This window comes from Mytilus trossulus, chromosome 7 (assembly GCF_036588685.1).
Source record: "Mytilus trossulus isolate FHL-02 chromosome 7, PNRI_Mtr1.1.1.hap1, whole genome shotgun sequence".
In the NCBI taxonomy this organism is placed as follows: domain Eukaryota; kingdom Metazoa; phylum Mollusca; class Bivalvia; order Mytilida; family Mytilidae; genus Mytilus; species Mytilus trossulus.
In genome coordinates, this window is record NC_086379.1 from 78,619,881 (window position 1) to 78,749,900 (window position 130,020).

General features: G+C 32.1%; 3 protein-coding genes across 9 annotated transcripts; 2 read left to right on the forward strand and 1 right to left on the reverse strand.

The window, feature by feature from the left end:
- The first annotated feature begins 3,763 nt into the window (after positions 1 to 3,763).
- LOC134725903 (protein transport protein Sec24A-like) lies at positions 3,764 to 31,900 on the forward strand. Of its 2 annotated transcripts, XM_063590176.1 has the most exons (23): positions 3,764 to 4,016; positions 7,725 to 8,522; positions 12,538 to 12,627; positions 15,050 to 15,136; positions 15,968 to 16,062; positions 16,481 to 16,969; positions 17,340 to 17,455; positions 17,813 to 17,915; positions 18,230 to 18,356; positions 18,810 to 18,919; positions 19,728 to 19,794; positions 20,023 to 20,187; positions 21,598 to 21,755; positions 22,277 to 22,378; positions 23,325 to 23,448; positions 24,434 to 24,592; positions 25,047 to 25,220; positions 25,666 to 25,776; positions 25,930 to 26,108; positions 26,571 to 26,708; positions 27,302 to 27,499; positions 27,927 to 28,030; positions 28,734 to 31,900. In XM_063590176.1, exons 1-23 carry the CDS (start codon positions 3,992 to 3,994, stop codon positions 28,846 to 28,848), a joined length of 3,834 nt encoding a protein of 1,277 aa, XP_063446246.1. In that variant the 5' UTR covers positions 3,764 to 3,991; the 3' UTR covers positions 28,849 to 31,900. The 2 variants fall into 2 exon arrangements, with proteins under 2 accessions (XP_063446246.1, XP_063446247.1); XM_063590177.1 differs by lacking the exon at positions 12,538 to 12,627.
- A 5,239-nt stretch (positions 31,901 to 37,139) lies between these two features.
- LOC134726695 (meiosis inhibitor protein 1-like) lies at positions 37,140 to 81,203 on the reverse strand. Its single transcript, XM_063591111.1, has 26 exons — positions 81,102 to 81,203; positions 80,619 to 80,724; positions 77,531 to 77,731; positions 71,953 to 72,165; positions 71,044 to 71,089; positions 69,472 to 69,542; positions 68,285 to 68,384; positions 67,662 to 67,796; positions 66,806 to 66,982; positions 66,312 to 66,459; positions 64,713 to 64,873; positions 55,417 to 55,544; positions 54,096 to 54,201; positions 53,522 to 53,633; positions 51,493 to 51,538; positions 45,739 to 45,863; positions 45,289 to 45,405; positions 43,551 to 43,622; positions 42,951 to 43,053; positions 42,330 to 42,425; positions 41,759 to 41,851; positions 40,750 to 40,889; positions 40,204 to 40,431; positions 39,264 to 39,345; positions 38,041 to 38,150; positions 37,140 to 37,307 (listed from the first exon to the last, which is right to left on the reverse strand). Exons 1-26 carry the CDS (start codon positions 81,201 to 81,203, stop codon positions 37,164 to 37,166), a joined length of 3,162 nt encoding a protein of 1,053 aa, XP_063447181.1. The 3' UTR covers positions 37,140 to 37,163.
- Positions 81,204 to 90,819: 9,616 nt separating this feature from the next.
- On the forward strand, positions 90,820 to 120,201 carry LOC134725905 (myosin heavy chain, striated muscle-like). 6 transcript variants are annotated; one of them, XM_063590184.1, is made up of 37 exons: positions 90,820 to 91,143; positions 91,740 to 91,883; positions 93,544 to 93,700; positions 94,120 to 94,147; positions 95,053 to 95,179; positions 96,345 to 96,437; positions 97,992 to 98,055; positions 98,251 to 98,349; positions 98,934 to 99,037; positions 99,715 to 99,853; positions 100,288 to 100,406; positions 100,816 to 100,965; positions 101,129 to 101,299; positions 101,718 to 101,897; positions 102,306 to 102,432; positions 102,671 to 102,735; positions 103,031 to 103,236; positions 103,573 to 103,830; positions 104,091 to 104,556; positions 104,824 to 105,033; positions 105,668 to 105,813; positions 106,344 to 106,434; positions 110,338 to 110,394; positions 110,732 to 110,818; positions 111,238 to 111,404; positions 112,012 to 112,090; positions 112,313 to 112,558; positions 112,809 to 113,005; positions 113,582 to 113,714; positions 114,249 to 114,465; positions 114,872 to 115,112; positions 115,322 to 115,514; positions 115,963 to 116,463; positions 116,723 to 116,923; positions 117,428 to 117,589; positions 117,865 to 117,887; positions 119,796 to 120,201. In XM_063590184.1, exons 1-36 carry the CDS (start codon positions 90,946 to 90,948, stop codon positions 117,871 to 117,873), a joined length of 5,832 nt encoding a protein of 1,943 aa, XP_063446254.1. In that variant the 5' UTR covers positions 90,820 to 90,945; the 3' UTR covers positions 117,874 to 117,887; positions 119,796 to 120,201. The 6 variants fall into 6 exon arrangements, with proteins under 6 accessions (XP_063446254.1, XP_063446255.1, XP_063446253.1 ...); XM_063590185.1 differs by having other exon boundaries at positions 119,800 to 120,201; XM_063590183.1 differs by lacking the exons at positions 95,053 to 95,179; positions 96,345 to 96,437; positions 117,865 to 117,887 and adding exons at positions 94,699 to 94,813; positions 96,989 to 97,081.
- Positions 120,202 to 130,020: the final 9,819 nt, after the last annotated feature.

The following is a 130,020-nucleotide window of genomic DNA, read 5'->3' on the forward strand; positions in this document are numbered from 1 at the left end:
ACCTCTAAAGACAGCTACAAATGGTCATTCTTTCCGCAAACAATCATTCAATAAAACATGTTGCCACAAGTTGTGGTAGCAAGCCAAACCATTGAAATTTACAGAGATCAGTTGACACCAACTGTTCTCCACAACATAATTTAATTCTTTAAATAACAATGTACATATTTTTTAATCACTTGCTGTTTTCTTTCACGTAAATATCACCAAGTATTCTACTAAGTTAAAGATAAATTTTTGTTCATATTTTTTAATCATATACTCCGTGCATGCAACAGTTCGTAATCTTCAATAATAATGAAGCTGTAACTGTATATCAGAAGAAGAAGAAGAAGAAGAAGAAGAAGAAGAAGCAAGCTCTGTAATATCGTATCAACTGGATAAGCCGGGATACGGATTTATATAAAGTTTTTCTTGTTTCCGAATCCCTGTATTTATATTGCATAATTATATTTCATGCACTTTTTGAATAAAATATTGTTTAAACTAACTGGAAAATCATAAAGCATTGACAACATTTAGACAAGATAGGAAACTTATCGTTTATCGTATCTGTGAAATTATTACAAATAGAATTGGAATATGTGCGATCAACAAAGCCAAAAATTCCACAAAAACGATCAAATATTTTTTCAAAGTTATACACATCAGCATATGGCAATCATGATAAATTTGAAATTAATAAAGATTGGATTTGCACGACTTATTCTACATCACTTTTGTTTGCAAATATGACTATGTAAGTGGGTGCTATTGGTTCTGATTATTTGATAATACCACACCAATTAGTTGCCGTATTACGATAAAACTCCGTCTTCACGTCTACTCGTCTTGCATAAGTCTCTGAATCTTATTTTTAATGAAAAGTTAAGATGGTCACATTTGATTTCCGTTAATTAGATGCAAATTCATATTATCTATAAAACGTAGATCCTTGTTGATCTTTATAGACATTGGAAAGAACATTTTTTTAATATAAAGGAAACATATTCCTAACTTGGCACATACATTTTCCTATATATCACTAGTAGGTTAGTATATGTTCTTGCTAGCTGAAACGAGCACTTGTATAACAGTTGGTCAGTAATGTTCTGTAATCTTGCCAAATTAGGTGGGCAACCCAAACAGACGTTATTGGTTAAACGTGTCCATAACTGGGATGTAGTAGTTTGAACCTAAGTAAACTTATACATAGCAGACATACGACACAACTGAATTAAGCATTCATAAATACTGACAAGTAAATCAAACAAAAACGCCAACAAAAAAGTTAGAGTATAGTTGATAATACAGTCAGTATATAGGTTAAGCATAATGACATATATACATAATACACTTTCTTCATAGAATACAGAATAAGTTAAATGATGATACAAGGATATACCAAATGAAAACAATACTATTAAAACATCACGTGACCGAAAAAACATCTCTGGATCCATCCGCATAAAAGAGGAGCGAAAGATACAAGAGGGACATTCAAACTTAGAAATCCGAAATAAACCGGTATAAACGTCATGACTAGAAAAGAAAAACAAACAAACATAAAAGAATAGTACACATGACACAACACAGAATACTAAAGAATAAGCAACACGAACACATCCAAAAAATGGGAGTGATATCAGGTGCTTCGGAAGGAACGACAAAAGCCAATGATAAACCTGAAAGCTGGTTGCAGATATACCGAACCATATCAAGAGTCATATACGTCCAATTGGAACATAATAGTGCAAAGACAAATGAAGGTAAAACTATTAGGCAGATAAAATTCTACATGTAGACTCAGAATCTATAACTCAAGACGAATCTGTAATATATATTTGTTATTACAGCTGATTTCAATGAGTGTATAGACAAAAGTAATATCTTTGGCTAGCTTGCTTGCTAGCTGAACCGTGAAGTCATTGTTAGGTTAGGTAAACTATCCTATTTTAAGAATAGACTAGTTCGACAGATAACCAATCTATCTGTCTGTAGGACTAGGCTTCTTCGAAAGGAGGATAGTATACCTTACATAACAATAACTTCACGGTTCAGCTAGCAAGCAAGCTTACAAAAGATATTACCTTTGGCTACACACTCACTGATATCGGCTGTAAATAGGCCATGAAAATTTGTGTTTAAGGTCTGACAATTAACTCTCGGGGGAAAAGGACAGAACGTTCTTTCACCAAATCCTGGCTGATTTTTTTTGAGAGACTGAATAGTGATGACGTTTTACAAATTCTGAGTAGCAGCTTCTAGCTTCTAGCTTCTAGCTTCTGATTACCGTATATGAGATATGAGATATGAAATATAAACTTTGTACGCGGATGAAGTGTGTAAATTACTGCCTAATGTAAGAAAACAAATATAATTTCAGAAGTGAACTCAAACCATTTCTTGCAGACTATGATATTGGTATGACGTCTGTAGTTAACTTAGGGATATATGTCTTAAAATGAGGCCGATGGAGATGTTTATGTGGTATCTTTAATTTTTAGTTCATGACTATTCAATGGGATTCAAAGAGAAAAGTTTGAATGGTTTTTCACTAGTAATTTTGGGGCCCTTTATAGCTTGTTGTTCGATGTGAGCCAAGGCTCCGTGTTGAAGGCCGTACTTTAACCTATAATGTTTTACTTTTTAAATTGTTATTTGGATGGAGAGTTGTCTCATTGGCACTCACACCACATCTTCCTATATCTATTGTCAATAGAAAGAACATCTTCAAAATATATTCCTTTATGTAAAGTTAAATCATGGATATAGCTTCTTTGATCTAAGTTAATATGGTGGCCGGTTAAAGCCATTTCATTTTTTTGCGTGTTCGCCCTTCGTATTTTCTATGGCGAAAACGCAAAAACTCGAAAACGCGAAATCGACAACGCGATGGCTATTTTTTCTTTCCGATTTCGCATTTTCAACTTCTCGTTTTCGAGTTAGGGATGTTGTCATCAAATATATGACTAGAATTTGTTTTAATCAATCGAAAGCGATCCAAAATCATACCATATATTATGCGTTAGGCTTCATACATCAATTTGAGAATATATATAGATGCAAAATAAATTGAAATGGTGCATGTAAACAAATCCAGATTAGTTGGTGTTTCCTGAGACATATATGTGTATTTATATATCTATAGAAAGATCTGAGTGTCTTAAATTTGTTCTAATTGCTCACTTCGGGTAAAGTTGAAGATGAGCTTCATTTTTTTTTATTAGAATGCCCTCTTTATGATATTCAATTTTTTTTTTATTTCTAACAATTTTTATGATTTTACAAATTTAAATAAATCTTCTAAATTTTGATGGCTCTTGACCCAAGAAAATGTTACTCTTATGGAAAAACTTGGCTGTTATATTTGTGACTGTTTTATGAACACTGACACTAATCAAGTCAAGTAAATAACTTTGAGAATAAATGCATATTATGTAATTTTATTATTCTTTTATTCGCAATATATATGTGGGTTTTTTTTTTGCTTTATTCTGACCAATGCTTAGATTCCAAATATATATGTATATGCCGCTATTATTGTTGTTGTTACCAATTATGTAAATCAGATTTTATGCCCTTTATGGGCCCTGTAACTTGGGAAATAAAAATATTCTATTCTATTCTATATCTGATGTATCACGGCTATGTGAGAAGAATAAGAAATTATGGTATAATGTTCAATAGCACACATCATAAGTATGTCGAATTGGATGAATTTATGGAACATAAAACATATGTGCCCAAACTCTTTCCTTTAGTCACCCTTTGCCACGTTTTGGTGATGCGCATGACCATAATTTGTAAGCTTCCGGTCTAGTTCAGAATGTGGACTCACCTGAATAAATGTTGAATTATATATTCTTTTCAACCAATATGCGGTCTAAATTACTTCCAGTCCAACTTATTGATTTACAAGTTAGCGAACCAGTACCATTAACAAGATTATTTTAATTAAGGAGCGAATATATACCACCCTAAAGACACCAACTTCTATAGTACATCAGAAATGTCAAACCCGTCTCGCAGTTCTGGTAAATTTCGGCTTCTAGATTATTTCATGTACTATTCGATCTACTTTTAATGGTTATGTATTTTGAATTGATACTCTTACTATACACCATGTTCATACAAGCTCATTATTTTTGTGTAACACGTTCAAAAATATTACGACAGATGTGACGTGGTTTTTAGTGGAAGAAGACGTCAAGTCTTCTGAAGACTTAAGGGGCCGACCCTTGGCATTGAGTCTGCGTATGCCGCATTCATTTCGTATATTACAATTTCAAAACAACTTAGATTCCTGACACCGATTTTTACACATGATTAGGCATCTGAATCATTTAATTTGTAAATTATGATTGTAAAACAATCACTATCGTAAATATGACCCTTTTATTTATGTAAATTGTTAGATTTCATCTCATCCACATGAACGTTATTTGTTTACTTGTAACAGGATGTTTAAACTGTAGATATTTGTATTACGCATGCGTGAATTTGGTATCGGGACAACTCGCCCTGTTTACAAGTTCGCCCTTGAAGTGACGAATTTGCAATCCTGCAGACAAGAAGATTTTGTTTTTATATAAATAAAAAGGATATATAAAGTGTTGTCTTTATTCATGGTTTTCCTTTGCCATGTGAATTAGATGCCCTTCGTAACATACATGTGAACCTCCCGGCGGGAGAACAAAACTCCCGTTTTCAGGGGTCTCCTCCCGTCCTCCCGTTTAGGAGAAAAAACTCCCGTGTATGAAATATTTCATGAATGAAAATTTTCAGACGCCATATTTAATCATTTCTTACTACTGTACGGGTGTAATTGACACCTGTGTTAAATTTTACCTGAACATCAAAGAAAATGTATAATTATATGGCTTCACTTGACAGCTTGGCTGTCAAACATACTGGTAATCAACGATGTTTACCTCCGGCTAACTGCCGTTGTGTTATCAAAACGATGTGTATTGGGAATATTGAAATACTTTTTTGTTACTTCCCTTTGTTTTAGCCTGTTTTCAGTTATTTTGCTTTTAAAAATGTAAATTGTAAAAAGACTATAAATGATTAATATTTTAATCAAATAATTATAAAATGATGTTAATTAAATGAATTTTAATGATTTTGGACCAATAAAAAAATTAAAATTTATAAATTATTTTAGCAATCTAGACCTCCTTTCAAGGATGACATTGAAGTTTATATGATAAATTTGTTTCTAAATTATTAGGCTTATACTTAAACAATGATAATTTTAAAACATTTACTTGAAATGTTTTTTTATATAAGGTAATCTGGCGCAATACCCGCAAGGGTAGTCGCCATTAAACTCTATTAAGTAGTAGTAGTAGAATGATTAGAAGTCAACAAGATAAAATATACAAATATAATTATTCATTTGCAAGCAGTGAACAATCATTTGTCAAAAAACAAAACAAGAAACAAATTCTTCTTATTATTTTATTTTAATCAAATAGAGAGGCAATAAGGGAACTATAAACATTACAATTTGATGGAAATTTGAAGAAAAAACACAATTTCTACATCATTTGGTTACATTTACAACAAAATTTATTTCGATAAAAAAACATGATGTTTTGACCATTCAGTACTTAATAGATGCATAGTTCTTGGGGAAAAGTTTCATCAAATAATATGAATATAAATGACTTTTTTTGTGCTCATTTTTTACAGTGGGTTGTGATGATCTTCCAGTTAGGTTACCCTCATTTGGAGTGTTGTTCCCAACCTGTTAAAGGCCCATCTTTGTGCATTATTCAAAATTGGAAATTTCAACAAGCATCTAATATTTTTAATCTGGAAAATAAACCCTGGTCTGCTAGCTTCATGTATATTTTTTCTACCGATTTAATATATAACTAGAATCATGCAAACAGACTTAAGGAAAAGGCATGTAAGTTCATCATACAAATATGACACTTTTTTCTAGACAATCCAGATCTTGCAAAATACGTCGCTAAAAATTGTAACCTTTAAAATTGTTGTTGTGCAGTAAAAACCCATATGGGAACTTTCAAAAGTTGGCGGGTATGTAACAAGTCTTACTATTTTTATGCTCCATTTATGGGCAATATGTTTTCTAGTCTGTCCGTCCTGCTTCTGGTTATAAAGTTTATGGTTGAGGTAGTTTTTGATGAAGTTGAAATCCAATCAACTTGAAACTTAGTACACATGTGTTCCTCTTGATATGATCTTCTTAATTTTACTGCCAAATTAAAGATTTTTACCTAATTTTCATAGTCAACTGAACATAGAAAGAGATTGTACGGATGGGAAATCCATGTACTTATGACCTTTTTTTGTTTGAAGAAAAAAATACATTTTAACAATAATGGAACAAAGCAGCCTGAGTAAGTGGGTCTGCTTTGATGGTAATTCAAGTTACTTTTTATTCACCTTCTTCCACTTCAGAGCTATCAGCTCTTTGATTAACAACCTGTCAAAATTTCGTGGCAAGAAATGATAAAATATTGGAACTACTACATTTATTAAGTGTAACTGTATCATGTTAAATTTATCTGGATTATGAGCCACTATAGTAAGTCAACTTGAACAAATAGTCTGATTCCATGTATACATCATGTTGAAGTATAAAAAGTAAATGTTATCAATTTCAATATTTATAGTAATTACCGGTACAAGTATTCTTTAAAAAAATCCACCCAAAATATTTATGAGAGTATGTCAATTTTATTAAGAGGTGACACACATATACCATAATAACTTCAAATTAAATTTAGAAAACTGTAAAAATATAGTATATACCAATACACATAATTAACAGCGCCTGGTGATGTTTGATAGCCTGACCGGTTTCGGTCCATAAAGGACCTTCATCAGAGGCAGAATGGTGGATTAATGTTTGCACCCTATATTGCCTATTGATTTTTCAGAGACTACTTATGTCAGTACACCTTTCCTATATTGCCTAAATTTAGAAAACTGTTCCAGACAAGAGTAAAAGCCTTGATGACTAAACTGATTTAAATTCTTTTAATTTGGTTAGGGGTTTGTTCTGTATGTGCACCAAACCTATGGCAGTATAATCAGATTGTTGATTGTAGTCATTATCCTGTAAAAGCAGAAAACTAACTACACATTAAAATATATATAGCAAACATAAAATAAGTATTATAGATGACCACTTTCATACATGTATATATGTAACAATGGTTTTGTTATTACAAAATGTATGTCTTAGCTACATGTATATAATATATATACATTAGATTGGTGATGGAACTAACACTCAGGCCAATTAAAAATATATGTATGGTTCCCGTTACCTAACCAACACATAGTTTGAAAGAACCCCATGACCCTGATGACCCTTAATCTTTTTATTATGCATTTCTAATAAAATCATAATAAACGGGGTCAGTTAATAAACAGATGAGTGACCCATACAATTTTCACAACTTACAAGTGTTAAAACACTTCAATTAGATGATGGTCATTAACTTGTCAAAAACATCAAGACAGGTAGCTATACAAATGTAGATTTATAGTGTTTTCATGTGAAAATATTTTACACTTTTCAAAGGAGTTGAGCCAGTTACCCCAATAAAGTATCCTGTATACATAGTATAGCACAGATACAGATTGTATCATTGTTTTGTAACAATTTGACAAGAGTATAGATACAACATATTTTTGTAAATGAACACTCTGCGACTGTCTCATATATATTAGTGTTAAGCTGTGTGTTTGTTTTGTAGGATTTCAGAATAGCAAATTTGAACCCATGAACAAATCTATACCTCCAAGTGTGCCAGGTCCTTTCCATGGAAAACCACAATCTCCAAGCCAAACACCATTTCCACAGTCAGCATTGAATGGTTCATCATATCCAACATCAAATGCTACAATGCAATCAGGAATTGGAGGACCACCAAATCAAGTAAGACCTAATGTACAGGGTCTGATGGGCAATGGACCACCAAATCAAGTAAGACCTAATGTTCAGGGTCCGATGGGCAATGGACCACCAAATCAAGTAAGACCTAATGTACAGGGTCCGATGGGGAATGGACCATTTCCATCACAGCATCAAGCTGCAAGACCTGGTTTTCCTCCTACATCTGTTCCTCAATATAATACACAACAAATAAGACCTGTTCAAGGACAATCTGGTGGACCACCACCTAACACTGGAATAAACAGGCCTCAGATGGGAGCACCAATGTATGGTCCACCATCTAGTCAGACAGGACAAATGCCACCTACGTCAAATATTCAACAAATCAGACCTGGTATGCGACCTCCAATGACAAACATACAGCAACAACCTGGTTTCCCAGGTGGAATGCCAAATCGACCACCATTAGTAAATGGCCCACAGCAACCAGGAGTTGGTCCACCTATGAGGATGGGTCAACCATCAGTGAGTACTGCCCCTTCATATTCAGGAAGTCAGCCACCTCCTGGACCTCCACGAATGGGTACCCTACCAGTTGGCACAGGACCACCTCCTACTATTTCTCAAAATAACCAGCCAGGAACACCACAGCAATCAGGTAGGACATGTACACATTTTTTAATATTTGCATACATCTACTGTTTAACATTTAAATACACAAATGCTTCTCAGACATTTAGATGGTTATATAGATATTGAAATATTGCATAGGTACAGGGCTCATGCTACCAGGCGACTTGGGAGAAGAAGTCGCTTTCCCGACCGTCACTTCGCTTTCCCTGAACCCCAAAAGCGAAGACAAGTCGCCCCGTTGTTTACGATACTCGCTTTCAGTCGCTTCCGTCATCGGACATTTTCAATTTTTACCAAGTTGATGAAACATCAACTTTTTATACGACCGCAAATTTTGAAAAAATTTTCGTCGTATATTGCTATCACGTTGGCGTCGTTGTCGTCGTCGTCGTCGTCGTCGTCGTCGTCGTCGTTGTCGTCCGAATACTTTTAGTTTTCGCACTCTAACTTTAGTAAAAGTGAATAGAAATCTATGAAATTTTAACACAAGGTTTATGACCATAAAAGGAAGGCTGGTATTGATTTTGGGAGTTTTGGTCCCAATATTTTAGGAATTAGGGGCCAAAAAGGGCCCAAATAAGCATTTTCTTGGTTTTCGCACTATAACTTTAGTTTAAGTTAATAGAAATCTATGAAATTTTGACACAAGGTTTATGACCACAAAAGAAAGGTTGGGATTGATTTTGGGAGTTTTGGTTTCAACAATTTAGGAATTAGGGGCCAAAAAAGGGCCCAAATAAGCATTATTCTTGGTTTTCGCAAAATAACTTTAGTTAAAGTAAATAGAAATCAATGAAATTTAAACACAATGTTTATGACCACAAAAGGAAGGTTGGTATTGATTTTGGGAGTTTCGGTCCCAACAGTTTAGGAATTAGGGGTCAAAAAGGGACCCAAATAAGCATTTTTCTTGGTTTTCGCACCATAGCGTTAGTATAAGTAAATAGAAATCTATGAAATTTAAACACAAGGTTTATGACTATAAAAGGAAGGTTGGTATTGTTTTTGGGAGTTTTGGTCCCAACAGTTAAGGAAAAAGGGGCCCAAAGGGTCCAAAATTAAACTTTGTTTGATTTCATCAAAATTGAATAATTGGGGTTCTTTAATATGCTGAATCTAACTGTGTATGTAGATTCTTAATTTTTGGTCCTGTTTTCAAATTGGTCTACATTAAGGTCCAAAGGGTCCAAAATTAAACTTAGTTTGATTTTAACAAAAATTGAAACCTTGGGGTTCTTTGATATGCTGAATCTAAAAATGTACTTAGATTTTTGATTATTGGCCCAGTTTTCAAGTTGGCCCAAATCGAGGTCCAAAATTAAACATTGTTTGATTTCATCAAAAATTGAATAATTGGGATTCTTTGATATGCCAAATCTAACTGTGTATGTAGATTCTTAATTTTTGGTCCAGTTTTAAAATTGGTCTAAATTAAAGTGCAAAGGGTCCAAAATTAAACTAAGTTTGATTTTAACAAAAATCAAATTCTTGGGCCTCTTTGATATGCTGAATCTAAACATGTACTTAGATTTTTGATTATGGGCCCAGTTTTCAAGTGGGTCCAAATCAGGATCTTAAATTATTATATTAAGTATTGTGCAATAGCAAGTCTTTTCAATTGCACAGTATTGTGCAATGGCAAGAAATATCTAATTTCACAATATTGTGAAATAGCAAATTTTTTTTTAAATAAGAGTTATCTTTCTTTGTCCAGTAAAGTAAGCAAGAAATATCTGCAAGAATTTTTTTATTTGGAGTTATCTTTCTTTGTCCAGAATCAACTTAAATCTTTGTTATATACAATATACAATGTATATTCACTTTTTACTACCAACTGATAAATTTTAACAATCTTTACCATTCAGTGATAACAAGCAGTTTTTTTACATCTTAATATTTTATGATGTATTTAAATGAGTAGTAATTGTTGCAAACTCCATTAGAATATTTTAATTGAAATTAGTTTTGGAATAAGGGAAAGGGGGATGTGATTAAAAAATTGGGTTCAATTTTTCTCATTTGAAATTTCATAAATAAAAAGAAAATTTCTTCAAACATTTTTTTGAGAGGATTAATATTCAACAGCATAGTGAATTGCTCTAAGAGAAAACAAAAATTTTAAGTTCATTTGAATACATTCATTCTGTGTCAGAAACCTATGCTGTGTCAACTATTTAATCACAATCCAAATTTAGAGCGGAATCCAGCTTGAATGTTGTGTCCATACTTGCCCCAACTGTTCAGGGTTCAACCTCTGCGGTCGTATAAAGCTACGCCCTGCGGAGCATCTGGTTATAGGTAATTAAAGAAATTCAGACATAAACGATTCATTATCTTAAGAAAAGACGTTGAAGCATTGTTTTTGCAAAGTGTAGCAAGTTATTTAATAAAAATACAACTTTTTATCACTTCGTGCACTTCCGTAAGTTCTGGTGCTTGTTACTCGAAAACGTACATCAACATAACTTTCGGCTGCAAAATAAGTTTGTTACTTCATTTAAACATGATAAAAGTTGCCTTCAGTAAATGTTTAATCCATTTATTGCATCAAAAAATGTCATGATCCTTTCAAAATAACTTGTCAAACATCGTTTATTTTTGTAAATTTTCTTGCATTGTCCGCCATTAACCGATTTCTAAACTACGGATGGGAAACGGACCAGCTATGACCAAAATCCGTATTTTTACAAAAATTACTACGGACGCACGGATAGAACAGCTGACAGAAGAATATTGATCCCAAAGGAAAAATTACGAATTCCACACCCATTAAAAGACTTTTGGTTACATCCAAATAAACTAATCATTGATTGGTGTATATAATTCCCTATAATTTATATGGATTGTTGTAAACTATTGTAAAGTTGCTTAGCTCTTTATTACACTAATATCAATATATTATGGCCCAGCTTACCTTTATATATCTTTTGATGAGAAACACTGAATTTCATACACAAGATAGTTTTTAATAAAATTGTAATTGATATATTATATATAATTTCTTTACCTTTTTAAAAAAAAAAAAATTTTTTAGTGCTAGATATTTAGTTGGTAGTTTCTCACAAGGACCTTAGTAAAATTTAAACAACTTTCAATTTGAAATGTTACTTTAATTGTATGTATACTCAGATATGAATTGTACAATATAAAAAGAACATTATTTACAAATGACCGTTTATACTAAAGTAAAATCCAAACATTGTAGCGCACCGCGCGAATGAGCACTTCTCTTTGAAATCTCACCACTTCTCCCTATCAGTTTCAAAAAGAGAAGTCACTTCTCCCTATCAGTTTCAAAAAGAGAAGTCACTTCTCCCTACAATTCTGAAGTAGTGTGAGCCCTGCTACGTATTCCTTTTAGTTTTATACACAATATTCATTTAATTGTTATGGATATCTATGAAAATGTTATAAAAGGTTTATCATCAATGTCTAGGAAGTTTAGAAATTAGTGCTTATCAACTATTTTAAAAAGAGTTATGCCACTTGGATAAAAGTGCTGAATCAGTAATGTATTTAGTCTAAATATATATCAATGCATCTGTTGTTTGATTTTTTTTAATCTGAAATAAAAACTATGAGGCATTTGAATAAATGTTGAAAACTAAGATAACCATTTTATACCTCCCCTTCATGTTTACAAGGAGGAGGAGGGGTATTATGCTTTTGAGGCATATATCAGTTGAATATCAGCTTAAAGTTTAAGGTACATGAAGCTAGCTTACCTTTAAGTTGTGGTCACATAAACATGAAACTTACACATGTTACATGTAGGACATTCATGACATAAGAACACATGTTCAATAGGGTGTGAACTTTTTAAAAATTATGCGAATTTATTGATTTAACCAAGATTTTGCAGTTCATATCTCCCACCATAGTACAAGAATTAGAGAGGCATGGTATCCAATTGACATTAATTTTTTGTATCATTGTCAATTGCTTCATGTAGATCATCGTATAAACTTTCATTTGTTATATTGTGAAGTTGTTAACCTCTGCATGGCATGTTATTTTTATTGTGTGTACATGTGTTGTAGATGGTCTGCCTGTGCCATACCATGGACAGGGACAGTATTCCCACCAAGTGGGCATGCAGCTTACACCAGGACTAACACCTAACAATTCAGGTATATTTTACTCAAATCAAAAAGATAAAAAAAAAAAAAAGCTTTTAGATTTTTTATCTCTGATATGTTTTTCATTTGAGAAAATTTCATATTTATTTGAATTAAAATCTGAAGGATTATAAAAAAAAAGACAGATATTTTCTTTAATTGAAATGAATTAACCAGTAAATTAAACCTTGATTTTAAGTGTTTGTCACAGCTTTCTGATTATACTGCTTTACACTGGTTATTGTGTTTTACTTGATGTATATTTTTATGTTTTCTATGGAATCTGGAATTTCTTGACTATGTAGCAAAACTAATTTGTAATTATACTCTCATTCCGTGGGTCTATATTGCAATCGCCATCATGACCATGTATGCCTGTCTGTCCAACTAACATTTTCATCTCATTTTTAACAGAAACTAAAAACTAGAATGACTTCCTATTTGTTAGACAGCTTGACAGTGATACAATGTATGTTGTAACCTGTGAGCAGTGATACAATGTATATTGTAACCAGTGACAGTGATACAATGTATATTGTAACCTGTGAGCACTTTTTGGATATTCTGTCAGATACCGACTTCCTGTTTCCATAAATTTTAATTTTCTTTTTTGTTCAGCAGCTCACCCTACATGTGTGTTTTCAATCTGTCAGACACTTACTTTCTCCTTTTCTATACTATGATTTATGTGTAAGGGTTTGCCTAGCATGACATTGAGTTTATTTTTGTTTACAAATGAATATGAAATCATAACCTGCATTTTGTTGTATTATTTCATCCATCTTCAAATCACATGTTAAAAGCTAAATAGGATAAACATGTTTGATGTCTTAGGAAAACAAAACTTTAACCTGACAATACAATATTACATCTTAATTTGTTTGTAAAGATAATGTTGGAATTCTGACTGAATTCTGATAAGTTACTTTAATGTATTACCTTTGAAGACAGAATGGTTTTTTATGTGACACATTAATGACAAATAATTAGAATGATTGAATGGCTTTTTTTGCATTACATAAACCATATTTAGTTACATCTTACATATGATATTACATAAATAAAATATACAGTCAAACCTGCTTAAAGGACCATCTGTATTTTACAGACCTGTGTTATAAGACCATCTACATTTTTCAAATCTTTTTCAAAATTCAAAAGAAAAGGGGGAGGGTCAATTTGCAACAGCATATTGTACTGCACAAAAGCAAACAAATGATACATTTAATAAACCAGTGCTATACGACCATCTTTATTTAACAAACCTGTTTTATAAGTTCATCTGTATTACAAACCTGCATTATAAGACCATCTGTATTTAAAAAAAAACTGTAATCAGACCATTAAGTTTAAGTGTCTATTAAGTGCATTTCATATAGATTGAACCTTACCTGTATTAAAAGACTGCTGGTCTTTTGAGACCACTTTTTTGCTTTCCTAACCTTTGAATGGTTACAGTTACATCTTATAAAATGAAAAATTATGAGATTACAATTTTGGAAACTGTATTATTTGTATTATTGGCTGGAGATATTTAATATAAGTTCAATATTTTAGTTTTGAACTAACATGAATTTACATGATTCACGTAATTTGGAGATCTATAAATAAATACTGAAGGCTGATGAAATGTTCTGTAATGTCCTAAGCTAGCACATACTGTTGCATATAATTTTTTATTATCACAATTAGTTGCCTTGATATTGATGTAACTCTTAATTTTACCTCCATTGACACATCTACTCAAAATCCTAATCTGTTATTGAATGTCTCTGAATTTAAAAATTCATTTCAATTAGTCGTGCAGCCTTTATTTTTAGATAATACACAAAACAAAAACTTCCGTAGTTGTTCATAACTTTGGTCTTGGTCTTTGGTCTCTGATGGATAAATGGCAATCTTACTCCATTTATTATAAGATCAGATTCCTTTGCCCATAATAAAAGTGATAAAAAATGTACAATGAAATGTAACAAGAAAAGCTGAAGATACTGTGGATTCATTATTCGTTTGAAACCAATTTTCGTGGGTTTCGTTGATACATGTAAACCACGAATTCAAATGTTCAATGAATATCATATTTTCAATAGGCTTTGTATACAAAGATTAGAAAAACCACGAAATCAAATATCCACGAATATACAAATTTTCAGCAATCCCCGAAAATTGATACACACAAAAATAAATGAATCCATAGTATACTTAAAACTTTCCAAAAATAATAGGAATTGCTGAATTACAGCTAACACAGACATATTTGTACTATTTAGTAAATCTACTATTAACTATGAATGAATGTCACCTTGTATTTTTGATTATTTTGGAGATAACTTATAGTAAACAACATGTAATACTGGTTGATGACAGAGTGTCTGATGAAACTTGGTGATAATTGAGTTTTATTTACAAAATAACATCTTTTAAATTTTTTCAGAACCCACATCTCGGAGATCTTCCAGGACTCCATCACCAATGAACAATAGTCAAACAATGGATGCATTAGAAGGGCAATTCACACCTGGTATGTAATTTAAAAAAGGGTGGAGATACCAATGAGACCATTAAAACTTGAACCAGACAATGTAGCCAATGGAAAATGGCTTAAAGACAATATCTGTCCACAGAACATTGCACTTAAATTTAAAGATTGAGTAGTATGAACCTTACAAAATCTTTTAGTAAACTACTATAGAGTACTATAGAAAAATAAACTGTAAAATCAACTTATCCATAAAGGTCAGCTGTTTCTATAATGAAACCTACAATATTTATCTTGTTATAATTACATTATGATTAAACAATCAAATCCTGTGAAAGCACCTTAAGACGGCATCATCATTTCATAATCCATCTGTATAAATAAATTCTGTAACCTTTAAACTTGATAGTTTACAATAGTGTAAATTTAATAGGTGAAACATTAAGCAGTAATGTAACATTTCTATAAAATCATGTCTTACAAAATGAAGGAATGTTATTTTTGTAGTTTTTTTCATAATTAATATCCAGCTTAGTTCAAAGTAATATCTTGCAATGACATTACTATTTCTTTAATCTTTCAGCTTATATCAAACATTATAGCTATGATATTGATTTACCAAAAATTATTAAATTAAAATGTATTTATATGAATAAATGCAATGTTAGACATCTGTTGTAGTAAAGAAGTCATACACTTACATTCATTGTACATTTTGTGTTGTCTCAATAACTTGGGTTTCAAATTGATTAAAATAGTTCCACAATTTTCATACAGAACCTAACTGGTCTTTCGACACACCAATGAAATACATTATGTAATTGAATATGCCTAATTTGTCTATTGTTTATTGTCTTAATTATTACTTTTTAGCACCACTAGGTGATCAAGCCAAGCCAATGACACCACCTCTATCACAGGAAATTCAAGGTCGTGGAACACCACCTAAACAAACTCCTTATTCACAGGTATGATATGACAAATACATGAGGAAAATACTTTTGAGAAACAAATTTGGGAATGAACCATCCTCTCATATCAGTATCTTTTATAAAGGCAAATATATATCAATTCTAAACAAGTTTTTTTTCACAGAAAATTATTAGAAAATGTTTTATATTAAAAAGTGTTTTTTTTTTAACTTAATGTATAAAAAGATTTTTTTTTATTATTTAACAGTTGCTTATCATTTATCATTGTGAATCTTATAATTCTATCATTTTAAAAATTCAATTAAATTGGCTATATATGTATTCATGAATAGAAAAACTAAATCAGTTTCTGCTAGATACACAATAAAATGTAAAACAATAGTAATTTTACCTGACAGAAATCATATTATAATCAAAATATTATTTTTATTAAACAGAATTTTATTATTTTCAGCCTGGTCCACCACCAAATGTGAATAGTCCAGTTTATGGGCCTCCACCAACAGGCATGCCTCAAAGGCCTGGTCCACCAAGTGGATCATCTCAGAATTATAGTATGGGAACAGGGCCCCCATCAGGACCAACAAACTTTAAACCTGGTCCACCAACTGGACCTCCAAATTACAATGTTCAATCACAAGGCTCTCAACCAGGGCCAACACAAAATATGTATCAGCCTTCTGGTCCACCAAGTGGACCTCAGAATTTTGGAATGCCACCAACAAGTGGACAATATGGTCAAACACCTCCACCACCAACTGGATACCAGCCAACACCTAGTGGTCCAAACACAATGCCATCAAGACCAGGATACCCTCCATCTAGTCAAGGAGTGCCACCCCAACAACAAATGTATGGCCAACCAGGGCCACAACAGCAAGGTGATGGCTATGGTACAGGACAATACAATAATATGCCTAATGTAGGAGGAATGTCTTTGACAGTAAGTTGACATGGTATTTTAAACCTTGTTTCTAGTCCATTGATTAAAAGCTGTATGTAAATACTGAAGCAGAAGGGTGAAGGTCACTGTATGGTCTTTAGTTATGAAATTATAGAGCAAATGTTTTACTATTGAAGAAGTTGTTTGAACATATATTTGTATGTATTTTTTATTTAATGATAACTAATCCATGTTTAATCGTAATGACTAGTGAGTTTCTCTTGTTTGTGATAAGTTGTAAAGACCCCTTATGGCAAAATTTACAAGTCCTTTTAAAATAAATATTTAAAGTACATGTTTATGGGAGCCCTTCATTATGATAAGACAGAAAGTATAATGACAAATACAAATGCATCATTTATTTTTATAGGATGATTCACGAGTTGTTAATTTATTACAAGAAAAACAGTTGATACCAGCTGATGGCATTGAGAACCCAAAGATAAAACTGCATAATGACTTCAAAAAGGTCAACTGTAGTCCTGAGTGAGTCAGATATAAATATAATACTAATCAGAAAGAATTACAAAAATTGTTTCACAATGATTGCTAAAAAAAAAGGATATCTTTAAAGTATAGTAGAAGTCTTAAAAAATGAGAGTATGATAATTAAATTTAAAGTGAGATGAAATGGAGCATCAAAATCATGCAGGTACCAATGCAAAGATCACTGTTCTTCTTAGCATAAAAATGTCTTTTGCAGAAATTTCCTCATGGGGTTGTTTAATCAATCTGACTGTATTTTATCATGAATGTATAGTTGTAATACTACCTACTTATTATTGGAATTTGACTAACACTTTACATGTTAAAATTAACATCAAGTTTAAATTTCTTTTTCAGCATCCTCAGGTGTACATTGACTTCAATTCCTCAAACATCATCACTTTTAAACAAATCTAGGTTACCTTTGGGCATTCTTATACATCCTTTTAAAGACTTATCAGTGAGTATTCTGTTTTTATCTATTACCATTATAACATAACTAAAAATAAGGAGATGTATTTGATTTTTCCATCATTCATCTATCCAGGAAAAAAAACCCGCGGATACAAATCTTAAGAAAAGGGCATACTTAACATACAAAATTTATTTTTCCTTCTCATTTATTTTGCAATCATAGTTTAAAATATACATGCATATTAAAATGTGTAATACATTTATGAAATAAAAATTATTGACAAATTATCAAATATTAGAAGATTTGTTTTGAACAACCGCTACATATTCCTTTCATTTTTACTTTTCTCTCATTTTCAGCAACTTCCTGTTATACAATCTAATGTGATAGTGCGCTGTCGATCGTGTAGGACATATATCAATCCGTTTGTTTACTTTGTGGATCAGCGACGATGGAAGTGTAATCTATGTTACAGAGTTAATGAATGTAAGTTATTAATTTTCCATGAATTATTGCAAGGCTTTTAAAATAGGTGGAAAACTTACATTCAAGTGAATTCTAATTGCTCCTTCAGTGTAATCACAACATCAATAATTACCTAGCAAATGAGACAATACAACTATGTGTATACAAGAAACTCGATCTTAAAATGTGCTTTCTTGCTTCAGAAAAGAAAAAAATATTTGAATAATACTCAAGACAAAGATAATGGTGTGTCTCTGTGTAAAGACAAAACTGAATTTAGTATTCAATGTGTATGTCAAAAAAACATGTTAAAGTGTAAGATGTCTGCCTTTTGTCAGCTTTTCATACATATATATCTATTATTAATTCTTTGACTACAGATTGTTCAGGACATATAATTGTTCATAGAAATCATAGCTTTTAGATGATCTTTTTGTATTTTTTTACTCACAACCAAGTAATATGTATTTTTAGTGCCTGAAGAGTTTAATTTTGACCCTGTGACTAAGACATATGGAGAACCACAACGAAGACCTGAGATAAAGTCTGCCACTATTGAATTCATTGCTCCTTCAGAGTATATGGTAAGTTGTTTACATCAGTCAGTTCTAAGATAAGTTAACCTTTTACTGTTATGATAGTATTCAATGATAATCAGATTGTTGTTAAATACTGTCATTTGTACATGTATTACTATTGACTGTTTGTGAACTCACTATAAAATTCTGGCTGATTTAGTACAAAGTATGACATGAACATGTTATTATTATCACCCACATAAAAAAAAAGAAGATGTAGTATGATTGCTATTGAAACAACTCTCTACAAGAGACCTAATGACACAGAAATTAACAACTATAGGTCACTGTATGGCTTTAAACAATGAGCAAAGCCCATATTACATAGCTATTAAAGGCCCTTAATCACAAATGGAAAAACAATTTGAAGGAAAAAACTAACATCCCAATTAAGGGGACAAAATAAGACTGAAAAGCAAATATGTTGTACATCAACAAACAACAACCACTAATTTGAAGGCGCAAAACATCCCCTAATCTGGGACAGTGGTGAAATAATACAGCATAAGAATTGATTATAAAAATCAGTTTGAAAAGGCTTTACTCATTAAAAATCAGTTTGAAAAGGCTTTACTCATCAGATGGATATTATTGAATTCTTAGGAACTAGAAAATGAGTTACATTCTTTGTGTAATTTATATAAGGGTGTTCTTTGTCAGATTTTCAACAAAAGAAAGGGGTGTGTAACATATAAAAAAAATGTAATGTTTATGCTGCTTCTGTATATTGACCTATAAATGTCCTATTTTTTAAAGTAAATTTTTATTTTAAATGACATAATTTTCTAAAATCTCAAATTCTTGTGTTTTGTAGTTGCGTCCACCACAACCAGCAGTGTACCTGTATTTACTAGATGTGTCTTTCAATGCAATAGAAACTGGTGAGTACTCTACCATAATATATTTATGTAAAAAGATTAATACAAGACAAGAAAAAATAGTTCTGTTTTCACTTTTAAAGTCATTTGAAGGAATCATATCAAATCAGAATCTATGATATGGTTTAAATTATTCAATATAAGATTTACCTTTAATAGGTGAATCTATAGAGATAAAATAGACACAAGTACTAGTAAAACTTTCTATTGTATTATATGTTTTTATTGCAGGTTATTTGAATACTTTTTGTCAGACATTATTAGATGAATTAGATAAGATTCCCAGTGATTCTAGGACTCAGATTGGTTTTCTGTGTTATGATTGTGCATTATATTTCTTTAACTTGGAAGAGAACTTATCACAACCTCAGATGTTGATTGTTTCTGATGTAGATGGTATGTATAATTCTAGTATTGTAAGAATAAGACAGCTTTATGTAGATATGAACATTACAGCTGTACAGTATCTTTTGACAGTCAATCTTTGAACTGTGTTCATCCAGTGTGAGTGTGCCACTTTTTTTTTAAGAATAGTCATTGTTCCATAACTCCCCAAAAATTATCAGATAGAAATGATAGTCAATAAATGCATTGTCCAGTAGAAAACAAACAAAACCACAAGTAAAAAATCATTCTACCAAACAGTTTTAGAGAGTTGTGCTTCCAAAACTATCATTGTTCCAATATAAAGAAAATTTGTCATAGTTCAATCACTCTAATTAAATTAACTGCATGATATAAACATATCTTACAAGTTTCAAAGCTTTCTGTCAATCAATCAACTGTTGTGTAATACTAGAAAAAAAATATTAAACTTCCCTTAAATGCTGTTAAAATTTGTTAGATTTAAATGACAGAATAGAAGTCAAGAGAATATGATGGCAAATAATGAAAGGTTTCCAGCAAATGACCTCTGAGTTTTAGTATATACTAGAACACAACCGTGATATCGCGGGTCCGTGACTGAATTAAGGTATATAACTATGCGCAAGCCTTATTTTAGTATTAGTATTGTCATCTGCTAAAGTCATGCCGATTATAAGATACACAGTTTTTCTCTGCTTTCAAATCTTTCTGTTTGAACCCGTCGAACTGGAACTTATCAATTATTGGTAATATTAATTATTTGGAAAACAAAAGGTCCTGGAATGGAGTATTTTTTAATCAACAACATTGTCCTATATTAGTTATAAATAAAGATGAATTCTGTGATTCACTGTCAAGTTTACGTCATGTATGCCCACTAACAAATTGAAAACTGTTCCTCATTTTTAGTCTTGTTATCTTAGAAAGTCTTACTGATTAAAATACTACAATAGGTAGCTATTTGACAATTTAGTAGTGTCAACCCTGTGATTATGACCCGTGTATATAGCATATTAACCCTGAATACACCGTTTGGTGGTGCGCCTGTCAGATGCAGAACGTACAGATTAGGTAATGGGTAACAGGTGAATATACTATTGGTATCGGTATCGGACTCGACCCGGAACTTCTTAATTATTGGCAATATTAATTACGTGGAAAACAAAAGGGCCTGGAGTGGTGTAATTTTCAATCTACACCTTTGTACTATATTAGTGATATACAAAGTTGAATTCTATTATTCGTCGTTTTTACGTGATGACGGCTGAAAAATCGGACTTCGTAATTTTAGTATTATAGATAGACTAGATGGTCATACAATGTGGACAATAATACTTAAGAAAAGCCCACAAATTCAACCATGTAGATTTTTGTTATCATTTTATATTGATTTTAAATGAATGTCTTTAAACTGTATCCCTGTTTTACTCCTTCTTTCAGATGTTTTTCTTCCTTGTCCTGATAACTTACTAGTCAATTTACAAGAGAGTAAAGAAATGGTTTCAGATTTATTAAATCAACTGCCAACTCTGTTTGAAAGCAACAGAGAAACAGGGAGTGCATTAGGTGCTGCACTTCAGGCTGCATATAAATTAATTGTAAGTGTACTAGTATATACATTGTATTCTAATATGACTTTCTTTTGTTTTGAAACAAAGCCATGTTCTTATTTCAATTAAACATGGGCTGCACCTGATTGATGTCACAATTGAAATGACAATGTTAGCTGTGTGTTGAACAATGTTGTTGCTCCTTGGAAATTAATTACAATCATTCTAAAAGTAAGTTTACATGTGTCTTGTTCATTTCTTTATTGTCAAACGGTTGATTTTCTAAAAGTTTTGGCTTCATCAAATCAAAATTGATGCCCTTGGAACTCACATTATAGGTTCATTTACTATTGTGATTTCGAAATGACAGACCAAAATGTGAGAAAAATTGTTGTGATATTAAACACGAAAAGCTTCATACAAATGTATGTGTACATTACAGAATGCAAGTTCTTGTTATTGCCATACTCACCATTGGCATTGATGAAAACCTTGCAATAAATTCTGAATTTACAATAATGCTTTAAACTTTATTTTTCATGATATATTTAATATGTTTTACATTATAGCATCCAACAGGTGGTAGAATAACAGTTGTACAGACAGTATTACCTACCATAGGACCTGGTGGACTGGAGAATAGAGAAGATCCTAACCAGAGAACAACTAAGGTACCAAACATTGATCAAATAGAACTGTTATACATACGGAAAAATAAAAAAAATGTTTGTAGGTTTGTTCAAAATAAACACCTTTAAATCTTTGTTAATAAGAAATTGAAAAATCTTCCACTCAAGTATCCATAGGAGCTGCACTTCAGACTGCTTGGATTGAAATTATGTTTAATATTTAGCTCCACATCTCAAGCATTGAAAACTGTTAACTTACAAAATATTATTATGCCTTTCAGTTCAATATGTGTTATTTGAATTTTATGAATATTGGCATGCACTATATAGTTAAAATATTATTTTGTAAAATGTAGATGGATATAATGAGTTTATTCATGGTAAGTTGTGGGGTTGATAAAAAGAGGTTAAATAATTTTTCCTATCTGCTATTGGTTTATACCATCTAGATGAAGTTTACATATTCTTACAATTCTGGCATTTGCTTTTATATACGTTTTATTTTAATAGAATATTTTCAGGTATTATTTACATTCATTCATCAGATCAACTATACAGAGGGAAAAAAGTCCTCTGCATGACATACAATTATATGATACTAATATTGTTTTGCATGACACTTTTTCTCTGAGATAAATATTCTTAGAATTCACATACCAAACCAGAAAAATAACATAACTAGAACAACCAAAACAGTCTTCGACAACTTTGCTGGATTCAATTGCAACCCTTAACCCCAGTATAATCATAAACCATAAGACTATTGATGATTTTCTTGTGTAAAATTACAGAAGATATTTAATCCTGATCCTATGTGTTATAGGGGAGATAATCAAATTAACTTACTTGGATACAGCAATATGTGGTTTAGTCTCTTTCAAGCACTGGGGTGTTACAGAATGTTGTATCGGTTTTGTTTTTCATTATTACTTGTTATATTCTTAACTAAAAGAAAAGTTATATTCATGACTGTTTTATTGTTTTCCAGAATGTAACAAATTTAGGACCCTCTACAGACTTTTATAAGAAATTGGCATTAGATTGTTCAGCACAGCAAGTAGCCGTTGATCTGTTTATGTTGAATGGTCAATATGCAGATATCAGTTCAATATGTAAGTCAACATTGTGGGGAACTTCCTTGATAATTGTTTAACAGTATAAATATTTGTGTATAAAAAAGAAACAGGAAACTTGAGTGTTGTGTCTCTCATACATAGACAATTTTTATGTTATATGAATAACAGTCCAGGAATTAATATACATTTTCAAACTGAAAACTATATTAAAAAAGAAATTGTAAGATTTCCGCGGAACTCAGTGTCTCCCCTTCTTTTGCTGTAAATTGCAGGCTCAAAAAAAAAATTAGGAAAAAAAAAAATCAATAAAAATATTCCCCCCTCTTGATACTATCTTTTTGATTGTATGAAGCTTCTGTCCAAATCCAGTTAAGTTTATGAATCTAATAAATGTTTTCAAAACTTTAACAGCAGACTGTATGTATGTTAACTGGAAGACATATTAGTCCATTTAAAAGTAAAATACAGAAAATGGATTGATCTTTTTACAAAATTTACTTCTAGATACTATCTTATGATCATAAACAAGCTTCAGTTCAAGTTTGGTTGAAATCTAGTATAGTTTAAGAAAGTTATAAAAATTTCAAAAATTTTTAACCACAGAGTGAATATTTGTGGATGCCGACGACGACACCAACAACGATGGAATGTTAGATCTTTATCGACTAAAGTCGAAGGCTCGACAAAAATGATATACAAAAAAACATGTCAATATTTAATGAATCACTTACTTAATGAACAACATAACATAGAAAGAAATTGACATTGAGATTAAATATTTAAGTAACAAAAATTTACCTGAATTGAATGGGATTTCTGATTATTTCCTAGTATTTTACATGTACAATTCATTGCTTCAAATAAAACCACCTTATATTTCCATTATGGGGATAAACAAACTTTGATAAATTTCTAAAAGTCTGGCATTCAAACTTCATAATGTCAAACAAATGTCCAATCTCCATGAAATAAAATATTCTGAAAAAAGTAGGTTTTATTAGATGTATGTCTTTACTTTCAGCCTGTATATCAAAGTATTCTGGTGGTTGTATACACTATTTCCCCTCATTCCATTGTGTGAAGAATCCCTCATTAACAGAGAAGTTTGAGACAGATTTAAGACGATATCTCACAAGGAAGATTGGTTTTGAGGCCGTTATGAGAATAAGATGCACTAAAGGTAAATTCGTTTATCTGAACTTATTTAAGTTTAAAACTTTAACCTGAGGTGTACAAAAACTATGAAGTGCTTATTTGCTAGGTTGAACTTCGTTCACTTCTTACTGAAAATGTAACAGTTTTCTCATATATTAGCCAACAAAATCAATGGACAGGTAACATAAAGATGATAGATTTAAAAGATTTTTTTTTAAGAGGTGTAAGTCATTATAGATTGAAATGTAAGTTCTCATTCAATATAAGGAGAAAAAACAGGATATATTCTAAATTATTGTAATTTTTTACTTAAAAAATGCATATAACTCTACAGCTAGAAATTTAGTATGAACATGCAAGGAATACAGGCGGGATTGCATGAGAATTAAGAAATCGAAATGCATAACATACTTATTTCTCATCGTAATGTCCTAGTGAAATATTTTCTATACTAAAGGAATAACTAATTTATATTACAGGTTTAAGTATCCATACTTTCCATGGGAACTTTTTTGTACGATCGACAGATTTACTGTCATTACCTAACATCAATCCTGATGCAGGGTTTGGTATGCAGATGTCTATAGAAGATGCATTGACAGAAAATAGTGTTGTATGCTTCCAGGCAGCTTTATTGTATACATCTAGTAAAGGTAGGATACCATTAGGAATTTTAGAGTGAAGCAAGAAATATGAATTGCCCACACATTTTCGGGTGTATTAATTTTATTCCCTCCCTACGCAGCATGTTGTGTGGGACTGAAATACTGTGCAAGAGTCTGTTCAGTCTTTTTAGTGCTCAAGGGTACAATTCTTGCTAGATTTTTATAAAGCTTATACTATTAGCAGTATCTCGGATAATTTCTTCAATTGCAGACGATCAAATGTTTTCTCTTTGACACTACAATTTTTATTTAAACCATACCTGATTTGAAACAATAGTAGGACATTATTGTCCAAAATTATCTGAAGAAGGTAATGTACAGAACTAGATCTGATGACCAACCATTCCTTTCATCATATGTCATAGTGGATGACAGTTGTGTAGTTAAAGATCCTTGGAGTCTATAAATTTAAATTTCCAACATTATATTTTAGGAGAAAGACGAATACGTGTACATACCATGTGCCTTCCAGTTACAAATCAATTAAGTGAGATTTATGCTGGGGCTGATCAACAAGCAATTATTGGATTACTGGCAAAAATGGGTGAGTGTGGCAAGACAAAGTATTAAAAGTTGAAATGATAATTTTTACCATTAATTGGTTTTGCTCTGAAATATGTGTACAGAAATGTAAATAAGTTAAAAACAAGGAATTAAAAACTAAAATTTGTAAAAAGTGACTTTTTTCTTTTTACAGGTGCAGACAGAAGTGTAACAGCTACATTACCTGATGCCAGAGAAGCCATGTTAAATGCTTCTGTAGATTCATTATCAGCCTTTGGTAGTACATTACCTTCTTCACAGAGAATAGGCAGTTTACCCATATGTTACTCACTAAGATTATTACCAATGCTGATCTCAGCTATGTGTAAATTTGTAAGTAAATGTAAAGGTGTATTGGGTTACATTAGTATTGATCAATTCCATTGTTTTCACAACCTTATATAAAGTATCTTGTGGTAAGGAATTGGATATTTTTCATTTGTTAGCTATAGTTAATATTGTGTATTTGACAAATTTAAAGCTCATAGTGTTGATAAGTGCATAGAAAGTATAAACCACTGATATACAGGCAATATTTCTTCTTCTTCTTCTTCTTCCTTGCTTAGGACTGGATTCTTAAAAGAATGTTACTTATTCCGTTAGTATTACGTGTGTAGTTCATAGTCCAATTTATAATAATATGATTACTTAGATCAATTCAAAATCTTTTGGAAAGCTTTACATCTCATGTAGTTCTTGATAATGAAAATAAGTCTTGTCTAACATTGTTTACTGATTTGCATTAAACTATCCATTCATAGTTCTGTTATCAGTTTTGCTTTCTTACTATTTCAGACTGCCTTCAGATTTGGTACGACTACCAAACTAGATGACAGGGTATTTGCCATGCAGCAGTGTAAAAGTTTACCTATACAGTATCTTATACAGAGTATATACCCTCACTTATATCCTATACACAAATTAGGTGAAACAGTAAGTATCAAGTTAACATGTACATGAATTCATATCTTATACGAAAACCAAATGTCTGCCAGTATTGCACGCAATATTCTGCTATTGCAAATATGATGACGTCCGATTAAACCAAATGTTCGTAACTATGGTTAAAAAGTGATTTTGAGATTTAATAGAAAAACAAAGGATATGGGGTATCCATCCATGCCTCAAAATCAGTATGTGCACAGCAAAAAACATGCAGGGAGCCGTGCATTAATTACTTTTATAAGTCACAGTGAGGCTTTCAACATAGAGCAATGAAACGCTCACATCACTGCAAGTTTTAAGACAGCTCTAACCGCAGGGATGAGCGATCAGTCTATATCATTTAAAAAGCTTATACTGCTTGCTGTTAGTTAAAATAAAATAATTCAACAATGAATTCATCATGTCTAAGAAAAAGATGGTTTATATATAGGGATTAAATGATTAAACACACCACAAAGGTATCAAACTTAGACAATTATTAATTGCTTTCTTCAGTTTTATTTGCATAATGTGAAATAGTAATGACTATGAATTTTGAAGCAAAAAATAAATATTTAACATAATTTTCGAACATTTTTCAGACAGTAATGACAAAGAATAATACAGAGGTTCCACATACCACAAGGCTTCATCTGTCCTCAGCCAATATTGACCGTCAAGGAGTGTATGTGTTAGATGCATATGATCGCATGTACTTTTATGTAGGAAGTGCTGTTGGTGACCAGTTCTGTCAAGACGTATTAGATGTTCCTAATTTTATGTCAATACCTGAAGGAATGGTAGGAATGCACATTGTTTATCATAAGTTTATCCAAACTTCAATAATATATGAGTATTTATATACATGCATTTATTGCAACAATTTACAAAGTTCTGATTCCTGGCAAGAATATTTATTGCATAGCTGCAAAATCTATCTTTACAAAAACATACTACACAGCAAACAAAAGTAATAAATAGTAATAATTACTGATTTGGTTATACATACACACAAGATTTTCATCAAGGCAAAGATATTTTGTTCTCTCAAAAAAATTGATTAATTTTTGGTTGTATAATGTCCATTGGCTATTAATTCATGAATATTCAGGACAATGCCTGCACTCTTTTACAGGATAATATGCAACACCATGAAAATAAATATCAATGAAATCCATTTCGTAAGAATATGATTACTTTAAGACTATGAATTATAATTTATTACAGATTGATTTACCAGAATTAGAAAACCCGACATCAGAAAATGTTAGAGCATTTGTAAATTATTTATTGGATAATCGACCTAATGGATCAACGTTTTATGTTGTCAGGTATGTAGACATTTTGAAATTATGTACACGAAACATTTATGGTCTTGTGATATTCTGAAATATGTGTCTTTAAATCTGACATTGTAAATCTACAACATGCAAACATAATCCATCCTGAGCAACTTCTAAGGTTACAGTAAGAAATAGACAAAATAGTTGATAACCCAATAACTGAAAAATTAAAAATTTGTATGTGTCACCTTTCTAGTAGAAAAAAGGACTAAAAGGATCTGAAAACAGGGTTTCATTAGTTTTATATTCCTTTCACTTTACAGGGGCTACATTTTGGGGAAATGTTGGCATTAAGACCCGTTATTATATACCAAAAAAACAGCCACTAATCATAAAAGTCTATAAATCTTAAATATGAAAAAGAAAATGTGGTATGATTGCCAATGAGACAACTCTTCAAAAGAAACCAAATGACACAGAAATTAACAGCTATAGGTCACTGTACAGCCTTTAACAATGAGTAAAGCACCATACAGCATATTCAGCCTTTAACAATGAGTAAAGCCCCATACAGCATATTCAGCCTTTAACAATGAGTAAAGCCCCATACAGCATAATCAGCCTTTAACAATGAGTAGAGCCCCATACAGCATAATCAGCCTTTAACAATGAGTAAAGCCCCATACAGCATATTCAGTTATAAATGAGTGTCAACATCAATGAAACAAGTTTTTTTTTATATATATTTCAGAGAGGACAGTAAAATACGCATGGAATTTTTTCAATATATGGTGGAAGACCGGACTGAATCATCAATGTCTTATTATGAATTTTTACAGCATTTGCAAAAACAAGTCAAAAGCTGATTTTGTGATATATAGTGCTTTTAATTTATTGAACAAGATATTTCTATAAAAAGAAATATTCATTTTAAAGACGAAAGTACAGTCTCAAAAGGTTTTCAGATGGGTAAATGGAAAAGTGATTAATATTTTCATGTATTATTACCCAAGTGCTTGCCACAGAATTAGAAGTTGTGTGAAATTGGAAAACTAAAAAATTTAGTGATTATAATTAAACTTGAAATAAATTTGAAATGTTAAATCTATTGTATCGAACACTGAGGAATGGAAGTTGAGCCAAAAAACATTATTTTATTCAGGATAAACATTCATGTGAATTATAATAATGCTGTTGTCCAACAACTGTGTTAACACTTGTTGCAGATATCATTTATTTTGTTCAACAGATGAGTTAAAATTAACTTTGAAAACTGTTACGTTTTTAAAGTCTGTGTAATTTTTGAAAGATTTCACTATATTGTTTTAATCAGTCAACAAATTCTCATGAATATAACTTTAATTGGCAACTGAAAACTATGATATAATGATTGATATATTTTTAAGATGAAGCCTAGAACGTGATAAAAGTTGCAACCAGACGTTGGCATGATGGTGTATAAATATCTTGGTGCCAACATAAAAGGATGCAATTATTCAGTTGTTGATTGTTGTAGTTTAATGTTTTGTCTCATGTTGTTGTTTTATTTTTATGCTTATTTAATGGTATCTACTGACAATATAATTCCTTTTTGAAATTTTTATAAAAAATTCTTAGGAATATTGTCAATAGTTCATTAATTAAACCTTTTAGCACTGTCAATAAGGCCAGTTCTATTATTATGTTTTGTGATATATAACTGACCCCACTGATGAACCAAGACAAATTGTTTTAAATGCTCCTTGTAAATGAAAATGTTATTTCCTGTGAGTTGATCAGTTGTGTCTGGGCAAAACAAATATATATTTTTTACCATCTATTTTTTAGAGGCTCTTGGATTTATGTAGCAAAAGAATAAAATTTCATCAAAGATTGATGACAGCAAATTAATAAACATCAAAATATTCTTGATTTGCTGTGTATTCCAGGCGGTGGTGGTGCATGTAGATTACATCTTTCAGTTTCACATTTTGTGGAAATTGTGTATATTCTCCCATTGTACAATTGTACCATCCTGTGATCTTCAAATTAGATCAGGCCTATTCAAATTTCATCTTTTCTTCAAGTCAAACTTTAGGAATACCATCTAAGGGAAACAACTCAACATCATTGGGCTAAGCTTTAAAAGACATGGAGACCCACAACAATGTTAAATCACTCAATGGAGATATAAAAAAATAAATGGATTTTTATTTAAGGTTAACAGAAAGTAAAACATTATTTGGACTTTTAATTTATGAAAATTTGATTGTGAAATGTACTCTTATTTGCAGTTTTTCATTTCCCTTTAACATTTATACATTCAAATTGTTTTCAAATTGTGTGTTTTATTTTTTTATTTCATGCATGATCAAAACACTCACACCATATTACTCATTATATTTGATTTGTCAGGTGTTTACATCCAACACACTGCACACTTTTATGAAATACTTGTAATTCTAAACTTCTATCATGGAATACATTGTAATGTTATAACTATTTCCTCTGTGATCTCAGCTTGACTGACATTTTGTGTTCTTTATATCTTGCTCATACTGTAATAACAGTCATAGTTAATATATTATTACATAGGGTTGTAACTTACTTACAAAATTTATCTTGTATTTGCTAGCTTATGTATATTTTACCAGCTCCTCCGCTTTATTTCCCATATAATTGCAAATTTGTCACAAAGAATTATCATGGGTTGGATGAGGCACAACTGAAGTTTAATTTAAAGGTCCCAAAAAAACAGTATATAATCTACTCCTTATACTGGAAATGTAATAAAAAGAAATATATTTTACAAGAGTTTTATTTATTAAAAATACAAAATGATTCTTATATGATGGTTACCATTATATACATATACAATGTACAATAATATTTATTTTTTAAAGGATTGAAATATTGGAAAACACAATATTATCATGATTATCAGCTGTTATTGAATTTTAAAGTTATATATTTATTTGTATATTAAAATTTAGAGATTAAAATATTGTAAAGAAATTAAAATAAGTTATTCTCCCCTAGAAAACAAATATTTGATATAGTAATCCTCTTCCTTGGCTTCTCCTTTCAGTGGAATAGTAATACCCAGTCTATAAATGAATTTAAACTGATTAAATATTCTTTTTCTTTAAAATATTAACCTTTCTGATTTCTGTTTCAGCATAAAATAAATATATATACTGTTAAGACATATTTCCATCCAATATCATATACCTTATTGATGCTTCTTATGTAACTCTGTTTTACTCATTGAAACTCAGAAACTTGGTTCATCTAGATTTAAACAACTTCCTTGAGAGTATTGAAGCTTGATTTCGTTAAAAAAATAACATAAAGAGACATCTAACAAAACATGAGCATATGAAGTTTAATTTAGGCTGTTAAAAAGTAAAATTGGTTGTTTCAGGTTTTTGGAAACCAGAAGGTTAATTGTTTCAAATTTCTGTAGGAGTTGGTTAATCCACTAGATGAAATTGAGTTAAGTTTCATTGATTCTGCTTATTTAATTTATTTTACATCAATGCATCCTTTCTTTTCCCAATATATCATCCTACACTATTATTAAGAAAATTATCATTTGTAATAAAATCATATAGAAATGTTCTTCACCCCTTTGTTGTTGACTTGATAACCAGGCACACATTTGTTACATGTAAATACATGTTAAAAATATCTATGTGTATAATGTACACCTAAATATGTGAATAATTGTAATATATTTAAGAGTATTTGGTAAAGATGTTTCTGTTGTATAGTTTATAAACTAGACAGATACTTTGACGAATGGTTGATAGAAAGAGATATTTTAGGTGAATGTGGTGCTTTATTGTGTACTACGGTATGTTTTATCAACAATTATTGTAGATTTCATGCAAAGTTGTAAAATACCTGTTCATAAAATAAATTATCCTATTATATGCATATTTTGTTTGTCTTTTCATATGATTTTCTTACATGATTAGTTTTAGCTCACTTTGTCCTTATGGCCATGAAGGCTTTTCTCATCACTTGGCCATCATGTTCTCACAATGGTCATTATTTGGTTACGTTAAGAAAAGCTATTCTCTTCTGAAACAGGGGCGTAGCTAGGTATTTAGTCAACTGTAGGCACCAATTGGCAGGGGGGGTCTGGGGGCTGCATAAGGCCCCCAGCAGGTCCAAGGCGAAGTCCCCAGACGGAAAACCGTTTTCAGCGTTTTAGCTGCAAAATTTTATGTACAAAAATATTAAATTTACATAAACACTGATACTACTCATATATAATAGAACTATCCTTTTATCTAGACATCAACCATCAATCTTTTAGAACACAAACAGACATAGTCGATGCCTAAAAAAAATCAAGAAATTTGTATTTCTTTATAGCCTCTACTGTGAAAGACTAGTGTACACATGACATTCCATAATTTAAGAGTTTTGACAACTTCACTGGCTTTTATCTACAGATAACATTGTATATTTTTTTTAATAAAAAAAAATATCTGAAAAAAATTTGTGTAGGCACGAGCTACACCCCTGTGAAACTAATGGGCCAAAAGCCAAATAAGACCACAATCTTGTGTTTTCTAATTCAATAAGAATGTATCCATGATACACAGATGCCCCATTCGCACTCACAGTGCTTGCACTATCATTTTCCATGTTCAGTGGACGTGAAATAGTGGTCAAAACTTTAATTTGGCATTAAATTTAGAAAGATCATATCATAGGGAACATGTGTACTAAGTTTCAAGTTGATTGGACTTCAACTTCATCAAAAACAACCTTGACCAAAAACTTTAACCTGAAGTGGGACGAACAGATGAATGAACAGACGAACGGATCTACAGACCAGAAAACATAATGCCCCTCTACTATCGTAGGTATGGCATAAAAAAAGCAATACTGGATGATGTAGCTGCATTGCTGCATGTAATTGATTAGAGTATACTGGAAGATTAACTGATCATTCCTTTTCACTGAAACCAAGAAAAGTTTGACAAGAACTTTCCTTGAGCAAAAAGTGTTGTAAAATATCAAACTATCAGCAAACAGGAAGTGAATAAATTTCTGATATGAAAATTAATAATGTGTTGTCTGATCCTGCCTGCTAACAATCATTGTTGCCTAGCCTTATCCCAGAAAAATTAATAATGTGTTGTCTGATCCTGCCTGCTAACAATCATTGTTGCCTAGCCTTATCCCAGAAAAATTAATAATGTGTTGTCTAATCCTGCCTGCCGACAATCATTGTTGCCTAGCCTTATCCCAGAAAAATAAATAATGTGTTGTCTGATCCTGCCTGCTGACAATCATTGTTGCCTAGCCTTATCCCAGAAAAGTTAATAATGTGTTGTCTGATCCTGCCTGCTGACAATCATTGTTGCCTAGCCTTATCCCAGAAAAATTAATAATGTGTTTTCTGATCCTGCCTGCTAACAATCATTGTTGCCTAGCCTTATCCCAGTAAAATTAATAATGTGTTGTCTAATCCTGCCTGCTAACAATCATTGTTGCCTAGCCTTATCCCAGTAAAATTAATGTGTTGTCTGATCCTGCCTGCTAACAATCATTGTTGCCTAGCCTTATCCCAGTAAAATTAATGTGTTGTCTGATCCTGCCTGCTAACAATCATTGTTGCCTAGACTTATCCCAGTAAAATTAATGTGTTGTCTGATCCTGCCTGCTGACAATCATTGTTGCCTAGCCTTATCCCAGTAAAATTAATAATGTGTTGTCTAATCCTGCCTGCTAACAATCATTGTTGCCTAGCCTTATCCCAGTAAAATTAATGTGTTGTCTGATCCTGCCTGCTAACAATCATTGTTGCCTAGCCTTATCCCAGTAAAATTAATAATGTGTTGTCTGATCCTGCCTGCTAACAATCATTGTTGCCTAGCCTTATCCCAGAAAAATTAATGTGTTGTCTGATCCTGCCTGCTAACAATCATTGTTGCCTAGCCTTATCCCAGAAAAATTAATAATGTGTTGTCTGATCCTGCCTGCTAACAATCATTGTTGCCTAGCCTTATCCCAGAAGAATTAATAATGTGTTGTCTGATCCTGCCTGCTAACAATCATTGTTGCCTAGCCTTATCCCAGAAGAATTAATAATGTGTTGTCTGATCCTGCCTGCTGACAATCATTGTTGCCTAGCCTTATCCCAATAAAATCGAACTCTGGACATAGGTTGGCTTGGGTACAAGATTAGTACTTTTAATTACGTGATATTACTTTCTTTTTTTATTATGCTGTAGTGGAGGGGGCATTATGTTTTACTCTTGTCTGTTCGTCCTAAAATTGGTTTCCTTTGCAGACTTAAGTTTGCCTCAACCAAATGTTATGAAACTTTTATACCATGCTTTTACCACAACACATAGATCAATTTTGAATTAAGTTGGCCTCACTTTAACTGTCTAGCGTTATGCCCTTTAAAGATGGAATAGTTGCTGATTGTTTCCGTTCTATAACTTCAGTTTGCCTTAACCAAATGTTATGAAACTTATACAAAATGCTTTAACCACAAAACATTTATACACAATGCTTTTACCACAAAAAAGTTTGAATTTTGACCGCATCATTTTTACTGTTCTAGAGTTAATGTTTTATATATGACCGCAAAAATCGAAAAATTTTTGGTCGTATATTGGTATGACATGGCATCGTCTGAAGACATTTGGTTTTCACACTATATCCTTAGTATAAGTAAATAATAATCTATGAAATTTAAACACAAGGTTTATGACCACAAAAGGAAGGTTATGATAGATTTTGGGAGTTTTGGTCCCAACAGTTTAGGAATTAGGGGCCAAAAGGGTCAAATATTAAACCTATGTTGTGTCAACTATTTAATCACAATCCAAATTCAGAGCTGTATCAAGCTTAAATGTTGTCTCCATACTTGCTCAGGGTTTGCCCTGTGGAGCATCTGGTTTTGTCTTGTTTGCCTCAACCATATGTTATAAAAAATGTACCACAAAACTTAGATCAAGTAGCATCACTTAACTTATAGTTCTTGTACGATGAAGAGAGCTTTTATAGGCTGTGCCTGTTGCTCAATCCTTTTCATATCTTAAAGAATAAAATATGTTTTTAACTTATAGTTCTCGAGTTTTGTCCTTTTATAACTTTCCATGTAAGCAGGGGCATCATCTGTGTCCCATGGACACATTCCCATTTATTTTGTTAGAACTTGGCAAGAATTAAGAATATTTAAAAATTTATGCTTAATCAGGACATAATATGTAGTCCTTGGAAAACCTTTTAAAGTAAAAAGCATAAAAAATAGTTACAGCCCAAATTGGAACCCAAGACCCACAACTACGCTTTAACATTTTCTTAATCAACACTACAGTAGAATTGCATTTAGCCATTACATAACCTGATAAAAGGCAATGTTCAAATGCACATTTCTAATACCCACCAAAAGTTTTAAGTAACAAGTCACTGTTGAAATTTACAGGTGATCTTACAAAATTATAGAGACAATTTTACACCAACTGAAATATTTGAGCCAGTAGAATAACAAAACATTAACCTTTTGAGAAATGCTAGCTTGGGAGAAAAAAAAACATAACTGACCTTTTTAGATGTTTGCAAAATAAATAAATTGTATAGATATTGGAAAGGGGGAATGAATCCGAGACTACAACCTGACCAAAACAGCTAAATGTCACCAAATGGTCTTTTACATGACTAGAAAATCCCACACCTGGCAGTGGCGGATCCAGAAAAAAATTTGGGGGTGGTGACCAATGAATATTGAATGGTATGAAAAAGGTTAAAAAATACCTTCGACATTATGGAAGATCAGGAATTTGGACAACACCATGCGATGCACATATTCCTAGATAAAGGAATTTAAAGACATGTAAAACTGATTTTTATTTAAGACTCTATACAATATCTTGCAATCTAAAATAGCACAACATAACAATTGTCATCCGAATAAGGCAAGCTGTAAAAAAGGTTTAGCTAAAATGTTCCGAATCAGTAAAAATAGTTTTACGTAAAATTGTTCAAAATTTACTAATTCAACAAACTTAAGAGTCGTTTATCAGGTCATTCAACATCATGCTTCGCGGGGTGTCCTTGCAAAGTTCTCTATAATTTGTTTTATATTTAGTTTCAAACTGTAGTGCACATGCATCAACGCAAGTCAGTTTAAACGCGATTGTTCCATAGTTGTTCTCATGTAGGTTTTTAGAAGTAATAACTCACTGTTGGATGGCTCACATTCGCAACTCGTCACCCCCATGGTAGCTATGATTTTTAAGATAACAGAAATAATTGGAAAGTCGGTTTTGCAACATTCTTTCAGAGAACCGGCTACAGTTTCTGGTTTTGAAAGCATTGACTCGCAAGTCTTTTGCCACAAGACTACAAAAGGCATTGTAGATGGACTCGGCAAATCAGTATGGTAAAAGTCTACAAAATGTTTAATTTCATCAAATGTTGTGCTTTGTACAATTGCCGGTACCAACTTCGGTGCTTGAAATGCTGTTGATGTTGGGGGAAAAGGGGGGGAAGGGGGGGGGGGACTCAAAGAGATAGATAAACAAATTTAATTTAATTCATTCATAATGATTGGTTTTTTTTCAAAATGTACATAAATGAAATTTAAAACCGAGACTCCGTTAGTTGGAGAATGCAATTACAAATGGAAATTTCACTTAAAAATACAAAAATAATTTGTATTTACCTTTCAAAATAAGAAGTCAACTTCTTCATATTGACAATTTAATTACATGTATACAGGTGAAACGTATTGATCCGTATTCTATCATTGTGACACCTCCAGCTATCCAGGTAATCCATAACCAATTAGTGCGATAAAAGGATTAATCTTATCTTAAGTGTTTATTTGTTAAATAGCTAGTTATTGAAAAAATAGACATTTAAAAAAAAATTGAGGTTCGTCATGGGGGTGGTCCGGTGCGCCGTGGGACCACCCCCTGGATCCGCCACTGCCTGGCATCACCTGGTCCTGAACAATAATGTATACTATCTCAGCAAAGTGGAGGACACCACATTAAACTCAGAAACATACAAATGAAGCAAACAAAACCAAAAATAACCAAAAATAACACACAAGACTAACAAAGGCTCCTGAATATGGAGAGGCACAAGAAATAATGGTTTAATTTAAATACTCTCAATGTGCCATATAAAGAAAAATAACTTGGTGAACATGTAACTTGTTTATTTACAATATTTTGTTTCTGATTCTGCTGAGTGTGGCATTATTTGTTATATCTTCTATGTCAATACATTTGATGAAATCTACTAAATGTTGATGGAGATTTGAGTTCTTCTTAAAAATTGTTTCATTTTGATCCAACTCCAACACCTGAAAAGTAAAAAAGTTTTTAAAGACTGCTCTTACAATATATACACAAATAATGACAGCATTGACCTCTTCCAATTTATGCTTACTGCATTTGCTTTTTTGAAGTATTAGGATTAAGTTTTTAAATTCTTGTTTGTCATCTTTCTGAATTTACAACTTGTTTGTCTAAAGTTCTTTCTATCAACAAATCAAGGCAAATAAAAAAAAAGGTCCACATTGTACAAGTTATGGTCAATATGGTACCCATAGGACATTGATTTGCATACAAGCTATTATCTATAGATTTAGTTACACTAGAAGGATGAAAGAATAAATCAATATTGACACATTTGAATATTTCTGCTCTGTCTTTGACTACTGTGGATTCATTATTATTTGTTGGATACCAATTTTCGTGTGTTTCGTGGGTCAAGGTAAACCACAGATTCAAATGTTCAACGAATATCATACTTTTAATAGGCTTTGTATACAGAGTTTAAAAAAAAAACACGAAATCAAATATCCACGAATAAACAAGTTTTCAGTAATCCACGAAAATAAATCAATCCACAGTATAATAAATGTCAAATGCTAGTTAACTTCAACAGTTCTTTATTGATTCTAGCAAAACTGTACTCTTGAAATTTTATTTAAATCTTTTTTTCACAATTTTTGGAGGGAAGATTATACACAACTGTGCACTGTAAACAGGTAAATACAGTAATGTTGAAAGTTATTTCTGTTACTTACGTACCACATCAATCAGCTGTAATGTGGTTTGTAGAGAGCTAAGGTCACTGGCTGTAATAGTGATCAGAACCTCCAATAGTAGGCTGTTCCACGAACATTTTAACAGATCTGTAACTAAGAAAACACCATTAAACTTTAATCTTATATATAAGACTATTAAGACTATCATGCATGCATTTACAATTGCTATTGAGCAATAAATTACTAAAATGCAATATCAAATTATTGTGATTTCTGGAACATGCTTCATACTAATAATGATATCAAAATCTTTCAAGTGGCATTTTAATTTGACTATTTTTTAAAGAGTGCCACAGAGATCCATGTGAATACATCTCCTAGTACCAGATTGTTTGACAGAAACTTTCATTGTTGGTTAGATTGTAAGTCATCATGTGCAGTTGACCAACTATAAATCTTCATTTTGATTTGAATTTTTTCCTGGTTAGGCAAAATGAGGTCTTTTGAACCATTGCCAGTTTTAATACTCAGAAGGATTGTTTTCATAATGTTTGATGGAATCAGGGGCATCTATTTATACATGACCATTATTACTTTTTCTGTGAAATCCACTGGCCAAACATCAATTCATTGAATGGTAATTTTGATTCAATAACTAAGTTTAAGAAAAAGAGTTATTGCTTAAAACTTATTCACATATAAATATAATTACACTGAAGATCTGCCCTAAACAAGATGCAGCTGAACACTATCAAAAAGACATCAAATTAATCCAACAGATCTAAATAAAACCAAACAAGAATGTGTCCAAAATACACGGATGCCCCTCTCGCACTATCATTTTGCATGTTCAATGGACCGTGAAATTTGGTAAAAAATCTTAATTCGACATTTAAATTAAAAAGATCATACCATAGGGGACATGTGTACTGAGTTTCAATTTGTTTAGTTTTCAACTTCATCAAAAACAACCTTGACCAAAAACTTTAACCTAAAACTCCCACATTCAATTTCTATGTTCAGTAGACCGTGAAATTGGGGTCAAAAGCCTAATTTGGCTTTAAAATTAGAAAGATCATATCATAAGCAACACGTGTACTAAGTTTCAAGTTGATTGGACTTCAGCTTCATCAAAAACTACCTTAACCAAAAACTTTAACCTGAAGCGGGACGAACGAACGGACGAACGAACAGACGAACGGAGGCACAGACCAGAAAACATAATGCCCCTCTACTATCGTAGGTGGGGCATAAAATAATATTTACCTAATTTAGATGAATGCTTTTTAAGGTATCTAAACATATCCTCTATACACTGTACAGCAGTAGATTTCACATCATTTACATCCTGTGGTAAATTGAAAAACAACATTATTTAATCAGGAAATATAATAAAACAGCATATGGAGGAGTCATGCCATGTTTGTCGTCCTATAAACACCAAGAATTATTTTGAATTATCTGATATAGATCTCTTTCAATAACAACCTTGTTAATTTTTTTTTAAAACATCTGTCATTGTTTCATTTGCCTTTATAGATTATCTCCCTTGTCACATAAAATCTTTATAGATTATCTCCCTTGTCACATAACATCTTTATAATGATCTCCCTTGTCACATAACATCTTTATAGATTATCTCCATTGTCACATAACATCTTTATAATGATCTCCCTTGTCACATAACATCTTTATAGATTATCTCCCTTGTCACATAACATCTTTATAATGATCTCCCTTGCAAGAATAGTGAAGCATAAGTACTTTTGTTATTATTACTTCCTTGAAATCACTGCTATAAACATTTCTAGTTTTGGACCTTGGCCTAAGCTCGGGTCGTCAGAAGAAATAGTTTGGGAAGGACTTATAATGCTGATTCTGACTGATCATTGCCGGAATATTATCTCCCTTGTCACAATAATTTCTCTTCTTCATAATACATGATCCCTATAACCATGATTACTCAACTCATAAATTGATACAAAAGTATTTGAGATAAAAGAGGAAAGGCCCTTCTGGTTAAGTAAAATTGCCTAGTATTTGGTATCATCTCCCTTCACAAACTAAGAATCAGAAATAAAATAAACAAAATAAATATAAAGTTTGTTACTTGTTAAAAAGTGTCTCTTTCCTTCAATCAACTTTTTTTTAAATTGGTAAATTCAATTTCCTATTTCTAATGTTCCAATGTTTAACACATATTTACCTGAAGGACAAGCTGTTGTAGGTAAATGAAGAGTACTTTAAAGTCCTTGGTGGTGAAAGGACATGCCATATGTGGTGGATATCTGCCTGTATTTTTCAGGGACACTATTGGACAGGTGAAATCTACCTGAAACAGTGCTGACAACACCTGTAAATAAGGTGTGACAGTATTTATGTTCTGGACGTATTCTCCTACAGGATTAATGGTCAGTTCTACAGTCATTACAACCTGAAATAAAGGACAAAGTCATAAACTCAATAATGGAATCTGTAACGTCAATAATATTTGTTAAGAATTAGAAGGGACAGTGATAAAATTATGAGTCAACCAAATTTCAACTCAAAGGGAGAAAAATAAGAAATCCCACAAGGGGAGACAATTTTACTTTGCACACCTATTTATAATTCTTCAGCTATATTTATCTGATTTTGAGAAAAGAGTCGACTGCTTATTTAGTTAGACCAAATGTGGTTAGTGTCTTCTTAACTAAAATATACTAAAGTCTGCTTTTTTTCTAAAGTAAATATTACACTTGTGAAAACTTACCTTTTCATTTAGTCCTTTTGTATTCAATATAATAAGTGATAAAATGTTCCAGCTTGCATTCTGAAGTTGAACAACAGCACAAGTTAGTAAGCTGTTAACCAATGTAATAAACTTATAACTGTTTACCATCAAGTTGACAACTGAAAAAAAGTGTCTATGTTTATAACTTCTATTTGACTGTAACACATTCTTTTCCATTCAAAGCAGTAATAGAATATATAAAGAAAGTAGATTTACTTCTTGCAAAAAAAATACTTTCATCAATGCCTCTACATTGTATATGTGTCATGTTAGACTTGTTCCCCTTCACCAGCAAAATGGATTAGCTGCAGAACATTTCTAACATTTTCAATAAAATTTATCTTCTGACTTTTACAGTGATTAGGCTTCCTCTCTTTTCTTATTCTAAACATGGCTTAAATACAGAAAAACTGCTATTTGTTCTCATATAAATTTTTAGGTCTAGATAAATTAGAAAACATTTTGGTGTATACTTTTATGAAATTTGCAAGAATGGACAAAGAATCTGTAAATTTCAAGAGGCTTAGCACACTAGATCTGACTAGTATGTAACAAGAGTGTGTCATCACCAGTAAAAGTACTTTTCCTGACTTCTCTCCAAGTCCCTTTGTTTCAAAAAGTGATAAACTAATACTAGGTGTAAACTTAAAAGCTATTTTATACTATAATGAATGAATAAATAATTTATTAAAGTGCAACCTGAATTGCCATTATATAATACATATGATATGAACATCGTTATTTTCAGCCAGCCTTATAGGCTTACTAAGCACTGTCATTTTAAAACATTATTATACATGTAGAGCTACATTTAATTTGATATAAAATATTAAGTTTTACTGTTTTTACGTCGTGTAGTTTTGTTAAAGTAAAAATATTTATATAGCATCTTGTCTTATCCTGAAACAGTCTATGATACAGTAAAGTTTGCCACCATTTTTGGGTTTACATCTTATCTTATCTGCCTTGATATTGATTTGTATCTCACCTCTAACAGGATGATAAGACATAGCACCACTCAACAACTGTAGACAAGATAAAATGGTAGGTTCTTCTTTGTCATCATCCAGCCAGGATGTTACTGTTAGTAAAAAAAAATATTACAGTGTTTGGTTTTTAATAAAAAAAAATACAAAAATTTGAACCTTGTATACACAAAAATGGATTGTCAAGCTCTTCTTCTTTAATAACTTCAAAAGTTTATGCAAATAGTAAATGCCACCACCAAATATTATGGGTAAGACAAACATGTCATGACGCCACCATATATGTCAACCAAGCAGCATAAAGTAATAACTCATTAAAGACAATCTTCAAAGGGTCATTCTTAAAAATTTTGAAAAGATTTGTGTTGATTGAACCCTAAATTGATAAATAAGGTGATGATCTGCATTCAACTTGCCCAACACCTTTAAGGTTTATAACAGACAATAGACGATATTTATTGCACAAACACATGTACATTAAAAGGTTATGGTATACAGTATTGAGACAATAAACTGATAATATTTAAATCAAATTAATGGCATTGGTCATTTCTGGGTATGACATATACTTACTATGATACAATATCTTGAGAAAACTACTAGAAATATCCTCTGTGTTCCTACTGTTACACATCATCAGAATCTGTATGTAAACTTCTATATTCATATCTATATAAAACACAAAATTTGTAAACGGTGAATGTGATACTATGGACTTTGTACGACGTGTTGGCTACAAATATTCTGCCAGAACTGACTTATGAACTCATATCAAGATATTTTTGAACATACATTTTCATACATTTTAATGATGTATTTTACTTACATGTTGTGATGACCTTTAACTTAATACATATTTATATTTTATTATAGCTTGGCTTTCGCTCAATAGATATTCCTAAATTATTTGCGGAAAAGTAATAATTTATTTTTTCCGGAATAGTTACTTTTTTTCCGGAAAAGTAAGATATTTATTTGCGGAAATGTAAACTTTTTTTTCAGGAAACGTCATCTTTTTTTCGCGGAAAAGTAATGCCAATTTGCGGAAACGTAAAACGCCGGTTTTAAAATGTCTGAGTTTTGAGCTTTCCTGAAGAAGGTCAATCCAGAAAGCCCTTTAGACTTCATAATTTATACGGTGTTGTTTTAATTCATTTTTTTTTGTGGTCCAAATTTTCATTCCTTTTGTCTTACCTTCTGGTTTCTGCTCTGGATTTAAGAAAATCTCTACAATTTTGTCCTCAGTTATTGCAGATAGAGTTAATAGGAAAACTCCCTTCTCATCAGAGTCTGTCATCTACAAAGAAAGATCAGTTACTTTTATTAAAAACAAATGTGTCTCATCAGTCTTTCATCTGTAAATGGAAGACGATTAAATTTATCAGAATTTCCCTCTTTTCAGAATCTGATGTCTACAAATACAAGATAGTTACTGTCGATTCATTATAATTCCATCAATATTCATTTTTATGGATTATGTTGGTAAAGATGGACCAGGAATCATGGTATTAAACATAAATATTTAGAAATAAACAAGTTGATCTTTGAGCTATTACTCATAAATGATATGCTCTAATTATTTGGTAAACAACATACCTATAGCAAAGGGGGTTTGGGCAACCAATAAGCACTGTTAAGGTCAACATTTTGTTTCAATTGTGACTGTTAAAGTTGAGTTTGTGAGCCCAGAATTTGATTTTTGGTGGTGAGAAGTTGTTAAGTGGTGTATCTAAAAACACAGAAAGACATTTTTGCATTATAATGCAATTCTATTCTGTGAATATATATATTTACCTGTAAAACATAATTTTCAAACAATTCTATCACTAACTTAGCAGTTCTTCCATTCATTCTTGATATACAAGCCTGCAAAATATGTTCAAAGAAATTTCAATATTCAATTTGATATCGACTCAAATGCTACATTCATATTATACATCAATATCAATATCTTCAGAGAAATGAGATGGTGTTTAATACTTTAACTTTAACTTTCATGAATAAAAGGAGGTGTGAATTAAGCACTGGTGAGGCAGCAACCAGACAACACAAGCACAATGTGAATTTTAGGGGCTAATATGGCCATGACATCATCATTAATCAGATCATTTTGTTAACTTTGAATAATTGCATCAATAAATGTTCTTCAGTGACTTTATCCTACCATCCTACCTTTTGGGTTAGTAAAACATTTTTAAGAGACTATAAAAAGCCAAAATATTTCTTCACATAATAGGGACACTTATAACCTTCAAATATAGTATTTAGTTACAACTTTTTCATTCTGCCAGTTTTTTCCTTTACCGGTAAATAAAGGTTTGATCATATTATTTCTGCTTTAACATTGTATTGGAAACAACTTTGTACAAAAAAATAGCTTCCATTTAGTCTAAAACAAGAATGTGTCCCCAGTAGTGCCCCAGTACACCGATTCCCCATTCCGCACTATAATTTTTTATGTTCAGTGCACCGTGAAAATGGGGAAAAATCTCTAATTTGGCATTAAGGTTAGAAAATTCATATAATAGGGAACATGTGTACTAAGTTTCAAGTTGATTGAATTTCAACTTCATCAAAAACAACCTCGACCAAAAACTTTAACCTGAAGCAGGACAGACCGATGGACAAATGGACGGCTGAGCGGACAACAAACAAATGAACGAACAAAAACAGACCAACGCATAGACCAGAAAACACAATGCCCATAAAAGGTGAATAATATAAACTCACCTTGGTCTATGTGAATATTAAACAAAGGACTCTGATGGATTCATGACAAAATTGTGTTTTGGAGATGGTGATGTGTTTGTACATCTTACTTTACTGAACGTTCTTGCTGCTTACAATAATCTCTAACTATAATTAACTTGGCCCAGTAGTTTCAGAGAAGAAGATTTTTGTAAAAGATTACTAAGATTTACGAAAAAATTTTTAACAATTGACTATGAAGGGCAATTACTCCTAAAGGGGTCAACTGACCATTTCGGTCATGTTGACTTATTTGAAGATCTTACTTTGTCGACATTTATTGCTTTTTACAGTTTATCTCCATTTATAATAATATTCAAGATAATAACAAAAAAACAGCAAAATTTCCTTAAAATTACCAATTCAGGGGCAGCAACACAACAACGGGTTGTCCAATTCATCTGAAAATTTCAGGGCAGATAGATCTTGACCTGATGAACAATATTACCCCATGTCAGATTTGCTCTAAATGCTTTGGTTTTTGAGTTATAAAACTGCATTTTACCCCTATGTTCTATTTTTAGCCATGGCGGCCATCTTGGTTGGTTTACCTGGTCATCAGACACAGTTTTTAAACTAGATACCCCAATGATGATTGTGGCCGAGTTTGGTTAAATTTGGCCCAGTAGTTTCAGAGAAGAAGATTTTTGTAAAAGTTAACGACGCCGGACGCCAGACGCAAAGTGATGGGAAAAACTCACTTGGCCCTTCGGGCCAGGTGAGCTAAAAATATTTATTTTACTTAATTGCAATTAAACAAATTGTCTGTATATGTGGAACCTACCAGAAGGATAGATATGAAGACCTCATCTGTAAACATGTGATACAGTATAGTTATATCAGTATCTACATCGTGCTGGTTACCTTCTTTTAAGGAAATAACATCTAACCAGTGTGATAGCTGAAATGAGAAATTTATGTCTACATCTAATCCATACAAGTGTTGAGGTTCATGTAGACCCTTTGGCTAATATGGTTGAGTTTTCACCTCAAAATTTACACATTTTACTGTGTACTTTTTTCGTCCCTGCAGAAGATGTAATGGTAACTAATTTTCTGTAATTAAAAAACTATTACAAGGTTTTTATCATTGCGAATATTGTGACTGAGTGAGTAAATCTTCAGATAAACTTGTTTTTGGGAGAAATAACTTAATGGTAAATTTTTTATGCACAATCCTCCATTATGAAAAGCATGTCTCCTTTATATTGAATTTGTGATATAAATAACTTACCACATTCTGACCACAGATCTTTGTTATCCTAGAATCTTTAAATGACCAGTTCAATACAGCAGGGTGATGTGTATACCAAACTGATGATGGACAGCTGTCTATCAACTTAACAACAGTCTGTAATCCTGAAATATATCAAACAAATTCAACTCTCAGCTAAAAATATCCCCACTTGAAGTATTCAGTCAACATCATGTTTATTTTGAGTCTATACCTTCACGTTTACATTTAAAAACATAAAAATAATTAAAATTGGGATGTAGACAACCAAGTGTATATAGTATACCGATTATAAACCCTTGTTTTATATTTTTCATATCGTTAACAACCTGATTTTGATTAAATCATGACAACCAAGTATTATATTGTTTACAGAATGTTTTGAAGAGTACATACACCAAAAACCCACAGCCCCGTAGAATATCCTTATAAAACTAGATGAGACTCTAGTTATTCCAAACAATGTGGTGCAGTAATACCAGCACAGGAGAACGGACTTTCCAGTTCTATGTTGTAGCGAATGCTGGCTTCCAGCTTTCTCTGTTATTACTGCACCACCTTACACTAGTGAGTGAAGTTATGTATACCAGTTAATTTTGACTAAGAAATATTTTCAAGTTGGTTATTCCAAGTCTTTAATAATACCACTCTTTCAAAAAATAGATAAAATCATTTTATTAAAACTATCCTTTTAACTTTTTCTATTTACATTTAGATGAATTCAGTAAATTTATAATCCACAATGGTAAATATTATTTAGATTCAATAAATTTTAAAAATAAAATAGCATTAAAGGGAAGCAACTCTAGTAGAACAAAATTGCTTTCTATCATTATAATTCTGAAGTTTAAAAGGTCATGTATTCAAATAAAGACCCTAACACCTCAGTTATTGTGTGGTAAATCATCAGTATAATGTACATTTCCAAGAAAAAGAATTATGCACTCAAGATGTTTAGTAATAAAATGTCAAACAATTGACTGAAAAGAGTGCAATATTAATGATTTAATACAGAAATGATCCAAAAGGGATTCAAAAGGAATCAAAAGACCCAAAAGACTGTTTCCTCTTTAAAAGTAAACAGATAATTCAAACCATTATAATTTAAATTGGTGACCAAAAATAGTATGACTTGACTTATTAGATCATCATTTGTGTTTGCTTCATTCTTACTCATCCATGCTCATCACAAAAAGGCTATATTTTGGCAATCTGGTTTCTTTTTTTTTGTACACAAATGTATTTTGATTAATATTTAAAGTTTCATTTATGTTTTTTCTCAAGGATTTCAATTTTACGCTTAAAATATGTCAGTGGCAGATCCAGAACTTTTCCTAAGGCATGTAAGGTGGGGCCCGCTCCGGTCATGCTTCAATGATTCCCTATATAATCAACCAAATTTTTCCCATAAAAAGGGTGGCTGGCCCCCCTGGATCTGCCTATATGTGTTCATATGCTAATAATCAGAGGCAGATTTAGGGGGCAGGGGCCCGTGCCCCCCTTTTTGAGAAAAAAATTTGGTTGCTTATATAGGGAATTAGTGAAGTGTGACGAGATCGGGCCCCTTCTAAGGCAGCCAGTGGGCCCCACTTTGAAAATTTCTGGATCCGCCACTGATAATTCAATATACAAATCAGCAGCCTCTTTTCGCCCTGAATGTTAAGTGTTAATTGATGGTCAGCACTTACAGCACTGTTATTTCCTAAACAGTGAATTAGGGATAATCCGTTGAATTGCTCCAGTAGGGAACCTCATTACACTAAGGTCACAAGGTCAAGTTTTTTAAAAAGACTGTCTCAGGTTACTCACTTGTAAGCAAATAAAACATTTGAATAAAACGATTTTTAACATTTTTAAAGGTTACACGTCCTTACAAAGGTTATATTAAATCACAAGGATCGCATGCAAACCCCACTCCCCATGCCAAGTATCATACAAAGATATTGAGATTATCCATACTTTTTTTAACAAGCAGAAATTACTCTGGCCACTTTAATCATACATATATATTTTCATTCTCATTTCATAACCACAATAGTTAAAGTCATATGAAACTTCAAATTAAAAAATAAATATGCTTATGTTTTTATAACTAAATGGCTAGCTTCTCTGACTATATGCGGTATGGGTTTTGCTCATTGTTGAAGGCAGTATGGTGACCTATAATTGTTAATGTTTGTGTCATTTTGGTCTTTTGTGGATAGTTGTCTCATTGGCAATCATACCACATCTTCTTTTTTATAGTTTTTATAAAACTTACTACTATGTACATATACTTCTCTCTAAAGAAAATTCTATAATTTGTCCAAAATTAGAAGAAGTTTACTCATTTTTAATTATTTGCTTCCAGTAAACATTTGCTGATATGTTCACCTTATACAGTGAACTCAGCGTGCCCTTTCTCGTAAAAATCTGGTAATTGCAATATGTATGTATCTGTCATTGAAATAAACTATTATCATGTTATACACATGCTCAATATTTATAGATTATCGTTGATTATCTCAGCGAGATTGATTTTCTCGCTTGAGCTGGAACAGCGAAAGTGAGAAAAGCAATCGAGTTGAGATGACCAATGATAATCTGTTTATCGCTATTTTACCTATGACGGCGTTGACAATTTCAATGTCAATTTCGTTAGCAACGCCACGTGGCCTACTTAGTTTCTAGCGATAATTTTTCCATCTCAAGCGAGAAGCATGAGATGAAAATTATCACAAAAGAAGATCAAAGGGAAAATGCACAAAATAGCGATAATCATGCTTCTTTGTTGAATGTTTACTAAGGTGACAAATCTGTAAGCTACAGCTTCAAAACATGACAATTGATTAGCTGCCATATTTTCACATCATAACAGGCCGAGATTTTTTTTGACAATTACACCATATGGTTGCGTAAATAATAATGAAATCGTCACAGAAGACAAATTTTGATATTTTGATCTACACAAGCATCGGTTCAAGAATTGGATAAACATAACATTAACTTTGAAACTAGAGGACTCTAGTATTTCCAAACAATGTGGAGCAATAATACTAGCCATGAGTTGGATGTCAACCAGTTTGTCCGGTAAATCTGTGCACCAATATTATTTCCCCACCTCTCACATGTGAGAATTACTAATTATGGCGATTCTTTTGACTATATTACTTTTACAAGATGATTATACTAATTATTGAATACAATTAAAACATTCAAAATAAAGACCAAACTCTGTTATTAAAATCATATTTCAAATTTTATTGGTTTATTCTTAGATAATCTCAGCCACTTTATAGTTAATAATGGTAAAAGTTATTTTATATCTAATTTACTATCAGAAACAAAATTGGCATACATCTAAGGGGAAGCAATTCAAGTAAAACTAAATTACTATTTTGTGTGTTAAAAAGAGCATGTCTTCATACTCTTTCTAGGCCATTTCACAGCGTTTCAGTGCGACTTTAGATTTGCCTGATGACAGTTCAACAAAGAAAGATAAAAATTGTAATGCTTTATATTCATGATAAGTTTTTTCTCAATCCCTCTTGAAAATTAGTTGGTTTACAGTACATTGGGGGGTATTGATCCTGCTTATTGTTTTGTCAGATTCCCTTATCCCGCTTACTCTTTGTACGTAAGCTTTTCTCATATTTTTGTCATTTCCCGGACCCTGCTAGACCTCATTTTGCCTTTTTCACGACACAATAATTTGACTTTCAGGTGTCACGCTTAAAAAAATCGGCAATCCCGCGTCACGCCTAGAACCCAATGAGACCCACTACATTAGGATAAAAAAAAAATTTGGCACAAATGTATTTTATCAAAAAATTATCATTTGTGTTTCTAATCAAGAAATTCAATCTTATTATACTACCTATCACACCATAATAAAAACAAGAAAAATGTTAACAGAATCAGCAATCATTATCTTTTAATAGAAACTGGTTGATATACAAGGCCCAAGGCCCCCCCCCCCCCTTTTGTGGGAAAAAATTGGTTGATTATATAGGGAATCACTGAAGCATGACTGGAGATAATAATAAATAATCTTTCAACTAATTAACTATTTGAAGATGATTATACTAAGTATTGAATAAAACTATAACTTTCAAAATAAAGAACAAACTATGTTATTTAAATCATTTTTTCAATTTTCATGGATTTATTCTTAGATAATCTCAGCCACTTTATAGTCAATAATGGTAAAACATATTTTATATCTAATTTACTATCAAAAATAAAATTAGCATACATCTTAGGGGAAGCAATTCAAGAAAAATTCAATCATTATTATGTGTGTTAAAAAGATCATGTCTTCATAAATTTTTACAGCCATTTTCATTGAGTGTGAAGCTAAAGGTAATATCTTTGGTTATCTTGCTTGCTAGGTGAACTGTGAAGTCATTATAAGGTAAGGTATTCTACCCTCCTTTTGAAGTAGCCTAGTCCTACAGACAGTTAGATTGATTATCTGTCTGACTAGTCTACTCTTAAAGGAGGGTAGTTTACCTAACCTAATAATAACTTCATTGTTCAGCTAGCAAGCAAGCTAACTGAAGATAATACCTTTAGCTACACACTCAATGAAATCAGCTGTAATACTGTTAACCAACTTAATTTTGCAGATATTTTGTTTCATGTTTACCCCTTTCTAGCCCATTCCGAGGCTATTTAATTTTCTTGATTTTCAAATTTGCCTGATGTAGTTCAATGAGGAAAGATCTAAATTTTACATATTATTCTGACTATTTATAATCACAATATTTTTCTACTCAATGAAGGCGCAAAAATAAATTGCCTGCTTAAATTAGTTGGTTTACAGTATATATAATAGTTTACATAAATTTCATAAAGTGCATCATTTGGAATCATTTTTGTAATAATCAAAATAATTAAATAACAAGAAGATGCAAAAGTCAATCATGCCATGCTAAGTATACCCCTAAAAAAACATGTGAACAAAATAAAAATTTCAAGGTTGATAACCAGGAGGTGACTTACACAGAACAATTCTATATTATAAAGCCACCATCATCAAATATGAAATCATGCTTTATTTTCATGTAAATTAGTAAGACAGACGAACAAAAGGATGGACAGACAGACAAATGGATGGACAAGGTCATTTTCAGGTACACTATTGCCTCCTTATGAGGGGAATACAGTTACAATAAATATCCAAAATTATTATCTTAAGACATACTGAGTAAAACAGAACAGAGCAGAAACAAGAATGTGTCCAAAGTACATAGATGCCCCACTTGCATTATCATTTTCCATGTTCAATGGACTTTGAAATTGTGTAAAAAGATCAACCAAAAGAGAACATGTGTACTAAGTTTCAAGTTGATTAGACTGCAGCTTCATCAAAAACTACCTTGACCAAAAACTTTAACCTGAAACTCACACTTTTAATTTCTATGTTCAGTGGACCATGAAAATAGGGTCAAAAGTTTAATTTTGTTTAAAAATAAAAAAGATCATATCATAAGGAACATGTGTACTAAGTTTCAACTGCCAGCTTAGTTGATTGAACTTCAGCTTCATCAAAATCTACCTTGACCAAAAACTTTAACCTGAAGTGGGAAGAACAGAAGGACAGATGAACAGACGGATGAACAGACAGACGGAAGGACGCACAGACCAGAAAACATAATGCCCCTCTACTATTGTAGGTTGGGCATAAAAATGCATTTATTCACCAGTTATATTCCACACAAATGTGACACATCAATCAAATTGTACAAAACAAAGTACAGACAGATATATTACCTTTAGTAGGAAGACCAACAACATTTTCTGTCATACAGGTTAACATCTGAAATAATAATAAAAAAGTTGGTCCATTAAGATACCACATAAAACTCATCAATTTTAATTTGTTACCTCACTCACGTGTATGGCTTCATCAATAGGGTTTTAATAGAAAAAAGTGAAAAACAAACACATCAGGAACTATTGTTCAGTGGTTGCATGTAGTTTGTTGATGTGTTTCAAAAGAGTTACCGTTTCTCTTTTTTTATATAGATTAATGACCATTGGTTTTCCTGTTTGAATTGTTTTATAGTATTTACACTTGTCATTTTGGGCCTTTGAAGCTTTCAGTTCAGTGTGATCCAAGTTCTGTGTTGAAGGCCTACTTTGAGTTTGACCTGTAACGGTTTCCTTTTACTCATTGTGACAGATGGAGAGTTGTCTCTTTGGCACTCATACCACATCTTATTATATATTTAATCTCATGATTCTACTGAATTTTCTATAGACCTCATTCCATCCTAAAGAAAACTATGATGAGGTTTTTAGAGGAGCTTTTATACAAAATAAGTATTTATTCTTAGCAACTTAGATTAAAATACAAAATTCTAGTTTGGTATACAATAAGTACCTCTACACCTACTTTGTTTTTCATTAAAATGTATTGTAAAGAGTCTTCTTATGCTAACTCTCTTAATGGTCAGAAAAAAAGCAGCTTTAGATGAGAAGATATTTCAAAAGCAGCCACTCAGAAATCTTTTGGTGACCATATTTTTTATTCCGTCTTGATTAAATGAGGAATATTTGTAGACAAGAGTGCACACGCTGAATTGTCTCGCCTTCCTTTACTAATCATTGATATTATTTTGATAGTCCTAAATATAAAGCTTTATTACAACTACAACAAAACTAAAGTAATTATTGACCAATGAACTATGAAAATGAGCTCAAGGTCAGATTAACCATGCCAGGCAGGCATGTACAGCTAAAAATTCTTCCATACAACAAATATAGTTTACCTATTGCTTATATAGTTTAAGAAAAACAGACCAAAACACATAAATTTAGCACTGAGTAATGAACCATGAAAATGAGATCACGGTCAAATCAAACCTGTGCGTCGACAAATAGATCATAAAATATTTCCATAAACCAAATATAGTTGACCTTTTGCATATAGTATTAGAAAAAAGACCAAAACTCAAGAACTTAACTTTGACCACTGAACCATGAAAATGAGGTCAAGGTCAGATGACATCTGCCAGCTAGACATGTTCACCTTACAATCATTCTATACATCAAATATAGTAGACCTATTGCATACAGTATAAGAAAAACAGACAAAAACACAAAAACTTAACTATAACCACTGTGAACCATGTAAATGAGGTCAAGGTCAGATGACACCTGCCAGTTGGACATGTTCACTTTATAGTCCTTCCATACACCGAATATAAAAGACCTATTGCCTATAGTATCTTAGATATGGACTTGACCGCCAAAACTTAACCTGATCCATGAAATGAGGTTGAGGTCAAGTGAAAACTGTCTGACGGGCATGAGGACCTTGCAAGGTACGCACATACCAAATATAGTTATCCTATTACTTATGATAAGAGAGAATTAAAAATTAAAAAAAACTTAACTTTTTTTTCAAGAAGTCACTGAACCATGAAAATGAGGTCAAGGACATTGGACATGTGAATGGAAACTTCGTAACATGAGGCATCCATATGCATAGTATGAAGCATCCAGGTCTTCCACCAGTAAAATATAAAGCAATTAAGAAGTTAACTAGCTAACGTTGCCGCCACCTCTGCTGCTGCAGCCACTATCCCTATGTCAAGCTTTCTGCAACTAAAGTGGCAGGCTCAACAAAATTTATCATACACCACTCAAAGCTGAGCCAATATTGGAAAAGTAGTTTTGAAGAAGAAGATGAATGATTCATAATGTGAAAAGTAAACAAATGATAAGGATTGCAGCCCATAATTTTCTATGTCTGATATCTTACATCTTTTAAAACAGAATGACAATTCATACTTACAGCCCACAGAAATACAAACTGTTTCTTTACGAAGGGAGATAACTCTGCTGCATTGTCATAGTCCTTAGAAAATGTGTCAAGGACAAACATCAATTCATCACAGGGTAGGACTCTTAAAAGGGAAATATTAGAACCGAAAATAAGTTAGTGTTAAACATATAAAACAGTATTTTAATCATCTAAGAAAGAACTATTTGTTACTAGATTGATTAAAAAATTAAATTTCATTACAAATGACACATTCTTTTAGCAGTGTTTACTGAATAAAATGAGTATCTTTCTAGTTAATGTTCACACTGTTTTTCTATGTAATTTCTTTTTTTTTTTCATGTTCAAGGCTTACTGAAAACTGTATTAAAGCAACTTGTTTAACCTTTAATCATCCATTTTTTGTGGTTAAAAGTTCTTTAAGATAGAATTTAGCTTCAATATTAATTCAATACTCAACAACTACTGATAACTGATTATTTTACAGGAAATTGTTGCAGTAAAACTCAAAAATAAAACTTTTGAGCTAAATAATTGAGAAAAATATTACACATAGATTATTGAGTACAATGAGGTAAATACTCACAAGTCATCATTTTTGTAGCAGTGATAGAGTAGAAAACTGTAGAGGAATACAGTATCTTTACTCATACAGGAATGAGTTAGGTAGTTGGCCACTTCATCAAGTCTCACTGTAATTAAATAACAGCATGTTACTCTAAGAATTAAAAGTCTTATCTGGATTTATTTTGTCCAAACAGCAAAAAATAGGCTTTAATATTAGAACCACAATTTTTTTAATATGGAACATATTTTTAAAATTTGTTTTTCATTGGATCAGTAGATCGTGGACCCCTTTTTGGCTTCATATTGGACTCTTTATCAGGACTAAGTTTACAATCTTGTTAAGTACAGGGAATATCAAACTATAGTTCATCATCTGTTCTTCTGTCAACCTCTCAGGGGATGTTCTCTTATCTTCATAAAAGGCTTAGACTGTAAACATGGAACCCTTTAGTTAAATAAAAAGGCTGTTTGCCTTAAAGGGTTGTCACACTTAATTTCAAAAAGAATCACCTTAAATTAGCTGATGAATAGATTTTAAAATTATCCACATAGTTTGAAAAGGTTACAAGAAACTTAGTCAAGGGGAGACAATTTATGTGATTTTTTTTAGTTTAACCCTTTTCTCCATAATGACTCCTTTTGACGCCACCCCCTTTACTCCATAACATACCCGTAGCCAGGGGGGGTTCGGGGGGTTCGTCCGAACCCCCCCTTGAAAACAAATAAGCACTGTTAAAGTCGATGTTATGTTCGAATTGTGACTGTTAAAGTCGAGTTTGTGAGTCAAACGAACCCCCCTTTGGAAATTCCTGGCTACGGGCCTGCATAATGACGCCTTTTGACGCCTGTGTAGTACTTCAGTTGAAACGCTGTGACCTCAAAATGTCTGCATCAGACTTAGCAAAATTTGTATCCAATATGAAAAGGATATTCATGAGAATATCTTGACTGGAATTTCATTGATGAAATATTTGTTTTTCCCATGCATTGATACTTTAAACCTGATGATTTTTTTTTTTTATGAAAAAATCCTATGCGAATCAAGTGTGTAAAAAAAAAAAATGTCCATGGAGGAAAGGGTTAACTGGTGAAAATTAAAATCAATTGAATATCATCAAAGATAATAAGAAATTATTATTTTGTTTCTATTTACTGTTTTTTTTATATATATCTAAGCTATAAGCATCAAACATTGTCTACTAAAAAGTCATTGCATATCACCATAAAAGAATTTGTGAATGACATCTGTTATTGGTCCCTCTTTGAATTGTTAACTGACATTTCACTATTTAATCATTATACTAAATTGATTACTGTAAACAAATTTATAAATTGATTACCAAATATGTTATCTATGCTAATTTCTAATTCTCCAGGACAGGGATCATCTTTATTTTCCTCTTGGTACAACAGCAGACACCATGTTACTAGACAGGGGTCTACATGCTGTAGGTTTGTATGTGAATCCCTGAAATATAGACAACAGACACCATGTTACTAGACAGGGATCTACATGCTGTAGGTTTGTATGTGAATCCCTGAAATATAGACAACAGACACCATGTTACTAGACAGGGATCTACATGCTGTAGATTTGTATGTGAATCTCTGAAATACAGACAACAGACACCATGTTACAAGACAGGGATCTACATGCTGTAGATTTGTATGTGAATCTCTGAAATACAGACAACAGACACCATGTTACTAGACAGGGGTCTACATGCTGTAGGTTTGTATGTGAATCTCTGAAATACAGACAACAGACACCATGTTACTAGACAGGGATCTACATGCTGTAGATTTGTATGTGAATCTCTGAAATACAGACAACAGACACCATGTTACTAGACAGGGATCTACATGCTGTAGGTTTGTATGTGAATCCCTGAAATACAGACAACAGACACCATGTTAATAGACAGGGATCTACATGCTGTAGGTTTGTATGTGAATCCCTGAAATACAGACAACAGACACCATGTTACTAGACAGGGGTCTACATGCTGTAGGTTTGTATGTGAATCTCTGAAATACAGACAACAGACACCATGTTACTAGACAGGGGTCTACATGTTGTAGGTTTGTATGTGAATCCCTGAAATACAGACAACAGACACCATGTTACTAGACAGGGGTCTACATGCTGTAGGTTTGTATGTGAATCCCTGAAATACAGACAACAGACACCATGTTACAAGACAGGGGTCTACATGCTGTAGGTTTGTATGAGAATCTCTGAAATACAGACAACAGACACCATGTTACTAGACAGGGATCTACATGCTGTAGGTTTGTATGTGAATCTCTGAAATACAGACAACAGACACCATGTTACTAGACAGGGGTCTACATGCTGTAGGTTTGTATGTGAATCCCTGAAATACAGACAACAGACACCATGTTACTAGACAGGGGTCTACATGCTGTAGGTTTGTATGTGAATCTCTGAAATACAGACAACAGACACCATGTTACTAGACAGGGGTCTACATGCTGTAGGTTTGTATGTGAATCCCTGAAATACAGACAACAGACACCATGTTACTAGACAGGGGTCTACATGCTGTAGGTTTGTATGTGAATCTCTGAAATACAGACAACAGACACCAAGTTATTAGACAGGGGTCTACATGCTGTAGGTTTGTATGTGAATCCCTGAAATATAGACAACAGACACCATGTTTATAGACAGGGATCTACATGCTGTAGATTTGTATGTGAATCCCTGAATTACAGACAACAGACACCATGTTAATAGACAGGGATCTACATGCTGTAGATTTGTATGTGAATCTCTGAAATACAGACAACAGACACCATGTTACTAGACAGGGGTCTACATGCTGTAGGTTTGTATGAGAATCCCTGAAATACAGACAACAGACACCATGTTACTAGACAGGGGTCTTCATGATGTAGGTTTGTATGTGAATCTCTGAAATACAGACAACAGACACCATGTTACTAGACAGGGGTCTACATGCTGTAGATTTGTATGTGAATCTCTGAAATACAGACAACAGACACCATGTTACTAGACAGGGATCTACATGCTGTATATTTGTATGAGAATCTCTGAAATACAGACAACAGACACCATGTTACTAGACAGGGTTCTACATTCTGTAGGTTTGTATGTGAATCTCTGAAATACAGACAACAGACACCATGTTACTAGACAGGGATCTACATGCTGTAGGTTTGTATGTGAATCTCTGAAATACAGACAACAGACACCATGTTACTAGACAGGGATCTACATGCTGTAGATTTGTATGTGAATCTCTGAAATATAGACAACAGATACCATGTTACTAGACAGGGGTCTACATGCTGTAGGTTTGTATGTGAATCCCTGAAATACAGACAACAGACACCATGTTACTAGACAGGGATCTACATGCTGTAGATTTGTATGTGAATCCCTGAAATACAGACAACAGACACCATGTTACTAGACAGGGATCTACATGCTGTAGGTTTGTATGTGAATCCCTGAAATACAGACAACAGACACCATGTAATTAGACAGGGGTCTACATGCTGTAGGTTTGTATGTGAATCCCTGAAATACAGACAACAGACACCATGTTACTAGACAGGGGTCTACATGCTGTAGATTTGTATGTGAATCTCTGAAATACAGACAACAGACACCATGTTAATAGACAGGGGTCTACATGCTGTAGATTTGTATGTGAATCTCTGAAATACAGACAACAGACACCATGTTAATAGACAGGGGTCTACATGCTGTAGGTTTGTATGAGAATCCTTGAAATACAGACAACAGACACCATGTTACTAGACAGGGATCTACATGCTGTAGGTTTGTATGAGAATCCCTGAAATACAGACAACAGACACCATGTTACTAGACAGGGATCTACATGCTGTAGGTTTGTATGTGAATCCCTGAAATATAGACAACAGACACCATGTTTATAGACAGGGATCTACATGCTGTAGATTTGTATGTGAATCCCTGAATTACAGACAACAGACACCATGTTAATAGACAGGGATCTACATGCTGTAGATTTGTATGTGAATCTCTGAAATACAGACAACAGACACCATGTTACTAGACAGGGGTCTACATGCTGTAGGTTTGTATGAGAATCCCTGAAATACAGACAACAGACACCATGTTACTAGACAGGGGTCTACATGCTGTAGGTTTGTATGTGAATCTCTGAAATACAGACAACAGACACCATGTTACTAGACAGGGGTCTACATGCTGTAGATTTGTATGTGAATCTCTGAAATACAGACAACAGACACCATGTTACTAGACAGGGATCTACATGCTGTAGATTTGTATGAGAATCTCTGAAATACAGACAACAGACACCATGTTACTAGACAGGGTTCTACATTCTGTAGGTTTGTATGTGAATCTCTGAAATACAGACAACAGACACCATGTTACTAGACAGGGATCTACATGCTGTAGGTTTGTATGTGAATCTCTGAAATACAGACAACAGACACAATGTTACTAGACAGGGATCTACATGCTGTAGATTTGTATGTGAATCTCTGAAATATAGACAACAGATACCATGTTACTAGACAGGGGTCTACATGCTGTAGGTTTGTATGTGAATCCCTGAAATACAGACAACAGACACCATGTTACTAGACAGGGATCTACATGCTGTAGATTTGTATGTGAATCCCTGAAATACAGACAACAGACACCATGTTACTAGACAGGGATCTACATGCTGTAGGTTTGTATGTGAATCCCTGAAATACAGACAACAGACACCATGTTATTAGACAGGGGTCTACATGCTGTAGGTTTGTATGTGAATCCCTGAAATACAGACAACAGACACCATGTTACTAGACAGGGATCTACATGCTGTAGATTTGTATGTGAATCCCTGAAATACAGACAACAGACACCATGTTACTAGACAGGGATCTACATGCTGTAGGTTTGTATGTGAATCCCTGAAATACAGACAACAGACACCATGTTATTAGACAGGGGTCTACATGCTGTAGGTTTGTATGTGAATCCCTGAAATACAGACAACAGACACCATGTTACTAGACAGGGGTCTACATGCTGTAGATTTGTATGTGAATCTCTGAAATACAGACAACAGACACCATGTTACTAGACAGGGATCTACATGCTGTAGGTTTGTATGTGAATCCCTGAAATACAGACAACAGACACCATGTTATTAGACAGGGGTCTACATGCTGTAGGTTTGTATGTGAATCCCTGAAATACAGACAACAGACACCATGTTACTAGACAGGGGTCTACATGCTGTAGATTTGTATGTGAATCTCTGAAATACAGACAACAGACACCATGTTACTAGACAGGGGTGTACATGCTGTAGATTTGTATGTGAATCCCTGAAATACAGACAACAGACACCAAGTTATTAGACAGGGGTCTACATGCTGTAGATTTGTATGTGAATCTCTGAAATACAGACAACAGACACCATGTTACTAGACAGGGATCTACATGCTGTAGATTTGTATGAGAATCTCTGAAATACAGACAACAGACACCATGTTACTAGACAGGGTTCTACATTCTGTAGGTTTGTATGTGAATCTCTGAAATACAGACAACAGACACCATGTTACTAGACAGGGATCTACATGCTGTAGGTTTGTATGTGAATCTCTGAAATACAGACAACAGACACCATGTTACTAGACAGGGATCTACATGCTGTAGATTTGTATGTGAATCTCTGAAATATAGACAACAGATACCATGTTACTAGACAGGGGTCTACATGCTGTAGGTTTGTATGTGAATCCCTGAAATACAGACAACAGACACCATGTTACTAGACAGGGATCTACATGCTGTAGATTTGTATGTGAATCCCTGAAATACAGACAACAGACACCATGTTACTAGACAGGGGTCTACATGCTGTAGGTTTGTATGTGAATCCCTGAAATACAGACAACAGACACCATGTAATTAGACAGGGGTCTACATGCTGTAGGTTTGTATGTGAATCCCTGAAATACAGACAACAGACACCATGTTACTAGACAGGGGTCTACATGCTGTAGATTTGTATGTGAATCTCTGAAATACAGACAACAGACACCATGTTAATAGACAGGGGTCTACATGCTGTAGATTTGTATGTGAATCTCTGAAATACAGACAACAGACACCATGTTAATAGACAGGGGTCTACATGCTGTAGGTTTGTATGAGAATCCTTGAAATACAGACAACAGACACCATGTTACTAGACAGGGATCTACATGCTGTAGGTTTGTATGAGAATCCCTGAAATACAGACAACAGACACCATGTTACTAGACAGGGATCTACATGCTGTAGGTTTGTATGTGAATCCCTGAAATATAGACAACAGACACCATGTTTATAGACAGGGATCTACATGCTGTAGATTTGTATGTGAATCCCTGAATTACAGACAACAGACACCATGTTAATAGACAGGGATCTACATGCTGTAGATTTGTATGTGAATCTCTGAAATACAGACAACAGACACCATGTTACTAGACAGGGGTCTACATGCTGTAGGTTTGTATGAGAATCCCTGAAATACAGACAACAGACACCATGTTACTAGACAGGGGTCTACATGCTGTAGGTTTGTATGTGAATCTCTGAAATACAGACAACAGACACCATGTTACTAGACAGGGGTCTACATGCTGTAGATTTGTATGTGAATCTCTGAAATACAGACAACAGACACCATGTTACTAGACAGGGATCTACATGCTGTAGATTTGTATGAGAATCTCTGAAATACAGACAACAGACACCATGTTACTAGACAGGATTCTACATTCTGTAGGTTTGTATGTGAATCTCTGAAATACAGACAACAGACACCATGTTAATAGACAGGGATCTACATGCTGTAGATTTGTATGTGAATCCCTGAAATACAGACAACAGACACCATGTTATTAGACAGGGGTCTACATGCTGTAGGTTTGTATGTGAATCTCTGAAATATAGACAACAGATACCATGTTACTAGACAGGGGTCTACATGCTGTAGGTTTGTATGTGAATCCCTAAAATACAGACAACAGACACCATGTTACTAGACAGGGGTCTACATGCTGTAGGTTTGTATGTGAATCTCTGAAATATAGACAACAGATACCATGTTACTAGACAGGGGTCTACATGCTGTAGGTTTGTATGTGAATCCCTAAAATACAGACAACAGACACCATGTTACTAGACAGGGATCTACATGCTGTAGGTTTGTATGTGAATCCCTAAAATACAGACAACAGACACCATGTTATTAGACAGGGATCTACATGCTGTAGGTTTGTATGTGAATCTCTGAAATATAGACAACAGATACCATGTTACTAGACAGGGGTCTACATGCTGTAGGTTTGTATGTGAATCCCTAAAATACAGACAACAGACACCATGTTACTAGACAGGGATCTACATGCTGTAGATTTGTATGTGAATCCCTGAAATACAGACAACAGACACCATGTTACTAGACAGGGATCTACATGCTGTAGGTTTGTATGTGAATCCCTGAAATACAGACAACAGACACCATGTTATTAGACAGGGGTCTACATGCTGTAGGTTTGTATGTGAATCCCTGAAATACAGACAACAGACACCATGTTACTAGACAGGGGTCTACATGCTGTAGATTTGTATGTGAATCTCTGAAATACAGACAACAGACACCATGTTAATAGACAGGGGTCTACATGCTGTAGATTTGTATGTGAATCTCTGAAATACAGACAACAGACACCATGTTAATAGACAGGGGTCTACATGCTGTAGGTTTGTATGAGAATCCCTGAAATACAGACAACAGACACCATGTTACTAGACAGGGATCTACATGCTGTAGGTTTGTATGTGAATCCCTGAAATACAGACAACAGACACCATGTTAATAGACAGGGATCTACATGCTGTAGGTTTGTATGTGAATCCATGAAATACAGACAACAGACACCATGTTAATAGACAGGGATCTACATGCTGTAGGTTTGTATGTGAATCTCTGAAATACAGACAACAGACACCATGTTACTAGACAGGGGTCTACATGCTGTAGGTTTGTATGTGAATCCCTGAAATACAGACAACAGACACCATGTTACTAGACAGGGGTCTACATGCTGTAGATTTGTATGTGAATCTCTGAAATACAGACAACAGACACCATGTTACTAGACAGGGATCTACATGCTGTAGATTTGTATGAGAATCTCTGAAATACAGACAACAGACACCATGTTACTAGACAGGGTTCTACATTCTGTAGGTTTGTATGTGAATCTCTGAAATACAGACAACAGACAACCATGTTACTAGACAGGGATCTACATGCTGTAGGTTTGTATGTGAATCTCTGAAATACAGACAACAGACACCATGTTACTAGACAGGGATCTACATGCTGTAGATTTGTATGTGAATCTCTGAAATATAGACAACAGATACCATGTTACTAGACAGGGGTCTACATGCTGTAGGTTTGTATGTGAATCCCTGAAATACAGACAACAGACACCATGTTACTAGACAGGGATCTACATGCTGTAGATTTGTATGTGAATCCCTGAAATACAGACAACAGACACCATGTTACTAGACAGGGGTCTACATGCTGTAGGTTTGTATGTGAATCCCTGAAATACAGACAACAGACACCATGTTATTAGACAGGGGTCTACATGCTGTAGGTTTGTATGTGAATCCCTGAAATCCAGACAACAGACACCATGTTACTAGACAGGGGTCTACATGCTGTAGATTTGTATGTGAATCTCTGAAATACAGACAACAGACACCATGTTAATAGACAGGGGTCTACATGCTGTAGATTTGTATGTGAATCTCTGAAATACAGACAACAGACACCATGTTAATAGACAGGGGTCTACATGCTGTAGGTTTTGTATGAGAATCCCTGAAATACAGACAACAGACACCATGTTACTAGACAGGGATCTAAATGCTGTAGGTTTGTATGTGAATCCCTGAAATACAGACAACAGACACCATGTTAATAGACAGGGATCTACATGCTGTAGGTTTGTATGTGAATCCCTGAAATACAGACAACAGACACCATGTTACTAGACAGGGATCTACATGCTGTAGGTTTGTATGTGAATCCCTGAAATACAGACAACAGACACCATGTTACTAGACAGGGATCTACATGCTGTAGATTTGTATGTGAATCTCTGAAATACAGACAACAGACACCATGTTACTAGACAGGGGTCTACATGCTGTAGGTTTGTATGTGAATCCCTGAAATACAGACAACAGACACCATGTTACTAGACAGGGATCTACATGCTGTAGGTTTGTATGTGAATCCCTGAAATACAGACAACAGACACCATGTTACTAGACAGGGATCTACATGCTGTAGATTTGTATGTGAATCTCTGAAATACAGACAACAGACACCATGTTACTAGACAGGGGTCTACATGCTGTAGGTTTGTATGTGAATCCCTGAAATACAGACAACAGACACCAAATTAATAGACAGGGGTCTACATGCTGTAGGTTTGAATGTGAATCTCTGAAATACAGACAACAGACACCAAGTTAATAGACAGGGATCTACATGCTGTAGGTTTGTATGTGAATCCCTGAAATACAGACAACAGACACCAAGTTAATAGACAGGGGTCTACATGCTGTTGATTTGTATGTGAATCCCTGAAATACAGACAACAGACACCATGTTAATAGACAGGGGTCTACATGCTGTAGATTTGTATGTGAATCCCTGAATTACAGACAACAGACACCATGTTACTAGACAGAGGTCTACATGCTGTTGATTTGTATGTGAATCCCTGAAATACAGACAACAGACACCAAGTTACTAGACAGGGGTCTACATGCTGTTGATTTGTATGTGAATCCCTAAAATATAGATACATAATAAATTTCAACCTTTTTATGCATCAAATCACACAAGACATGTATAGAGACATATTTATATTGTAAATTGATAATCCATTACAACAATCTCAGTTGTTTAAGAACTCTAGAAACATGTACAATATAATGATAAAATATTTCAGCACATGTTATACAGTACAGAAATGAAATAGCTATTGAAGAGCAAACAAGATTTTTTAAATTACAAAGTCACTGTAAAAGTAAAATAACAAAATTTAAAGAAAAATAACTCTTAGAAATGGATTTACTTTACTCTACATAAATTTAAATAGACCTGGTTAAATGACAAATGATTAAGCCCAATTGAAAAAAAGGTAGATACTTATAAACCTCATTACACATTATGTACCTGGGTCTAAATATATACCCACATATATAATATTTGGAACAAGAGGAGGCACAAAGTTAAAAGAAAATATACCATAAAACATGTGGAAAGTAACCTAACTTTAACTAATTACAGTGGTCAAACAATCTGCTGTGGAGTCATTTATTCTTGTGGATGCATTTTTTGGGGCAATTGATGAAAACTTGTATTTTCATGGATATTTAATTTCATCGTTTGGCTAAAGTCTGCATACTACCTTTTTCGAAAATTTGTAAACCCACTAATTCCACAAAAATAAGTATTCAATGAGGATTAATCCACAGTTATACCTGAGAGAACATCTTATATTAACAGCTTTAGACAGCAATCCTCCACAAGTTAACTGTGATACAATGTTTTTGTGCTCTATTTGATCTAATTGTTGTAAACTGCTTAGTAACTGGAAAAGTAAACAACAATGGTCTGGGCTGTCTTTATTGTCAAGGAGACTCTGAAAAATAGTTCAGCAATCAATTTTTATTTCAAAAAAACCTTCTTGTGATGGATCTGACTTTTTGTGGTGTGGGAAGGAGATGTGTTTAGGACAGAGATAACTTTTAACAATAAGACAAAAACATTCTTTTGGAGCAATAAATAATATCTACTATAAACTTGTTATCTATATCAAATACATTTAGAATACCTGTAGCAGTAAAGAAAACTCTATCCTTTGACTGAATTTCTCTCACTGTTACATCATGAAGAGGACAAAATATATAAAGGTTAACAAATATTGATAATGTAACTTATTTTTGGGGTATTTTGTTTATACATGTCTAGATTTTCGATGGAGACTTGCCACATAGTCTATTCAGAGATAGATGTACTAAGAAGTCTTTCATAGTCAATGTTGTTAAAAGCTTACCTAACATTCATAAATAATTTAATTTTGGATGTAACACGTCTTCTGATTGGCTGACATTATTTTGTTATCAGCCCATAGACATAATTTAGTCATGCGATCGTGAGGTCATCAACGTTTTTTCATGGTTTTCTGCGGTTTAAAATGGAATTTAGAATTAAATTATAAGAAAATGATTGTAACATTTTTTTCTGTCTATTCGAATGTGGTGCACACTGTTAAATAACCTGCTGCACGCGTTATTCAGTGTGTGCACCAGTTTTTTTTATGTTATTTCTTCATAGACAGACAAGAATGTGTCCAAAGTACACAGATGCCCCACTCACATTATCCTTTTCCATGTTCCATGGACAGTGAAATTGGGTAATAATCTAATTTGGCATTAAAATAAGAAAGATTATACTATAGGGAACATATGTACTAAGTTTCAAGTCGATTGGACTTCAATTTTATCAAAAACTTCCTTGACTAAAAACTTTAACCTGAAATTCCCACTTTCATTTTCTATGTCCAGTGGACCGTCAAATTGGGGTCCAAAGTCTACTTTGGCTTTAAAATAAGAAAGATCATATCATAAGCAACAAGTGTATTAAGTTTCAAGTTGATTGGACTTCAGCTTCATCAAAAACTACCTTGACCAAAAACTTTAACCTGAAACTCGGACTTTCATTTTCTATGTTCAGTGGACCGTGAAATTGGGGTAAGAAGTCTAATTTGGCTTTAAAGTTAGAAAGATCATAGCAAAAGCAACAAGTGTTCTAAGTTTCAAGTTGATTGGACTTCAGCTTCATCAAAAATTACCTTGACCAAAAACTTTAACCTGAACTGATGGACGGACGCACAGACGGACGAAAGAACGGAGCGGAGCCACAGACCAGAAAACATAATGCCCCTCTACTATCGTAGGTGGGGCATAAAAAAATATTACAGTCATTCCTTAATTGTTCATTTTCAAATCTTTAACTTTAAAAATATATATTATAACAACCAAAGCATAGAAGCTAAATTATTCTAAAAATCACTTTACCACAGCTAAAGAGATAGTATTTTGTGACAGTATTGTGACTACTAGTTCTCCTAGACTTTCTATGGTAGATCCATTATTGTCTACAGCATCAGGAGCCAGGAAGGCAGACATACATGTTGATGGATCTCTCTTACAATCCATAACTAATCTAAGGAGAAAATTTATTCAAGTCTAATTAGAAATAAATTATGAAATTTTTGTTCAATCACAGAACAAATTTTAGATAGAAAATATAACAAACTTTTTTTGTAAATATTTTTAATTTTTGCTAAAATGCAAATAGCAGCTTATTACATAGTACAAAGTCATTATTTTCATAGATCTGTCGATTTTTTAATAAATGTAATGTCATCCTTAAAAACAATCTGTAAAGAGTAAAGTTTTATTCATTTTGAATTTTATATAAGTGGACAAATGAAATTTACCCTAATATTAGGATAAGGGACAATATCCAACATTTTTTTTTTAAATACAGTAGCAATAAAATTACAAACCTGCTTGCTGCTAACATTGCTTCACAATACAAACTGCTCACATCACTGACTCTGGTTTTAGATTTCTGTTTCTCAAATAGTTCTGTTTCACATACAAAAATCTGAACCTTTCCTGTCATCTTCTGAAGAATTGTCTTCAAATCTGAGACTGGAACAGGTCTCAACATATGTTCTTTTCTGAAATGTATTAAATTTGTCTTAAAATGTTGTATATTTTCTGTAAAGTAGTGGTTGAGGAAAAAAATGTGTCCCTCTTACAATACTTGATAAACTCCAAAAGGGTACAAATATAGTTTTGAGACTTTTGGAAACTTGTTATTAATACATGTGACTTGGGAAAAGTATCTGTTCATAACTAGCAATTTAATAAAGAGAAATGAAATCTTTATTTCAAAAAGTTGCTTTTAACTTGATTTCAAAGTTGGAATCGCTATATTTTTCAGGTGTTTTTTTTTAATAAATGCTCTCTGCACAAGACAATAACAACACTTGAATTGATACTATAGAATCAGATTATACTAAATATTTCAGAGCCTTTTAAAGCTTACTAAGCAGTATGTGTTTTGCACAATGTTGAAGGTTGAGCAGTAATCTATAGTTGCTTCAGTCTCATATAGTTGCTAACTCCTATGTCATTTGGTAACAAGTGGATAGCTGTTTCCTGAGCAATGATACTAAATTTTCTCATTTTTACTTACTGGTCATAAATTTGAAGATCAAATTTGCAACATCTACAATGACGCATAAAACATAGTTATTTGGAATGACAAAGTATCAACAAAGTTATTTGAGTGATTTAAAGTGATCTGTAAATGGCTAAAATAAGCAAACATATTTACATGATTTTTTTTCTCACCTCAAGAAGGCTTTTGTCATTTTCAAGGCTGCAGCAAAAACACCAGGGTGACTATGTTCAACTATACTTATAATGATATCTAGACATAACTTCAGAGTGGTACTATTTACAAACAATGGTGACTTAGATGGCTGTCTGAAAGAGAAATACATTTCTTATAATAACAATAAAAGACACTAAGTCATTTCACAGTGGTAAGATTTACCCAAGGATTACTTAAATAACTGTCTAAAAAGATTTTTTATATAATTTCTAAATATAACTAAACACAGTTTTTATACATGAACATGAACTAATTTTACATAAATAAAAGGAGCTATTGGGTATTTGTCAATAAGACAACCCAACAACAATACAAATCATCTAGAGAACATCTAGAAGTCAACATATAATCTTCTATACTAAATGGAAAGACCATAAAAAGATAAAATAAGGAGAACCTGTCGGGTAAATATATACATCTTTCCACAATTATGTCAAAATTTATTTAGACTATAAGCAAAAGTAGCATAAAAGATCATCTATTCACAAAAATAAAGCAGCAATGTCAAACAGTATATCACACCATTTTCCTTTAAAAAAAATCAAACTATTAAAGAACAGCAAATAGCAAAATAATTTACCTGTCAAATATGGTGCCAATGATTTCTATAATCTTCTTTGTGAGAACATAATGGTTCATGGTATTCAAGGTATGTAGTGTCTTCAACAGAACTTCTATACCTATAAAAAGTTCTTAGCATTCAAATATAAACCAAGCATTTAATAAATTTAGTCCTGGTATCTATGATGAGTTTATTTACAACCACTGGGTCGATGCCACTGCTGGTGAAGATTTATTTCCCCGAGGGTATCACAAGCCGAGTAGTCAGCACTTTTTGTGCTGACATAAATTGTCATTGATTTGGTTATATTTATATTACTGTTTACAAATTTTTGATTTTTTTTAAATACTAAGGCTTTTCTACCTCAGGCATAGATTGCCTAAGCTGTATTTGGCAAAACTTTTAGAAATTTTGGTCCTCAATGCTCTTCAACTTCGTACTTTATTTGGCCTTTTTAACTTTTTTGTTTTCAAGCGTCACTGATGAGTCTTTTGTAGACGAAACGAGCGTCTGGCGTATATACTAAATTTAGTCCTAGTATCTATGATGAGTTTATTTACATTTATTGAAAGGTCTTCAATGCTTCCACCATGTTGTCAAATATACTCATTAGGCAAGCAATAATTGATCAATCACATAAAATTATAAAACCATTTGACAGTTATAGAGAATTATATATTGCATCAATTTCTCCATCAAAGATCTTTGTTGGTTCAGTTTTTATCTAAAAATTGTGTTGAACAGTTTGTATATATCACCAAATGTGATGAAAAAAATACGAGAGTTACTTCTCTTTACACTCTACATCTCTACAGCTTCATATCAGCATTTTGAAATATGCCTAAAAAAACGAATTAATCTCAAGTAAACTATATTTACTACTTTTTCAAATATCTGAGTTGAAATCTTAAAAATAACTTAAATAAGATCAGATTTCAAACTAAAACCATGGAAAGGTATTAAGGAAATATGTCAAGTTTCTATAGCTAAAATAAACTCCTATTTACATGTTTACTATTTTACACAGAATTAATATTTTACACAGAATTAATATTTTGCTGTGATACTGTACAAATATCAATATCTGTTAGATCAATATGACCCTGATATCACACCAATTACAACAGGAAGTTTAGCTACTAGCAGTAAAAGACCCCAAAAATCATCCTAAAAAAATAACTCAATATAAACCTTAATTAACTTACCATATACTGAATGATTTCTAGAATAGAATTGTTCCATGTGACTAAGTGGCAGTAAACATTTTAGAATATGTCTGAAATACCAAAATAGTAATTATGATAAAGATTTTTAAGAAAAATAGAGAAATAAATTCCACTAAATGGATGCATATATAATAACAAGAACATTTAATTATTTTCAAATTACCATAATGAGTATACTGTACAGAAATATTCATATAAAATTATTCATATAAAATTATTACGACTAGAATTTTTTAATTCTTACATAAAAAACAATAACGTTAAAATGAATTAAATAATTTCTTTTTCTATTCTGTAACATGTTTTGATTTTCACAAAGAGTTCAATTGGTTTGAATTAAATAATAATGTACTGAAATTTATTTTAATCATATAATAAGTAACTTTTACAATAAAATAACAATCAATAAAATATAAACAACAATTAAAATAAAGTAAAGACCCAGCTGAATTTCAAAATACATGAATATAAAAGGAAATGATACATCAAAATTGTGCTGGTCCTAGCTTGAAATCAGACATTATTAAATGTGTAATTACAAATGGACACAAACATACTTCTTCCATTATTTTTATAGAACCCTAGTCAAAGACTAGTGATAAAGCTAAAACATTCTTTGTCTAAATTAATTTAAAGGATGAAAGATCACAAAAAATTGTAAATTTGGTGAATATGCAGCGATATTAAGCTTAATTATCTCCCCTTGAATTTGACTCAATTTTAGAAAGTTATCTCCACTTATTGAATAACTATCTCTTTTTTTTTTGGCATAATTAGAATAAAAGGTAATGTGAGGTATGTGTCCAAATGTCCAAATGCAGTAGTCACTACTAGGTACTTGGGGACATATGGGCATTCTTAAGTCAATTATAAACAAACATCTTTTCAATTAGATATAAGCCACTAAAAAATAAATGTCATACATTTTAATTTTATACATTTTAGTGATGGCAATTGGCACAATTATCATATATTTAAAAAAAAACAAGAATGTGTTCCCAGGACACGGATGCCCCACCTGCAATATCCTTTTTTATGAACAGTGGACCGCGAAATTGTGGTAAAAACTCTAATTTGACATTACAATTAGAAAGATCATATCATAGGGAACATGTGTACTGAGTTTCAAGTTGATTGGACTTCAACTTCATCAAAAACTTTAACCTGAAGCGGGACAGACGAACAAAAGGAGAAGAATGGACGCACAGACCAGAAAACATAATGCCACTCTACTATTGTAGGTGGGGATAAAAAAACACCATACAACTGCTTCCATCTCATTCTGGTTTACAATATAACATTAAGGATGTAAAGTGTACTTTTGTTTTTTCCATTGTCTTAACATAGCTTTGTTAAATTTTAAATCATATGACCCTGTTTTATACTAGACAAAATCCATATTTCATTAAATTTTGAAAATGCCCTGAATGTAGGCTATGATTAAGCTGTGTAAAGTTTAATCTACAGTGGAGTCATCGAAATAATATCGTAGTTATTTCCCTTTATATATGTAATGCTGGAAAAAAGAACAAAAACAAAACAATTTCTTACTCAATGTTCTGGGTATTTCTGGTATTTAGCCTCTCAAATAGAAATTCTGCACAAAAACATAATTGTGTTAATTGTTCCTTTATTATAAACACAGAGAACTATTTAAGTACCTATTGTATATAGTGCACTTTAGAAAGTAATGACTAAAGTGCAGGTTAATGTACTTGTGATGCTGTTTCTCACGAACTGAAACAATAAATATCTAATCATAGGTTCTTTTCTGACCTCTAATTCTAAGTCCTTAAAGAAATCTTTCATTTTATACTTAAGAGGATCACATGAACCTGTATTGGTCACCCAAATATTAATTTCAATAGCGTTTAACATGGATCCACTTCATTGTTGTGTTGTGGTGCTTATAATTTTACCTTAAAACCCCTTAATGGTCAAAATTGAATGCCTATTGTCAAATGTCTTGTTTTTTTATTGGGTCCAACATAAAGCTACATCCCAAATTTACATATAATAGGCAATACAAAAGATACAACATAACTTTCCATAAAAAAAAAATTCCAGGACTGGTTTTATTTAAGGGAGAGGGCTGAAGAAAAATATCTCTCTATATATCTTATATAGAGTCCAATAAAAAAAAGTTCACCACCTGCACAAATCACATAAGCCTACTTCTATTGATCAAATTTCCCGCAAAAAATACCAACCATATTTTTCCCCATATCAGTCTTATATTCAACAGTTAAACCTCCCTCTTCAAATTTTAATGAATGTTAATAACTTATACTGGGACTTTCAAATAAAACATTAAACTAGTTTTCTAAAAAACAATACATGTGTCAAATGAGGATATAAAATGAATAGCACATCTTGCTTGAAAACTTTATCTATTTTTCTTCCCTATTCCCTCATAATTCAACATATTAAGCTGAATTGGTCCACATGATCATTTAGTACCTAGGAGATCTGTCTGAAGAATATGGCAGGAGTAAGCTTGTTGGTTATCTCTTTGTATTATGCATGACAATATTTGTATAGCCAGTTGTTGTACAACTTCAATAGTACAAGCTACCATCTTCTTCAGTACTGCTAGAAGTGTTGTCCCATCAACAGTCAAGGTCATTATAAAATTTGTCCATCTCTCACTCAGCAGCAATTTTGCAAGCAAACCTAGTAAATGAAAACAATAAAAAAAAAATAATGTTAGGTAATTTTCTTAAATATTATTCTAGGTATGCTAAACCTTACAATGTTAAAAAGGTTGTTTGTTTTGCTACTTTAGAAATTACTGCTTTGTTTCCTTAAGATTTTTAAAAATGTAAAAATGAAACATTTGAAAACCTAAAAAAAACACACACTGTTTCCAGATTATATGATTTTTTTTATTACAATTTAAAAGCTTAAGGTGAAACTGCAAGTCAAAACTTCAAATTGAAAAACTGAAAACAAAAACTGATAAACTTCAATTTTAATATAAGTGTATGATTAGGCTTAGGACATTATGTGCATGCATATACCTATAAGCTGTATTGCTTTTGGTTTGAAATAAACTAAACCAAAACTAAACCTTCATCTGGTATACTTGAGAAGTAAAAAAACCATTCAATTGTATGGAACGCCATAGCTGTCTTATGTGTCTTTTTTATTGCTTTTCTATTATAAGATGGTGCTTTTCTATTATAAGATGGTGCTTTTCTATTATAAGATGGTGCTTTTCTATTATAAGATGGTGGTTTTCTATTATAAGATGGTGGTTTTCTATTATAAGATGATGGTTTCCTTTTATAAGATGGTGCTTTTCTATTATAAGATGGTGGTTTTCTATTATAAGATGGTGGTTTTCTATTATAAGATGGTGGTTTTCTATTATACGAAGGTGGTTTTCTATTATAAGATGGTGCTTTTCTATTATAAGATGGTGCTTTTCTATTATAAGATGGTGGTTTTCTATTATAAGGTGCTTTTTTATTATAAGGTGCTTTTCTATTATAAGGTGCTTTTCTATTATAAGGTGCTTTTTTATTACAAGGTGGTTCTCTATTATAAGGTGCTTTTCTATTATAAGGTGCTTTTCTATTATAAGGTGCTTTTTTATTATAAGGTGCTTTTCTATTATAAGGAGCTTTTCTATTATAAGGTGCTTTTCTATTATAAGGTGCTTTTTTATTATGTGATGGTGGTTCCCGTGATTAACCGGGAGTGTGGGGAAGCACTAATGACAGGACGATTGCCTGGATAGTGACAGGACGGTTGACCGGACGAGATATAAATAGTCATAACTTTTTTGTTATTCGGTAGATTGGTTTAATATTTGTAGACCTTAAAGGTATTAAAATATATTTTATGAAAATCAAAGAAAATAAGTGAAAAAAAATATTTTTGAGCAAATAAAGTTGACCGGACGGTATTCACACTCGTCGTTATACGCTGTACATATATTCAACTTGTTCAATTCAATTTAAAATATTTTATTGTTCAAATATCAAATGTACATTTAAACAAAGGGATTGGACAAAAGGCAGTGCCTATACAAATCCTTTCCCATACAAGATGGATTGAATAACATGCATGATAGTATATAATTTTCTGGTAAGTTAATAGATCATACGTTGTTGCAGTGAGTCAGGGAGGCAGTTCCTCCACTTCTTGGAGTATTTTTTGTGTATGCATTATATATAAATAACTATGTTAACAAAGTTAAAGCAAGATCACTGAAGGTGATGTCGAATTTTATACCAAAATAATAAGTGTTGGTTAGGAATCAAGTAGATCATAAAGTGATTTTTACTCAAATTCACAAGCTCACTGCAACAAAGTTGTTCTATTTATATGAATAAAAAGAATTCATTGGCCCTTTTTTGCAATACATAAATAATTTAGTGTACCATCTTATTACATGACTATTAATTTCTTGATTTTTGAAAATATAATTACTAATACAAAAAATAAAAAATAAAATATATATAAATTTATTTGCAAAAAGATGCTAAACACAATTGGTTGTTTTTTGTGTTAAAAGTTAGGTTTGTCTTTAATTAAGACTAAAGAGTGGTACACTGTGGTTATAGGCTGGTTTCTAAACAGTATATATCACATGAATTATTATAAAATCTTCCAGTTTCATGAATATATTGTTGTACATATGTAAATATCTCTGTGTTTTCGTCAATATTAAAGTCTGAGCAACCCTGTAGTAGGACATCAAGATTGACATTTTCAAAGTTACTTATTTTTTGAAAGAGCTCATATCTCTGATAAATGTAAAAATGGACAAACATAAAAGAAATGAATATTATCTTCTACTGGATCTCCACATGCACACATAGAGCTGTCCGACAAATGATCACAGAAGAGATGATCTTTTAGATCACTAGCCTCATTTCTTAATTGGCAGTGGATTATATTAACTTTACGTGAACCAGTGGAAAAGAAAACAGGACAAGGACTTATGTCCTCATTCAGTTTTCTTTTAAATGCTGTGAAGCTTAAAATATTTTTAACTTCTCCATCAAGGGAATTCCACTTTTCAAGAGTATGTGGAATAAAACTGTTTTTATAGGCTGTGGTTCGACACTGAGGAGTTTTAAATTCTCTTTTTTTTCTCAGACCATACTGGTCATTAGTGTTTGTATATGACAAGATATCAGCAGCAATATAATTAGGAATATCTCCAGAAATAGTTTTATGAAGAAACAATAATTTGTTTTTCTGACGTCAACAAGTGTTAATATCTTTGACAATATTTGTCCAAGTAATTCAGGAATCTGTGAGATTTAAAAACAAATTATACGAAAATATAAATTTATAGTAAAAAAAAATATTTTTCTGCTAAAAAAGTTGACCGGACTAAATTCACATTCGCCGATGTGTTTAACAGAGACATATATGATACATGAAGAGATTCGCACATCTATAATTGTATTTTAGGTCTTTGGCTTTAAATATATTAACAGAATTTTCTTTCTTCACAGAAGGTTGACTGTCAGTAGGAAGTATCTGATGATCTTGACTGCCATTATCAGCATACCTCAATCTTAGTAGATTTCGGTGTTTATACAACCTTTCTGTTTTGACTGAGGTATTTTTAACTTGGCTGGTGTTTTCAACTTGGCTGATGTTTTGTTGTTTTTGGAGACTGAGGTTCCAAGGGAAAGGACATTCAAATAATGTGCCTCCTAAGAGTCCGAGAAGCTCTCGGGATGCACGATTTTGCGTATTTTTTCAAGGCTTCTGGGGGTCTTGAGCGACCGCCAGACCCCTCACCGAATGATGAATATATTTTGCCTCACTTTTAAATTTAAATATAGTGACAGACTAGTTAGTGACAGTGCAGTATTATACAAGAGTAACTTTGTGCTCGATGCCCGTCCTTTATTTTCTATTGTAAAGTGTCTGAACACGACTGAATGCAAGTTTACTCCTTCGATGTTAAAGGTCATATTGGAATACATTGTTGTTGTTTTTTCAAAGGATTTGATACCGGCAGATTGGTGGTCTCACTTTAATTTAATCCATGTCAGCTATCTAGTTTTATCTTTAAAAAAAAGAGAGAGCCAGTTTTGTATGTTAATAAAAAGTTCAATTCACTGTAATCTTTGTTTGGATTCTGATTGCCATCTGATTATATAAGTTAATTCAATTAAATGTATTTGATGTCTCAGGTGTGAAAACTTAAATGACATGATTATTTGCTTGATTGGTGATTACGACAGGTGTCAAAATTAGATAGTAATCTAATTAAATACATGTAATAAATATTTTATATATCAGGTCTTCTAGTGTGCTGGTGAACTTACTCAAGTCAATATTTTGAGCTCAAAGTTTTTATTAATTTATTTTATTTTATTTATTTATTAATGAAATGCACATTTATACCCCTGGGGGTTAATAAAAAAAGCACCTTATAATAGAAAAGCACCTTATAATAGAAAAGCACCTTATAATAAAAAAGCACCTTATAATAGAAAAGCACCTTATAAAAGAAAACCACCTTATAATAAAAAAGCACCTTATAATAGAAAAGCACCTTATAATAGAAAACCACCTTATAATAGAAAAGCACCATCTTATAATAGAAAAGCACCATCTTATAATAGAAAAGCACCATCTTATAATAGAAAACCATCATCTTATAATAGAAAACCACCATCTTATAATAGAAAAACACCTTCTTATAATAGAAAAGCACCATCTTATAATAGAAAAGCACCATCTTATAATAGAAAAGCACCATCTTATAATAGAAAAGCACCATCTTATAATAGAAAACCACCATCTTATAATAGAAAAGCATCATCTTATAATAGAAAAGCAATAAAAAAGACACATAAGACAGCTATGGCGTTCCATACAATTGGATCAAATCCAATAAGATCTAAATAAAACAGCAATACTTTTAAGAATATCTACTTTGTATGAGTGGAGTTGTAACATCAATAGAATATAAATCATTTTGGGTATAAAATCTAAATTGGTCTTCTACTTCATTCCAAACATTAAAAAAAAATAAAGGTAATGAAAATAGCATTGAATATCATAATAATAAAGTTCAAAACATAATTCATAATATATTTCCAATATAAAGATAATGAAAATAGCATTGTATATCATTACAATAAAGTTCAAAACATAATTTGTAATAAATTTCTATCTATACTTCTGATCACTTCCAGTTTAAAGAATGTTAATCTAAACACCCAACAGAGAAGTGTTATCAACTCCATCAGTGAAGAATGTTGTTTTGGTTACTTAATAAAACAGTCTATTACTTGAAGAAGATGTTTAAGTGCATTAAATCTGTAGATATTTACATAAAGGCTTTCTAGAGATGATTCTGAATCTATATCTTCTCTGATTACGTAATCAAAAGTAAATATTAATGGAATCTTATAATTAGCTTCAGATGGAGCATTAACTTATAAAACACAATTGTTCTTTTGTCTCATTGTAACATCTTCAGCTTATAAAATGTCTGATGTCTGTAATAAAATTATGAATATAATAACTATCTAACTTAAAATAGTTTGTCTAACATAATTTATAATAATTTGAGTTGGTTAATATAGTAATAGATCTTCTATCATCTTTTAATCCTATAATCACTATCCCATTTGAATCATTTAAATGGTTTTAAAAAATGTATAAGCTGATATCTGTACATAGCCCTTTTTGTATTGCTCTAATGTATAGTTTTATATTGGTTTTTTTTATATTGTTGCTTGCGGATTGGTTGCTTTTAATGTAACATTTTTTGTTTGTTAGGGTGTTTTTATGGGGAGAAGTGATGACGTAACCATTTCACTGTGTTATTTTAACATTATCAAGAAAATACCACTCTTGAACAAGTGTCAATTAAAGATAGGTACAAGAAACTTATATATCAGCTGTTTATCTATTTATAATTTAGAAGAAAATTGGTCAAACAAAATGCAGACATGTTTATTTTGGGTTTGGTATGTCCCATCTGGTATCGCCTCAGAGATTGCAGCACCTGTAAAGCTATGCAGATATGGTGTGTTAAGACTTTGATATTTACCCAAAGAATTCATCATTAATATCTGTGTTTTGGCAGAGTTAAGCATGCACACAAGATCTTCACACAGTTGTGTTAGTTGCCTAGGTGATAAAAAGTCTTCCCAACGACCTTCAAAGATGTAAACCATTATGAACAGAATAGCAGACTGAACATCTTCTTCTGGACAACATAGTCCTGTACACAACTTTGTAATTAACTGTTCTACAAGTAAATTTAAAATACTGTAATTGAATATGTCATTTTGTTAATAAATAAGCTTAATTGATTAGTAAATATCGATACTTTGCTTACTCAAAATATAATTAACCTTTGCTAATTGAATAGTTGTTTAGATTACAGGTATAGTTTGGTGCTATGAATTTCAAACCATTAAAACTAAAATAGGCTGACCCTCCCCCTTTATTAATGAACAATTATCAATTGTTTGTTATATGCAATAATAATCATAATTATATTGTATTGTCTGCATTGCTTAATAAATTAATACGCTAATAATGATAATATGCATGTAATGATAATATGGCTATAATAATATGTTTATTATTGATTAATAATTGTTTGTTGTATCTGTATTAATTATTATAATGATATTGTTTTGTCTTAATTTGTCTGTACCTGTTACTAAATTGATATGCATGTAAATGTAATGTTTGTTATTGAATAATTATTGTTTGTTATATGTATCAATAATCGGTGTTATATTGTATTGTGTGTTCCTCTTTCTTAATTGGTATGCCTGTAATGATAATATATGTTTGTTATTGAATAATTATTGTTGTTATATGCATTAATTATCATATCTATATTGTATTGGCTGTATCTATTAATTGATTGATATGCATGTAATAAGCCCTTAGTATATAATGATTTGGAAAATAAGTATATAAGTACATGTAGTATATGAGAAGTAATACATATGTAGTACAAATATTTTCATATGATCATAATATTTTGTGTCCATGTTGTTATAATTTACACAGAGAAAACATTTGTGTCATCATGATAACATGTAATTTTGTAAGTTTGATGTGTTTGGACTTTTGATTTTGCCTTTTGATTTTTGATTTTCCTTTTTGAATTTTCCTCGGAGTTCGGTATTTTTGTGTTTTTACTTTTTGCAGGTGTTAAGAGTTGGCGGAAAAAATGGGGGTGTCTTTTTCTTAATTTTTGTGTGTTACATGCAAGTTACTTGTAAATCTTAAGCTGCACTACTATTTTATAACTGGTTAAACAAGAACTGAAGTTATTTTAAATTTGCATGCATATTATTAATTTTTATTACATATATTAAGTATTTTATGGATAATATCATTGCATAGTTCAATTGTTGTTTGAAGCTCAGGGCAAATTAGCTTTTCTGTGGTTAATAAAAGGCTGATCCATTTGAATATTCACAGAACCAAGCCATACACTGAGCCCTTATTTATATGCATCCTTTTACTTTATAAGATGGTAAGAGGTAATTTGTCACTGGAGTTGTGATAGAAATGACAATTAGACTACTAACCATCAGAGTTAAATTTAAATGATAGGAAGCAGTTATCCGCCACCTTAAAGCCTTCAACAAAGAAACAAAAAATAATGTATAGTTGGATAAAAAAAAAAGGCCCATACATGAAAAATATGAAAGAATTAAAACAGGAAAACAAATAGCCTTTAGTAACTTCCAAAAACAAACAATTGAAATAAAAAAAAGGCATTACTCAAAAACAACTACTGTACTTCTTCAGGCTCCTGACTTAGGGCAAGCAAAAAACAACGAGGCAGGGTTAAACATCTGTGTGAGTGCCCAACTCTCCCCTTAACCTGGGACAGCACAACCTTAGAACAAACTGTGAAAATATATTGCAAGTAGGTGAACTAAAAGGATTGGTATACGGTGCAAAAAAAACCTAACATAGAAACAGTGGACACAAAGAACTGAAATAAGAGTACTTTGAGTCACTGAAAGGTAATTAGAAACAATATAACTCAGAAATAAATCATGTTCTCCCAAAAATATTGATAAACCATATGGGAGTATTCATTTTGAAAGTTTTTATTATGGACAATCAATGCATTTGAATGAGGACATGTGGTTGGAAGACCTTACCCCTTTTTTTTTTATATCTTGGGTTTGTAACCCTCATTTTGAAAATATCTGGATCCGCCCCTGCATGGGTTTGATAAAATGTTAAGGTATTAGTTAACTATTAATATATCATATTGATCTACTTTTTGTAATATAAATTGACTATTGGGTCTATTTTTATGGTAACCTTTATCAGCACATTTCTCATGTGAGAGTGTGTGCATCTAAATCTTTTCCCTAATAAAAAATACTTTCATCAGGTGTAAACATGAGTTTTCAATTGATACCCCTCCCATCCCCTCCTGTGAAGGAAAGAGGATCATCTTCTGTCTATATTGATAATATTACTTATCAATTATTAACCTTACTTCCTTCAATCTTATCTTCATTCATAAAACTAATGAGCTTAATCAAAAACTACAAGTGTGTCAATATGTATTCCTTTTGATGTTCATTGCACTGAAGTAATTTGATTAATGGGAGAAGCAGAAAGGCAGCTTAAGCTCTTCTCTCTGTCTATATCAATCAAGTTTTGGTTATTGCATGTGTCTGGTGTAGATCACACACATGTAGATGTACTAATTCAAATCAGCAGATATGAAGAGAATTAATCATCAGTTTCATGCTCAGGTTGATGAGCTTCTCACTGTTCTATGGCAATTTGACACAACTTTCGATATACATATTAAAAATAATTCATCAAATATATTTAGCATAGATCACTTAAAACACTACTTAAATACATTTTAATTGCAAGTTTTTGAAACATGTTCATTTATGTTTTTTGGCACTTGACCTTTTTAAGTTGTAGAGGTGGCCTGGGTCATAAACAAATATTATTTTTGAAAGTCAAAATAATTATAAGGGATCTTGCTATTATAGATGTAAACTCTGTGAATAAAATCTAATGAAATCAATTTAGGCACTATTCACTTTTCTTCAAATAAAAGTGCAAACAAGTTAGTTACTATAGTCCAGTACTGACTAGCATGGGGTTCAAATTATAATTGAATTTACCATAATGTTGTAAGAACTTGTCTGACAGCTCAGAGAACTTTTGAACCAGTCTTCCCAACAGAAGATATAAAGGCAACAATTCCTTGTGGCTGTTTATGACTTCCATCTGGAAAATATGAAAAAAAATATTGGTCCTGTTAGTGTTGGAACTATGAACTTATTGGTAAAAATTGACAAAATTCACTGTCAGTAATACTAATCAATATTAATTATAATAATAATGATATATTTTATCATAGTGTCACATATTTGATCAGACATATATATATATAGAATTACATAAACACAACACAGCAAATATTGAGTCTTATGTAGACTTTTGAGACACTACATGTACAAACATTTCTAAAATCTAAATGTTAATGAATGATTGAGTTAGCGGAAACTATAAAAAGGTATTTATTCTTGTTTTAAATTGAATATGTATTATATTTCACAACTAATATGAAATGATAATTATAGTATAAGAGGAGTGGCACTAACCTTGCTCTCAATATCTTGGAGTATAAAGTCAATGATGTCTGCAGAATCACATCTTTGAACAAGTTTTAAGCAAGCTGTTAAGCAAATGTAAAAGAATTTCATTGGAACTTATTTCACCTAGATGCAGACATAAATTCCAGGATGCTTCCAAATACTTATTTACATATAAAACCTACTAGTGAGATTTTAAAGTCAGGCATAAAACTTAATGAAATTCCTTGTGAGGCAAAAAATGAAGGATATCAGGTATAGAAACCAATATAAGCGTGAACACAAAACACAGCCAAAGGAAACTGAGGAAAAAATATAGGTCACAGGAACTTTATTTTGTCTAAATCCTGTAAAACTAGGAGGTTATGCATATTTGACAATTAAGTATTTTTGAGTTTTTGTATCTTTCCTCTTTGCACCCATGATTCATTGACCAATAAAAATACTGTTCATAATCATTGCAAGTGACATTAAAAATAACAACAACATTGACTTCCATCAGTACTTACCATCCGAAGATGCACCAATAAAGGTTGCATCATCTGTCTGAAGCAAAGCATCTGTAAAAATATAAATGCCTGATAAAATTGGTGGTTTGTATGTCCAAGGCACTATTCTAGAATTATCATTATCAGGTAGTCTCAAAAACAAAACACAATTTTATCATCCTAATTTGCTCTCAAGAGTTTTTTAAAACCAAAGTAACCACCTTTCTTTTATTTTTTTACAATGGACTGCAAAGATTACTTTCCTAAATTTTACACAAAATATTGCACTAAAAAAACTGTGAATAATTCAACTCCCCTACCTGAAAGAACTACAAAAATTTCCTTCCAATACACACTTATAATACATCAGGTAGGAAATACAAAAAAAATAAAATTACAAATTTGTGAAGGACAAATTATCTCCCCTGTCCTTTTCATAAGTCATACTATTTATTTGTACAGATCTGAGATGAGTGTCATAATCTACTACAACTTCACATTTTACATATATCTAAAATTTTTAATTCTTGTGAATCAGAAGCCCAAAGACTTTGTCTAACAAAATCTTTTTAATAATTTACATGCCAGTTATTTTGCTTTTTTACCTAAAATAACATGAATGATATGATAGGTTACATCTTGATCAGACTTTAAATCTTGAAGTACAGTTGGTATCTGGACCAGCTTTGTCAATAAAGCTATGGATGGTGTCTTTCTCAAATGGGATATCTGTGGATCTTCTATTGTCTGTACAATACATGCAACACATGCCACCATGTGATCTGTTGAGTAAATCCACTTCTTGTCATGGCTTATATGGTCTTTATGGAAGTCTTCACACATTCTGAAAAATTGATGGAAGTTTCATGAGCATGAACTGACTTAAGATACAGTGATCTATGTAATGTTACCCTCTGATTTTATTGTAAGGGATACAAGGGTCCTGGAAATACATCTCTGGGAAGACAAAAACAGCTGGTAGGATAACATCATGGTTATATATTTTACTAGTAAGAACTGTATGTCAAATAAAAAAAAGTCAAAATATATTTATCTAGATAAAGATGTTATATATATTATGTTCTCACTTTTACCAGAAACAAATATTTTTTTTAATTTTTTAAGCTAACCAAAAATGTTTCATTTGTTATGCTTGAACATTTTGGGGGATTTAAAATTATATAGGGATGAAGAAAATAAGGAACTGGGTGATACTGTTAATAGTAAAATAATTAATTAATTATAGAAATGGGGAATGTGTCTTTCAAAGTTGTTTTAGTTTTACAGTCACCACACACACAATTTGAACGTCAAATAACGAGCAGTGTTTTCCTGTCACACTTCTTATACCCAAGAATTTGTTCTACATAAACTCATGAACGTATGTTTACGTGTTAAAATATGTTAAAGCAGACACGTTCTGGTCCAAGTAGCAAATTTGAAAATATCGTGCGCTTCAACTTTCATATCTTTCTAAGTTTTGCATTGTACACTAATTCGATCTCCAAATAAAAAGAGCGCTTTTCAACTGCTTCACTCTTCAGATCGGTCTCTCTGCGGTTATAAAGATGTTCTAGGATAGTAAATGTTTAGATGAAGATGAAGACGGCATTGCAGAAGAAAAAAAATTTCTTTCACATTTCAAATTCTCAAAATAACAACAGAAAATATACCCTATGGAAATAATTCAATAAGTGATGATAAACTTTTCATCAAAGTTTCAGATTTTTTAAGAAATGCCACTCGTATGATTCTTACTGTATGGCAAGACGGTTTCTAGATATAATATTAATTTCAAGGTATCTTATAAGTTAACCAGATATCTTATAAAATATATTTTAAACTTAATTAATATCTTATATAATTATTGAGACATCTTATATTTTTCCTCAATCCTCAATCTTATGGCCTTATGGCACAACTCTTCTCATTGGTGCATATTACGCCCTATGTATATCTTCCTCCATGTATTTTCTTCCATGTACTTTAATTTTGTTATTGCTGTTGCTGTTTTAAGTCGTCCTGAACTTACATGCATGAAATGTTTGCCACTGGACCGTTAACTTCAATCAACAATAAATCATATATCTGCCATGGCGGTCGAGTATCACAAAACTTTCTGGTCAGGCCGGGTATATTGAAATAAGAGATAATTCAGAAACAAATATCCAATAATCTGTAGTCTTGTTGTCAAAGAAATATACAAGTAAATTCACTAATCTATTTATTAAAATTCCATTCCGGACACTATTTACATAACATACAGTTTACAAAATGCATAGTTCATATATTCATTGGCACATTACTTTCACACATCAAAAATGGATTTCATTTCAATTCCGCATCAAAATCAGCAACAGTGTCCAATACTGTGCACACCACAGAAAAACGCCACAGGCATAGTGTTCTAAACCACGCAACAGTCTGAGCGGACAAAATATCAAGAGTACATACAGTTGAATAGTAACGACACAACTTTCTATGAATCTATAAGTTCTCCAAAATAAATCGACTAAAAACTGCCCAGAATAATAAAATCCTTTTAACGTTTCATAATGTATAGTTCCTTTCTCACCTTCAATTCTTTTTTAAATAACTTTTCACATTGTATTGTTCTTAAACTTCTTGCCTTCAATCTCCCCAAACACTAAAACAGAAAGCTCTTATATACCTATGATCTCCAAATATTCTCCAAATATTCTCCAACTGACCTAAATATTCTCCAAATATTCTCCAACTGACCTAAATTGCCACCAAATATGCACCAAAATTGCACCAACCTATTTATACATAATACAATACTACTTAAACTAACACATGCTAAAAGGCTATGACCTCTATGGAATCAGATACATTACAAACTACTGATAACTATACTAGCTATGATACAAAAATAAAATGTAAAAGAATGAAATAAATGACTTTAGCAGATGATAACCAAAACATTAATATGACGGAAATAATTACAGTGGACATAAAATTACACTTGTACATATCTATTCTAAAGGTAACTTTTAAACAGATATTTTATGTGATATCTGGTATAGTTACAATGTAACAGGCTATCTTTTAAAGTATATATTATATCTTAATATAAGATATCTCAAGTTTTAAAATAAACTGAAGATGATATCTTTTCAACAAAATGAAATGTGTCTTATAACCTATAGATATCTTTAGAAACTGTTAAACGTAAAAGATATCTTAAAAATGAAATAAATATAAAAAAAAAACGGCTTGCCATATGTCTATAGGTAATCTTTAGTTGTAATGAATTGCAGTCAGAATTTTACAGAGTTTTCATGAATTTTTAACATAAAATTATTTTCAAAAAGAATAATTAGGTGTAGCATGCGATTGACTAATACGATTTTTTTTATTAGATTTCATTGACTTTGAACTAGTTTTGTATTCGCTTTCTATCATACATAAACGGTGTTCTTTTTGTGGTTAGGGATGAGGGATGGATAAATATACCCTGTCAACGGTCCAGTCTGTGTTAATGTTTGATGTGTCTCTGGTTTGTATCGATATAATGCTTTTTTTAACGGATTTTTACAGTTTGCTCCTATGTTGTGATGTTACACCACTGTTCCAGGTTAGGGGAAGGGGGGGGGGGGGTAAACAAGTTTAACCACATCGACTGTCGTTGATTATAGTCTGGCAAATTCGTTTTTCGTCAATTGTTTTGTTCTGTGTTAGTTCGTTAGTCTTCTCAATTTCACTGTTTCACATTTTGCATGTCGGGCCTTATTTTTGAAGATCTCACGGGTGCCTATACTTGCCAACATCCACCTTATTTCAACATTGTTTGATAGGTGCCTCATTTGAAATTATACTTATTCTCCCTATTCTTATACAGATTTTTACCGTTTATTCATTGTTAAATTAATATTCAAAATGACCTGCACCTAACCCGCCTAGAAACATTAAGTTAGGCCAATCTGCATAACCTGTATCCAGAAAAAAATCAATAGAACATATTGAATTCGTCAAGTCTCGGTTATTGTATAGAAAGGTATATACTATGAAAATTAGAGCACGGGGCTTTGCCCCAAGCTCTTATTTTCATAGTATATACCTCTCTATACAATATCCAATTTAGCGCATATTTACAACTTGAGTAATTTTGTAATTAGTCTATTGATATGTTTTGGCTGACTGGATGTAGCTCAATTACGTAGTGTTGTAAATCTACTCACTATAATATCATTGTAAAAATGGGATTTCAAAAGGCCCTTGAATTTAGAATGTAAAGAAGGTATCTGCTGGTGTAAGTATGCTTATTGATAGAAAGCGTTGTTTTACTATACATGTACTTATTTACATGGTAAGATGACAAAATGAATTGACCAAGAGTAGACAATTCTTAAATTGCAGTGAAAGCTTTACATTCTTGAAAACATTTTTCTAATTTCACATAAAACCTAAAACTATTTTTACAATGCTTTAGAATGAGTACAAAAAGTTGGATCCCCTCCCACATCTTTGATTGAAACACCTTTTAAAAATGGCTGGATCTGCCCCTGGTATGTACCCATAGGTAGCCTAGTGGATAGTTTATATGCATGAAATATTTGTCACTGGACATTAGGCAACCAATTATCGACCAATATATGACTAAATATATCAAATTGCTTTATTAAGGAATCAACCATTTGATTTTCGGGGGGGGGGGGGGGGGGGCTATGGATTTATTTATTTTTTAAACTGGAAACAAACTTTTTTTCCAAAAAATATCCATAGCCATAGTTAAATTTGGAACACAGAATTTATTTCAAAATAGCCAGTAGCAATTTTTGTTCTATTATCTTGATTACAATACAATGAAATCTTAGCTACCTTTGTGGTCATTCATGCGTAGTTACTTAGTACACATGTAAGTATGTGCTAATACCAAGAAACACCTATAGATAATTATTACAATTTTCTAGGTCAATAAAGAATCAATTAGAGTGTTAAAAAAAACAATTTACTTGGTCCACTCCAGCATGGTTTGGCGATCAAAAGCCATGTAAAAGAACTACTTAAATTCACTCCTAATACCACGCATTTTAGATTGTTTCATGAATTATAAACAGCACACAAACTGACCACAGTAGCCGTTATGGATTTTTCAGAAAGCTTCTTTCAATATTTATATTTTACAGTTAGTGAATTTTAAACTAAAAAAGGCATCGATACTTATGTCTTAGAATGCATATTTGGTATATACCACAACCGTCAAATAGAAACTACGTTAGTTGACACGGACCATACTTTATTTATTGAACATTGGCATACTAAATGTATATTTTTGATTTCCCTATTGCCTTTAAATTTTAAGTATTTGTGCTGTTTGTTTTTAGCTGCTTTGTCTTGCATTGCCACTTTGGAACTTTCCGTTTATGATGTCCTTTCTGTCATCGTCTTTTTACTCGAGGTTGAAAACATAACTTCTTAGTTGATTTTAAAGCACCAATTATTTGATATGGATTCCATGGATCAAAATATCGCCCCCCCCCCCCCCTCCCCCATTAAAAGCTACGTTTTGGTGTTCCCTATACAACTTGCGAATATATGCAAAAGCTACATCAATTCCTGTAGATTTATATTCTGATATCAGCAAATACTTTGGTATATAAACAGTGTATACATATCTGTACCTACATATTTTGTGATCACTGCTGACGCGCACAGCTTCTAACTTACTGGTAAGTGCCATTTTATCTTCGATGCCAAAAATACATCGAACTGTATTCACTGCAATTTAGTTTATATCTTGATACATTTAAGTGATTCAACAGATTTTATTGCTCGCTTGCCAAAATATATGACTACAAGTAATTGTTATTAATTTTAATATCATCAAATTATAATTGGCGCGAATAGCATGTGGAACTGCTACAAGTTGCCAAGCTTAGTTTATACAATATCGAAGAAAAAATAATACTTCATGATAATGGATTTTAGTTTAGACTATAGATCTTACATGTTTGGTGGTATAAATTTGTGTGTACAGGACATTTTCAAATAGTAGTTCTATTTTTTTTAATTCAATGGCACCACTGTAATTTGTTTTATAATCGACGGTATAGCAACATATTTACAACATACATGAATGAGTAAATGACCCAATCTTTGTTAAATGTTTTTTTATTTTTAAACGACTGGCATATTTGAAACTTTTCCTGAGTATGTCGCAGACACTGAGTTCTTTTCTCAAATCTGAATCATGCAACTATTGCATAATAACCATGGTGCCAACATCCCCATGGTACCAAAAACTATAGACCACAAAAAATACATCTCAAATATATGATTATGATAATTTTATGAGATTAACTTCGTACACAGAATGAAATGGATCTCGCCGAGCTTTGCTCCTGTTTAGTAGCGAATGCAAATAAATTCAATAAATTCTGGCATTGTACAGATTATTTTATTATCCTGTATTTAGGTTGTTAATTGATATTCGTTTCCTATGTCTTTTAAAGAATTCGACATTGCTAAGACACGGACAACGAAATTCTCTTTTCACAATTGATGTTATTTGTGCAAAAATTGCAGGAATAAAATTCATTTAAAATGAATAAGTGTCTATATTCTGTACCATGTAACTAGAGATTGGAAACAGTATTAACGTGTTACCGTCTACTGAAACAACATTTATTAATTTGATAGCAATCTAGTTTAGCTTTCGTGTAATTATGAAAACAAAGAATCACAACAACTTTTTTTAACAGTTTCCAAAAATTTCACATGTACAACTTCTGCACGAAAGACGTTATTCAGTGTTACACATTGCTGTTGACAATTTTAAAACATTATTGCATATTTTTGGTTTGGTAAAGAATGTATTTCTCATTTTGTTTTCATTGCACACATTTGTTAATATTCAAAAACAATGCATTTTAATGGTATATTTTAGTGTTTAAAATTTGATAAAATGATCAGAAAAGTGAACACTAGCTTGTATTTTGTTGTGAGTTTTGTTAAGGTTATGAATAAAAATGAGAATGGAAATGGGGAATGTTTCAAAGAGACAACAACTCGACCAAATAAAAAAACAACAGCAGAAGGTCACCAACAGGTCTTCAATGTAGCGAGAAATTCCCGCACCCGGAGGCGTCCTTCAGCTGGCCCCTAAACAAATATATACTAGTTCAGTGATAATGAAAGCCATACTAATTTCCAAATTGTACACAAGAAACTAAAATTAAAATAATACAAGACTAACAAAGGCCAGAGTCTCCCGACTTGGGACAGGCGCAAAAATGCGGCGGGGTTAAACATGTTTGTGAGATCTCAACCCTCCCCCTATACCTCTAACCAATGTAGAAAAGTAAAATGCATTTAGAAATAGTCCTGATGTCAAAATAATCCAAGGAAAATTGTGCTGGCACAGCTATTTTCATCTATACATTAAATTCAAGATGCAACAGTTCAAAATTCTTGAAAAAAGCAATTAAGCATAGCCGAATATAAACTCGCATGTCATTATCTGAGTTCAAGTAACTATTTTAGGTACACTGTCATAGAGACAGATACTGGACGCGAAAATGAACAATAAAAATCATAAGTGAAGTTTTAAAAAAGTACACTACATCCATGCTGGGAACGGTATATCTAACCATGGAAGTAATATTTAAATATTACTTCCATGATCTAACTGTCAATATATATGTTCCTGGTCCATGAATGTGTTCTCCTCGATACCAACAATGAGAGCCATGCTTAAAATATAGCGCGCGAAAAAAATAAACATTTCTATAATAATATTTTTATTTCCCAATGCCAAATCAAAGGGCTCATTGTAGATTATTTGAAGCATATCAACTCATTTATTGGTACAGACAATATAATAAGATAATAATACAATAAGAAACATGTTTATGTACAGCGCGCGAAAGCATGTAACATTTCTATACTAATATTGTTATTTTCCTAATGGCAAATCAAAGGGCTCATTACAAGCATATCAATTAACAGATACAGACAATACAACATAGTTTTGACCAATTATACATTACTGTCGGTGGCGTTTTGTACTAGCGGAAAATGAAAATCATGATCTGAAACAAAATGAAACGAAATATATATTTGCTCGTGTGCTTGCCTCACGGTATTGACAGCAGTCACATTTAAACCGATTAACAATATCGGAATTTACAGTGCGCTGTTAGAACCACTTAACTTGCTGTTATATATGAATTGTTTTCAGCTGTTGACATCTGTAAACATGTTAATCTTATCAAAACAATCTAGGAAGCAAATATTCCACTAATCTGTGTTTGCTGTCTCTTTACGATTTATTGATGGATTAATTAATTTGTTTAAAGTTCGAATAAATGTGATAGTTCTATGATTGTATGTGATTGTGTTTTGTATGTACTTACCTCTTGTTTCACATGTCAATGTAATGGAGTGTTTTTTCGAGGTTTTTTTTAAAAAGCATAAACAAAAATAATATAAAAATAAAATTTCACGTTATTAATATACATAGCATGCTTCGAAGAAGACATGTGTTAGGTGTTTTTGATTTTGTTTTTCATGATTCCAATTAATCTTTTATATATTACGCAACATTCCAAAATTTGTAAAAAAAAATGCAAATCGTAGGCAATATTAAAAGGCGCATGTGTGTTATTCAGATAACCGTAATATGAGTACAAAATAGTATTTATGAAATATATACATTAATGTACACTCCTATTAAATAATTTCATGTTTTGTATGTTGTAACAACAAATTATAACCACAGTTAAATTCCTAAACAAAAATATCTGTACAAGGACAAAAACTGATTTACATCTCTCCTCATCAATCACATATTTATCTATCTTGTATACATAGTTGGATTGAAGAGGAAGTGAGAGGTATATTTGTATCTTCCGGCAACAGACGCCCCTGGCAACAAGACACTTCCTTAAGTAGCATCCCAGCATCTTTCTTTGCTTTCATAACACATTGAACGATTGGTTAAAAACACACCCCCTTTAATATTTCCACTTATCAAACGAGTTTTAACAAAATTATAGAAAATCTTATCGTCTTTTACACTGCCGTATATAAATAGAGAATCAAGATAATAAAGCTTTACAGAACAGCTTTTGAAAGTAAGTATATTAGTGTGTTTTGATTGCCTGGACTTTTAAAGTATATTAATTAAGATATGATTAGTTCAATACCATATTTATATGCAAAGTTGCTGTTGGAATTTGCATAGTATACTTTTTGATTTGTGTCGCTTTTTTCAGCCAAAGAGCTGATTCTAGTGGGTTAACTTGTGTAGTAGTTGTCCAGAGTTTAGACGATCTCCGAGTTTCGCCAGTTTCGGCACCAACTATATATTTTGGAGTTTTGTACCATACACATAAGCCAAGATGCCCGGAATTCTACCCGATGATCCAGATTATAAGTATCTGTGCGTAGATAAAAAGGATTTAATGCAATTGCAGACAGTGCCTTTTGATGGAAAAAAGAATTGCTGGGTTCCAGATGAGAAGCTTGGATTTGTTGCGGCCGAAATTCAATCATCAAAAGGAGATGATATTACAGTTAAAACTGTGGAGAAAATGGATGTAAGTTTGTTTGTTTTTGTTTATCATTATTGTACCCTTAAGACGGCACAATGGTCTGAGTTGTGACATAGAAAACTAAGTTGCATCTCAAAACCGATATACTTTATCACTATTGTACTCTTAAGTAGGACCAATGATCTAACTTGCGACATTAATAACCTAATTGCATCTCAAATCTGATATAATTAATAATTTCAAGCAAAACTCTTTTTGACCTGCTTTCAAAGAATCTGAAATTTAATGTGCATACCGACTCTTGTATTATATTATCTGTTTTACAGCTGTATATTAGTCCTAAATATACGTGAAATATTTGCCACTGGACGTTAAGCAAACAACAACAATCAATCAATCAATTAATCACAGATGCATACATTTGAACCCAAAATCAGAATCAATGTATCTAGCTCCCAATATACAGCCATTTTAAAAAGTCTCAATTTATAACATGACATGTATGTTTTAAGTACTAAATCCTATCGATATTATCAATTGATTGTCAAATTCTATAAGAAGGAAGAAAACAACAACAACATTAGAACAATAATTGTAATCAGCTTTATTATGTTTTTAATTATTCGTCTCTTGAATTTCAGACTAAAACTGTTAAAAAAGACGATATCCAACAGATGAATCCACCAAAATTTGAAAAGATCGAAGACATGGCAAACTTGACCTATTTGAACGAAGCCTCTGTCTTACACAATTTAAGAGCAAGATACGCTAGTGGTTTAATCTATGTGAGTATCAATTAACTTTGAAATTATTCTCCCTTGGTACACTCCCCTTGTAACATGATACCGACAAATACGAAGAGCTATTGTTGCCGTATTTATCTTGGAGGCAGTACCATGAAGCTATGACGTCAGAGTTATCAGATGATGGCAAACATCTTCTTAATCAAAATGTTTATGTATGATCTCCTCCTATACTACTGATTGATGTTTATCTGAATCTGAGCTTTTTAAATTTTATTTGATCATTCATGGATATTAACTATACACAATAATGATTGTCAAAGATTGTGCAAGACATTCAAATACACACATTACGGCACATATGATAATACGATTAAATAAACTTTTCCCCAATAATATGAATAAGTCCAGCACTGAACCATGGACAAGCAGAAACAAAATAATAGAATTGCATATTGGGTCCATCCTGTCACAATAGTTATCAAGGATCGATGCTTTTAAATTAAAAAAAAAGTATTTGAAATTAAATCTCAAATACCAATGACAATAATGATTATAAAACTATTTAAGGACAAACCAAATATTTTTTTTGCAGAATAATGAACAAGATTTTTTCAACTGTTTTATTAATTAGCTATTACTTCTCTTTTAATTACCATAAACCACTCATTTATTTTATTAAGTTGGATTTGGTATTATTCATCTACTGTTATATCGGTAAAATGACCTATACATATTTTAACGAGTTTTCCCGAGCCTAAACTTATGATAAACAGTTTTGATGCCAAGACACATAACCATTATGTTTCAAGAATCAAGTCTTTGATATGTTTTTCATAAAATAACACTGTTTACTAAGTTGAGGATTATCAATCAGTAGAACTATTTATTGAGTTAAGGATTATCACTCCGTTTTATATTACTTCTGGTTAAATTGCAATTTGCAACTTAGAATAGTTTCCTTATTGATATAAGGTTTATACCCTTTCACATGTCAATAAAGATGGTCTTGCACTTTTTTGTCGTTTTCAACAATTTTCTAGGTGTTCGTGTGACATAAGTTGTTTAAAAAAGTGTCAATGCATTGCAGCATTTTCAAATGGTTACTAGCACTTCAGTAAATAGTGTTATCATAACTTTCACAAATAGAGGCAATGTAAATAAAGTTGATCTCACCGAAGCCTAGACCAATACATCCTACATCTTTATCGTTTTTACATTTGCTTCGATAAACCTAGCAATTAAAAAGATTTTTTCTTTTCTTTATTGGTTTATTCGACTGTTTTTTGCTATTTGGTCCGGTTGTTGTCTCTTTGATACGTTCCCCATTTCCATTCTCAATTTTATATGTGTTATCTAACATATCTCTGATTATATATTGATATTGGAAGATGTGGTATGAGTGCCAATGGGACATCTCTCCATCCTAGTAACAATTTATAAAAGTATACCATTGTAGGTCAAGGTAAGGCCTTCAACACAGATCCTTTGCTCACACCGAACAGCCACCTATAAAGGGCCCCAACAACTACTATATGTGTAAAACCATTCAAACAGGAAAACCAACGGTCTTATCAAAGTAACAATGTTCACTATTAATAATTAATGTAAGGCAATATTTATATTCACTATGGAAAAGTGAACAAATTTGTAGCATCATAACCAAAACGACTTTTAACCTCTCAATTTATGCTTATTTCAGACCTACTCTGGACTCTTTTGTGTTGTCATCAATCCATACCGATGGCTATCAATCTACACAGACAGCATCATACAAAAATTCAAAGGAAAGAGGAGGACCGAAATGCCACCTCATCTTTTCTCTGTAGCTGATAACGCTTACCAGTTCATGTTGCAAGGTAGGTCTCATTTTTGGAAAAGGGGGCGCAGTTTTTTTAAGTTCAATATTTTAAATGAAAATTCATAAGCTCTTTTGTTCTTGTGGAAAGTACCGTGTTCACATCCTATACCACAAAGGATAGAATTTTTGTACACAACTAAACATATGATAAATATTTTCACTTAAAATTTAAACTATTACCAAACTAAATGTCTAACAATTAAGAGATTTAGATGTGAAAGATAATATAAAACAAAATTCCATATTGTAGTCTTAGATAAAAGTTCAAAGACAAAGACAAAAATTCCGAAATTGCAACAAGAAAAACTTGTAATGTTGATTTCATTTTGAATTATTGGATCCTATTTCTGCATCTTACAATATTTTTCGATGCACTGTATCACTTTCTATTCTAAAATTGTTTGTTATTTTTTTCAGATCGAGAAAATCAATCAATGTTGATTACGTAAGTATAACATTGACACTGTTTTAATATAAGTTATAATAGAGGGTCTTACAGAATAGGGTAACAAAAGTGAAGAATAAAGGACAACACATATAGTATACACAATGGAGAAACACAGAAAAAAGTATAGAGCCTCAAGGGGTACTCGATTATAAGGAATAGAGAATGATGGGTAAAAAAAAAAATAGAAAAATTTATGTTAAGGTGGTACCCAACACTTTCACTAAAATTAATTTGGCTCGTTTCATTTTCATAAAATTTTGACATAGTATTTACTTTGAGCCTTTGACAAAAATATAAAAAATTCAAAAAATTTGAACCAAGCCTTTTATCAGAAAATTGACTTCTAATCATATTTCATGCTATTATGAAATGAATTTAAGTGTTTGATATTTCTTTACTTGGAAATAGCATAAGTCTCTTCTAGGAGCGTAAAACTAAATCTAGGCATGAGGTCTTAGTGAAATTCAAATTCAAAGTAATATATTTCTCAGTGAATTTCCCTATATAATTGAATGATGTTATCTTGAGTTTTGTCTTGTTACCTCAAGTGGCGAATCTGGTGCCGGGAAAACAGAGAATACAAAGAAAGTCATTATGTATTTCGCACGAGTTGCTGCAAACTTATATAAAGGAGACAAACATAGTGTGGAACAGAAAAAATTCGTAAGTCAGTGTGCGTCTCAAAAGCTATGGTTTTGATTGACCACTTCCAAATGTTCAACAGTGAAATGTAGTTTTGGCTTTTAAAAAAAAAAACTAGCAGGGGGTAAAATTTAAAAGCAGTCTTGTCAGTTTTATATATATAGTGGTATTTCAAAATCAGGCAAAAGAGACTAACACACAAAGCCCAACGTAAGATATTAGTTGTTTTATTATTATTCTTTATAAATTGTGTTATTCAGTGGCGAATCTGGAGCTGGTAAGACAGAAAACACGAAAAAAGTAATCATGTACTTTGCCAAAGTTGCTGCTTCACTTGGCAAAAAGGACAAGGAAGAAGAGCCTGTACTAGCAGAAGGAAAAAAGAAGGTTGTACAGGATTTCTAACCCCGTGTGTGGAAGCATGATAGTTTTACTTATCTGTAGCTATAATGAAACTGTTCTCGTGTTCAGATCTGTGATTGTTATCAAAGACAAAGCTTTTATGTTTTTCTTTCCATAACAACAGATGCAGGGTTGAAGATGACACTGTTTTGTTATTCAAGCTGCAGCCCCCTCACATTACTTTTTTTTTTAAAGATTTAAGTTTCGTTTACACTACCCACCTGCATGTATTTCCACATTCCCCCCAATTTCAACGTCCTATATTCAATCATACACTCCGAGTCATTTGATCTTATTGATTTCAATCCTAGCATGTTATTCCTACTTTGGGATTACACCTCTAGATCTGGTGTCGACAAATGTCTTGCTGTCACACTGAACCTTATAAGTGTGTGAAGTGGGATTACACCTCTAGATCCGGTGTCGACATACGCCATGCTGTCACACTGTACCTTTTGAGTGTGTGAAGAGTAACATTTTAGCACAAACAAAAGTCTAAATAATTCACAGTATAGGTTTTATTTCTAATATTGTAGCAGTAGGAATAATTTTTATTAATATACTATAGTCTTTAGTTTTTAAATAAACACCACAGAAGCATAATTCATTATCAACGAAATTTACATAGTTTACTTTTCAAGAATATATGAAATTCTGCAAATAACAGTTCTCAACTGTAACTACGTTTCACTGCTTAAAGGAACTTGCTGCATTCTCTGATATTGAATTTAACAATTGCATGTGGTGATTTTTCAGCAAAACTGCACTTTTTTAGAGTCACGATTAATCGAAATCTCTTTATGGAATTTTGCTTACACGAAATGTATACTGAACTGCATGATAAGATTTATTTTATTTTATTAAAGTTAAATCAGTTTCTCAAACTTTAGTAAATTGATTAGAAATTTGCAATAATTTGTTTTGTACTTATTGAGTCAACTTAAATATTCCAGATCATTTAAGAAACATTTATCATGTAAAATTAAAGCTTGTCATATATAAACAAATCTAATGTTTGAATAAATGTACATAAACAGCTGAAGAACAAGAAGAATATTTTACAATCGTATGTTATAGCAATAATTGTATTAATAACATGCGTTTTTCTTTTCTTTTTTCTCTTTCCCTTTCCCTTAAACAAAACATACAGAGTTCCCTAGAAGATCAGATTATTCAGGCCAATCCTGTACTTGAAGCTTATGGTAACGCTAAGACCATGCGTAACAATAACTCGTCAAGATTCGTAAGTACGGAGCTCCAGAGCTCAACCGTGTGATTCTGACCTTCTTGAAACACTACCCTCTGCACTTACCCTACTTTCACCTGTGTGATACTTTGTAGTGATTTTTTTGTAGTATATGTATACACTTTAAAATAAAATATCTCATTGACAACCTTTCTGATAACATGCAGACTAACACAAGTTCTTACGAGTAGAAATATGCTGCATTTTCCAAAATGATTTGATTTATAGTTTTGGCGGAAATATAGCATTTTACAACAAAAGCAGCTTCTGCATATTTTCATAACAGGGTATATAAATGATAATACCAAGATTTTAAAATTTTATTTAAAACTCTGAAAAATAATACTTTTTTTGGCAAATAATCTTATACATGTATATCAGATTGTCAGAGATTTTTTTTAAAGTGTTCATATATAAATAATACAGGAAATTTTTTCAACAGTCCGAAGGATGTTGAATTATTTTCCAATTCTTTGAGAATGTTTTAGTCTAACCTGATTTTGTACGTTTTAACCTTTCCCTTTTGTTGTTACCTTTGTCATGTTTAGGGAAACCTAGAGGATCAAATCATTCAAGCTAACCCTGTACTGGAAGCATTTGGCAATGCCAAGACGGTGAGAAATAACAACTCGTCTAGATTTGTAAGTATTTCATTTCGACAGACAGCAAGCATTTCGAATCTATCAAAGCATTTCACATATTTGTGAAATATTTTCAACTTTGTATAATTATTTAAATTATCTCAAATTCATTTACACGACGAGTGACACGTGGTGTACAAACAGCTGGATAAGGGAATGCGAGGCAAATGCTTAGAAAACTGACAAATGAGAAAACAGCATTGACTATATTCAGAACCAGCTTGGTTGCGAATCAATTGATGGTTTTAGTGTTACTGGACATGTTGGATTCACCGAACGGTCATATTTAAAAGATTATCTGGCATGACGTAGCAACAAACATAAGAAACCAGGGTTTTTGGTTTGTAGTGTGTTCTCCCGTGTGATGTTTGAAACCCTAGATTTTAACCACATGATCAAATTTACATAGTATCTCTTTTCAAAAACACAAATGTATGTACAGGTTTGACACAACATTCTTCATGAATAATTGACACGAATTATTTACATTTATCAATTTCATGCTTACTTCCATATAAACCATTGACAAGTAAAAAATAATAATAATATGATTAATTTCTCTCATTTTACCTTTCAAATTGCAAATACGAAATAACTTATTTACCATGCAAGGTTGTGTTGAACCTGATATATATAGTAGCATAGAACATTTTATCACTTTGCATGCACTATTCCACCTTCTCTACCAATAGAATAGTCTTGTCCATAATGAACATTTCTTGTATATATGATGTTTAATATTATTGTTTGCGTTTAATACTTAATTTGAGTAATTTGTTTGAATCATCCACATTGCAACGTACTGGATCACTGAGAATTATAATATAAGTAAAACAGAGAATTGACAACTCCTGTCTTTTTTCAACCATATCATTTTCATTTGCTACACTGTATTCGTTTAATTTTTCAGGGAAAATTTATCCGTATTCACTTTGGACCTACAGGCAAAATCGCCGGTGCTGACATTGAAACATGTAAGTTTTTTTTGTTTTTTTTTACATTTTCATGTTAAATTTGCAACACATTATTATGACAATAAAGACAGGTTAAATGCATTAAAACACGTTTTAATAGTGACCAAAATAATACAATTGGATTTTTTTGTTGTTGTTATTTTTGTACTTTTACCGTTAACAATAAATGATTTTTACTTGATTTCTGTTTTTCAGATTTGTTAGAGAAGTCTCGTGTAACTTTCCAACAATCTGCCGAGCGAGATTACCATATCTTCTACATGTTGCTGTCTAATGCCTATCCCAAGTATCATGGTAAGTGATTCCAAAACGTTACTGAATTATTTTGTTAACTTTGATTTCTCGACTTTTAGAAGAAAAACAAGTTTTGTGTGTTTCGTTTTTTCGGCATCAATGTTTAAAGGTCGAGAAATCGGAGTTTAAAGTTTGAACCAGTTTTTACCTTTTTTTCCATTATGGAGTTTACCTTACCTTGAAAACCTTTATTATTTACATTGCAAACCAGAGTGAATTCCTTAGTAATCCATAAACACCTATATGGACAAATAGTGTTTTGTATTTTTTACCTGTTTGATACCCAAAATAACCGATGCCAGGTAAGTATAGTACCATGAGAGTGAACCTTGAGAATAGTTGCATGTGATTTACCCCGACAATCAAATTTACAATATTTACCATATACCATTAACCAGTTTGTATTATACCTTCCTCAAATGTGTTTTCATGAAAGTGTCAATAGTGACTTACTAGGACCACCACATGGATTACCCTTACCTACCACTACCATTACTGAGGGTCTATACTCTACACTAATGGTAGTGGCCCTTTACCTTAGTGTGATCTATAACCATGTCCCTTTTATTAACCAATTCTTTCAGAAATGATGCTGCTCACACCTGACCCCGCATTGTTCTCCTTCATTAACCAAGGAGCTCTTACCGTGGATGGTATTGATGACGTTGAGGAAATGAAAATCGCCGACGTGAGTAAACTGTTCCAATGAGCCAGGAACGACAGAAGTTTTTATTTGATTGAAAAAAAATACACTCCTCAGATAATTGCTTTAATTTTAAAGTAAAAAAAATTAACTCAGTTCTAAAATTATGGCGGTTTTTTTAGTGGGGTGAGCAAAACATTGTTTTTGTGGTCGGAATATAATCATATTTTTGAGTGATTCACATAAATCTAAATAAGATAAGTTTCTGCTGCAAAATTATTCAGATCTACTTTGAAAAGTTTCTGAAATTTCAAACATTGAAATGAGGAGCAAAATAGTGTTGTTATATATTTGTCTTTTAGTTTATTGTACAATTTTAATGCAGTTATATATTAATTTGCTCATGTTCATTTTTCATTTTTATTGAATGTTATATAATTATAAACTGTTCTATTTATAATTGTCTATTCATTTATAATTGTTTATTCTTTCGAACAATTCAAGTATACATTTTTTCTTAATTTTTGTATCGCATCATTTAAGTATAATATCAAATATTTGAACATTATTCTATTGCATCATTAAGTATAATAATATAACGTATTTGTATACTGTTCTATCGTATTGTTTTAAAAAAGAATAAACCGTGGATAAAGACATAACTGAATTATAACGGTATTCTATACCTTTGAGTAATACCATGTATTTCATATAACTTTCAGTCTTCCTTTGACATCTTGGGCTTCTCTTACGAGGAGAAGACCAGCTTATATAAGTGTACTGCATCAGTCATGCACATGGGAGAGATGAAATTCAAACAAAGACCCCGTGAGGAACAAGCTGAAGCCGATGGAACTGCCGGTAAATAGGATATGAATATGTACAAGTTTTTGTTTGTTTGGCACAATGTGCTATCTTGAATAAATGTCTTTTTTTTCATTTGATATATTTTTGTTTTATAGTGAAGAAATTGACGTGTGAAAATCGGTCTATTTTTAAATACTTTACGTTGACTTCTGGATGTCATTTGGTTGTGCCATTCATGAACATGCATGACATATTGTTCACTGGACGTTAAGCCACCAGCAACCAATAAATCTTTTGATTATGGGTGTCATTAGGTTGCTATCTCATTGACGTATTCTGCACGTAACCCTTATAATATCTAAATCTCTATTTATATATTTCCAATCTTTGAATACAAAATATAGACACCTCTTTAGTACAGTGTTCTTTAGTATATTATTATGTGTCAAATTAGTACTCTTTCAATATTGAAATCTTATATTTTGCAGATGCTGAAAAGGCTGCATTCTTGCTTGGTGTCAATTCTAATGATTTGATAAAATCTCTGCTTAAACCTAAGATCAAAGTTGGCAATGAGGTTGTCACACAAGGCCGTACAAGAGAACAGGTAGGGATTGCGTTTAGTATTTGTACTTCAAGCTGGCTAATTAGGTTTTAGTTGGTACAGTAGTTCTCAATAAAAAAAACCAATATGTTTGATGATTCTTATCATTTTTAAGAAGTACGTTATCATAGATATTCTATGTATACACAACTTAAGAAAAGGATTTAACTCTCTTGTTGAGTGTAGTCCGTTTTTCCGCTTTTGTTGAATGCTTGAATTGTCAGCTTAGGAAATACATATTCTACTACGGAATCGAGCGTAATGCGTTAAATCCTCTCCTCTCTTGAGATATTCAAATTCAAAAATTTTAAATCAAAAATTGTCTCCGACCTTTTTTATAAACATTTTGTTCTGTATACTTGTTATTTCCTATTCTTAAATATTGTATAATAATTACAAAACATTTTTCCAGGTTCTGTACTCAGTTAGTGCCATGGCTAAATCTTTGTATGACCGTATGTTCAAATGGTTGGTAACCAGAGTAAACCAAACCCTTGACACCAAGAATAAGAGAAACTATTTCATTGGTGTACTGGATATTGCTGGTTTTGAAATTTTCAATGTAAGTAAAGCATTTTCTTATATTTCCAAACTATATTAACACATTGAGTAATAATGTGAGAAAATGTTATGGTAATTCACGTGAACATATTTACGTTAATTGTAATAATTGTTATTGCTTTTTTGAAACGGAGTCCAAAGATATTTCTTATTTTGTATTTTAGTACAATACCTTTGAACAACTGTGTATTAACTATACTAACGAGAGGTTACAGCAGTTCTTCAACCACCACATGTTCATTCTGGAACAAGAAGAATACAAGAAGGAGGGTATCGTGTGGGAGTTCATCGATTTTGGTATGGACTTGCAAGCCTGTATCGATTTGATCGAAAAGGTAATTGATATTCACTTGTTTTGATTTTTTTTGCTTCATGGAAGACTATTAAATTGGTTCTATTGCAAATACTTTTATCCTGAAACAATATTTATGAACATGTGTTATCATATGTTTTGTTTTCTGTTGCTGGAAATTTTTCATGTGTCAGTTTGTTTTCTGTTAGTTCAAGTTTTTATATTTTTTGTTTTCTACTAGTTAACGTTTTTATTTGTTTTGTTTTCTACTGGTTAACGTTTGTATATGTTTTGTTTTCTGTTGCCTCAAACTTTGACGTTTCAATATTCTATAATGTACTTAATGAAATTGAGAATGTAAATGGGGAATGTGTCAATGAGACAACAACCCGACCATAGAGCAGACACCATATGGAATGATAAAATCGTTTTGTATAACATCATTGTTCTCTTCATTTCAGCCCATGGGTATCCTTTCCATCCTTGAAGAGGAATGCATGTTCCCTAAAGCCGACGACAAGTCGTTTAAAGATAAACTGTTTGCCAACCACTTGGGAAAATCACCTAACTTTGGCAGACCAGGAAATGCCTCCAAAGGAAAGGGACAATCTGATTTTGAGCTCCATCACTATGCTGGAATTGTAAGATTTTTTAACATGTTGATCGTATGTTTTTATGATTGGTAATTATTAACGAAAAAGTCTCAGTTGAGTCAGCTTTGTCACTTTTGAAATAATTTTAATCTAAGTGCTTAATGGAAAAGCTATTTCATACTTTTAAACGTTTTACGCAAACAATATGAGCTTGAAATCACGACAATTATTTAATTTTGTTTATAAAATTGATTTTTTTATGTAAACTTTGGAAAAGTTTCGGTTTTTCAAAACTGTGTCAGAAATATGACAGTTGTTATCTATTCGTTTGATATGCATGAGCTTTTGATTTTGCCATATGATTAGGGATTTTCTGTTTTAAAATTTGAACTTTCCTCGGAGTTCAGTATTTTTGTGATTTTTGTGATTTTACCTTTATTTTATATTTTTGAACAGGTGCCATACAGTACTGTTGGTTGGCTAGAAAAGAACAAAGATCCAATCAACGAAACTGTCGTGGAACTTCTGTCTCATTCAAAGGAACATTTGGTCCAAACTCTCTTTGCTGCAAACAAAGACGCAGGTAACGACTAAATTGTTAAAAACTGTAAGGACATATGCATTCGGGAATAATCAACCAATATCTACACTTAAAATGTTTGAAGGCTCAAGAGCTCAACTTTTCTGTTACAAACATGGTCAAACTTATAGTTTAAAAAAAGGTTGGACTGATTATTGAAATATATTTAATTTTCCAAAGCTTAAACTAGCTGAATACAATCTGAGAAAAACATTATTCATTCTTATTTCCTAAACTTCAGAGACCACAGGAACACACAAAAAGAGGAAGTCCAGTGCGTTCCAGACTATTTCAGCTCTTCACAAAGTACGTATATTTTTAAAGCACCTTTACTATATATATATATTCGTTTACTGTTATCATATAAATTGGTTTTGCATATATTTTCCATTTCGAACTTGAAGATTCAACAAGCTAAGTAAAAAAATTATCGTTGCCAAGTATTTAGGAAGTTTTATATTACCAGTAATCAAGTAAATATAACTCTTTAAAAACATTAGATTAAAATAAAAACAAAGGCGACATTGAGAATGGAAATAAGGAATGGACCAAAGAGACAACAACCGGAACTACAGTCTAAACTTTTTTTAATGATTTTCAGGAGTCTTTGAATAAATTGATGAAGAACTTGTACAGCACCCATCCACATTTCGTTAGATGTATCATTCCTAACGAAATGAAACAACCAGGTTTGATTGATGCCCACCTTGTCCTGAACCAACTCCAATGTAACGGTGTACTGGAAGGAATTCGTATCTGTCGTAAAGGATTCCCTAACAGAATTATCTATTCAGAATTCAAACAGAGGTAAACATTTGGCTTCTTTTTGAGAGTTGTCTCATTGGCAATCATACCACAATTACATCTTCTTCTTTATAAATATTATGGACATTTTTTTTTACTGTCTATGAGAAATGAATCACATGCGTAAAATTGATCTGAATGTTTAGATTACGATTTCACAAACGTCAACCCTCATTTGAATGTTTAAAAATTGTAATGTGAAATAGAGATATTTCTACTTTAGTATCTGTTTGAGTTTACATTCTTTTCTTTTCATTTATAAATGAGTTTCAATATTTGGTTCTACGTAAACACATATTTCTGACGCCAGTGTGATTTTATTTCTATTCTTGATTACAGATACTCCATTTTGTCTCCAAATGCAATCCCACAAGGTTTCACTGATGGCAAACAGGTTACTGAGAAAGTTTTACTGGCTCTCCAACTTGATCCAGCAGAATACAGATTAGGAACCACCAAAGTATTCTTTAAGGCTGGTGTGCTTGGTATGTTGGAGGATATGAGAGATGAATGTCTTTCAAAGATTATCTCCAACTTCCAGGCTCACATCAGAGCTTACCTTATCAGAAAGTCATACAAGAAATTGTGCGATCAAAGGTATGTTTAACTTGGCGATTTCTTTGTACACTACAAGACTAGAGGTATACTAAAGCAGTATTATTTATACTCAGAGTATTGTTTACTGCTTCTTCTTTTCTCTTTCGATGAAGGTTAATTGTTTCAGAGAGAGAATTTTTGCTTCTTTAATTTGTTTTGAGCTTTCAGTAAATTTTTAGATATTCATAAACGTGTAAATGCAGATTTATAAATTAACATTCTTAAACGATTTCTCTAATATTCCGTAATTGTTATTTTAGAGTTGGCTTGTCCGTTATTCAGCGTAACATCAGAAAGTGGCTGATTCTCAGAAATTGGCAATGGTGGAAACTGTACATCAAGGTTAAGCCACTGTTGAACATTGCTAGAGCAGAGGAAGAAATGAAGAAGAAAATTGAAGAGATGGGCAAATTAAGAGAGGATTTAGCTAAATGTGAACGTCTAAAGAAAGAACTGGAGGTTCAAAATGTCACTTTGTTGGAACAGAAGAATGATTTGTACCTACAACTCCAAACAGAACAAGATGCCGTAGCAGACTTGGAAGAGAGAGTTGAGAAACTTGTCACACAGAAAGCTGACTTTGAGAGTCAAATTAAGGAAATGGAAGAACGCCTGCTTGATGAGGAAGATGCAGCAGCTGAATTGGAAGTAATCAAAAGAAAAATGGAAGGTGAAAATGATGAACTCAAGAAAGACATTGAAGATCTTGAAAACTCACTTGCTAAGGTAGGATATGTTTTTTTGGTATATATTGCTATGTAGAATTGAGTTGAACAGTATCAAAATAATTATGAAATGTAAAATTGGAGTAAGCGTCACTTTCAGTAATGTGATTTTTCCATAATTGATCAGTCTTTAGTATTCTCTGTAATGTTTTGTGGACTGTTGTTTGTATTTACGTGTTTTTACAATGGTTTTATTGGGTTTCTTGGTCATTATTTTTTATTGACCTTTTGGTGTCATCATTTTTTAACGAAATTTTGATTATTACAGTCTGAACAAGAAAAGACTACCAAAGATAACCAAATTAAAACACTCCAAGATGAGATGGCACAACAGGACGATATCATGGCTAAGCTCAACAGAGACAAAAAGGGAATGGACGAAGACCACAAGAGGACGCTTGATGCTCTGCAGAAGGAGGAAGACAAAGTTAACCATCTATCAAAACTAAAACAGAAACTCGAATCTACTCTTGATGAGGTAATACACAACCATCTAATTTAAATTGTAGGGAAAAACCCGGTTACAAATGTATGTAAACGAAAATATTTATATATTTAAATAGCTGACATGGTTAAAAAAAATTAGGAACACTATATTTAATGTTTGAATACCTTTTTTTTTTTTTTATAAAAAAATAAATAAACACTATTAAGATTAGTTATTAAGCAATGCTATTTATGTCATTTCAAGTAACCATGTTATCGCCCCTGTTTTTTTTGTAATACAGATTTGTTCCAGAAAGTTGAAAGAAAGCTTTTAAATGTTCAATTGTTACTTTAACAGGAACATTTATATGCATACTATTTAACAGACTTTCGAAATACAAATATATTATGAATATTATAATAAGCTCCCTCCCGAGAACATGCTTAATAATCCAACAACAATCCAACGAATTCAGTATTAGGTTTACATCAGTCCTATTAAACATGGTAAGGGTCGATGATATGGGTTGTCATAACCAATTTATTGGTTTAAATATTAAAAGTTGTCATTATATGATTGTTAGATGGTCTTCAACAGATTTAAGAATATTGGGGTATTGAAATGGGAAAAAAATATCGATAGGAGCTTACATAAAGATGACGTTTTGAATTTTGTGCCCTTTTAGCTCGAAGACGGTTTGGAACGTGAAAAGAAGGTTCGTGGTGATGTTGAAAAGGCCAAACGCAAAATAGAACAAGATTTGAAAGCCACACAAGAAGCCGTCGAAGACTTAGAACGTGTAAAGAGAGGATTAGAAGAAACTAACAAAAAGTATGTACTATATACGGATATGTTCCAATCATCGTAACCATAATCTTGTCCTCCTTTTTACAGAATATGACCTACCGAACTAGACTTAACACCGGGTTTGTACTTGCATTAACAACACGACGGATGCCCACGTGTGGAGCAGGATCGACCTACTCTTCTGGAAAACATGAAAGACTGTTGGGATTCGTGTTGCTCAGTCATTAGTTTTCTATAATGTGTTTTGTTGACTTTGTTTGTTGTTTAGTCTTTCCATTGTTCTTGTCAGTTTATTTTCAACATATGATTTTGAATGTCACTTTGGTAAATTTGGCCTCTCTATTATGAACAGAAAGTACGTACCTTAAAATAATTTGATAATGATAGAGAGCAGTATCCTAAAATAAATTACCATTATTATATTTTGACACTTATATAAATTATTGCATATAACTATACTTTAATTTACTACAAAAAAAAAACCCAACATTATAGGAATTTTTTTTTCTAAGATCTACTTGATTCCAACTTATACAAATAAATTTTGTTTGTAGGAAAGATGCCGAAAATGCTGCTTTGTCCTCTCGTTTGGAAGATGATCAAAGTTTAATTGCTCAACTCCAGAGAAAGATTAAAGAACTTTTGGTAAGAACATTTTAAGCGTACCTTTCGAACTTTTTGTTTTTTTAACGGTTTTTGCAATTGCTTTTTTGCATGTGTGTACTCGTTGTCAGTATTTTGTACTCTACCTGAGAAATGTTTTCGGAAAATATCTGTACCAAGTCAGGAATATCAGTTGTGTTCAATTTGTTTCCGTTGGTTGATTGAGTCGCACGTTTGATATTGTCAGATATTGCTTTGTATTTGCCTTGACATTCATTTAAGTACATACTTTTTCCCTTTAAAAGTCGATATCATTTGATCACAATTTTTTTTTCTATTTCTAGTAATAATCTTCGAATGTCTGAACAAGTATTATATTTGTACCTTTTGAACGCCTGCCGATTTTCAAAAATAGCGTATAATACATCGCAATGTTAAATATCTGTGAAATCAGACGATATGATTAGAGTAAAACTGTAAAATTGATAGGCACATGTATCAAAATTCCTTCTGTATGTTTATACACTAAAAAGCGTGTATGAAAAGGGAGAGACAATAGTCATCAAAATTATTCTAGGCAGCAATTTCTGTAATTGTCAGAAATATTATGTATCGTGACAAAGCAAATTCCTAATCGTCTAGTATACCAGACTTCAGGAATATCATAACGTTAATCAGGCGTAGAATCATAACCATCAATCAATAAAGAAGAAGGAGGGATCTTATCTTGGTTGCTATAAAAGGAGAACACGTACCTGGCAGTAACACGAGAACATTCCTCTTGAGGTACAAAAGGGGTGGTATTCATGTATTTATGAGCACTTCCTGGTTAACCAATATCTTCCGCACACACATTCATGAACTGACATGACCCCTCTATATAAGACATGTGTGGGTTATACATTGTTGTTTAATCTATCATCTAGATGCTTCACGTGGTTGTCATGGAAATGACATTGAAGTATTATCAATAGCTTCCGCATACACCTTTAAAGGTCGATGCCAAATTAATGATAGGTAGTTAGTGTGTTGATACAAAAGTCGTTCATTGTTCTTTCGGACTTAGCAGTGTGTTGTCTTTGAGGTTTAAGATACAGTTGGGAATAGAGCCGGAGGGTTGCCTTGAGTTGCAACTTCAATCAATTTAATTTTAGTTTGACATAGTATGTCTGATACTAAAATCACTGTAACATCCACAATATCTACAGAAGAAAAACCAGTTGTAGCAAAGGAAGAATCAGCCAAAGTAGAGAGGATCCCAACACCAGATATCATCTCCGAGCCACCGGCGCCTGTGGCGGCCAAGGTGACGACGGTGACAGATAACGCAACATCCAAAGTATCAAGCTCTCAACTATCTCCCAAAATGAGCTCCTCTCAAACTTCCACCACAAGAACAACAAGAACTTCAGTAGGTAGAAGTTCTGACTATGAATCTACCATTGGACAATTGACAAGGGATTATCGAGGAACCAGTCCGGCTGTGTTGGAAGGCATTGCGTCACATCCTATTCTCTATTCGAAGACTTTTGATTCAAAAATAGGTCGCCAGAAACTTAGTGCAAGGAGTAAAAAAATTCTGCGCGATACCTCGGATTTAGCTATTGTGGCCCCAGGATTGAAGAATCTGTTAGAAGTAGGATATAATTTAATTGTGTTGCTTCAAAGCTCAAAGTTGCTTTTGTGTTGTGTTGGCTTAAGCTGGTTTGGTACTGAATGTTCAACAATTCAAGGTAAAACAATCTTGTTGCATGCATTCCAATTTTACAGGTGCATAGCTATAGGCTATATCATAGATAACACAATCATGGCTATTTCACTTGGAAAATTTTTCTAAAGCAGGAAGACGTCATTTATATTACTTGCTTTCTTTTGATTACGAAAACAAGACCAAATGGTATTCAAACCATTCCAAATATTACCATTTATATGTTGGATCAAGAAAATGCTTAAATGAGTGTGTTAATTGCACGGCTATTAATTTTTTGTAATGTTTTTACGTATTTAAGAATTCCGTGGTTTTCAAATGTTTTAGTATGAGCGCGAATGATAAAGGTTAAACCAGAATCACTTAATGTATATATTGCAATTTTCTTTTGTAACACTTGCAGTTTACTTTCAGATGTTCAGTGGAAAATAGTAATCAGTTCTAAATAACTTTTCTTAAATGACGGACAATAATCTGCAATAATTTCAAATGTTTTCCAATAGCCAATTAAATTGAATACCGTATATTTTATGTAGCTTTCAGCTTCTTTAGTTTCATGCTTACTAAATGTATATGTTGTGTGTGTTGTAATTGCTTTGACGTATGAGTCTACGAGGATTCTGCAATATCAGTTAATAGAAGATACCCCCCTTTTTTTTGGGGGGGGTATCTTCTATTAACTGATAAAAAATGGGTAAAAAATCATTGATAAGTGAAAAACACCATAACCAAAAGAAAAACAATCAAAAGAAAAATTACATTTCACAAAACACGAACCCCACAAGAATTCGTTGGTGAACTCTAGCAAATAACGCAATTGCACGCCATTTTATACGATTGTTTTTACAAATACTAGGTTCTCGATAATATCTTGCTTCAGAAGCAATAAATGATAATCAGGAACACACAGACGTAGATTATAAGCTTTCATGTTATTTTTGGATTGATGCAAATGTTTATATGATAGCTCTGCCAAGTAAAATGTAAAATGATAAAAATACCGAACTCAAGCAATGCAAGTGGAACATGAGTATTGCGTATGACATACACAAAACGTCTTGTAAGGGAATGTTTTGCAATAACACGTTACTATGATAATACTTTCTCATAAATTACCCCCTCATTTTCCCTACAGATAAATATATTTGTCATGTAGTTAACAAAACTAATGTAACCAAGGTAAATGTTAGTTGATACGTTACCATGATAATGTATATGCAGAAGTATGTATTTTTGTTCTATAAACCTTTTTAATTAAAAGTTAAAATATTTAGGGTTAAAATAAATAATGTTCATGAATTAATGGAAAAAAAATACTTTTTTGTTATTTACATTATCATTATAAATACATAAGCCAAACAACAGTTTTGAATAATCAAGCATGTATTATCGTTACAATCAGATCAATTAATTAAGAGTTTCAGACAATACAATTATCATCATTGATACGTATAATAAACAATAACATACCAACAACATATTATCGATACATGATACATTACAAGCATACCCATCACTTAGCAAATACACACTATACAATATAACAATAGTTATCAAATACAACTAAACAATAATAACAAATTATCGACAAGTAAGAACATTACAAGTATACCAATTAAGTAACATATACAGACAATACAAAATAAGTATGATAAGTAATAGATATAATAAGTAATAATTGTTCAATAATAAACATACTTTCGCCATATATTATCATTACAAGCATACCAAATCTCTTAGCAAATGCCCAATATAATATAACTATGATTATTCATACACATCAAACAATAATTGCTCAATGCTATTACCTACAATATATGTGCATATGCCATGGTTAATAAATAATGATTGTTTATATTTTTATCTCGAACAAAATATTTTGCTTTCTTAAGTTGAAAAGTTCATTTTACAAATCGACAGATGCTAAGTTTGTTAGAAGTGAAACTCAATCCTGTAAATTTTATCTATATACTAATCTTAGAATAATTTTAGAATCATAGAAATTCTTTTATCTTTGGAAAGTTAACTTAAGACTGCTGCGTTTCTCAATCAGTGATGACTCATGTCTGAAAAACTCTAAATTGTACAGACAATTGCACACTTATACATTCCTCCTCGAAAAATAGCTGGAATATTTGTTTTCTCTCAACTGTTTAATTCTGCATATCAATAAATTTCACTGGAGTACTTAGGGTGTTAATTAACCTATGTCTGATACCATGTCATCTAAATTACAGGCCAGAATAGAAGAGCTCGAGGAGGAACTAGAAGCAGAAAGAGCTGCAAGAACTAAGGTTCGTTCTTTTAAATATCTTTCACATGGATCTAAAAATAATGCTGGTTTTGTTTATAATCATTTATTGTATCAATTGAAAAAAAAGTGCAATTGTTGAATACATTTTTATGTTATTTGGTATCTAATGTTTAGTTATATATTTTTGACGGTTTATAAACATTAATTGTATCATTTAACAAAAGTGCAATTGTTTGAAAAAAAGGTTAATAGTAAATTAAATTATTGTGCTATTGTATCTAATGGTTAGTTGTATATTCTTGACAATTTATACTTTGCCGAATTAACCTGTAAATGTTTTGTAACATGAATTTAAGTACTCACCTTAATTTTCAAAGGTTGACAAACAACGTGCAGAAATTGCCCGTGAGTTGGAGGACCTGAGCGAAAGACTTGACGAAGCTGGTGGTGCTACAAGTGCACAGGTATAGTGCTTATTATTCTTACATAACCTATTCTCTAAATTGATTTGGATCTGCAACAGTTAAATTATTTGTATTTGAGTATGTAATTTAATTCATAATACTTAGACAAATCATTCAAAGTCTGAATTTGTAATATTTGTAAACTTAGTATTGTTGTTGTGGTAGTGTTTTGTTATGTACATGCAAGGATTTGTATAGTTAAACTAACTATACAAATCCTTGGTACATGCAAGATAGTTTGTTTTGTGCCCCTTGATCATTTCAGAGGAAAATTATCGGTTAATCTTGTGTATCTATAAAGTACGTGCTACTGTATTTATTCCTCAATTTTAAAACACTGATCGTAAGAACTGCGAATTTATATCACCCCTCATCGTAATACAAACTCAGAAGTTCATATGTATGTTAACATATTTTAGCTTGAATTGAACAAAAAGAGAGAACAGGAACTTTTGAAATTACGCCGTGACTTAGAGGAAACCACTCTCCAACATGAGGCCCAAGTATCTTCCCTCCGTAAGAAACAACAAGACGCTGCTAATGAAATGGCTGACCAGATCGACCAACTTCAGAAGGCCAAATCCAAGTAAGTACTAGTAACCAATAATGGTTTCACCTTTTCAAAACATGTGTGAATACTGTGGACCATACCCTATACAAATTAGACACTCCTATATTCGATTTGCCTTATGTTACGTTTCCATGCTTTTACAACTGCTTCCACGTTTAAATGTAGCATATGACGATGTAAGCCATTTATTTTATAAATCTTATTAGGAAAAGAAAAGTAATCTTTATTTAGAATCTTGGTTTTCAAACATACAAATTAACATAGAACAAGAAAATGAAAAGTAAACATTGTTGATCATTCCTTTTACAAATCTTAATAGAAAGCAATTCAATTATTAACAAAAAGTAAAGTTTGTCACAAGAAATTTTAACAGGCAATTGGTCCACAGCTGTAAGCTTAGAATACCCTACTCCTAGTTATATATACTTTATAGAATAATTAGTAAACCTAGCAGTAACATTACCTTGTTAGTTAATAGAACTATCAATATTATAACCTGTTTTTTACCTATATATATATTAAATCATCCTAGACAATAAAGAATTATCTATGCATTTTGCTACCCATTTGATTGTTATTCCTGTGTGATTTTCCTCATGTGTGTTTTCCTTCCTCTATATAGAACTGAAAAGGAGAGACAGCAATTCAAGAGTGAATGTGATGATCTCCAGTCTCAACTTCAACACATTAGTAAAAACAAGGTAATAAAGACGTAGAATGTCCTAGCTTTTAACTAAACTTTATCATTCAATAAGTTGATTTACAAATACTCAAAATGGAAAATTAAGGTTACAGAGATATCTTTAAATAAAACGATGTTAATAAACATAGTATTATAATATTAAATTTGATGAAAAGTATTTAAAAGCGTTTCTTGATTCATTCTGTGAAGGGATTACATTTTATTTATTTTTTGGTAATAGGGTGTTTCAGAAAAGATGGCCAAATCACTTGAAAACACAATTGCTGAACTCCAACATAAATGCGATGATTCCAATAGGAGCGTTAACGACTTGAACACACAGAAAGCCAAGATGCAGGCTGAAAATGCCAACATTATCCAGCAGTTAGAGGACGTTGAACATCAGTGCAGTGCTATTTCCAAGGAAAGAAATGCTATGCAATCACAACTTGATGAAATGAGGGCAGCCTTAGAGGAAGAAACCCGAGTAATTATTTTCAAGTTTTTGTTTATCTGTTTAAACCAATTAATCAGTAACCGTAGAATTCATTACAAAAAAAGTATCAGTATGTTAAATCTTCTCTTCTCAAATCTTCTATTCCAAAATCTTTTATTAATTCTGGTTCAGTGAAAAAATCCAAACCGAATGCATCTTTTACTTTGCCTTTAAGAAACTCCTGAAAACTTTTATACATCAAAACTAAGAATCATGTGTTGAAATTGCTTAAATTTCACAGGCACGCCAGAAACTTCAGGGTGACATCAGGAATCTGAACTCAGATTTGGATGGCTTGAGGGAATCTAACGAGGAAGAGCAAGAGGCAAAGGCAGAACTCCAGCGTCAATTGTCAAAGGCCAACAATGAGGCTCAACAATGGAGAGTCAAATATGAAAGTGAAGGCGCAAACAAAGCTGAGGAACTTGAAGAAGCTAGGTAAGTTTTCTATTGATTAACATTGCCATGTAAGCGAGAGGTTTGGCTATCTATAAAACTAGGTAAATCAACTTCAGTGTTTATGTAGCAATACACAGGTAGAAGTTAAGTTTCGCATTATGGCAATGTTGATTTTTTTAAATATGAAAGTTTTTGTAAAATAAAATTGTTTTTTAGATAATTGAAAAATAATATAGCCTTTTTTTGTTGTATAATATACTATGCACGTCGTCTAGGAGACTATACATGCTTTCTGCCAAAAGAAAAAAATGTTTTGTTTCTCTGCAAAGAGAATTTGTTGATGTGTTTACAAAAGCTGTTGTGGTATATTCTCATTACTACAAAGGGATTCTGTTGTGTTTTCCAACGGTTACAAGTGCTATCGTAACATCGACACAAGCTTTGATGTGAGAAAGTTGGTGTGATTTAAACACTGTTTAGACCCTGGCTGTTTTGGTTTAAATTGTTTCAGTTTTTCATTTGAAGCAATAAAGTTGTATGGTAAGAACCGTGGGAAAAGGACATTATGCAATAAATTATGGTTGAAATGAGGTTTTATTTTATGTAAATTTTCAGACGTAAACTACAAGCCAAACTTCAAGAAGCTGAACAGAACGCCGAGGCCGCAAATGCTAAAGTGAGCTCACTCGAAAAAGCAAAGAACAGGCTGACAGGTGAACTTGAGGACTTAGGAATTGATGTCGAACGAGTAAGTTCATATTTTGACTAGTTTACCTATTATGACTGTTTTGTTCACGCATCGTTGTAAATATAACGGGATTAGATGCGACTGTCATAGAAGTGAAAGGGTTAGCGCTTTCAAAATTCGGTTTGATAATGCCTGTACCAAATACAGGAATATGACAGTTGTAATCCATTCGTTTGATGTGTTTTCTCATTTGATTTTGCAATTTGATTAGGAACTTTCCGTTTTGAATTTCCCTCGGAGTTCAGTATTTTTGTTTTGGATTCGTGCAATTTGTAACAACTGTGTATTGAAACAGTCACTTATTCATATAAAATGGATTTTGCATGGTGGACATACAATTTAATATTTGATTAAGAACTCTTTTATTGATATTCATAATTCTTGCTTTATGTTCTTCGTAGGGTTTTGGTAGGTATTGTTGATGTCTTTTCGTCGTTCATCGTGTTTTTTTTTTCATTGCTTTGTTACTGTTATCTTCGAGTTCGGAGTTTCCGCATTTTTTTGTAAGACTAACATATTGTGTTACTCTTTTAGGCCAATGCTAATGCTAATTCCCTTGAGAAGAAACAACGTGCTTTCGACAAAACCATCCAAGAATGGCAAGCCAAGGTTACTGACCTTCAGTCTGAACTTGAGAATGCACAAAAGGAAGCAAGAAGCTATTCTGCCGAACTTTTCAGATGTAAAGCTCAATATGAAGAATCTCAAGATTCAGTTGAGGCTCTGAGAAGGGAAAATAAGAACCTTGCTGGTAAGTCTAATATGAAATATCTTACAGCTTTTCTAGTGAGTGAAATATTCATTAAGTTATACCCTTGCTAGTGAGGCAAATGTTAAATATGGTAGAACCTTGCTGAAAAGTCAAATATTTAATTTCTTTAAAACTTGCTAGCGAGTGAAATATTAATTATGTTAAAATCTTGCTAGCGAGTCTATTATTGTATATCATCGAACCTTGCTAATGATTCAAATATTAAAAAAAAAACCTTGCTGGTAGGTCATATATTAAATATGATTTAGTGAATACAAGCTTTATAAATTGTACAACTTACCGTTTTAAACAGAACAGGGAATGTCACAAGGCATTTACAATGTACTAGTAATTTTACGTTATCATTTTTCCATTACATGTGCAATATTTAATTGTTTTATTACAGAGGAAATCCACGAGCTTACAGAACAATTAAGCGAAGGTGGCCGAAGTGTTCATGAGGTCGAGAAAATCAAGAGACGTCTTGAGATGGAGAAGGAAGAACTTCAAGCTGCTCTGGAGGAGGCTGAATCTGCCTTGGAACAGGAGGAGGCTAAAGTTATGCGTGGACAACTCGAAATTTCTAATGTTCGAAGTGAGATCGAAAGAAGACTACAAGAAAAAGATGAGGAATTTGATAACACACGGTACATAATCTCTAATCATTAGTAAAATATCGTGATTTAAGATGGAAGCAAACAATTCAATTTAAAAAAAAAAGAAAGGGGAAAAATAAAGGGATGTAATAGTTAATATATTTTATGTTAATACTAAAGCTTACAAAAAATTAAACACCAAAACAAAAACCACCTCCTTGAAACGAAGCCATCCTAAATATATTCTTTTAAACTTTTAGTCGTAACCACCAAAGAGCTCTTGATTCCATGCAAGCAAGTCTTGAAGCTGAGGCAAAGGGCAAATGTGAGGCAATGAGGATCAAGAAAAAATTGGAACAAGACATAAACGAACTTGAAATCGCATTGGATTCTTCCAATCGTGCTAAGGCAGAACTTGAAAAGAACATCAAGAGATACCAACAACAAGTTTCAGTAAGTGTTTAAAAATGGCATATGCCTATATTAACTAAAGTTGTGCCTATCCCTAGTCCAGAAGCTGTTCAGTGGTTGTCTTAAGTTTATCAGAATTTTTCATTTTGGAAATCTTGTTGATGAAACATCTTTGTAAGTGTTGGTATTATACAAAACTTTTAAGCTAGATTTACAGATTAACATATTGAATTGAGACCCACCTTTTGTTGATGACTATATGTCAATCTCCTGATGCAGACCTTTTTGGTCGATGCTGTCCAATTGACGATTACACCAAATCGCCTTTAATTCATACGCAATACTGGTACCTTTTTTTTATCTAAACAAAGTGCTTACAAATTTTATTATGTAAACCAGTTTTGATTTAATATTTCAATCTACAACTGAAAGCTTAGTATTGGAAATGTTTAGAGATAGGTATATTCATACTGCCTGTGTTTTGTTATAGGAAATGCAGAGACAGATTGAAGAAGAACAACGCCAGCGTGAAGAAATTCGTGAATCATACAACATGGCCGAGAGAAGATGTAACATGCTTTCTGGTGAGGTAGAGGAACTTCGTACAGCACTTGAACAAGCAGAGCGGGCTAGAAAGGGAGCAGAAAACGAATTATTTGAAGCTAACGATAGAGTAAATGAACTATCTGCTGAAGTCCAATCAGCTCAAAGCTCCAAAAGGAAATTGGAAGGGGATATTCAGGCCATGCAGAGCGACCTCGATGAGATGAACAACGAAGTAAGAAACGCCGACGAACGTGCCAGGAGAGCAAATGATGATTCCACAAGATTGGCAGATGAATTAAGAAGTGAACAAGAACATAGTCAACAGATCGAGAAATTCCGCAAGAGTTTGGAGAGTCAAGTCAAGGATCTCCAGGTCCGACTCGAGGAGGCCGAGGCTCAGGCTCTCAAGGGTGGAAAGAAGATGATTGCCAAGCTGGAACAACGAGTATATATATATTTTTTTTTTCATAATTGCAATTATATTGGCTGTCTTTTGAATTTAATTTTGAAAGTAGTAGAACCAAAATAAACAATTTAATTGTCTAATTGATTAATTGTAATATGACGATTTTTTTTATTTAATATATAACCATTTTAAAAGAATTCAAAGTAGAACTTGATATAAGTAAGCGATTATCATGGTTATCTCGTTAACATTGAGGTAAAATGACATTCTTTTACGTTTAAAATTATTACTTTCAAAGGTACGTGAGTTGGAAGGTGAACTCGACAGTGAACAACGTCGTCATGCTGAGACACAGAAACATATGCGCAAGGCAGATCGCAGACTTAAAGAAATTGCCTTCCAAGCTGATGAGGACCGCAAAAACCAAGAAACTCTCAATGAAATGATAGATAAACTCAACAACAAACTCAAGACCTACAAACGTCAAGTTGAGGAAGCTGTAAGTACTTGTTACTAAAAATAACTTATTTAATATAAAAGTTTTTTGTCTCTTTAAATTGAGTACAGTTTCAAATTTATTGACGTCTTTATACCACAGAATCAGTCACAAAAGATCATTTAAAAAAATTTCTTTAAAAAAAATGGCTTACTTGGTATGCCTACGCATAAATTATGATTCCAAGAAGATTAAAAATAGCATTCAATGTAAAACCGTAGCTCTGTTCGACATCAGACAATTCCTGTACCAATTCAGGAATATGACAGTTGTTTTTCATTCGTTTGATGTGTTTGAGCTTTTGATTTTTCCATTTGATAGGGAGTACGTTTTAAATTTTCCTCTTTGTTCGGGGTTTTGTTTTTTACTTTTCGTTTAGTTCAGGAACTTTTAACAGTTAGGTCTAAAACATAGTAGATTATTCCTTTCAATTGTTGAATATATGCAAAACATACAAAATTATTCTTTTTTTTAAATCGTTTTTGCTTTTTTTTTTACATCTTGTAGGAGGAGATTGCTGCTATTAATCTAGCTAAATACCGAAAGGTTCAACAAGAGCTCGAGGATGCTGAGGAGAGAGCAGACAGTGCTGAAGGTTCTCTTCAGAAACTCCGTGCTAAGAACCGTAGTTCAGTTTCTGTAACTCGTACTAGTTATACTACTAGCACTGTAAGTAGAGTACTTTAGTAAAATATTTGTTTATAATTTCACTTTATAGAATAGAAATAGAAGATAAAAAAATCAAATAATTAGAACTTAAATAAGTTAGATTTTACCATATTTTTAAAGTAATGTTAAGCTTGTGTAACTTACAGCCAAACAGCAGGTTGAAAAGCATTGATAGATCAGACATTTAAGAAGGTATCAATTCGTTGTTAAACCTTTCAAATAGTTAACCTTTTCTGAATTTAAATGAGTACTTATTGTTATATTTCTTTCTGTAGCACGAATAAGCCATTTAAGGCAGGTAGTTATTATTTTGTGTGTTTTGCAGTGGTTTAATTTTTAACAAATCACTCATTACTCCATCATAACAATGTTCATCACATTTGTATCATTCTTCATTTTCATCAAGTTATTAAATTGGCAAAGTACGATAGGCGGTCCAACCAATGATTTTCTAATTTTGATAATCATATATCGATACTTATGACAGTATTGAAGCCAAGTTCGAAATTGACTATTTCCACTTATACCATGAGTAATAGTACTTGATATGTTGGAATATGGCACTTTATGTCGTTTCCGTTCAAATGAATCCTGCTACCAATGGTTTTCAAATTGCAATATATTGTTTATTGATGACAACATGGAGGTCAAGTTCAATATTGACGATTTTATTTTTTACCGTTCAAGAGAAATGGTCCTTGATCTGTTGGAAAATCTAAAATGGCACGTTATGTTGTTTCTGTTCAATTATTTTAAACCACTTGACCAATGCTTTTAAAATTTTACTAAGCTGTATCTGATGGAAATGGATGTCGCATTCGATTTTGAGAATTTTCACATTTGCCGTCCAGTGGTAATGGTTCTTAGATTGAACAATGGCACTTTATGTCGTTTGCCTCCAATTATTACTGATGAACCATTCAACCATTCCTCTTGAACTTAAATTTTCTGTCACTGATGACAAAATAGAGGTCAAGTTTGATATCGAATATTTTCATCATTGCCGTTAAGGAGTTATGGTCCATAATAGATTGGAATTTAGTCATAGAATTGACATGATTTCTTAATAAAACCTTGTTTGCTTTCAATCCAGCCACCATTCTTTGTTTAATCTTGTGGAGGACATGCAATGAGGCAGTCAAAGTATTACTTTTAACATATTTCGTGTTTCTAATGGCATTTTTAACACTGTTTAATTCTTGTGAAAGCTGTTTTAATCTTCTTTACCTAACTTTACATTGTTTATTAGCTAAAGAACCGTCGATCTAACGCTGGTGCTTGACTATCATGGTTCGCAACTAAACAAACACTTTGGTTTATCATCATTTGTTAAGCGTTTTTCAATTATGGTTTATCATTTGCTTGCTTGCCTTCATGCTTATTGATACGCAAGAACTTTTGATATCTGCTTTTTATCATTGGTTTTATCTGGTTATACAATGCAAAAAATAATGTTCTTTAGTGTGCACCAAATTTTTTATGTTATTTCGAATAGACAGAAAAAATATTACAGTCATTTCTTATAATTTAATTCCAAAATCCATTACAAACCGTAGAAAACCATGAAAAAACGTTGATGACGTCACGGTCACATGACAAAACTATGTCTATGGGCTCATTACAAAATAACGTCAGCCAATCAGAAGATGCGTTACATCAAAAATTAATTATTCAAAATTGTATTGTTTATTCAAATATATTGTACGTCACGATGTTCGTGTTTTTTTTTTTATTGTTATCTTGTTAATATTTTGAACGAATGTTCTTAATCTACATTTCTTATTCAAACTTAATGCGACGTCAGCAATCGACAAAGGTAATTTGCTAATTCAACAGAATTATGCTTAACGGCAAAATAATTACGACCTTGGTTTGTTTAGCTACGCGTACGATGCAGCTGCATTACTGAAAAAGACTTGAAAAGATATAGACAATATGGTGCCAAAAAATCCACATGGGATCAATTAACGAAAAAAGGCAAATGTAGTTCACTGTATATTTTTAATGAAGATGTTATGTATCCTGTCAAGTTTATTGTATGTTTCTCGCAATTAAAGACTTAATTATATTACCAGGTTTGTATCTCAGACGTATGTAAGAAAAGTTTCTATGACAACGAACAAGTTTCATTCTGTTTGTTCTAAAACTCGTATTACTTACTTGTATGCTATGTTTTTCTAATAATCATTTTTTTCTCTGTTTTCAGCCAGCTTCAAGTCCGTCATTAAATTCTAGTAATTTGCTATCGCCTAGATCTGCATCTCGTGGAACTAGCCTTTATCGTCGCTCTGTCACTCCTTCTTATGAGGAGGAAAATCATTATTGAATATCTACATGTTAACATCTGACCAGCTACTACACAAGGAACAACAACATTCTTACCCGTGGAGTTGCCAGGATATTGTGGTTCATTGTTGACTATGATTTATTTATTTTATAGGTTTTATAGTTTTAAAATTTAATTTATTGACTGCAGTTTATTTTGGAACTTCATGGAATTATAACATGTATATATTTAATATAGTATGATCCCTCATAAGGATATATGTAACAGATACAACAGTTTCTGTTGTGCAAATTTTTTGAATACATTAAAGCTGTATATGTCAAAATGAATGAGTTTGTTGTATGTCATCTTACTCTGTTAAAAAAGAATGTGTTCTATGCCGGTCTTAATTTAAAAAGAAAAGAGACGCGTTTGTGTATTGAAAAACTGTCATCTTTTACATCCCAATCCAAAAAACGACTAGTCTATGATGACAAAACAGTTAAAATGGTCACAATGCGTTGCAGTATGCTTACAAAAGACCAATGAAATTACAATACAGCAGAAGTAATTGTTGAACTGAAATCTTGGGAATAACATGAAACCATATATGGTACTTACAGTTACGTCATGTTTGCTGGATTTGGTTGAGCACTTTCTGTTTGTTTCCCTTGGATTTGCCTTTGATTTTTCATTTTCCTATTGAAAAAAAAAGAAACATTATAAAGCCGGGCAGCATTGTTACATCTTACAGTATACCAAATCGAAATATAAACAAAAGCAACAGAACTAGTTAACTGGTATTGGAAGTTACTGCTCCACGATTATTATTATTATAATTATCATACTAGTTCGGGTTTTGTCCCAACAAAAGAAAGATACCGACAAAATTGACAGGTTAAAAAAAGACATATTCTTGAAAAAAAGAGAAAAGCATAATATATGCTCAAAATACCAACGTTATTAAGCTACAGAAGATAAAGTGAGAAACAATTCAGGTAAACCACAAAGGAAATTATATATGTCATTTACCAAGTTAATAAACTGGGGAAAAAATAACTGTTGAAATACAGATGTATACTGTTACAGTATGACTATAAAATAGAGTGAATAAGAACTTCATACGGTAATCTATAAATATAAAATTTACAATTTAAAGGGGTCTCGGGCATCAGAACCTTAAGGTACCTAAATACTGACACAATTGTTCAATTTTACATATCAAGGATTATATCCAACTAGATTATGTCAGTTAAGTTTGAAATCCCTTAAAACAATATGTGTATATCGGCAATTTTATATTGGTTAAAAAAGATCCACTACAAAACACCGAACGAAAAAATAAAACAACGTATGCAGACATGATAAGATAGCTGAAAAATGGTAAAGCAACACAAGTGTTAAAAATCAGAAGAAACTGAAGCAAGACAAAGCACATGATAAACCTAAAACCAATAATGAATCTAGACCAACCAAGTTAGAAAGGAAAACAAATAGTAAAAAAAGACAGCATCAGCATGAAAAAGATTCAAGAGTTCTCAAGTACTTAAATGATAAAGCAGGCATTGCTTACTTCAGTTTGCGATAAAAAAAAAAATAATTTAAAAGACAGCCCTCAATCCATTAATGCAAGTAGGGGAATATCGAAGTGGAACATGGATACCATCTATGTATATTCATTACTGTGAAAAGTTTAATCGTTGCATTTATTAAGGCTTAAAGCAAACAATGACAAAGGACAATTTCATAAATAAAACATAAATGTCAACATGAAATAGTTATGATATATAGTAACAATTCCAAGATATAATAGACATTTCCTCCATGTCCGTTACTTAAAATCTTATGCTTCCTGCTATTTTGGTATAAATGTATTTTTAAAGCACTTTAATTAAGGATTTCGTAAATAAGAAATTTGTTATAAAAAAGAAGATATGGTATAATTGCCAATGAGACAACTCTCCACAAGAGATAAGCCAATCATCCAGTTGACTTTTGGATGTCAGTTTTCTTAATGTTTGGTTGATCTCTCATTTGTCATTTCTCATAAATCGTTTAATATACTAAAAATAATTATGAATTTTTTCTATTTTTTAACGAAAATTTAACCTTTATTCCACGAAAAGAATAAATAACCAAATTTTGAAAAAAATATATTTATATGGATATTCTTTGGGTGTTATTAACGAAACATAAAAAAAATAGTCAACAATATACATTCATTCATATTTCACAAAAAAAGTATCTTGAAGAGAACGACACACGGAAGCTTTAAGTAAAGAACAAGGGTCCAACGACTACAATACAAACCATATATCCCTTTAATGGTATCTTAATTGTTCGAAAATGATTCATAAAGATAACTTGGTGACATATCCTACAGCAAAGTAAAGTCGGTTCTAGTTTACAGTTTGTGCCTTGGTTGGTGTATTTCATTCCAGTAATGTGTAAATGTAACAGTAAATTTGGTCCGGTAGGAAAATTTGTCCGCCGGACATTTTTCCCTAGGTAATCAAGTCCATGGCCATAATTTTACTAGGAAAATAAGTCCTAGGACAAATTCTCCTAGGAAAATAAGTCCATAGCTAGTAAAATAAGTCTGGCATTTATTTTCCTAGGAAAATTTGACCTAATACATGTTTTTCTAGTAAAATTATGATCATGGACTTGTTTACCTAGAAAAAATGTCTGTTAGCAAATTATATTCTGGAAGCAAAAGAAAATGAACACTTTTTATCGGATAAATGGATAAATACAATGCAATAGATTAACATAAACAGTAAATCATGACTGGTGATTTAAACATTAGTTATCTTAAAAACAAAAATCTCTACTAGAAACAATTTTATGATGAAAACTAGTGAATAAACAACCCCATCTTAGTTAAGAATTGAAAGTTTTGATAATAATTTCCAATTAACATAAAGAAAGTGGACCAAATTTCCTAGGAAAATTAGTCTTAGGAATTATTTTATTTTAAATCTAAATACATAACTCTTTAACAATATCAAAACAACACTTAAAAATAACAAACATGGACGTTTCTACCTAGGAATAATAAGAACATGGACATGATTTCCTAGAAATATTAGTCTGAGGATTTTTTTTTCTTCTTCATAATATCAATACACAATTCTAAAACAATATTAAAACAACACAAGCCATGTTAATTAACCTTTAAACATGGGTGTCTTTAATTTTATCGAGGAATAATAATGACATTAACATGATTTCCTAGGAAAATTAGTCTGGGGACATAAATTTAAAAAATATTAATACATAACTCTAAAACTATATTAAAACCATTTATGTAAATAAACCTTTGAAATTAAATGATATGGATGTTTTTATCTAGGAATAATTATAACATGGACATGATTTCCTAGGAAAATTTGTCTGGGTACATATTTTTTTTCATATATATTATTACATAACTCTTTAACAAAATCAAACATGAAAGGTACTGGAAAAAGTTAGTTTGGTTAAAAATAAGTTTTAACCTTTAATCTAAATTATAAAAATCATGGACGTTTTGCCCTATTAATATTAATACCACAGACATGATTTCCTAGGAAAGTTAGTCTGATTACTTACATTTTATCAAAAATAATAACTCTTAAAAAAATGTTCAATTATGTAAATGAATTATATGTTTCAGATTTAAAAAAAAAAGGGGCATGGACATTTTTACCTAGGATTATTAATGACATGGACTTAAATTCCTAGGAAAATTAGTCTGGGGACAAAATATACTAACATCAGACTATATTTACTAGTAAAATTTGTAACGCGGCATGGACATTTTATACTAGGAATTTGGGTCCGCCCAGACATATTTTACAAGGACAAATTTATCGCTTACATAAATACGAAACAACTTATCAACTTGTAGAATTAGCCCTTTTCATAGGAAAATCAGACCAACATAGATTCATTTGTCTCCCGTCTGTTAAATTTTGACTAGGTTTGATATACGCGTCATGAAAAATAAAACTAAGCTGATCAGAAGAACATCTAGCAGGAAGTAAGTTCAGTCACATGATTACTTTTATATAGCCACCATGAATGCAGGAATTTCAAGATGGACTTTTAAAAGATTTATAACCAAACAATCACACATGAAACATTAAATATAACTTAGGAGATAACTGTATAGTATTTTAAGCTTGGCCTTCGTAAAACGTAGATTTTACTGTCGCAAATTGAGTTTACCTAGCGACGCGGAGCGGAGATAGGTAAACGGATATTTGCGACAGTAAAATCAAGTTTTATGAAGGCCAAGCTTAAAATACAATACAGTTATCTCCATTCTAATGCCACGTATTAAAATAAATGTCATTTAATAAATATTTTGGTAAAAAATGGCATAAATGAAAAAGTCCGCAAAACTGTTGCATCGTCTTCAGCATCTAAACAAAGTGACGTCATATGTATACTCTGGATGTCAAACATGAATACTAAACGTATTTTTACTTTTCGTACGCTTCAGAATGGTTTAAATAAGGACAAAAAGAAGGTTTTGAGGCTTAATATATGACTATCTTGTTTATTTTTTGAGAAATAACATACCCAAAAAAAAATGAAATTCAAAATGGTGGCTTTCTTAGTTACGGACTAGTAGAACGTGGAATCTAACCCCTCAAAATATTTGTCAACGTCCAATGAAAAGTATCGTTACAAAATGATTGCATTAGAATAGTTGATTGCTTTTTAGTTTGCTTGCGTGCCGTGGTAAATATTCTAATAGCATACAATAAATAAAATTCCTAGAACTAGAACGAAGGGTAATTTTATTCGAACTGCGACTTGAGTACATGGGGAAAACTTAGTAGACGTATATATATTTTAGTGTCCTACGCTTCCCTGAAAAAGTCTTTAGTTTTGTTGACACGAAAAGACATCGGTTTAAGAACTGTAAACGCATTGAGAGAATCTGTTCATTCTAAGCACGAATAAGCAATATAATCTGTATAAGGGAAATCGGACGATGAATTACACTCATTTTGACCTGCATCATTTAATTAAATGTTTGCGTGCTGATCTCCGGGGTCGGATCTGGGTGTGATGCAAATAATTATAAGAAAATTTAGAATGCCTACTATACCCTGAAACACCAAAATCAAAATCTATATCAATCTCAGTACATTAGACAACTACCATTAACCAATATTTTTGAGTCTGTATAAAGAGATAGTCTGATGAAAGGATTTTTTAAATGACATTCAGTGCGATTTGTTTTTAAGTTTTTGAAGAAAAACAATGAAACTTATATTTTAACTATACATGAACGAGTAAACCCCAATCTTCATCTGCAAATTTGATCAGTGTAAAATCTGTTAGTTCTACTTATCCAAAAGATCATATGGTGATTACGATTATAATTGTTTGTTTGCTTTCATGTTGCAGTGAACGATGTTTAGCACTAACAATAATAATAGTCAGAGCTAAAGATATCAGGTATGAGGGTGCATAAAAGGATTCGTGAAAAACTGTAAAACACAAGTTGCTGAAACATATGTAAGGATTAACACGTTCGAAGGCTGAAACTTTAGTCACGTGACTGTGTGCTACACGAAAGCTTCTACACACCCGATAATGAAAAAAACATTACAAATTGATATACAAATACACTTGGTAGACTATATACAAAACAATATTTTGTTCCTATACGTATAATCCACAGGTATATAATATTCATAGTTCCAACTAAAAGTTCATGGTGGGCAGCATGACATTTATACACATAAAACAATTCATTATTAAACTTAATATTGGCTAAAATATTTACCCTTTGGCACCTGTTAGCTCGATAACCGTTGAAACGTATATAGACTGCCGAAATAACACAATCATGCGCTGATAAAAACAAAATATGCTGAATGGATCAATTTGACCTTCAAATGGTGAAAACTGGCACCTTGCTTAAAAAACTTGTATTGTTGCTTGCAAATAAAAAATTGTCAAACATAATAATTTTCATTTCTTTCTGAGAAATATTTTGTTCATCAGCGACTCTTAACATAAACTGTCTTAGAGTTAAAATTGATTATAAGTTAAATTAACTGTACATTACTTACAATGCGACTTATGAAAAAGAAGTCACTTATAGTCCAGTAAAAATAATAAAAAAATGAAAGTAACTGTTTCTCTCCCTGTGTCAACAGTTTATTTTATTCTCTCGATGTTTTGAAATTCAGAATCACATAATCACAAATAAAAAGAAAAACAAGCACAAGCACATACAAATTCAAATCTAATGATATAAAAAAAAAATGAGATGTGTCATTATTTCTATATATATAATGCGACAACAATCGAATAGAACTATAAGGACAAGGATGTGAACAAGTATGGCTCGTCGTAAGGCTCTCAAAACTGAACAAACCCATGGCAAGCGCAGTAGGCTATAGAAGGACCATGCATGGTAAAAATGCACAAGTCTTTTACCACCTATATTTTTGATAGACATCAGAAAAATGGAGCTCCGAAACAAAATATCAATCTACCAACAATGATCTTGTAAATATTTCTTTAATGTAAAACAAATCAAAACAGAAAAACCAACAGCCTCGTCTATAGAAACACCGTGACAACAGTATATATACAAAATGCAAAAATAGCAACTAAGGAAAACCATTGCATGTATTATAAGGATATGCATTTGAACATAAAAATACAGATTTGATATTCAAGCAAAATTGGTTAAATTACCTAGAAATAATAGAAATAGCCAGCTTTTCGCATCAAAAAAGGTTTTAGATAAACACTTTTGTGTGTCCTCTATCTAATGTACACGCATAATGTTAGAAAACAATATCTTCTTATCTTTCAGTACTTGAAAAAGTAAAATAAAGATGATATGGTCATCAAGAATTGACACTGTCTTCCAATTATAAAAATTGTATATAAGAATAAGATGTTGTATGATTGCCAATGAGAAAACTCTCTACACGAGACCAAAATGACACAAAAATCAACAAAGTTCCAGAAGTCACCATACGGCCTTCAACAATGAGTAAAGCCCATACAGCATTGTCAGTTATAAAAAGCCACAAATGAAAATTGAAAAATTACTGTCTTATTTATGTACAAAATAATGAACAAAAATGAAAATGTTACACAGCAACAAACGACAACAACTGAATTACCGGCTTCTAACATGAGACAGGCACATACAGTATGTGGCGGGGTTAAATTAGTGTTAAAGCGCGCCATTACTTAACTCATCAGATAGATATACAAATAGAAATACAGAGCAGACGTGCCAGGGTTCTTATATATCCAAAGAACAATAAGATACAAATTATGAAAATAAGAAGATTTGGTATGATTGCCAATGAGACGACTCTCCAAAAGTAAGTTAACAACTTTATTTATATATGATAACATACGGGGTTGAAAACTAAACAAAGCCCATACAACATATTCGGCTATATTAATAAGCCCTGAAGTGACAAATGTAAAACAATTCAAACGGGAAAACTAACGGACTAATTTATGTACAAAATGAGGAACAAATAACAAATATGTTACACAGCAACAAACGACAACAACTGAAGTACAGGCTTTGGACTAAGGACAGGCTTTTATAGAATGTGGCGAGGTTAAACTCGTTTGAAGGCGCCAACACTCCTCTAACCTGGGAAAGTAGTGTAACAGTACAACATAAGACCAAACAATAAAAACAGTTGAAAAAGGCTTAACTCATTAAATGGATACAAATAGAAATTCATCTAACAAACATACAGAGTAGATGCGAATGAATACCTATACATCCCCACAACTAAAGACACCAGGTACAGATCTGAGTGTACTCACAGTTCATCAGTACTTCCAGCTAGTTCAAAGCCAATAACAACTAACAAACCAATAATGCATTAAGACTAAATTATCAATCACTACAAATCCAACATCCAATGGATTTAGTGTAAAGACGTCAAAAACAGTCAGAGAAAATCATGACATTGTGCAATGCAAAGATACAGGTATCGACAGATTGTAGATCCATGAATGTGAATAGGTATATAACAAAAGTATTTAGTTTGCTCTTAATTTATTGAACAAAATCAATATTTATACCAATAAAAACAGTATTCAATGATCTAATTACAGTGTTGAATTGGTAACGTCCATTATCGACCCTTTTGTCTTAACTTTTAGTGTAGAGTTTTCCGTTTTAAACTGAAATATCTAAATCTATGAAAGCACAGCTAATGCCGTTTATATTTTGATTTCAGCTAAGTACATATCTGAGACTTAATGACATCAAGTTCAAAGCCAAAAACAAATAATAAAAACAAATATGCATCTAAGACTAAAATATCAATAAGTACACTTACAACATCCGATGAATTTAGTATTTAAGATAACTTGAAAAAAATACCTCCAAAACGTTGAAGCAAATTGATGACCTATCAAATCGTTACATATATATCAATCGAAGACCTGTTTGCCAACTTGACTTGTGACGTCGTTCGGTCAAGTACGATCATCTGTGCATATTAACTAACATATACCATGCCGTCTTGATTGCTCAATAACTATTAATTATTGTTTGTTATATGTAATAATAATCATAATCCAAGTGTGTTGTCTGTATCCATTAATTGATTGATACACTTGTAATGACCGCTTTGATTAGGTAAAATAGAACTATTAGTATTAGTATTATCTTTATTTACCAAGTGTTTACAGCATATTTAGGACCAATTATACGTCAATCATACTAGAAGATGAGGACAAAGTAGAACCAAGGAAGTCAAAGAACCTCCCTGGCAGAACATAAAAAAATCCAAACAGCAAATGTGTAATACATTTGCAATATATATCACCTCACTATGAAAGTTATTAAATAAAAAAAGTAATTTCTTAACTGGCTGAGAATATAAAGTCCTTAACATTGGCAGTACCAAGAAGGATGCATAAAAGGCAATACAACCTCCTTGGTAGTGTTCATGCAAGCATTACAACAACAACAACAAAAACAACAGATGGCTAACGTTATTAAAAATGCAAAATACTGTCACTTTCAAATTTTACTTTTATATTACAAACTTTTTGGATAAAATAATACAAACTGTTCTGTATAGGAAATTTGAGAACCTCAATATATTTGAAAAAGTCTTTTAATCAACTTTGAGTTGTAGCTTTTAAGTATTCTCATATCTGTACCTTGTGTCCTGAGTCCCTTTGTTAGTTGTTTTGTGAGCGTCTTGTTTCTAAGAAATGAATTTAGCTTTTTCACCGTTTATCCCTGGACGTTGGATCATTGTAAACACAGTCCCTTGTGTATTCTTCCCTGAGTTATACAAGGAAAATGTAATCAGGTGATTTTCAATAAATGTATTTCAAGTCTTAAAAATTTTTTTTTTAGCTTGTTTCTGTAATGTTTATAGTTTGTTATTGTGTTGTGCTATCTCCCTATGTCCCAGATCATAGTAAGGGTTGGATTCTGCAAATTGGTTTTCAACCCCGCAACGTTCTGTATTTGCTGTCTGTTCAGTCAGTAGGCTGTTATTTAGTGGTTGTTGTTTCTTCCCGTTTATCATATTTGTCACAAGTTTTTTGTTTATTGTTTAGTGCCTATTATAGGTCCTTTATACAGTTTCTTTGTTTAAATGGTTTTACATTTTTCATGTTGGGGCTGTTTGTAGTTTGCAATGCGGTTTGGGTTTTGCTCATTGTTGATGGTCGTACGGTAAAATCTCTGGAGTAGCAACTCTTGATTTACTTTTTTTATTTAACAAATAATACCCGTATGACTTTATTTCAATAGTTTATTTTACAATGTTATGTAATATACGGTATGCTGTATCAATTATATAAGTTATGAGTATATGCCCCCCTGGGGACCTAATTTGGAAAATAAAATTTATCTTATCTTCAATTATCTTATATAATGTTTTCGGTATTTACATCTTGCAAGTGCTTAACCTCACTCTGCAAATGACACTTGACGAACAGGAATATAAATAACCATTTTAGTTAAACAAGATTGAAATTTGATTTCCTCCATCCATCTTTCTTCTCTTGCATATTGTTAAACTGGTCCCCCATTCCATCTATAGCCTTGCACCGAGTGTAGCGATAAGTGAACACAACAGGAGTCCAGTTTAGCATATTGTATGTTCTCTATAAACAATTAGAAGTATTAAAGTTGAACTTG

Coding starts and splice junctions, on each gene's coding strand:
- LOC134725903 (XM_063590176.1), top strand. CDS start 3,992: ATGTCAAACCCGTCTCGCAGTTCTG. Junction 15,137..15,967: donor AGAAGGGCAATTCACACCTG/GTATGTAATTTA, acceptor ATTACTTTTTAG/CACCACTAGGTGATCAAGCC. Junction 26,109..26,570: donor TCTCAGCTATGTGTAAATTT/GTAAGTAAATGT, acceptor TTACTATTTCAG/ACTGCCTTCAGATTTGGTAC.
- LOC134726695 (XM_063591111.1), bottom strand. CDS start 81,203: ATGAAATTCTTTTACATTTGCTTAACAGCTTGCTTAAAACTTGTTCAA. Junction 69,543..71,043: donor AGAAATACCCAGAACATTGA/GTAAGAAATTGT, acceptor TTGGTATTTCAG/ACATATTCTAAAATGTTTAC. Junction 54,202..55,416: donor TAGCATAGATAACATATTTG/GTAATCAATTTA, acceptor ATTTAATTACAG/TGAGACTTGATGAAGTGGCC.
- LOC134725905 (XM_063590182.1), top strand. CDS start 90,946: ATGCCCGGAATTCTACCCGATGATCCAGATTATAAGTATCTGTGCGTA. Junction 102,433..102,670: donor TGCTGCAAACAAAGACGCAG/GTAACGACTAAA, acceptor CCTAAACTTCAG/AGACCACAGGAACACACAAA. Junction 115,113..115,321: donor GAGGAATTTGATAACACACG/GTACATAATCTC, acceptor TTAAACTTTTAG/TCGTAACCACCAAAGAGCTC.